The sequence below is a fragment of the Eucyclogobius newberryi genome, unplaced genomic scaffold (genome assembly GCF_026437365.1).
Source record: "Eucyclogobius newberryi isolate DKJ021-1_F unplaced genomic scaffold, fEucNew1.0.hap1 SCAF_15, whole genome shotgun sequence".
NCBI lineage: Eukaryota > Metazoa > Chordata > Actinopteri > Gobiiformes > Gobiidae > Eucyclogobius > Eucyclogobius newberryi.
In genome coordinates, this window is record NW_027315779.1 from 10,903,788 (window position 1) to 11,045,340 (window position 141,553).

Consider the following 141,553-nt stretch of genomic DNA (forward strand, 5'->3'; position numbering starts at 1 on the left):
AGCGCAAAACGGACATGCGTAGACGCAGCACCGCCCCCTGCAGGACGTGCGTGGTCAGGCAGGATCATGAGCGCAATAGTTACATGTTCCAGGCAGGAAAACGTTCAACAAGTGTGAGAGACAACACATAAAACAGAGATTATTTACAGTAAGTTTTGCAGGTTGGTTGCCACAGAAGTGTTCATACTTTGTACTTCTGACAGACGCTAAGCGTGGCCCTTTGCACATTGCTGTCTCTAGATGGCCCACCCCCGTTCCCCTTCACACCTCTGCTCCGGACCATCAGCTCCCCACTTCACCTGGACTCACCCATCCCCCCAGCACACAGTCCCCCTACCAACCACTGACTGTCACAGCAGCACAGGTGAGGAGTGAGCTGGAGAGGATTAAAGTGAGGAAGGCAGCAGGACCTGACGGCATCAGCCCCAGGCTCCTTAAGTCCTGCGCAGATGAACTGTGTGGAGTTATGGAGCATGTCTTCAACATGAGCCTGAAGCTGAGGGTGGTACCACAGGTCTGGAAGACCTCCTGTCTGGTACCTGTGCCTAAGACACCGCGCCCCAAAGACCTCAACAGCTTCAGGCCGGTGGCTCTCATGTCCCACCTGATGAAGACACTGGAGCGGCTGGTCCTGGACCACCTCCGCTCCACCAAGAGCACAGCCATGGACCCGTTGCAGTTTGCATACCGGCCTGGCATCGGAGTGGAGGACGCCGTCATCTCCCTGCTGCACGGCTCTCTCTCTCACCTGGAAAATCCTGGCAGCTCTGTGAGGATCCTGTTCTTCGATCTCTCCAGCGCCTTCAACACCATCCAGCCGCTGCTCCTGAGGGACAAGCTGGAGACCGCTGGAGTGGAGTATGACCTGGCAGAATGGATCCTGGACTACCTCACAGACCGACCCCAGTTTGTGAGAGCACGGGACTGTGTGTCTGACACTCGGACCTGCAGTGTGGGGGCGCTCCAGGGCACTGTCCTCGCGCCCTTTCTCTTCACCCTCTACACTGCAGACTTCAGACATGACACGGACAGCTGTGTCCTGCAGAAGTTCTCTGATGACTCTGCCATCATCGGACTCATCACGGACGACGATGATGCGGAGTACAGAGGACTGGACCAGAACTTTGTGGACTGGTGTCAGCGGAACCACCTCCTCATCAACGCGGGAAAGACCAAGGAGATGGTGGTGGATTTCCGCAGACGCCACCCCACTGCCCCCTCACCAGTGAACATCCAGGGACGGGACATTGAGAGAGTGGACTCATACAAGTACCTGGGTGTTCATCTGAACCACAAACTGGACTGGACTCATAACACAGACGCACTGTACAGGAAGAGCCAGAGTCGGCTCTACCTCCTGAGGAGACTCAGGTCTTTTGGAGTGACAGGGCCACTCCTGAAGACCTTCTACGACTCTGTGGTGGCATCAGCTCCTGTAGGTGTGGCCTGCTGGAGCAGCAGCATCACAGAGAGGGAGAGGAAGAAGCTGGACAGTCATGAAGAAGTCCAGCTCCGTCCTGGGCTGCGCTCTGGACTCGGTGCAGGAGGTGGGGGACAGAAGGGTCCTGGCTAGATTCACATCTATGCTGGACCATGAGTGTCACCCCCTGCAGGACACTGTCCGCTCTGGAGAACTGCTTCAGTGACAGACTGATCCACCCTCGCTGTGTGAAGGAGACGTTTCACAGGTCTTTCCTTCCTGCTGCTGTCAGACTTTATAACAAACACTGTTAGTCCTGAACATGTGCAATACCTGTAAATAAGAGTCTTCTATTTTTTTTTAAAATTCTGTTTACTTACCTGCTAATAGTATTACCTAGTCTTGTGCTAGCTATTTTTACTTTATTTTATTCTATTATCATTATTTTATTATCTTATTTTTATCTTTATCTTTTTATTTTTTATTTATCTATTTTATTTTGTTTCCCCCCCTCCATTCCCTATTAAGACAGGTGAGGAGTTTTGTTAATAAGAGTTTTTTGTTCTGTTCATAAGAGTTCTATTAAAGGCGGTATGGACGATTTTTCGGCGATTTGAGAACGCAGGCGGAAGTGCGCATGCGCACTCCCCCGTGCGGACTGATACAACACACACGTGCGTTTGTTTATTAGCGCAACGGAGCGCATCGCATCTCTCGTCTCCTGTAGATTTCTGTCCACTTCTGCGTCAGCTGTCTTTCTCCGTCTTCATTTTGCCCCGTACACTGAGGGAACTATATTATGATAGATCCATGCGCTTAGGCACGCGGAAACATGGGCACGAACCGCACGCGGCTGCAGGTGAGCAATAGGTGTGTTTTATGATTGATACGTGGCAGGACAAATGATTTATCCACGCCACGAGGAAATATGATAACAAATTTGCTGAAAAAAATCGTCCATACCACCTTTAAGAGTGTGTTTTTGAAAATTCCTATAATCTGTCCTTTCTTCCTGTTTCTACTGCGATGTAACAACAAAATTTCCCCTTGTGTGGATATTAAAGGATTATCTTATCTTAGTTAATACACTGTTAATGTTTTCACTTCCATTAAGAGTGGAAGGACACGCCCATTTAGATTGAGATTAAATGACCCATTATAGGTGCACTATGTAACATTTCTGCTTCCTGAGTCTTCATGTTTCTGCTTCTTCCCAGAGATGGTTTCACATGGTATTAATCTTTATTCAATCACACTAAAACACCTGTGAGTGGCCTAGGCTCTCCACAAATCCCTCTGTGATGTCATCTATGTGGGACGTGCCATTGAGAATACAGGGACAGTTTGCACTGAAAAAAAAAAGTGAGACGTCCCACACTAGAGACAGACACAGAGACTTTCATCCGTCTCTAAAAACCCTAAACCAGGTCTCATAGGGCTGACCCCCCGGGGAACGCAGGGCTAACCCTCCAGGGAACACAGGGCTGACCCCCCGGGGAACATAGGTCTGACCCCCTTATGAAAATAGGGCTGACACCCCGGGGTACATTGGGCTGACCCTCCAGGGAACACAGGGCTGACCCCCCGGGGAACATAGGGCTGACACCCCGGTGAAAATAGGGCTGACACCCCGGTGAACATAGGGCTGACCCCCCAGGGAACACAGGGCTGACCCCCCGGGGAACATAGGGCTGACACCCCGGTGAAAATAGGGCTGACACCCCGGTGAACATAGGGCTGACCCCCCAGGGGAATATAGGGCTGACCCCCTTATGAACATAGGGCGGGCTGACCCCCCGGTGAACATAGGTCTGACCACCCAGGGGAACATAGGGCTGACCCCTGCTGATTATATCATGGAAAATACAAATCCAATCCAAAGCACAGGCATGCAACATGAAGCAGAAGAAAGACAACATTAAAATAACGTCTGCATTTTGTCTCTACATCTTCAGTTTTGGCACAGAACATTTGTTGTGATGTTGGCAGTTAGCGTTAGCGGGTGTTGCTAGAAGCTGTGCTGGTGATAAAGCTGGAGCTGGAGAAAACGTTTATATATATTATATATAAACGTTTTTAGACTCATTGAAAAAGTTCCGTCTCGGTTTGGCGCATGCGCAGCTGAAAGCCGCATGTTTCCGGTCCCGCGGCCATATTGGAGGTCCACTCTTCAAGGGTAACGTCCAGAGCCACAAACATGTTCCGTTTCGGCAAAGCTGCTCTTAATATCACCAGTAAGTCTGAGTGTCTGTTAAATGTGTCTCTTTTGTGTGACCTTTGGTGCTGATTCCGCCGTTTATCCTGCGCTTTTTGCCTATTTTACCTCGACATCCTTGTGACCTGAGCAGCGGTTAGCATGCTACAGGCTAAGCTGCTGTAAACATTATTTCTATGGTACAGATCTCTTTAGTTAGCCACTGTCGTAATGAGAAGTATTTAACAAACATAAACCGCTCGTTGACTGCTCAGTGCAGTTTATGGCTTGTTGAGCTGTTTGTTTGACTCTTTTGCCCTCGAATAACCTCATTCAAATGATGCTAAACCAAAGTGCTATTGTGCTTTAAAGTGTTGACTTCAGCTTCAGTCACTACGCTACTTATTTGATCGATGCAATATTACATCTGAAGTATTCCCCAAGTCACTTGTAATAATAATAAAGTCACTTTCTTGAGACCGTAACAAGTATGCTGTATATGTTGAACAAGTACCTAGTAATGTGTGTACATACTTCAAAGAGCTGATTTCTATGTTTAGATGTGAAAGTAGAAAAATCACATGCTGACATACACTGAAAACCACTTTCAGTTTGATAAGTATCGTTTTCTGTGAATTCGTAATACTTTTGACAGCCCATTGAATTGAGTGTTTTTGTTTTTACTGTCACCTGTTTTAAACTCTAATGTTTTTTGTTGGTGTGTCCAGATCAGGCCTCTCGGCAGGTGAGGCACGGCTCCACGAGGCAAGACTTTCACGGCAAATATGGGACCGCCGTCATGGTCGGAGGAGGCGCCTTCTGCGTAGCCGTGTGGTCATACGTAAGTGTTCCTCACGTTGTGCTTAATAGTTTAATGTCTTTGATACATGCGATGTCTGCTGCTTTTAGAAATCCCATTTATCCCCAACTTCGCTCATAAAGTCATACCCCGGTATCTGTGTAACTACTACAGTACAGACCCTGGTATCTGTTTAACTCTACTACAGTACAGACTCTGGTATCTGTGTAACTCTACTGCAGTACAGACCCTGGTTGTTCATCTCATGTACTTTTTCTCCTCAGGTTCTGACTCAGACGGGCCTCACGTGGAACTTGTCTCCCGTGGGTAAAGTTCAACCTCTGCCCTGGAGAGAAGCTGAAGAAGAGGAGGAGTGAAGAGGCTTGTGTCCGACAAACGCCTGTGATTATTCCAAAATGTTATTGTCTCATGTTCAATAAATTAACTGATTCTACGTCCTGCTCGTGCTTCTTTAGTGTAATATGGCTTGGCTGAAGTCATCGGGGAAACCAAACGCAGTCAAAGGAAAGACATGCTTCAGTCACAAGCTTAAAGTTACAATGGATGATGTAAAAAGTAAACATATTTTGGTGGTAAAGAAAGAAAAAGACTTTTCGGACAGTTCATGTTGGATGTTTTAGAAATGGATGTGGGCAATGTAATTCAGTCCCAAACTTTTATTTTCACTAAAACATGAGACCCTGATATTTAAAAATCACAATATTGTCACTGTTGGAAGATCGATTGACAATAATGTCACTTCCCTCTTCTTTTGTTTCACAGTTGAAGCTAAAGCCTTCAAACTACTTCTCATATTGTAATGTGTACGAAGCCGAGGGTGGAATTGTTGGAAAAAATAAAATATGTAATTGGTTTTATTTGAGATTTGCAGGACAGAGATGATCAGCAAAACATACACTTTCCTTCCAAAATAAGCAAACAAACATACATTGAATACATAACGGGGTAATATATACAAATCAAGGTCAAAAGACCAGAGAAAACACTTGACATTCTTCGGGGGCATATTACAATTATATTTACACTTCATACATCAAAAACATTTAGAAACATACAATTTTCATAAGTAATAATGGGTTTTTGGTTTAAGCTTTTGGAAATGGTGAGCAAATATGATTCAATTTGTTTAATAAGAGTAGGGCGGGAAAAGGGGATGCTGATGATGAACATTTACTTTTATGAATGTAGAATTTGCAAAATATAAGAATTACATTGTCTTTTTCTTATTATGGTCCACATTTGTGTCATCCATCCATCCATTTTCTACCGCTTGTTCCCTTTCGGGGTCGCGGGTGACTGGAGCCTATCCCAGTGACTTCGGGCCTTAGGCGGGGTACACCCTGGACAGTGGCCAACTCGTCGCAGGCATTTGTGTCATGAAACCCAAAAATTATATGTTCAAATTTTAATCTAAATTTGGATTCAATGTGAAGTATTATAAATTGTTAACAGTCTTTGTTTAAAGGCTTATCCTTTTTAAAAAGGCCGTGGCTGGAGAGCCGCGGCGCGGTCAAATTGCCGCGCAGTTTCAGGGACCGCGGCATTTCCCTTAAAGCCCGTTATCATGATTAATCCTAACCTTAACCCGGCGCGGTCTAAAACGGCGCTAAACCGCGGTCAAATAGCGGCGCAGTTTCAGGAGCCGCGGCGCGCGCCGGCACAAAAATAACATGGCTTTTTCGGCCGCGCACCGCGGCACTGCAGATACTCCCATTTAAAAAAGATGACTAATTGTTTCAGGGTATTTTATTTTACAATAAGTGCAGTTGGGGTTAATTGTTTTAATATTAATAGCGTAAATTGATTAGTTGGGTTGTTAGCCGTACGTGCTCCCTCGTGCGTCCCTCCTCACCTGCGTCACTGACGCACGGCGCAGGCAAGTCGTGGACGACAAGACGACAACGTACAACCGCGGCGACCAATCAGCCGCGAGCCCCCGCCCGCTCCCCGCCTCTAGCAATCAGCGCTGAGGGGCGTGGCTCTGCGCTAAGGTCACCGCTGTCAGACCGAGCGTCACTTGAGTCTCCTGCAGCCGCCAGAGGAACCCACGGCCACGGCAGCGCGTCCACAGCCGCCAGACAAGCACCAGAGAACCGTACACGACACCGCAAACATGTCTCTGTCCAACAAACTCACCCTGGACAAGCTGGACGTGAAAGGGAAGCGCGTCGTCATGAGGTGAGCGCCGCTAGGCTAACCGCTAAGCTAAAAGTTAACGTAGAATGAACGGAGCTCGTGCGTCGGGCGCGTTACGCAGCATAAACGGAGGCGCGCGCGAAGCTACAGGTGATTTATGATATTTTTAGTTTGGAGACGAGATGCACGACGCGACGACAGGAAGTTGCCACGTTTTTACCCACGCGCCGAAGCTGCCGCGCGTGGGGCAGGGCATCCGACGCCGTCCGCGAGCCTCGAATAAAACCCGACAAACGCGCCTGAAGTCGAAATAAAAATCGTCATGTCACCAGCGCATGACAAAGGCTCCGTCACGTAAAGGTGCAATGCGTAACGTTCTTCTTCTATGGCGTTTTTTATTCTTTAGCCTTTACTTCTTCCCCTCCTCATCTTCCTTCTTGTGGATGCGGAGGACATTACAACATAATCTCCATGGAAACGCGACCTTATTCGTCGTAGTCCAATGATTGAGCGCGACCTTTTGGAAATTGGCACAGAAACATCTCTAAAACCTGTTCTTTTTGAAATGAGAAGCAAGCGCATGAGAACTGGACTCATTTGCGGCGGTCAGAACGAACTTAACTGTAATCGGTATCGGCGTAAACTGAACCGATTATATGATGATGCGTGATAAACGATGCCTGAGCTGCATGGCAGAGTTTATGTCATAATAGGATTCTATGAAGTGACAAACGGCGCAAAAGAATCTCATGTGTTTGTGAAGCAACAGCGCGGTGTTTATGCGGAATAAGATGTACGTTTGTGACCGAGTACAACACGTACAGGACATATACTTTACCCATAATAAGAAATATACTAAAAAGAATAGTCATAGTAACAATAATCATAGTAATAATACCAGAGGCTTTTAGGATTTAAAAACACCCCGTCCAAATAATTTTGTCCCAAAAAGAACTTTAAAAATTTGCACTCCGCCACTTAGGAGCAGCGTATCGCACCGTATTTTCCTACGCTTTTACTAAATAAAGCGGGGCTTTTAGCGCCGTCTGACGTTATGCCGTGCGCCATTAACAAGCGCCGTAATCTACGCCAGACGGTGCTCTGCGTTCTCTTAATTTACGCCATACGCCGCTCCTATTGTGGCGGAGTGTGATCATATTGTCGTCGTGGGCGGCGCAAGCAGAAAAGTTGCACCACGGCGCACGGACGGACGGTGATCTGGTAAACAGGTGCCAATTAAACATTTGGGACCAGAATGGAAGTTGTCAAAGTTATTGTCAATTGACAGATAAAAATAACCTGGTGCAAATCCAGCGCGCCTTAAGGGGGTTACAGACCGCGGCGGTCTAAGCGTCCAGTTTACATTCAAAGTCTATGTAAATGCACGTCCTGCGTTTCCTGCGCCGCGATTTCTTCGTTTTTGCGACGCAATTCGTGCATTTTCGTACGCTCTCGGCGCGTGCGCCGGCCGCTTTGGGCGCCTCGTACGCACGCCCAAAGCGGCCAGCGCGACATGTTCAGCTTTGTTCAACTTTCTGCAGCAGATGCGCCGCAGCAGCCAATCAGAGATGACGTGCTATGCACGACCCGGAAAAAGACCCAAAACAAACCCTCAGGATAAAAAAAAAAAATCTTTAGACGCAGCTCTTGGAGCAAATAATGATATTGACTAAACTCTGCTCAGCTCTGAAGTATATGCGGGTCCCAGATGGGCCCGGAGCCCATCGCCTCCGCTTTTGGACTTTGTAAAGTTAATAAACCGAAGCCATGGTCCAACATTAAACTCCATTTACACCATGAGAAAAGCAACACAGCACAACTCCTCCACTGAGCATGTGCAGGACGACTCGGACGCACGTCTGCTGCTGAGTGTATTTTACGGGCATGAGTCCGGGGCGTCGAGAACGCGCGTCCGGGGCGTTTGTCTTCGAATGTACAGACGTCTAACTTCTGAGTTGGGCGCGATTCGGCCGCCGCGGTGTGTGCAGGCCTTTACCTAGTTTCGGTGATCTTCGTCAATTTAACGAGGTTTCGATGAAATTCTGTCAAAGTGCACGAAAGTACGTGGAGCTTCGGGATTCTCCGGACTAGGGCCCGGCAGCCAATCAGAGCCAAGCACACAAATTTCGTCGACCAATCAGCCCGCAGCATGCAAATTTTCACTTGTAAACTGTCATGGCGCGGACCCGATTTAATGATAATATTCCCTTTTCTAAAAACATATTAATAAAAATGACAATGTCCTTGCACTCAAATGCCCGTCCATATGTCAAAATACCCCGTCCAAAATTAGGGAAGACGGGCCTCTAGCTAAAAGCATGAATAATACCCATCATGGTCATCCTACTACTACTGCTACTACTACTGCTACTACTGCTACTGCTACTGCTACTGCTACTACTACTAATTATGCTACTACTTACTAATTATGCTACTACTACTAATTATGCTACTACTACTAATTATGCTACTACTAAAAATAATCATACTACAGCTAATAATCACAATATTAGTAATACCGTATTTTCCGGAGTATAAGTCGCACCAGCCAAAAAAACATGTATAAGTCAGGAGTATGAAATGCGGTTGTGTGAAAATAACAAATAATAAGACATAAGTCGCTCCGCCAAAACTATGAAAAAAGGTGCAACTTGTAGTCCGGAAAATACGGTAATCACAAAACTAAGATGCCTCAAGACTACACCGGATCTGCCCACAAGCCGCGGGGGTCAGGGGTCAAGAGTGTAAAGGTCAACGTTCCTCCCGAGTCCGACTGCGGCGGAGTTTCAACAGACGCTCGTGTTTTGTTCAGACATTTGATGCTTTCATGTTTTTGATAAAGCAGAGAAAAGTGACACTTCAGGCCCGTTGCTGCGCGTTTGTGTTTCCACAGCAACGGAGTAAACCGGCAGAGAAATGAGTCCCGACGAGTCTAAAACGCACAACTCCCGACACAAAATGAATCCTTTTTGATTTGTGATTTGAATTCAAAACTGAAGGTGTATCGTGTGAAACTGCCTTCTTCAGTCAGCTACTTTATTAATTATGAGACTTATTTAATATTTCATAATTTATGTCAAATTCTGGACTTGATTGTGAACTTTGCTGAAGACGGGATTTTTTAAAAACTGACTTTTTTCCACATGCTCCCAGAATGCTCAGGGAAATTAATTTCGTGGTCATTTTGTACCGTGAGATTTTGCGAAACATCTTTATTTGTGAAATACTTCTGAAAGTCCCGTCTCTCTAAGTCTATTTTGATTTTATTTTGTATTCAGATTCAAAACAAAAATAATAATTGTGTGTTTTCCCCAGAGTCGACTTCAACGTCCCGATGAAGGACAAGAACATCACCAACAACCAGAGGTCAGACTTTTGCCCGTTTGCAGACACGCCCTTCTGACCTCTGACCTCTGAACGCTCTTTCACAGGATCAAGGCGGCAGTGCCCAGCATCAAGCACTGTCTGGACCACGGCGCCAAGTCTGTGGTCCTGATGAGCCACCTGGGCCGGCCCGACGGGAACCCCATGCCCCAGAAGTACTCTCTGGAGCCTGTGGCCGCCGAGCTCAGGGGCCTCTTGGGAAAGTGAGAACGCATTTATTATTATTATTATTATTATTATTATTATTATTATTATTATTATTATTATTATTATTATTATTATTATTATTATTATTATTATTATTATTATTATTATTATTATTATTATTATTATTATTATTATTATTATTATTATTATTATTATTATTATTAGGCCCGAGCGCCACAAGCTGGCGAGAGGCCTATTAATCTCGTAAGGCCGTGCGAAGCACGGCTGCGAAAGTGCGCACGAAATCGAGCGCGAAGCGCTCGCCCACTTCCAAACACTCACTAACGCACTCCTTCACTCACGCACGCCCCGTGCATACTAATTAGTAGTAGGAAAATGGAACATTACCGTTGTAAACGGGCAAAGCCCGTGCAAAAGTGCGCACTAAACGAGCACTTTACATTGGGATGACGACATCCCCATATAAAGCACTCATTTGCCCTAAGTAGCTCACGAATACGTTCCCCATCTCTTGCATGTTCCGTGCATATAAGCATGTAATGCAAAAATTGAACATTATTACTGTATAGAGGGCCAAAAACACAAAGTGGGCGGAGCCCACTGTAAATTAACGAAAGTACCCGTCAGTGACCAGGGACCCACACCATGAGGTAGGAAAGCGCGAGCGCTTTCCGAAAATGTTTAGTTTATGATATTTGAAAAATGGGAAACACCCCTCTAAAAATCGTGCCTCTCTACATTCTGGCTATTTCCCTTTTCTAAAATAAAAAAAATTGGCGCATCAGCGCCCCCAAATGTACCAAAAATGCATTGAGAGATGGGAAATGACCCAAAAAAAATCTGATCGTAGAATCATGAAATTTGGCGCAGAGGTAGATGGTGACAAGAGAAGTAAAAAATATTATTGCGGCAACGCCGTCCGCCCAACCAAATGTCGGCCATATTGCTTCAAAAATGGCTAAACATGACTTCGGAGTTTTTCCAAACGTCGTACTTTTACGAACTCCTCCCAGGGCGTTGGCCCTAAAAAGCTGAAATTTGGTGAAAATGCTACTGAGGAGTGGGACATCAAAAGTTATCCAAATTACATTGATACCTCTCACGGTCTCTGTGCGGCGAAGCCGCAAACTGTAGCTAGAATTTCAGAAATCTCCCATATTTAAAATTTCTGCCGTTTGCGCAGATAAAGTCCGAATTGCGTCAAATTAGAATCAGTTGTTAAACTCTTTGCCCTAAACCTACTTGAAGTGAAATAAATTAATTTGGCGCCACAGCGCCCCCTACAGATTTTATATGGAGGTTAAATGTTTAGTTTTGCGAAATTATATGAAATTTGACACACAACTCAATTTCAGCATCCCCATCAAAAAAGTCAATGAGACCCATGTCATAATTGTTATGGCGTTTCCGTAACGATGACCGAAACCTTCCATGTTATTCCAATGGGGAAATCGCCAGAACATGTTTACACTTTAGACTTTCACAAACTCCTCTCAGGGCGTCAGCCCTATTAACCTGAAATTTGGTGAGACTCATCTTCAGGGGTGGACCATCAAAAGTTATCCACATTTTTATTCAAAGAGTCACGGTGTCTGTGCGGCAAAGCCGCACATTTTGCCAAGAATTCAAAATAAAATTGCTTTTTGAATGGTAAAACAAAGGGGAGAAGATGTGACCGCGTCACAGATTCAGAAGTAGATGTAATAAAAGGACAATTGGGGCGCGTTAGCGCCCCAATTGCGGCGTGGCGGCGGCGTAGCGAGGGCCGATCATTGCCGCTTGCGGCTATATTTATTATTATTATTACGGCCGTAATCCAATGAAAAGAACTGAAGTGAAAAAGATAAACCGCGTGTTAATAACTGCATATCAATTTAATGGTGTCACTGTTTGGTCACAGCGCAGACGATCCTGAAATGTCCTGAAAAATCTAAAAATTTCCATGAGAAATCCCGAATTTTTTTGCAAAATTCCGATTTTTTTTTTTTGAGAAATCAGAATAATTGACAGTGACGTTAATCACACTTGAAACTTGATTGTGATTTTCCCTTGAAGAAGCTCAAACCCTGGTTGTAATTGGCCCCTTGCGGCCCCTCTAATGCCCGCCCCCTCTAATTCCCGCCCTCTGCCGCAGAGACGTGACGTTCCTGAAGGACTGCGTCGGCCCGGACGTGGAAGCGGCCTGTGCCAGTCCCGCCGCCGGGTCTGTCATCTTACTGGAGAACCTGCGCTTCCACGTGGAGGAGGAGGGCAAAGGCAAAGACGCCGCCGGGAACAAGGTCAGAACGCTCACCACGCCTCAAGCACAACGCCCTGCACGATGCCACGCATCACGCCAGAGCGAGGGCAGAGTATTGTATTGACCCATGTTGGGGGGAAACGGCGATCTGTTGGGAATAAAAGTGATCTGTATGTCAATTGTGGTCCAGAAGCTCACGGAAAAGTGAGCACTCCCCCGTGTGGACTGATACAACACACACGTGCGTTTGTTTTATTAGCGCGACGGATCGCATCACATCTCTCATCTCCCGTAGATTTCCGTCTCTTCTGAGTCTTAATTTTGTCCGTACACTGAGGGAACTATATTATGATAGATCCATGCGCTTAGGCACGCGGCTGCAGGTGAGCAGTAGGTGCGTTTTATGATTGATACGTGGCAGGACTAATCGGCAGTCCACGCCACGAGGAAATGAGACTCAGATTTGGGCCCAAAAAATCGTCCATTCAACTTTTAAAAAATGAGCTTTACTGTCAACTTTTTCAAATTTTTTCGCAAAATTATTTTTATCTTAACTGCATTTTAGTTCAATGAGTCGTCTGACCTGTAGGGGGGGCTCTAAGTCAAAACACCTGTACTTGGACTTTTTGACGTTCTGATCTCACACTTGTGTATCAACATGTCCTGGTGCGAGGTCGGGCATTTGAGCGTTTCCAGCGCCTCGAGGGGCGGGGTCGTGTTTGCAGGATGAAAAGGGCTCCACAGAGAACATAAATCATCTCACTCTTTATGAACGGGAACAGCTTTGGGCACCAGGACTTTTCCTCAACACGTTACGGCTCAGGTTTTGGCTGAAGCCGAGTGACCTTTTAATTTGAAGGTCAGTGTTTCTTTTCCTGTCCACGAGCCCCGGCTGGAATGCTTCGTCCTCATGCCATTATTTATAGACACATTAACGCTTAAGGCCTCCAAATGAAAGAGTCACATCTGTTTCAAATGTTCATACAGCGGGGAAATACTCTTAATGTAAACCTTTATGACATTTTTTAAGGGGTTTAAAGGCCCACTGCATAACATTTCAGCCAAAAATCAGCTGCAGAAATTATATTGAACCTTCTGAAATAGTCCAAGTGTTGCAGGTGAAATCAAGACGTTTTAATTCAAACTGCCAAAAAATAGAAAGTTTGATGTTAATGAAATGTGTTTTTTGTGAATGAAAAGAGCGTGAAGGAGTGTCTTTACTGTTATCTTCTCCACAAACCTGACGCGTACTTTGTCTGGAGGAGGGGGGTCGGGGCCTGGAGCGAGAGAAGGATCGGCGGGTCGGGAGCAGGAGCGGGGGGCGGACAGTGAAAGTAGAAGATCTTCGGGTTCTTCTGGTTTCCATGGTGACATAAATGGTTTTTGTGGATTGTGTCAGATTAAACATCTCATTCTTTGTGTTTGTGGCAGACCAAAGCATCTCAGGGCCAGATCGACACCTTCAGGGCCTCGCTGTCCAAACTTGGAGACATTTATGTGAACGACGCTTTCGGCACTGCTCACCGGGCTCACAGGTGAGACACTGCCCCGCCCCCACCCACTGCCCCGCCCGCACCCCCGCTGACTGCTCTCTCCTGGTCTGTAGCTCCATGGTGGGCGTGAACCTGCCACAGAAAGCCGCTGGGTTCCTAATGAAGAAGGAGCTGGATTACTTCGCCATGGCCCTGGAGAAACCACAGAAACCCTTCCTGGCCATTCTCGGCGGGTAAGAACCCAGCAATGTCTCACAACTGGGACGAGGGCAAGTTCATCACACCATTACAAACTATTGCGCCTGAGTATAACTGAAGCGCGCGCGCCTGAGGGTTACTGAAGCGCGCCCCTGAGAGTAACTGAAGCGCGCCCCTGAGAGTAACTGAAGCGCGCCCCTGAGAGTAACTGAAGCGCGCCCCTGAGAGTAACTGAAGCGCGCCCCTGAGGGTAACTGAAGCGCGCCCCTGAGGGTAACTGAAGCGCGCCCCTGAGAGTAACTGAAGCGCGCCCCTGAGAGTAACTGAAGCGCGCCCCTGAGGGTTACTGAAGCGCGCCCCTGAGGGTTACTGAAGCGCGCCCCTGAGGGTTACTGAAGCGCGCCCCTGAGGGTTACTGAAGCGCGCGCCTGAGGGTTACTGAAGCGCGCGCCTGAGGGTAAGTGAAGCGCGCGCCTGAGGGTAAGTGAAGCGCGCGTCTGAGGGTTACTGAAGCGCGCGTCTGAGGGTTACTGAAGCGCGCGTCTGAGGGTAACTGAAGCGCGCGCCTGAGGGTAAGTGAAGCGCGCGCCTGAGGGTAAGTGAAGCGCGCGCCTGAGGGTAAGTGAAGCGCGCGCCTGAGGGTAAGTGAAGCGCGCGCCTGAGGGTAACTGAAGCGCGCGCCTGAGGGTAACTGAAGCGCGCGCCTGAGGGTAACTGAAGCGCGCGCCTGAGGGTAACTGAAGCGCGCGCCTGAGGGTAACTGAAGCGCGCGCCTGAGGGTAACTGAAGCGCGCGCCTGAGGGTAACTGAAGCGCGCGCCTGAGGGTAACTGAAGCGCGCGCCTGAGGGTTACTCTCAGACGTGTGCTTCAGTTACTGTTTGTTTGGTGATTTCTCCTGACATTTCCATGTCTGTGTTTGTGTTGGACATTGCCTCAGGGCAGACAGGATCTACATTTGACCCGAGTCCCAGAGTTCACTTCATTGTTGAACTCGCATTCTTTCATCTGCTTTTGTCTGCGGCACAAAGAGTTTAACTGAGAAAAGTGTGGAAACAGCAAAGTATGAGTCTGGTCTAGACTCTAGAGACAAACTGACTTTTGGATTTGGAAACGTGGATCATAGAGGTATCATTGATATTACTACTATCTATACGAACTACTTTAGCAGCAGAGCGCCCCCTGCAGCTCACGTGTCAGTATAATCACATACTAACATAGTTTACCGTGACACATGAACGGAGCCACGCCGGCTCCAGCGTTTCATACCAGCCACAGAGCCAATCAGGAGCCCTGTTGTAGCAGGTACACGCCCCTTCTTGCTACACCATTAGTTTCCACGGGTCGAGCCCGCTAGCAACAAGCCGTGCTAGCAGCATCACTGGTGTTTTCAACAAAAATATGAAAGCGTGTGACCTCTATTGTTCTGTGATGACTTGAGTTGTTCAGACAGTGAAGGTTTCTATGTTGCATTCTGATGAGATTCAAAAGTCAGTTTAACATATGTTATTTTTTTTAATGTGGCGTCTCCTGATACAAATACTTCTGTTTGTGCCTTTTCCATGTGTTAAAAGCTGAACTCTGTTTGCATTTACGAGGGTCTTTAACCTTTGTCTGCTTCTACTTCAGGGCAAAGGTCAAAGATAAGATCCAGCTGATCAACAACATGCTGGACCAGGTGAACGAGATGATCATCGGAGGTGGAATGGCCTTCACCTTCCTCAAAGTCCTCAACAACATGGAGGTGATTAACCAGCCTCTGTCATTTAATCACTCACATAACTGTGTTTTAGGGCCGCACTAAGTCGAAAATACAACTTATTATTATACTTTTAAATGTTAGCAGTCAAAGACTAAATCAAGCCTCCATCAAACCTTTGATGGAGGACCTGGTGCGATTATGGGTTAACATGAGGCAAACACAAGGAAATTACCTTTTTTTAAAATCAACCGTTTAACCTCATTTTTCTAAAGCAAACTGCAAACCGCCCGTGTCATTGTTCTTTCACTGTGTTTAATGTGTGGAGACTTTACATCTCGTGTTGCAGTCGTTGCTCGGTAGAAACGTGGCACTAAATGTTTCTCAATCTTTGACCCTCTTGGTCAATGTTTCCTCTGACGCTGTTTGAACAAAGGGCTTGAGAAATTTCCTGAGAGCAAGCGATGGCCCTGACCCCTGTTTGACCCCCGTTTGTGTTAAGAGATGAATTTCAAACGTTTAGTTCTGAATTCAATCTTGTTCTGACCCTGAGACAATCTGCAGTGAACAGACTGAACATGACAGAGAAGCACATTCACAAAACCGCAAACACTCGTAGTCGCTGTTGTTCTGCCATTTTCCCATGTTATTTCCCTGATGGCCTGAGTGCGATTGCATGTTCACCTGGGACTTTTGTAGTGCTCATTAATATTCTGACGTCACGCCCGCGTTGATCTATTGTTTTGGCCTTGTTTACATTGTACAGGCGTTTAACTCGAGGGCAGCAAACTGACCACACAGAGTCCAGGGGCCATCGACTGGGGCCCTACACGGGGAAAACTCGTGATCCTTGCTCTCCACAGTCGGCATGGTCAGAGGACGTTTAGGCTGATTCTTCTTCTTTTATCACGTTTTTTTTTTTATATCTAACAGAATTTAAAATGTCCAGAATATAAATGATAAGGTGTCATAGATTATAACTACGTTAAGACAATATAAATACTTGTAATGAAAGATCAGGAGTCAAACCATGGACGTCCTGACCGAGAGGAGGACACGGGCGAACCACAGGAGGACATGATGAAGGTCATGTTTGTTTTTCAGATCGGGACCTCGCTGTTTGACGAGGAAGGCGCCGGCATTGTGAAGGACCTGATGGCCAAAGCGGAGAAGAACGGCGTGAAGATCACTCTGCCCGTCGACTTCATCACCGCCGAAAAGTTTGACGAGAAAGCTACAACCGGAACGGCCACTGTCGCTGCAGGGATCCCGGCCGGGTGGATGGTGAGGGGGCGGAGCGTGTGGGGAGGGGGCGGAGCGTGTGGGGGAGGGGGCGGAGCGTGTGGGGAGGGGGCGGAGCGTGTGGGGAGGGGGCGGAGCGTGTGGGGACTCCAGAACTCCTTTAGACACTTTTGAGACTCCTTTAGACAGTGTGAGTCTTGGTCAGATCAAAGCGGTTCCTGCATCACATTTGGCTCTGGTCTGTCCTCTTCAGGGTCTGGACTGTGGCCCAGAGAGCTCAAAGGCCTTCGCCGAGGCCGTGGGTCGGGCCAAGCAGATCGTGTGGAACGGACCTGTGGGCGTCTTCGAGTGGGACAACTTCGCCAACGGGACCAAGAACCTCATGGACAAAGTGGTGGCCGTGACGCAGACCGGCTGCATCACCATCATCGGTAACACAGTGGGCCAAGGGGAGAGGTCCTGTTGGCCAAGGGGAGAGGTCCTGTTGGCCAAGGGGAGAGGTCCTGTTGGCCAAGGGGAGAGGTCCTGTTGGCCAGGGGGAGAGGTCCTGTTGGCCAGGGGGAGAGGTCCTGTTGGCCAGGGGGAGAGGTCCTGTTGGCCAGGGGGAGAGGTCCTGTTGGCCAGGGGGAGAGGTCCTGTTGGCCAGGGGGAGAGGTCCTGTTGGCCAGGGGGAGAGGTCCTGTTGGCCAAGGGGAGAGGTCCTGTTGGCCAAGGGGAGGAAGGGGTCTGTTCTGTGCGCCACCGGGAGGAAGGGGTCTGTTCTGTGCGCCACGGGGAGGTCATCACCTTCATCACTTCTGTGTGTTTACATTAGCATGTCGAGGCAAGCTAGCTTCCATGGTAATTCCCTCTGCGGCCAGTAGATGGAGCGCCAACACAAAAGGGACAAATGCTGCAGAATATGTGTCCTTTAAGTCTAAACCAGGACGAGGACTGACCCGTCCCTCATCTGTGTGTCCAGGAGGGGGCGACACTGCCACATGCTGCGCCAAGTGGAACACTGAGGACAAAGTGAGTCACGTGAGCACAGGGGGCGGAGCCAGTCTGGAGCTTCTCGAAGGTGAGACAGAACTAAACCGTATTTTCAGTTTAAGTTGACATAAACAAACTGGAGCATGTCTTTGGCTTGTGTTCTAGTGTTCTCCCGCTGTAATCCCGCTGTTCCTTCCCGTTCCAGGTAAAGTGCTGCCAGGCGTGGACGCTCTGAGCAGCGCCTGAACCGTCCCGTCTGAACCAGGTGGAGCCATCTCCCGCTTCTGTCCTTTTTAACGCAACAACGGTGAATTTAAAGTGTTTTAGAGCAAACTTCACAGCAGACCTGAGCCCGAGTCCGTGCCACTAAAACGCTCACACGCCCGCCGTTTGGTTTCCCTGACGACCGGAAGAAGCACATTTGGGTAAAACTTGATCAAACCAACCACAAAAGATGCTGCTTGTTAATTCAAAATGGAGTCCCAAACACGTACAAGCTAAATTTTGACAATAATTATTAACATTTTGGTGCATATTTTAGTGTTGAGTTGTGAAGTTTAATCTATTTAAATAGAAGCACTTTAAAGGATGAATAAATATGAATAAACTCTTGCTGTAATAGTGACTTACTACTGCTTAAATGTCCCTTTGTCATGAGTGTTTTGCTGCTCTGTCCACCTCCTGAATGACCACGTGTCTGTGGGCGATTGTGCTGCGTACGACGGTTCTACAGCGCTCGTGTCCTACAGCGCTCGTGTCCTACAGCGCTCGTGTTTGCCTCAGTAAAACTGTCTCACACTTGAAAGTTGCTTTTGGTCTTTTCTGTAACAAACTAATGAGAATGCATCTTTAACCCGGGTGGGCGGGGAGTCCTTGCCCTCTCCTTCTCCGGGTGGGCGGGGAGTCCTTGCCCTCTCCTTCTCCGGGTGGGCGGGGAGTCCTTGCCCTCTCCTTCTCCGGGTGGGCGGGGAGTCCTTGCCCTCTCCTTCTCCGGGTGGGCGGGGAGTCCTTGCCCTCTCCGGGGGGGCGGGGAGTCCTTGCCCTCTCCGGGGGGGCGGGGAGTCCTTGCCCTCTCCGGGGGGGTGGGGAGTCTTTGCCCTCTCCCTCTCCAGGGGGGCGGGGAGTCTTTGCCCTCTCCCTCTCCGGGGGGGCGGGGAGTCTTTGCCCTCTCCGTCTCCGGGGGGGCGGGGTGTCCTTGCCCCAAGTGGACGAGCTCAAGTATCTCGGTCTTTTTCACGAGTGAGGGAAGGATGGAACGTGAGATTGACAGTTGGATTGCTGCATTGGACTGTTGTGGTAAAGATAAGATATTCCTTTATTGTCCCACATGAGGAAATTCAGAAAAGAAGGAGCGGAGTCCAAAGACAAAGCTCTCGATTTTACCGGTAAAGCTACGGTCCTACCCTCGCCTATGGTCAGGAGCTTTTGGTAATGATCCAAAAGACGAAATCGCGGACACAAGCGGTCGAAATTGGTTTCCTCCGCCGGGTGGCTGGGCGCTCCCTTAGAGATGAGGTGAGAAGCTCGGCCACACGGGAGGAGCTCGGAGTAGAGCCGCTGTTCCTCCTGGGCGCCTCCCTGGGGAGGTGTTTCGGTCAGGTCCCACTGTGAAGAGGCTCCAGGGAAGACCCAGGACACACTGTCTCTGGGCTGGCCTGGGAACGCCTCGGAGGAGCTGAAGTGTCTGGGGAGGAGGAAGTCTGGGACTCCCTGCTTAGACTGCTGCCCCCGCGACCCGGATAAGATATTCCTTTATTGTCCCACATGGGGAAATTTCATTGGTGCAACGCAGGTAGATACAGAGGTAGATACAGAAGAACAGATCACTTATAGGAAGTCTGAAAAACACTTTCAGTAGAAGATGGATGGATCTTTAACCCGACCCAAAAAAGGAAGACAGTTTAGATCTGTTATTTTAAATCTAGAGACCGGACAGTGGGGAAAATACATCTGAAAAAGATTAGAAAATTAGAATTTGGAGTTAACTCATTTTAATAGTTTTTATTATGAAAGATAAGAGACAAATCTCTCAAACCAGATACATTTTAAAACCTGCAGCATTACTAACAAAAATCATAAACCGTTTTTCAATAATCGGAACTCCAGAAATCAATGATCAGATTTGAGCCTCTGACGCCCCCTGGTGGCTTCTTCAACCGACAACACCGTTTGAATTAAATGTGTACTCACTTATTTCAACCAAGAAGGAAAAAACAGAATATTGACATTAAATACATTTATTCTGTAAAAATGTTTTAAAAAAGACATTTGACCGACGCCCAAGTAAAATGGCACGTTTGAGTTTGTTCAGTCCAAAGTGTAGATGTTTTCTTGAACCGGGCGTCGCATCCGGATCTCGTAGATGATGTGACGCGGCTCGTCTGAAAAACTACAAACAAATGACACGTTACAGGAGGTTTTTACTGTTTTTACACCATCACAACTTCAGTTGGCGCGACCAATCGGGCACTGTTCGCTAAGGATCATGGGAAATCAACCGCGGGACCACGATGACAAATTCTGAAGAACCACACAGGAAATATCAAATGACTTGTACGATATTGCAAAAAAAGAAAAATGCATTTAAAAAAAATAAATCCAATAAATAAAAGGAACATTTGATTGGATTTGATAATGAGTCGTGTACAACAGAAACCAGACTGTGGCTGTCGTGTTTTCCAATCTGTGAAAACGGTCGAGAAAATGTAGAAAAACACTTAAATATCCAAAAAGTATGAGCCTTACAGAGGAAGTACAATAAAAAGCCTTTCTTAAAGCGCCCCCTACAGGTCGGATGACTCATCGATGTAAAATGCAGTTAAGATAAATATATTTTTAATGTTATCACGTTAAAATGTTATCAAGTTTTATCACAGAATAGCACATATTTTAGTTTTATAATTGCACTTCCTGTTTTAAATTAATGACATCACAGTAGGATATTGCCCAGCAAACACTGGGCCAAAACTCATCTAATGTCACAATTTTTTTATTTGACAAATAAAAATATATGAGAGCGACTTTATTTTGTTGAATTAATGTTTAAAGAGTCAAAAAAGTTGTTTCTTTATGTAAACTCTGAAGCGGCATCCTGGTGTGATGTCACTTCCTGTCATTTTCTACAGATTTTTTTCAGTTTTCTCCACAAATACCTGCTCGACAGGTGTAAAACTATCATTTACATGTACGACAGGTATAAATACGCTAAAGTTTTGACACAGCTCTTCATCCGGACTTAAACAATCCTAATCTGTGGCATTGACATGAACTGGACAAATGTATGTTCCACTCACCATCCGGACTTGAGCCCTTTTCCGCCTGTGAAGAATAAAAACACAAAATTATGAACCGGAAACTGACGCTAAACGCGACGCAGTGGCGGAAACGTACGTTTTAAAGCCACGAAGAGCGCGACCGCCGCCAAAACCAAGAGGACACCGAGAGACAGGGACAGAACTGGGACGTTTATCTGAACGGACAGGGACGGCCCCGCCTCCTCCACCTGAGCAACACGATCACAACAACACACAACACAGACCAGGAGTGTCAACCATGCATCGCCCCCAGACGTTTTAATCCGGCCCACAAAACATTACTTATATTTATTCATCTCCAGTAGATATACAGAACATAGCTAGAACTACAAGCCCCACATTCCGCCCCACCCTCATGCTGCTCAGCGCTGCCGTGTGTGCTGCTGGAGCGAGTGCAGAGGGCTGAAAAGTGCAGAATTGAGCAGAGATTTGAGCGGGGAAAGAGGTTTTGGGAAACACGAGGAAGAAAGAAAGGAGATGGTGTTGTTTACGTTAGAGCTGCGCTAAAAGTGGAGCTAAAGACAAGAAAACAATCTTCTGTGATGAAACCAGTGCAAACCTGGACAGATCAGGAGACACAGGTAAAAACACAGGTCAGAGTGTAAAAAGTATGAACATCTGACCGTGACACTGTGTCCACTCTAATGTGACCGTGACACTGTGTCCACACTAATGTGACCCTGAAACTGCGCCGCTATTTGACCGCGTCTTAGCGCCGTTTTAGATCGCGCCGGGTTAAGGTTAGGGTTAGGGTTAGGGTTAAGGTTAGGGTTAAGGTTAAGGTTAGGGTTAGGGTTAGGGTTAAGGTTAGGGTTAAGGTTAAGGTTAAGGTTAGGGTTAGGGTTAAGGTTAAGGTTAAGGTTAAGGTTAGGGTTAGGGTTAGGGTTAGGGTTAGGGTTAGGGTTAGGGTTAGGGTTAGGGTTAGGGTTAGGGTTAGGGTTAAGGTTAGGGTTAGGGTTAAGGTTAGGGTTAGCCATGAGGCTATAAGGGAAATGCCGCGGTCCCTGAAACTGCTGGGTTATTTGATCGCGTCGCGACTCTCCAGCCACGGCCTTCTTATTATGTTTCTGCTGCTGCATGAATATGTCCACAAAGAACTGTTAAAAGACCAAATAAAGATATTTATTTTATTTTCATGTTGAAAATTTAAAGTCAATGTGAACTGAAAGCTGTCTTTAAAAATCCAAATCTATTTGCGATAAAGATTGCAAAAAACAATGTCCATGGAATTTACCGGGAATTATCGACAATGAAAAGGGAATTGACTGTTCTGAAGGAGAACTACAGACGCATCTCGAGGTTAAAAAAATAATTCAGAAATTGCTTTATATAATCTGAAACAATTATGTTTTATAAGCCTTGGACCATTTTATATTATTGTAAATTGCAAAGCTAAGTTTACAATTTCCCAAAAACAATTGGGAATTTTACGCCCCTAACCACAATTGGATTTCCTTTTTTTATTTTTTTAAGACCAGAGAGTGAAATTATCCGGCGTCGGTCAAATTAGTTTGTTTTTCTATTTTTCTAATGTCCAGTCCTTGATCGTCGGTGCCGTTTGTGTCAACCATTTTCCATTTTTCTGGCCTAAAAACTACATTTCCTTTCCAACACTGTGTAACCTTAATTCCCGTGTATTCCCGTGTATATTGTATGTACTTGTATGTACTTAATCCTACGTATTTGAGACTCACGTTGACCGGCTCGGATCGGAAGAGAGTGGAGTTTTTCAGGACCTCGAGCTGCGACGACAGCACCGCCCTCCAGTTCACTACGAGACACAAAGTCAGTCCGAAAAACGCTCCAAACTGAACCTATGTGGCGTTTACCTGTGGGCGTGGCCTCCTCCTGCTCCGTGGTGGTGGTGGTTGTCGTGGTGATGATCGTAGTGGTGGTGGTAGTCGTGGTGGTCGTCGGAGGAGGATTTGTACCTGGAGCTGGAGCAGACGTATAGTTTTAGTGAGAGACGTGGGCGTGTCCCCCGTTAATCCGGCCCCCCTTTCCCGCGGCGTGACCGCTGACCTCTGACCACGCGCAGGTTCATGATGCTCTTCTTGTCGTTGAAGATGCCGTTGACGTCGACTCGGCAGCAGTACGGCCCGCTGTCCGAGCGACGCACGTTCAGGATGTCCAGGTCCATCTCCCCGTCCAGAACATCTCCGGTCAGACGATAGCGATCTGATACCTGAGGGAAACCAGCGGGCGGGGTCAGGCGGGGTTTGGTCTGGACTTCAAACCTGTTTCAGTCCGGTTTCAGACCTGTTTCAGTCCTGTTCCAGTGTTTCAGTCCAGTTCCAGTCCTTTTTCAGTTCTGTTTCAGTCCAGTTCCAGTCCTGTTTTAATCCTGTTTCAGTCCTGTTTCAATCCTGTTCCAGTCCAGTTCCAGTCCAGTTCTAGTCCAGTTCCAGTCCTGTTTCAGTCCAGTTTCGGTCCAGTTTCAGTTCCAGTCCCGTTTCGGTCCAGTTTCAGTTCCAGTTTCAGTCCTGTTCCAGTCCGGTTTCAGTTTGAGTCCTGTTTCAGTCCTGTTTCAGTCCTGTTCCGTTCAAGTCCAATTTAAGTCCAGTTTAAGTCCAGTTTCAGACTTGTTCAGTCCAGTTCCAGTTCTGTTCCAGTCCCGTTTCAGTCCAGTTTCAATCCTGTTTCAGTCCTGTTCCGTTCAAGTCCAGTTTAAGTCCAGTTTCAGGCTTGTTTCAGTCCAGTTCCAGTCCAGTTTCAGTCTCAGTCCCGTTTCAGTCCCGTTTCAGTCCTGTTTCAGTTTCAGTCCCGTTTCAGTCCTGTTTCAGACCTTGGACACGACCCCGTTCTCGTCGGTCTGGACCAGGATGTTGCTGCACCAGAAGGTTCCACAGTCTCGTCCCCAGCAGACTCTGCTCAGGCCGAACCTGTGCACACTGTACTGACACGTGAGCGACGCCACGCCCCCCTCTGGCACGCGGTAGGTACTGCAGCCTGGACACAACACATCAGGAAACGTGCTGCTGTAAAAAACTAAAACAGGCTAACGTTTGGACCGAGGGAGGCTAAAGTGAACGGTTTTGATGATAATAATAAGTTCATAAATTAAAAATATATAAGTCAATAAAGAATAAAAGCACACTTACTGAATATTTACCCTGACATTAAAAAAGAAAAGGTGTTTAATTTGATGTTATAACATCTTTAAACTAAAAGTAAAGTAAATCATTGATTAAAAAAAATCATGTTCAATATCATTTCATCAAATATAATTACTAATACTTAATGAATTATAAATGGAAAAAAGTATTTTTTTAAAAGAAGCCATTTGTCTCTATTACTGCAGTATTGACAGATCTAAGTATTTATGGAAATGGATCAAGTCTAGATTTTTCCTGGACAAAACCAAGAGCAAAAGCACAGCCCAAACTGTCAAAACACTACACAATCTGTGAATAAAAAGACAAAACAATGATAAAACGTGACATTTTAAATCCAGACTTTACCTCTGCCGTTCAGGACCATCACCAACGTGAAAAATTGTACTTGAGTAAATAATATATCGTCCATCACAAGTACGAAAACAGATGAAGTAGTAGTAAAGTATTAGAAGTTTCTTGTTGAGAAACAAAACAAGACTCAGAATCAAGAAGGGCGGGGCTTAAAAACACTGAGGGTCCCCTGTCCCCAGCCTCAGAATGTAGTCCTGGTTTAGTCCTGGTCTAGTCCCGGTTCAACCCCGGTTTTGACCTGGTCTAGTCCTGGTCTAGTCCTGGTCTAGTCCTGGTTTAGTCCTGGTTTAGTTTTAATTTAGCCCTGGTTTAGTCCTGGTTTAGTTTTGGTTTAGCCCTGGTTTAGCCTTGGTTTAGTCCTGGTTTGGTCCTGGTTTAGCCCCGGTTTAGCCCTGGTTTATCCCCGGTTTAGCCCTGGTTTAGTTTTGGTTTAGCCCTGATTTAGCCTTGGTTTAGTCCTGGTTTAGTCCTGGTTTAGTCCTGGTTTAGCCCTGGTTTAGCCCTGGTTTAGCCCTGGTTTAGCCTTGGTTTAGTCCTGGTTTGGTCCTGGTTTAGCCCCGGTTTAGCCCCGGTTTAGCCCTGGTTTAGTTTTGGTTTAGCCCTGGTTTAGCCCTGGTTTAGTCCTGGTTTAGTCCTGGTTTAGTCCTGGTTTAGTCCTGGTTTAGCCCTGGTTTAGCCCTGTTGTAATGTGCAAGTTTACATTTCATTTCTCCATTTGCCGGACACAGTTTTGTGTTGCGGCGACGCCCGAAAGCCTCTGGGACAAAGCGTCTCTGTCTGGGCCTTTGCCCTCTCGACTCTGAGGCCGCGGAGACGTCCCGGAGTCACAAAACACTCATTATTTTATAATATTCTCCTCGTTTCATTCACTGCGACGGCTGCGTTCACCAAAACAAGGCACAATCTGATGGACTCGCTGGAGACTTTTGTCCGTTAGTGACGCAGAAAGTACGTTCTCGTACTTTTAAAAATAAACTGAACCTTTTAAAGTGCCTATGACAGGTTTTTACGACTGTCTAATGTTGACTTTATTTGGTTGTTGTACATATACCTTATAGGTTTACACAAATCGAGCAGGTATTTGTTGAGATAATTTAAAAATAAATCTGTGGAAAATGACAGGAAGTGACATCACACCAGGGACACTCATTCCAGTCAAAGTTTATGCAGAATTTACACAAAGAAACAACTTTTTTGACTCTTTAAACATTAATTCAACAAAATAAAGTCGCTCTCATATAATAACTAAATTGTGACATTAGATGAGTTTTGGCCCAGTGTTTGCTGGGTAATTTCCTCATGGGATGTCATCAATTACAAACTGGAAGTGAAATTATAAAACAAAAAAATTGATATTCTGTGATAACATTAGTATTTTTTTTTTTTTTTTTTCAAAATTCACAATATGTTGATATATTGCGTTTTAGGTCAATGACTCGTCTGACCTGTAGGGGGCGCTTTATGTCGGCCTAATACCTCTAGCATCCAACATTTATGGACTTGTATTTTTTGTGACTCTACGGGAGATTTACAAATGTTGCACTTGAGCTTCTTGTCATGTGAATATTTATGGCTTTAAAGTACACAGCGGGTTCTCACGTGTTTCCGGGAATTACTGAAAATGTTTCCAGAAGATGGAGCTGATTCCTTCTGCGACGTCAGGGCTCAGATTAAGGATTTTCACTTGTACAGCGGCGCTGCTAAACAATCTGTTAATTTTTCCAAATGTGTATAGCAATTTGATAATTGCATAGCAAAACACGAAAGTGACTAACAATCAATATTTTCCATTGATATAACACAATTATCTATTTAAAATGTATTTGTAAACATTCTATTTAAAAAAAACTCTTAACAAATTAACTTTTAAACACTTTTTAAATAAAATTAAAAAAAAAAAAGTTGTTGAACAAATTAATCAACACAAAGTCAGATGGCCTTATTTACAACTTTCTTCCATATCCTCATCAATCAGATGACTATTTGCAGGAGTCTCATTTACATATTATATTATGTCATTACACTCACAAAAAAGTGTGCATGCCACTCCCCCGTGTGGACTGATAAAACACACACGTGCGTTTGTTTATTAGGGCTCCCGTAGATTTCCGTCTTCTTCTGAGTCAGCTCGAACTGTCTTTCTCGGTCTTGATTTTGCCCCGTAAAGTGAGGGAACTATATTATGATAGATCAATGCGCTTAGACACGCAGAAACGTGAGAATGAGCTTCACGCGGCTGCAGGTGAGCGGTAGGTGCGTTTTATGATTGATACGTGGCAGGACAAATGGGCAGTCCACGCCACGAGGAAATAAGACTCAGATTTGGGCCAAAATAAACGTCCATTCAACCTTTAAACTTCTGATGGAAAAATAAATGTTGCTGTGGCGTCCATAATGGTGTATTTTATGTGTTATTCAAATTGTATTGCTCTATTTGACGTTCCATTCCATTTTTCGTTTTGCTATTTGATGACAGTCCCTAAGTACTCTCGTCTCTGCTCCGGCTGCACATTTGATGACGGTCCCTAAGCACTCGTCTTGTAATTCGCTGCGGCCAAAATACGCATCTGATTGTTAAACACGAGGTTGTAGTCACTTGGCAGTGTAAATAGGAGTATTTTGGCATGTGAATGGTCTGCAAAGACTTTTGCGTTTAGGAGCTATTGACCTCAGAAATCCGACTTCACCACACGTGGCCCCTCCCGCTCTCAGACTCGCGATCTGTGACAGCAGCAGGACTCGTCATGACAACACAGAGTCCTACATTGTGTCATGTCCATTATTGATTATCGATTGACGAGTGATCAGTACTTTTAGGCGCTTTTGTTATACAATTGAACACACATTTTTGCATCGCAAAAGCTGCGATACAAAAACACTTTTTTCTGACAAATGCGTGCAAATGGATTTGAGAAATTGCGTCGATGCCATACCGCTTATTCTGAACCCTGGACGTCATCAACAAGCGCCATCGAAAACGCAGATTTTTACATTTCATTGGCAGTAGGATATTTTACAGAAACTTGTCAAATGACCAGACATTTTGAGAATGAAAATGCAAGGGAATAATATGGCTTTATTAGTATTGCTAATATTTTTCTAATATTTTTCTAATTTACTGAAAACGCAAAATTGACCCTGCGATTCCCCAGTTAACTCCACATTTAACTATATATGACTTTTATTCTGCGTTAAAGGTGGAATGGACGATGTTTTTGGCCCAATCTGAGTTCGAGCTGACGCAGAAGAGACGGAAATCTACAGGAGACAAGAGATGTGATGTGATTCGTCGCGCTAATAAACAAACGCACGTTTGTGTTGTATCGGTCCGCACGGGGGAGTGCGCTTGAGCACTTCCGCCTGAGTTCTCAAATCGCCGAAAAATCGTCCATTGCGCCTTTAAATATGAGCCCAGCGTTGGTGAAAACACAACATTTGACAATTAATAAACCCGAGCGAAACCACATCAGTTTTTCCGAAAGAATAAAAGTTATGAAACTTTCTTAACAATCTTTATTTAGCTTAAATAATTGGCAAACTAAAGCTACAACAGACAAAGAACATTTTTAACCGTGTCTGGCGTTTTAAATGCTGAAAATAGAGTCACGCTAACAGCTAGCATGACTTGACGCAAATTCCGCTAATGGCTCAAATTGGGGACACACTTTGTTCGAAGAGTAAAAAAAAGAAAAAGAAAGTCAAGTCATGACCGTTTTTGTGTATTTTGGTCCTTTTTAGCATTGTGGTTGCTAGGTAACAGTTGTGGCATTACCTCTGTGATGATATGCTCATGTCCAAACCAGGAAGTGACTATTAAAGTCAAACTGGGGAAAAACTCTGAGGAAAAATGGGAAAACTATCGAGTAAAATCTCAAATACAATCATGAAATGTGTAGTTTAACCATGGATTTATTAATAGTTACACCTGTCTTATGCACTTTAGGTCCTTTCACCTGACCACGATCTCGCCTTTGGAGTTGAATAATGGCACCACTTTCTGAGTGGATTGTTAGAAAAATATCGGAATAAAGAGAAGAGGTTGAACTTTGTGCCAGTTTTTGTTTCATCGGCCCAGTAACAACCAATGCATCCATGGTAACAAGACACGGGCCGTAAACCCGGAACTTACTGTTAAACAGTGACCCCTATCGGCCAGTAATATGTATGCAGGTGGCGGGCAGCTAAAATGAATAATATTCAAAGGGTTAGTTAGACAATATTATTGTCTAACTAACCCTTTGTTGTAATTCAAACGTTCTGAGGTTTGTCACTAAGAGAAACCACCAGGTCCAACATTTGTGAATTTACCTTTTATTGTTTTAAAATAATACAAAATCGGTAGAAACACAAACGTAAAGGAAACGCTATAAAAAGCTCCAGTTCCACTTACTGTGATCGCTCAGCTCCGCCCTCACAGAAGACACTGTAACGGTCATTCATCCTGTCCAGTCATAATACTATAATAATATAATATTCATCCTGTCCAGTCATAATAGTATAATATTCATTCTGTCCATGGTCAGTCAGAAGTATTTACAGTAGTTCAGCTCAAATGTAGTACAGTACTTTCCACCACAGCCTGAACGTGACCCTGGTTTATTGTGTGTAAATAACTCTTGTGCATAAATATTGCTCGCTCGCGATTCGCCGGGACAGTTCCAGATGATGACGTCAGGAGCTGACCTTGTGCTGCCGCACGTGCATTCTCAGAGTGCACATTTTCGTGAACGACTTCTTACAGGTTTGACAGCGGAACGGTTTGTCTCCCGAGTGTAACTTCTCGTGCGTGTTTAGATTATCGATGCGTGAGAACGCTTTGTGACACACGGAGCAGCTGTAGGGCCGCTCCCCGGTGTGGACGCGAATGTGCCGGTGCAAATCCACTTTTTTACGGAACCTTCTCGCGCAGAAAGAGCACTGGTGCCTCTTCCCCTGCCCCGACACGTCTCCGGAGTTCACGGAATCGTTTCCAGGGGATCCACCCGGGTTTCCAGGGGATCCGCCCGGGTTTCCAGGGGATCTGCATGGGTTATCAGGGAATCCGGCCGGGTTTCCAGGGTATCCACACGGATTTACAGGGGATCCATAAGGGTTTCCAGGGGATCTACAGGGGTTTCCAGGGGATCCACCGGGGTTTCCAGCATATCCACAGGGGTTTCCAGGGGATCCACCCGGGTTTTGTGCAGCGGTGCGTCTGTCTGTGATCTGAAAATGGTAGTGGTGGATTCCTTCAGCCTCTGCGTGGAAAAGTGTCTCTCCCCGTGTGTCCTCTCCGTGTCTTTCCGGTCCGTAATCGGTTTGTCTCCGTTTGCGTCTCTCCGTCTTGGCGCACGCGGGCTCGGGGACAGGGGCACACGGCGGCGGCGGCTCCTCCTCCTCCTCCTCTTTGACCCGTGTAACATTGACTGTCCGTGGCGCGGTCTGGAGCAGCAGGACTCTAGGGCTCATGAGCGGGTCCAGCAGCTCCCGGTTCCTCCGGTTCTCCTCTCTGACGCGGCGCAGTTCCTCCTCGTACTCCGCTATCGTGCTTTCGAACAGCGCAAAGATATCTTCCGCAGCCGCAGTCAGCCGCGCATTCACAAACGCGCGGAGTATTCGGCCCTTAAACATCGTACACAACCAAAACCGAACCGCAGGTGCGAGAAACGCCAGTTCGGAACCAAATATACCGTTAATCAGATGCCGAACTCTTAACCCGGAAGAGGAGGGCGTAATTATTATTTTTATTTATTCAATAATTATTCCATATTCTAATAAAATAATTATTGGTAGAGGAAGGTGTATTCGTCTTTGTATGTGTGTATTTATATTTCATCTAAAATAACACAAAAAAATAATTTCGATATTCATGAACAGGAAGTAACTTTCAATTTAAAAGCGTAATTTCCGGTGACGGTGACGAGTGGATGATTTGTTCAAAACTAACAACAAACATGATAAAGTTTTGATAAAACGGTGATCGGGATTGTTGACATTGAGCAGACCCGATCCGGAGCCACACGTGCCGCCTTGTGTCCGTCTCGTTTGGTCCCGGTGAATTAGAAGAAGCCGTTTAAACACAAGGACATGTCGTTAGCTCCGGAGGCTAACGCGAGCTAACAGGTGGAACTTAAGCAGAAACAGGCGGATTAATGAAGCTGAGGACGGAATAAAGGTGAGTTTTTAACCGATATTTCAGACAATATCGACGTATTTGCCTGGAATAGGATCACAAACTTGAATGACAATGGCTGAAATGACCGTATGTTCAAGTTTATGTGGTAGTTTTTTTGTTTTTTGCTCTAAGACGAGACTTTTTATTTATTAAAATTAGCTTGTTTGGTGGGACAATCCCTGTGGTAAATAATAATCATCGTTTTACATCAGTCGAGTGGCAGTTTGTGAAGTAAAATTAATACAATACAAGTTTAAAATTACAAGTATTGCCGAGTTCTAAAACGGAATCCCACTGTGATGTCATCACTAAGCAACCTTGCAGACAATGCAGACAATTTACAGCAAAATCTTTTAAAAAAAAATATTTTATTACATTTTTCAAACAAAACAAAAGGCGCATGATTGAACATGTTTTTAGTCCTAAAGTAAGTTTCTCACTGAGACACTGAGCAGTGAGCACTTAAAATACCGTGATGTTTTGCCAACAGAATTATTTCCTTTATGTAATTAAATTAATTTGATCAAATATAAAGTATATGAAAATACAAATAAGAGAAAACAGTAGAAAAGTCATATTTAGTGTAGCCAAATGTGTAACTTAAATGTGTTATTGTGACGGATCTGTTGCTCAGTACTGCCTGCTTTGAATAATATATCAGAAGTACTCCATAGCTCCTCTGAAGGCCCCTGCGTCAGGCCCCCCGTCGTTGGGCCCCTGTCTGCTGAAGGATGCTGCCGTACGGCGGCCTGGAGCGTGACCGGCCACTGTTTCGAGTCCCCTTCACGCACTTGGCCGTCGGGACCGTGATGCTGCCGTTCGGGGGCCTCCTCGTCTGTCTCGCCGTCGCACTCAAGTACCACTACCACGACGCCACCTATACACACTGTGAGGTACTGCGCCCGAGTCCACCAGGCAAACCGCTTATTTCTATTGGACATCGAGACTTCAGAGATTGTTGTTGTTGTTGTTGTTGTTGTTGTTTTTTTTATGGCGGTTGGCATCCGAGTGTTGCATTACCGCCAGACTTTAATCCTCAGACGTTTCGTAGTCCTCAGACTCTGTCGTAGTCCGTAAAAGTACTCCTCCCATTGCTTTGGCGTACAAAGCCCATGAGGTCATGATGTGTTTTTGTGACTTCAGAGATTCAATAAGGCTGCCCCAAATAAATTGTCTGTTTGCTGTAACCCGAGCCAACATTTTTCAAGTGGGTCAGTCGGTAGGTAAATTATTATTATTTTTTTTTACTTTGAAGGCAAAAAAAAAAAAATACAAATTTTGCCATTTTTTGACTCGGAGTGACCGTCAGGCTTCAACAGTCAATGACGTAAAACGTCTCGATCAACCCGATCGGGAGACTAAATCTCCCGATTTTTAAGATATTTCAATTGACCTTTTGTACGTCGCTTTCTTTTATTTTGGTAGCGAAGGTCGAGTGGGGGAATCATGAGGGGGACACGGGCGCCGCCATGTTTGTTGTGATGACGCTGCTGGGTGTGTTTCCGTGTCAAATTTAACATGAAGCAACACCATGACGCAGAACGGCATGAGCGGTGGCTAGTCCAGTGGCGCTGACAGAGCCAATTCAACATGTTAAAGACAATATGGATTCCCTCCTGCATGATCTGTCTAATACAGACTCCTATGGAGGACCGAAAATGATGTCGCATATGCGGTGCGCAATGTTATTTGTCCCTTGGGATGAAAGATAGGTTTAACAGTGCTATAAAATTATTCTACACAACGCTTTAGGAAAGACCGGTCGGTGAGTTGGCGAAATATTTGAAAAATAAAAGAATTTGACTTTTTTTTAACAAAATGCTGATTTTGTACCGGGTCGGTCGGGTTACGGCAAACAGACATATTATTTTGCTCAGCCTAATGCTAAACCTTTTTATTATTTACACTTAGACCCTAGATTTCTATTGATAGTGATATTGGCAATATTGACACAAATCTGTATTTTTCTGAACAATCCCGATAACAAAACAATAGTCAAACGACATAATCACAAAAGTGCAAAAATATCACCTTTTATCCTCATTTGAAAGTGTTTTGGTTCTTTTTTAAATAAACTCTCTTTATTAAAATTATAAACTTGATAATCAATATTCAAAACAACATTCTACATATCTACATTTTAATATATATTGTAGAGATGATTAAATGTGACTAGTCAAATATAATGATAACATATAATGATATAAAAGGCAAGGCAAGGCAAGTTTATTTGTAGAGCACATTTCATACACAAGGCAATTCAAAGTGCTTCACACAGCAGGAAAAATGCATTCAAATCACAAAGAAATTACAGAAACAGAAATACAATAAAATTAACTAAATTAAAAATTATCAATCCAACTGATTTTCTAAACTAATAAAATCACAAACAAAAGAGAAGAGTGCAAAAAAAAAATTGTTTCAGTCATATGCGCAGCTAAACAAAACTGTTTTTAGCTTAGATTTGAACATTGTCAGAGTTGAAGCCTGTCTCACATCTTCAGGAAGACTGTTCCAGGTTTTAGCTGCATAAAACTGAAACGCAGATTCCCCATGTTTTGTCCTGACTCTGGGCACCAGCAGGAGGCCGGTCCCTGAGGTCCTCAGAGTCCGAGATGGTTCATATGGCACTAACATATCCAAGATGTACTTTGGTGCTAGGCCATGGAGAGACTTGTACACAAGCAGAGCTGCTTTAAAGTCTATTCTCTGAGCCACAGGGAGCCAGTGCAGAGACCTGAGAACAGGACTAATGTGATCATACTTCCTGGTTCTGGTCAGGACCCGAGCAGCAGCGTTCTGGATGTACTGCAGCTGTTTTACAACTCGTTTGGAGAGGCCAGTGAGCAGGCCGTTACAGTAGTCTAATCTACTGGAGACAAACGCATGGATAAGTCTCTCTAAATCTGGTTTTGACTCTATATTTTTGATTTTGGCAATGTTTTTTAGATGGTAAAAAGCTGCTGATGTTATTGATTTGACGTGGCTATTAAAGTTCAAGTCTGAGTCCATTATTACCCCCAGATTTCTAACTTGGTTTGTAGGTTTTAGAGTGAGACTCTGGAGGTGACCGCTAACACTTTCTCTTTGTTTCTGTGGGCCAAAAACGATTATTTCAGTCTTGTCTGAGTTCAGCTGGAGAAAGTTGTTTTGCATCCACAAACTGATCTGTTGGATGCAGTGACAGAGTGAATCTACTGGTCCATAGTCACCTGCCGATAGTGAAACATAGATCTGAGTTTCGTCTGCATAATTGTGATAGGACACATTTTCACTGCGTATCAACTGACCTAACGGCAGCATGTAGAGGTTGAACAGAAGGGGACCCAGGACTGACCCTTGGGGCACTCCACAGGTCAGGGTCATGTGGTCTGAGACACAGCTACCAATTTCAACAAAGTACTTCCTGTCTTCCAGATAGGACCTTAACCAGTTTAGGGCAGTGCCAGTGATGCCCACCCAGTCCTCTAGTCTCTGTAAGAGGATCCCATGATCGACAGTGTCAAAAGCAGCACTCAGATCTAACAGAATTAAGACTGAGGCTTTGCCCGTGTCAGTGTTCAGGCGGATGTCATTTGTCACCTTGACAAGAGCAGTCTCAGTGCTGTGATGAGGTCTAAAACCTGACTGAAAAACATCAAATGAGTTGTTTATTAAGAGGAAATCTGTGAGCTGTTGGCAGGGCCGGCCCAACCTATAAGCGAACTAGGCAGCCGCGTAGGGCCCCGAGGAGTTAATAGGGCCCCCAATCTGGCAACCCGTCTTATGCGAAGTGCAAGCGCAGCGTGCGCCACTAGTGTAGTAGCGCTGCTGGCGCGGCAGCGCACACAGCGGTAACATAACGCACAAACCGCATTTATTTGTAATGACAATCTGGCAACCAAGGCACCAGACCTGCGCTGATTGGGCAACTGCATTATGCGCGAGCAGAAGAGCAAAACAAAAACACAACACAACGTGGTCCCTGCGTGGTCCTCATGTCCAGAGGAATATATCCCCCCGATGCCGAAAAACGAAAGAAGAAACTTCTTGACGATGTAAAGAAACTGCAAACTCAACAACACTCTCCAGGTATTGAACTTATCTCACAAAGAGACGGTTAATTACTGTCGGGATCACATGCAATGGTATTTATTTATTTATTTGTCTATGGGAGTTTTTATTTATTTATAGGAGATCTTCTACTGAAAGTGTTTTTCAGACTTCCTATAAGTGATCTGTTCTTCTGTATCTACCTCTGTATCTACCTGCGTTGCACCAATGAAATTTCCCCATGTGGGACAATAAAGGAATATCTTATCTTATCTTATCTTATCTTAATGCTGCTGTTTGAAACAACGCGATTCTGTCACGTTAGTTGCTCAGGCTGGAGGCGACGAGAGCTCTGCCCCGCGCACAATAATATGTGTCTGAATGAAAGATAATAAGCTTCACATTTACACCAGCCCGGTGGTGTGAGCTGCAGGTGAGGCCGGTGAGGGGCCTCTATGGCCCAGGTCACTAAGTTCCGTCTCGTCCAGAACCTCTGACGTGAGACTTTGGAGTGCACAGTGTGCGGCCCCTGTCCCGGGCCCCTGTCCCGGGCCCCTGTGCAGCCTCAGTCAGAGATGAGCGGGTTTGAGTTTGCGTCTTTCTCTCTCACATCACCATGTGTGAGATCAATCGTGACTCGTGATGTCTGTTTGACTTCTTAAAGTGGAATGAGAGGAATGTAAAGGTTTATGTGTGTAAGGTCCATCAGCCAATCACATCGCAGCATTGTTTCATGCAGGAGTCCAGTGTGTGATGTTCTGATCAGAACAAACATTTATATTGTAATTCACTTTTAATTGAGCAATAAAACATTTCAATTTATTTAAAAAGCATCATTAGACTATTTGTTATAAATTATAATAAATTGATAGTGAAAAATAACCAGACATATTATGATTACGTCTGTTATAGAATAATACTATATATTTTTATACAAAAGTGGCAAAGCTGCAGAAATGCAGTCTCTTCACTATAGCTAAGCTTGGACCTTCACTTCACGTTCTGTTCATTCTCTGGGAATAACATTTTTGCACTGTCTAGTTTTATCAGTGTTAATTGTTAATCAAGCAATGCTTATGCCATTTGTTTAATTTAATATAATTTGTTTTGTCACTTTAGCAAGAAGGAACAGTTGGGAGCTGTAAAAGATAAATTAGTAAGGATAACTATTACTTTTACATTTTCAGTTAAAATGAATCAATTTGATCATACTTATTTTTCATAGCCAATATTGTATTGAGTAATTAAGTACACTAATGTATTAACTGGCTTTAGTCATTTTCTCCTGGCACAGTTTCATCACATCATCATTTTATAGCATTACAACCTCAACATTTGACTCTTACTTTAGCCGGCTGGACCACATTAAAATGCAGCAGAAGACCCAAAAAAGGTCTGAAAATCTCTGGGGGAGGGCCCCCAGACCCCCCCTGTTCATTAATTTAAACTAATGGGCTAATGTGGCTGTAGACCCTTAACGTCCACAAATACGCCCAAAAACATATCTGGGACGTGTATTATTTGTACAGGGAGTAGAGGTGATGTCAGCGGAATACCAAGTTGCATTGTGGGATTTAAGTTATCAATATTTGAGCTTGTGAGGTGTTGAGAATAAACTAACTGGCAAACGGATGCCCTGGCGTTTTGGTGCGCTTTGTTTGCGTTGAAGAAAGTTCCCATATGTGAATTGTTTACTGACAATGGCAATAAAACTGATTCTGATGACGTGGTGAGGGGCCCCCAAAAATGTTTTCGCTTAGGGCCCCCTGAAGGCTTAGGCCGGCCCTGGCTGTTGGTAAACAACCTTTTCAAGGACTTTGCCCCAAAATGGCAGATTAGAGATGGGCCGGTAATGACTCAGTACTGCGGCATCAAGACTGCTCTTCTTTAGGAGAGGCTTTATGACCGCAGTTTTCAAAGACATTGGGAATGTTCCAGATTGAAGCGACATGTTAACTATGTGAGTGAATGGTGCTATCTTATCTTATCTTAACAAACTGTTCAGCACAGACTTTAGAAATCTGGTGGGTAACACATCAAGGCAGCATGTAGATGAACTCAGACTGGTGATGATCTCATGGACAGTTTTGTCAGTTACTGGTGCAAAGTGAGTTAGCTCTAAGTGTCTTGGTGGTTTTAGGGTAATTTTTTGCATTGTGGGATTTATAGCATTTTTAATGCCCTGAACTTTGTCATTAAAGAATAATGCAAACTCATTACACTTGGATGTGGAAATGAGTTCTAACGGCAGCTGAGCTGGAGGGTTTGTTAATCTGTTTACTGTGGCAAACAGGACACGCGAGTTGTTACTGCAGCTTCCAATTATTTCAGAAAAAATATCTTTCCCTAGTTCTACATAAGATTAGGTTGTACATGTTCAGCTTTTCTTTGTAAATCTCTTTTTGAACCTGGAGCTTTGACTTGCGCCATTTCCGTTCGGCCCTGCGGCACTCCCTTTTCTGTGCCCTGACCGAATCATCATTTCTCCACGGCGCCTTCTGCTTATTTTTAACCATTTTAGCCTTTATAGGGGCGATGGTGTCCAGAACATTCAAAACACTAGATGTAACAGAGTTCAACAAATCATTTACATTAGAACATGAGACATTTTCAAAGTTTATCATTTCCATAAACAGTGCACCTGTGCCATCACTTATGTGTCTCCTCTGAACAACTGCAGGACCAACCGGAGGTTTGGGAGAAACAGACAGGTCAAAGAAGACACAGAAATGATCAGACAGAGCAACATCGATCACATTAACATTTGAAATATTTACCCCCTTTGTAATTATGAGCTCTAGAGTGTGTCCTTTGCTGTGGGTGGGGACTCTCACATGCTGAGTAAGACTAAAGGTTTCAAGGACAGCATCAAGCTCTTTAGCGTTTCTGTCACAAATATTATCAACATGCACATTGAAAACACCTGTAATGACCAAACCATCAAAGTCTGTGCATATGACTGAAAGCATCTCGGTAAAATCATCAATAAAACGTTGGCAGTGCTGGGGAGGCTTGTATAAAACAATGAAGAGAATGGATGGAGACCGTTTTAGCTCCATTTTAAAGGATACATACTCAAATGATGAAAACACCCCAAAAGACAACCTGCGGGTAATTATTTCATCTCTAAAGACAGCACAGACTCCACCCCCTTTTTTGTTTTCTCGTGTTTCAGATTCAAACTTAAAGTTGGGTGGAGCAGATTCTATCAGAACTACATTTCCTGTGTTTTTGTCAAGCCATGTTTCAGTTAAAAACATAAAATCAAGATTATAAGAAGAAATAAAATGATTAATTAAGAGAGATTTGTTACATAAGGATCTGACATTTAGCACAGCAAGTTTCAGACTAGTTTCAGTGGGACTGGGCTTTATCTTTTCACAGGGAATATGAATCACATTTCTCAGATTGGGCCTGGCTCGCATTTTGTTTTTCCATCTGTGTGATGATGTGACTACAGAAATAGCACTAGGGGGGGCTCTTTTTACATAGGGCCCCGGGTTGGTTTGATTTTTAATGTGACAATAAGTCCCGGCAACGCAGGAATTCTTCTCTCATTCCTCTCTTCTCTAACTATCTGCTCAGGACCCTGTCCAGGCCCAGTCCAATGCCTCAGAGCGTGGAGCAGGTTCTCTGTCAGCACCCTCACTCCACCTCTGCATAGGTGGGGGCCATTTCTCTTAAACAGGTCCTCTCGTTTCCAGAATAGATAGAAGTTCTCAATGTAGTGTAGTCCTCTAGGGGTACACTCTTTGGACAGCCATGTGTTCAGCTGAAGAAGCCGGCTAAACTTGTTTATCCTCCTGTCGATGTTTGGAAGAGGTCCACTTATGAATGTTTTGATTTCCATTTTATCAAGCACGTCGAATAACTTCAAGAAGTCTTTTTTCAAAACTTCAGTCTGTTCCCGCCGCATGTCCACTGCACCCACGTGCACAATCAGCTGTTTAGCTCCTCCATGCTTAGCCATAATATTTGGAAGGAGTGACGTTATCTCAGAAACGGTGGCGCTTGGAAAAGAATGTGTTATCTTTTCATGCGTCACGTGACTTATCGCGCCGTCCCCAACTAAAACAATCTGCGTGACCTTGGCTCCTGGCACAGATCCTCCTCGCTGTATTTTGGCCAAGTCATCTTTCCTTTTTTCATTTAATTCCATCTCTGAAAGTGGTAAAAATCTGTTGGTGAGCTGTATTTTAGGTGACTTCACGTTATCTTTGTATCGTTTAGGCTTTGCTCCAAGTTTGTTCCAAGAAACAGCCTGGTCTTTCTGGTTTTTAGACAGTTTTGGAAACGACACAGAGTCACTGCGGTTTAGGTTGAAAGTAGCAGTTTTTCTTGTAAAAAGTATGCTCTTCTTACCATCGGTTGACACAGGAATGGTATCGTGAAGAACTTTTTCAGATTCCAAAACAAATATCCGTGTTTTCAGCTCATTAATTTGTTGTTGATATTTCCGACAGCGTTCACAGTCTTTCTCCCTTCTTCTCCCGGACATGTCGCTGACGTCAGATTTGTCGTTAAAACTGGAAAAAAATTCTTAAAATCCTTGGTTTACTTGAAAAAGTCTAAAGCAAAAATGTTTGGAAGACAAAAACTGATTAAAAAGCAAAATAAATAAGGAAAGCAGCGATAGCAAGCGGAGCGAGCAAAAAAGCGTGTGCACTCTTCGGAAGCAGGATACTCAAAGAATAATTAATAATAATAATAATAATAATAATAATAATAATAATAATAATAATAATAATAATAATAATAATAATAATACTAAATAAATAAATAAATATAATAATCGTAGTCGCACAGACTTTAAAACACGCACAATAAAACCTTTTAATTTTTAAAGTGCATTATCGATCTAGTTTTAATGTCGACCTTTGTCGATGATGATTACGATGATGGCGATGACTTTGATGATTACCATGATGATTACCATGAGGACTACGATGATGACTTTGATGATGATGATGATGATGATGACTACTTTGATGATGACAATTACCATGATGATGAAGATGACTATGTTGATGATGATAATTATGATGCTGATGCTGCTTCCTCTGGCAGGTGACCAACTACCTCCCGTCCATCAGCTCCGCGATCAGCCGCGTCCCGGAGCGTTACATCTGGAGAGGCTTCATCGGACTTCACTCTGCGCCTCGTTACCTCGTGTCCGCGGCGTATTTCTGCTTCTACCGCCGACAGTTCGGGGGCCGCACGCTGGAGCAACTTCTGAGCGCGCTCACTCTGCTGCTCAGCCTCACGGAGAACACGGGGCTCCTGGTGCTGACGTACGTGGGCTCCACCGAGACGTACGGTGAGTGAGGCCCTTGAGTCATCCACCACAGTCATCATGAGTTATCTACTTATTTTATCAATTATTTTGCTGTTTACTTAACTCTGTCTTCTAATTTTAAAGTCACATTTAACTTAAAACACAATTATATTTCAGATTTGACTAAACATTTTGCCCGTTTGTCTCCAGTTGGACCAGTTTTGTAAAGTATAATTGTACTTCCTGGTGGGACATGTGCACAAATAATTCCACAGCTGTTACCTAGCAACCAGACTGCAAACAAGAGCCCAAATCCACATAAATGACATGGCAGTTCTGATCTGACACTCAGTTGAACAGGCGTTTTCTGTTTGCAGAGGTTCATAAATACGGTTTCATCATGTTCATCGGCAGCGCGCTTCTGCACATGCTCACAACGCTTCGACTGTGGTTTGTCATCCAGAGACACTCGCTCCACTCAGAGGTGAGACGGGGCATGAGACTGGGGGGGCCTGAGACTGGAGACTGGGGGGGCTGAGACTTGGGGGGGGCCTGAGACTGGGGGGGGCCCTGAGACTGGGGCTTTGTGTTTCTTACCTGGTTAAATAAAGGTGAATAAAATAATCCACTTCCTTTGTGCGCAGGAAGTGACCTCATACCGGTGGAAGCTGCGTCTCTTCCTGTCTAACATCTTCTGCTGTGGCTGCGCGTTCTACTTCTTCAGGCGACACAACAAGTACTGCGAGCACGGAGGTATTTGTGCGCCGTAAAAGCCAAATAAACCGCGCGTCTTGATAAATGACCCCGGGTCTCGTCCCTCCGCAGTCTACACGCTGTTCGCGCTCTTCGAGTATCTGGTGGTCTTCTCTAACATGGCCTTCCACATGACGGCCCTCTGGGACTTCAGGAGCCAAGAGGTGATGGTTTCCACGCCGTCGGAGGACAAACGCTACTGAGTGTGCTGGAACCACGCCCCCCAACGCAGACGCGGTTTGTAAGAAGACTCTACGCGTGCAAAAAGGACACGAGCTCTGGTGTCTTTGTGACAGAAAGCACAAGGGCCGTTCTGGGGTCTCATTCATGAAGCGTGTGCAAAGTGTGAGCTCTGAAAAGACAAATCGAGACAGAAATGAGGTAAAAATGGTCAAAAAACTCGAAAGACGAAGTTGTTCTAGTTCGTCTGTACGTGCACTTTTTGTAAGAATTCCACGCTATATTTTATAAATCGACTGCCTCGTAGTCACTTTTATTTTTATTTGATCGTTTCTCGTCTCCAGAGCCGGCTGTAGGTGTCTTTGGTTTCATCCTCAGCTAATCGGGAACGTTTTAACAGCCAAAAGAAAACCACAAACGTTTTTAGTGTTTGTCCTTTTTTAATCAGATGTCTTTGTTAAAGCAGAAAACCAACGCAAGGAACGTCTTGAGTTATGACTTTCACAGTAAATTGTGTCTTATTCATGGTTCTGAAGGGACGTCACACACTACTGCCAACTGGAGGACAAATGCTGCATGTTCCCTGTGGGCGGAGCCAATAAGAAGTCTGAAAACAAAGGGTTCTTTCTCTTCTGTCCAGACTGTGGTCAGGAGGACCAGTGGACTTAGAGATCCCTACAGACTGAGGCGGAGCGGTTTGTTTCGGGTCGTTAGCATGCTAATGCTAGCTGCTATGCTAATAAACGTAGGAGCCTCATTTCTACTGTCTGACACACATTTTTCACAGATGTAAAAGCTGCAAAAGATCAAATGTTTTGCTTGAATTTAAAGGTCCCATATCATGCTATTTTTCCCGTTTCGTAATCTACCCTGAGGGTATATTTAATAATAAGTTGTAAGTGTTTCAGGTACAAAGTGCTTCCTCGAGGAGGGGCTGAAACTGTCAGTCTGCTCATCCGAGGAGAAGGAGAGAGACTGTTCTGCTAAAGAAGCACAAATCAATCAAAATCCACTTCGGGCCCATATACGAGCACCAATAGCACTGTAAGAAGGTTAAAAGCTCTGAAAAGTCGATGTTGCATGATACGGGCCCTTTAAGAGCGCAATTTATGTTGATGAAACTAAAGCAAAACGATAAAACATTTCATCATTGTCAAAGCACAAAAGTGAAGCAGCATTAATGGACTTTTGTTAGAAATACATTTGTAATAAAGCTTGATTCAGAGCTCTTTGTACCAGGGATTTATTTTCTCTTTTTGATCGATGTTTGAGTCCATTTTATGTGGTCTTTCCATAAACAAAATTGTCTGTTAATTATGATTTCGTGAACACAAGACATAAAAGACTTTTACTTCGTCATTTAACACATAAAATATCAGAATTTCTTCCTTCAAAGTCTGACGTCTCAAACCAGGTTTAAAGCGACTGAACCTCGAAATCATTTCCCTACTTCATCTTTCGGTTCATGTCCCAGCTCTAACTTTAAAATGTGTTGCCATGACGCCTAAACCTTCAGCCCTAGTGGTCGTGTCAGGTCATGACACGTGGATCATCGTGTTACTCTCCTGTTAAGTCCTGATCATTACCATGAATATACCTTTATTTGGATTAGCACTTACTTACAGTTTCATGAGTTAGTTTTATTTGTCCAATGTAAAGAAGAAACATGAGGAACAAAGTGAAACTCCATTCTGAACTTTTAATTAATTAATTAATTTATATATTTACTCGCACAAACACGACATGAACATGTTAAATACACATAAAATATACACTCCTAAATACAAATCATTTTGGGTTTGAGGAAGTCTTGATGTAGTCCTGGTTTAGACCTGGTTTAGACCTGGTTTAGACCTGGTTTAGACCTGGTTTAGACCTGGTTTAGTCCTGGTTTAGTCCTGGTTTAGTACCAGGACTAGATCAGGACTGTAGGCTTGGACTAGGACTATATTGGCAGTGGTGGAAAGTACAAAAATAAAAGTACTAAACCTTATATATTGTACTTTTACTGGACACTTCTGTTTATTTCACTTTAAAGTCTCGTCTTTGAAACTAAAAATTAGGAAAAGCTTCAGTGGCTTTCGTGGAGCAGAATCAGGACCCAAACTAAACGTGAGTGAAGTGCTTTGGTCACTGGCTGTGGTACTCTCCCTGTACTTCTACTTCTACAGCAGTGTGCAGTGCTTCTTCCCGGGCGGGGGCTGCGGGTTCAGGAAGGACCGGACCGCCTCGCTGAACACCTCTTTGATGCCGTCCTGGTTCAGAGCCGAGCACTCCAGGTAACGCGCAGCCTGGATCTGTTTGGCCAGAGACTGACCGCTGCTGTGGGACACGGGCGCAGAGTTGGACTCCTTCAGCTTCTTCAGGATGTCCGGGTTGTCACGGAGATCCCTCTTTGTCCCGACGAGGAGGATGGGCACGCCGGGACAGTGGTGGGTCACCTGCACCACAAAAGACCCTCTGAGTTTACATGAAGCGTCCCCTGTCAGCCCAGTCTGATTATGTAGAACGTTTGTCAAAAGCGGTCTAAATCAAGACTAAACAAGCTCTAAATCAGATCTAAACCAGGACTAAACTAGCTCTAAACCAGGATTAAACCAGGTCTAAACTAGCTCTAAGCCAGGTCTAAACCAGGACTAAACTAGCTCTAAACCAGGTCTAAACTAGCTCTAAGCCAGGTCTAAACCAGGACTAAACCAGGTCAAAACCAGGATTAAACCAGGTCTAAACCAGGTCAAAACCAGGATTAAACCAGGTCTAAACCAGGACTGACCTCCGGGTGCCACTTGAGCAGGATGTTCTCGTAGGACGCGGGGCTAGAGATGGAGAAGCAGATGATGAAGACGTTTGTTTGTGGATACGACAGAGTCCGGAGTCGGTCGTACTCTTCCTGCCCCGCCGTGTCCCAGAGGTTCAGACTCAGAGTCCGGCCGTCCAACTCAACCTGCACAGGACACAGACTGGGTTAGTCCTGGTTCAGTCCTGGTTTAGGCCTGGTTTAGGCCTGGTTCAGTCCTGGTTTAGGCCTGGTTTAGTCTCACCTGGCTGCTGTAGTTGTCGAACACAGTTGGTATATACTCGTTGGGAAACGCTCCGGTCGTGTATGAGATGAGCAGACATGTTTTCCCCACAGCGCCGTCTCCCACCACCACACACTTCACAGTCTGCATCACGTGACCGTTGACCCCACGGTGTCCTCTCTGCGACCTCTGTGACCTCTGTGACCTGGAGGCACAAAAAGAAAGAATTGAAGTAACAACAGACCAGATGACTCGGATCCAACAGAGCTAAACCTGGACTAAAGCTTGAGCTAAAGCTCGAGCTAAACCTGGACTAAAGCTTGAGCTAAAGCTCGAGCTAAACCTGGACTAAAGCTAGAGCTAAACCAGGACTAAAGCTCGAGCTAAACCAGGACTAAAGCTAGAGCTAAACCAGGACTAAAGCTAGAGCTAAACCAGGACTAAAGCTCGAGCTAAACCAGGACTAAAGCTCGAGCTAAACCAGGACTAAAGCTCGAGCTAAACCAGGACTAAAGCTCGAGCTAAACCAGGACTAAAGCTCGAGCTAAACCAGGACTAAAGCTCGAGCTAAACCAGGACTAAAGCTCGAGCTAAACCAGGACTAAAGCTAGAGCTAAACCAGGACTAAAATAAAGAAAACAGGACTTGATCTGTAAAAACAGACCAGAGAAAGTCTGACTTCTAATCTAGACCAAATTTGAACAACCAAACATAATCAAGTCCAAGGACGGACTGGGAGGATCTAATTCAAGCTTCTTTTTCACACTAAATATTAAAGTCTGACTTCATGTTTCCTTCTTTCGCCGGTTATTTTCAGTCACAAAAAGCAGAAATGATGGAGAAAATGAGGAATCAGAGAAATGAGAAGAGAGCTGGAAACACTTTGAATATTCAGCCAATAAAACTGTCACTAAATCATGAATTAAAAGCATCAAGGGATTTTTTACACATTTTATTATGACCTTTATTTAACCAGGAGTCCTGGCCCCCCAGAAGGAGGAGCCTATTGTACAGGTTTGTAGTGGGAGGAGCCTATTGTACAAGTTTGTAGTGGGGAGGTCTGCACATGCTCAGATGCTTCTGTGCACCATAGATCTGTTTTCACCTGCTCGTGGCCCCTCAGCTTCAACAAAGGTCGGATTTTGTGGCAAGTTTTTGCTGATTTCCAGTTCAAAATCCTTCAGTTTTAATATTTCACTTCAGCTTGCTCTGATTGCCAGTGATTGGCAGTGGAAGAGCTTAATGCATTTTTGGACAAAGTCCTCGAAAAGGTTGTTTAGCAACAGCTCACACATTTTGACACGGGCAAAGTCTTAATTCTGTTCGATCTGAGTGCTGCTTTTGACACTGTCCATCATGGGACCCTCTTACAGAGACTAGAGGACTGGGTGGACATCCCTGGCCCCGCCCTAAACTGGTTAAGGTCCTATCTGGAAGACCACATGCCCCTGACCTGTGGGAAGCCCCAAGGGCCAGTCCTGGGACCCCTTCTGTTCAACCTCTACATGCTGCTGTTAGGTCCTATCACAATTATGCAGACGACCGGTCTGCTGCTGGTGCCAGAGTCAGGACTAAACATGGGCCGGCCTCGATTAAAAAAAAACAGAACTAAACCAGCTCTGAATCTTTACCTGGGCTGACTGTCTCGGTCTAAAGGTCTCTAAAAACTGGTTCAGGACTCTCCTTGATCCAAAGGTCCCTTAATTCTGGTTCAGGACTCTCCTTGATCCAAAAGGTCCCTTAATTCTGGTTCAGGACTCTCCTTGATCCAAAAGGTCCCTTAATTCTGGTTCAGGACTCTCCTTGATCCAAAGATCTCTTAGATCTGGTCCAAGACTCCCCTTGATCCAAAGCTCTCCCAGATCTGGTCCAGGACTCGCCTTGATCCAAAGGTCTCTTAGAACTGGTCCAGGACTTGTCTCGAGCCAAATGTTTCTCAGATCTGGTTCAGGGCGGGTCTCTTCCCATAATTCAACTGGAAACAGGATTTGTTTATATGGAAATGAGACGAGAGCAAGCGGTCCATAACCAAAACAGATATTTGAACAAGACTGAACCGGGGTCAGGACTAAAGCAGGGAAACGGCCTGAACTAGGACTAAAACCAGGTCCACACTAAATGAGACTAAATGTGGACTAAACCAGGTATTAGCAAATACCAAAGACACACCATGACAAAAATAGGGTTAAATAAAAAAGGACTTGAATGACGACCAAATTAGGACTAAACCAGATCCGAGGCCGGACTAAAGAGGTCTGAACAAGGGCTAAACCGGGACTCAAACAGACCTGGATTAGATCCAGTCTGAACCTCAGCTGAGTTCTGGGGCTGGAGTCCAGAGTGAGATCATGGTCCTCCACCCAAACCCAGTCTCTGGAGTCTGGGCTGAACCACATCGGACCGAGATACAGTTTGAGTCCTCGTTTAGCTCTTGTCTAGTCCTAGTTTGGTCTAGGTCTCTACGGGACACTAAACATAAGACTTTAAACCAGGACAAGCATCTAAAGAAAGTAGAATTGAACCAATATGAAATGATTTGAACATTTGCTTTTCTTGCTAAATTTCAAAACCTTTTCTCATTTTTGTGATCGATTCTTTAAAAAAAGCTGAATCTGTGAATTATTTAAAGTTAAATTATAAATCAGACGTTACATCCAGACACTCTTACTCGAGTAGTAGTTTCCCCAAATACTTTTTTACCCTTACTTAAGTATCACTACTCCATACTTGATAAATATTACGTACAACTATAACTACAGTTTTGGCAAATCTGCCAAACTCCACATAAATGACACAACAGTTCTTATCTGACACAATAACACCATAAAACACCTTCATTTAGTCCAACCATGGTTTAAACTGTGTCGCACACTGATGACATCACAGAGGGATTCAGCTCGACTTCCTGTCATTTTAAAAAGGTACAAACTGCGACTTAACGGAAGTAAAACTGTGATACATATTTACCACAGATGCCCTCCCACCAAACAAAGTCAGAATTAGCGAGACGGGAGAACCTTCTGATGGATTTAAAGCAGGATTACTTGTAAACTCAAGTCAATTGTTCTGTTGCTCGATCTCGACGGCTTCGGTCGCAGTCTCGTCATCACGGCCATCGCTGTTGCATGCTGGGAAATGAAGTCCAGTCTAGTCGTGAACTCACTGATCTGGTCAGTGTTTGAGGAACCGGTCCGTGTGCGGGTTTCGCCTCCTCAGCTCGCCGTTTCTTTCTTTGTTTTGAGCGTCCGTCTCTTTGGCCCTCACACAAAACCCACGCCGGACTTCCTTCCTCTTTCTCCACTCTTTCAAAAACTCCACGCTGACTCAAGATGGCTCGAAAAGGAGCCGCTACTTCCCGGTTTTTCACTTACGACACCTTCAGTGGCGACGAACTTCAACAGTTTGACGTAGATAACAAAAAATACTGTAATTATTGTACATCATCATAAAGTCGCGTGGATGGAAAGATGAAGAACAAAGAAGTGGCTTTTCCTGTATTTGTGACGAGCACTAAACTTATGGGCAAGACTACACATAACCAGGGATCCCAAACCAGAGATCCAAACCCGAGATCCCAAACCAGAGATCCCAAACCCGAGATCCCAAACCCGAGATCCCAAACCAGAGATCCCAAACCAGAGATCCCAAACCAGAGATCCCAAACCCGAGATCCCAAACCAGAGATCCCAAACCAGAGATCCAAACCAGAGATCCAAACCAGAGATCCCAAACCCAAGATCCAAACCAGAGTTCCCAAACCAGAGAGCCCGAGATCCACACTTTAGATCCGGCTCGGGCCCGCTTTAGTCCTACGGCTCGGGCCCGCTTTAGTCCTACGGCTCGGGCCCGCTTTAGTCCTACGGCTCGGGGCCCGCTTTAGTCCTACGGCTCGGGCCCCGCTTTAGGCCTACAGCTCGGGCCCACTTTAGTCCTACGGCTCGGGCCCGCTTTAGTCCTACGGCTCGGGCCCGCTTTAGTCCTACGGCTCGGGCCCGCTTTAGTCCTACGGCTCGGGCCCGCTTTCAGTCTTACAGCTCTGGCCCGCTTTAGTCCTACGGCTCGGGCCCGCTTTAGTCCTACAGCTCGGGCCCACTTTAGTCCTACGGCTCGGGCCCGCTTTAGTCCTACGGCTCGGGCCCGCTTTAGTCCTACGGCTCGGGCCCGCTTTCAGTCTTACAGCTCTGGCCCGCTTTAGTCCTACAGCTCGGGCCCGCTTTAGTCCTAAGGCTCGGGCCCGCTTTAGTCCTACGGCTCGGGCCCGCTTTAGTCCTACGGCTCGGGCCCGCTTTCAGTCTTACAGCTCTGGCCCGCTTTAGTCCTACGGCTCGGGCCCGCTTTAGTCCTATGGCTCGGGCCCGCTTTAGTCCTACGGCTCGGGCCCACTTTCAGTCCTACGGCTCGGGCCCACTTTCAGTCTTACGGCTCGGGCCCACTTTAGTCCTACGGCTCGAGCTTTATGGTGTTATTGTGTCAGATCAGAACTGTTGTGTCATTTATGTGGAGTTTGGCAGATTTGCCAAAACTGAAGTATCACTACTCCATACTTGATAAATATTACGTACAACAACTATAACTAAAGTAAGGGTAAAAAAGTATTTGGGGAAACTACTACTCGAGTAAGAGTGTCTGGATGTAACGTCTGATTTATAATTTAACTTTAAATAATTCACAGATTCAGTTTTTTTTAAAGAATCGATCACAAAAATGAGAAAAGGTTTTGAAATTTAGCAAGAAACGCAAATGTTCAAATCATTTCATATTGGTTCAATTCTACTTTCCTATAGATCCACACTATAGATCCACACTATAGATCCCCACCAGAGATGCACACCTGAGATCCCAACCATAGATCCAAACCCGAGAATTCAAAGTGTAAGTAGTTTCTCTGTCGTCGCTGTGACTCTGCAGAGCTTAGCTAGCTTGTTTGCTAACGGCAGGGGGAGATAAAGGATACTTCAACTGCTGCACCACAAAGAAGAAAGTGAATGAGTTCATCCCAGAGTCTGTGTCAGTGATAAATGTGACGCAGCGTTTTGTTATTTATCTGCATTTCTACGGTTCATTGTGCATTTCATGGAGCTAATGCTAATGCTAATGCTAATAACGAGCTGTAATTGTGACGTGTGTGCTACTTTTCCACTGCCGCAGATGGAAAGTAGCATGATAATGACTTTGTACACAGTCGCCGACCAATAAAGACCAAACTGAGCGGGTTTTTACTGATAATTTTGAATAAGTGTTAAAATGCAGCTGTTTGTTTCTCCTAAAGTCTGATGGCGTTCAGTCCGGCCGGTAAAACCAGTCTGAACCGAGTCATAGATGAGATTAGGACGAGTCGTTTGGTTGGAACGAGCACAGTCTGTATTTCTCTCCACAACAAAAGTAAAGATGTGAGTACTGCAGATATGACACTGCAGACCACAAACCACATCTAATCAGTGACATCTATAAAGTTCTGTGAAACTAGTCTGAGTTGTGAGCGTCACGAAGCGCTAAATGTGACAAAACACAAAGAAAACTCTAACTCTAAACTCTGAGTCCTTTAGTTTTAGAAATGTAGTGTAATATTTATAATAAGTCAGTTCTCGACTCAAATGAAGCACAGATTCTCAGAAGGTTTAAAGTGAATTAATATAATTTAATATAAGTGCATTTCCTGATGATCTCTGAACAGATTCAGACTCAAAGAAGGACCAAACCAGGACTAAACCAGGACTAAACAAGACCAAACCAGGTCCAAACCAGGACCAAACCGGGACCAAACCGGGACCAAACCGGGACCAAACCGGGACTAAACCGGGACCAAACCGGGACCAAATTAAGGTCCGAGCTGTAGGACTAAAGCGGGCCTGAGTCGTAGGACTAAAGCGGGGCCCGAGCCGTAGGACTAAAGTGGGCCCGAGCCGTAGGACTAAAGTGGGCCCGAGCTGTAGGACTAAAGTGGGCCCGAGCTGTAGGACTAAAGTGGGCCCGAGCTGTAGGACTAAAGTGGGCCCGAGCCGTAGGACTGAAGCGGGCCCGAGCCGTAGGACTGAAGTGGGCCCGAGCCGTAGGACTAAAGCGGGCCCGAGCCGTAGGACTAAAGCGTAGGACTAAAGCGGGCCTGAGCCGTAGGACTAAAGCGGGCCCGAGCCGTAGGAATGAAGTAGAATCTGAGGCCGTATCTCGACTAGGGATCGAGCCACATCCTCAAACTCAAGAACAAACTCAAAGAACAGTTTGAGCTCATGAATGGGCAAACGTCGCAGTAAACTGAGAAATGTTAAAAACGTGTGGCAGTTCCTCCAGCCATGTTCACTTTTACGCTTTTAACAACTCGACTTCCTGTAATGTGTAAACCCTTTAAAATGTGTGAACAAAAGGTCACAAAATATGAAAAATCCAGATGTTTTGTCGAAGTGAAACACGTGTGAGCGACGTTCAAACACATTTATTTCATCACAGATATAGTTTTTACACACTTTACGTAGAAAAAGAGTCAAATGCAGTTCATCTGGTATTAATTTGGTCCTAGTTTGGTCTTAATTTGGTCCTAGTTTGGTGTTAATTTGGTCCTAGTTTGGTTTTAGTTTAGTCTTAATTTGGTCTTAAATTGGTCCTTGTTTGGTCTTAATTTGGTCCTATTTGGTCCTAGTTTGGTCTTAATTTGGTTTTAATTCGGTCCTAGTTTGGTCAAATCAAATCAAATCAATTTATTTTTGTAAGGCCCAAAATCACAACAACAGTTGCCTCTGAGGGCCACAGGGAGAGATGAATCAACAATGTCTGTGGTGGCGAGGGACGATGTCCCAGGGTCCTCTGTCCTTAGACTCTCCTTCTCGGCCAGGAAAAACTACAAAAAAAACCTCTTTGGGAAAAAAGCGTAGAAACCTGGAGGAGTTCCAGTGAAGGAGAGATCTGACTCTCACAGACGGACAGACGGACACGAGGGAGTCCGTCCGGAGTTTGGTCTTAATTTGGTCCTAGTTTGGTCTTAATTCGGTCCTAGTTTGGTCTTAATTTGGTCCTAGTTTGGTCTTAATTTGGTCCTAGTTTGGTTTTAATTCGGTCCTAGTTTGGTCTTAATTCGGTCCTAGTTTGGTCTTAATTCGGTCCTAGTTTGGTCTTAATTCGGTCCTCATTTGGTCTTAATTTGGTCCTGGTTTCATCTTAGTTTCAGCCCAGTTTTGTCCTGATGTAGATTTGGTCAAGTCCCAGTCCCCAGTCCCCAGTCCCCGGTCCCAGTCCCCAGTCCCCGGTCCCAGTCCCCGGTCCCGGTCTCAGTCCCCGGTCCCAGTCCCGGTTCCGACCCGCCCTTGTCATTACTGCGCGGCACCAGCGGGCGGTGCCACAGACTCTCACCGCTCAGGAGCTGCTGTGTCCGGCCGCGCTGCTCCGCTCGTCCCGCGGCGCTGCTCCGGGAGTTCGTGCAGTCGGTGGAGGCGCGTGTCCCGGGGCCGTGGCTTTGGCTTCGGGCTCCGGTGGATGTGTGCGGACGGGAGCGGGACGGAGTGAAGGAGGAGGAAGTCCGAATGTGCGGCTGCGACACGAAGGGGAAGAGTTTAAGAGGAAGTCACGGCCAGAGCAGACTTTAACTGAACTACACTTTGACAACAACGACAATAACACACATTTACATCATTTACATGTCTATAAATGACAGGCTTTTGTCATTTACTCAATTTCACTTGATAATTTGATGAGAAAATACCGCTGGTAAATAACGCGCTGGGTTTGAACTATGGATCAATTATAGTGTGGTTTGAACGCGCGTTACCATGGAAATACGCCATGTTTGTTGCCAGTGCGCTAAACATTAGCATAGAGCTACAATAGCATAAACATGTAAGTACATATATCAGTTTACAGGGTCAGAATGCTATTTGATTGGATTTTTTTTAGTCATTAGCGTCCTAAAATATCCATTGGTTTAGCATTTTAGGCCAACTGAAAATTCTACTGATGTGAGAATTCAGGACTGTTGGCATAGCAATTGGCAATTTAAAACAAAAGTTTTTGAGTGTGGAAAAAGTCCTGAAGTTGTTGCATGAAACGTGAACGAGCTACAGTTTGTGAAGGAAAACTACAAATGTTCAAATGACAGGACCTAACACGTGACGTCACACCAGGGGGCGCTCTTTGGCACAATTTACAAAAATAAAAAAGTGACATAAAAAATCTGACCCTTTGAACATTAATTTAACAAAATAAAGGTTTTCTCGTTATATTTTTTCAATTTATTTTTCTAAATTTCTTCACCCAAAGAAGTGTGGCCCCCAAACTGGAGGAGCATAGCCCCCAAAACTGGAGGAGTGGCCCCCAAACTGGAGGAGTGGCCCCCAAACTGGAGGAGCGTGGCCCCCAAAACTGGAGGAGTGGCCCCCAAACTGGAGGAGTGGCCCCCAAACTGGAGAAGTGGCCTCCAAAACTGGAGGAGTGTGGCCCCCAAACTGGAGAAGTGGCCCCCAAACTGGAGGAGTGTGGCCCCCAAACTGGAGAACTGGCCCCCAAACTGGAGAAGTGTGGCCTCCAAACTGGAGAACTGGCCCCCAAAACTGGAGAGCTGGCCCCCAAACCGGAGAAGTGGCCCCCAAACTGGAGAACTGGCCCCCAAAACTGGAGAACTGGCCCCCAAACTGGAGGAGTGGCCCCCAAACCGGAGAAGTGGCCCCCAAAACTGGAGGAGTGTGGCCCCCAAACTGGAGGAGTGGCCCCCAAACTGGAGAAGTGGCCCCCAAACTGGAGGAGTGTGGCCCCCAAACTGGAGAACTGGCCCCCAAAACTGGAGAAGTGGCCCCCAAACCGGAGAAGTGGCCCCCAAACTGGAGATCTGACCCCCAAAACTGGAGAACTGGCCCCCAAAACTGGAGAACTGGCCCCCAAACTGGAGGAGTGTGGCCCCCAAACTGACAAACGACAAAACGATAAGTCTATGGTCTATACAACACAGACTCTAATTAAGAAAGCTTTGCCACAATAATAATCTACGGTCATTAGGTAAGTGCGCTCTAGTGGACATGAGCGGAACTGCGGGTCGTGGTCCAAATCATAATCATCATCTATAATAAGAAATACAAATATAGCAGCAAGCGGCAATGATCGGCCCTCGCCACGCCGCCACCACGCCGCCGCAAGAGGAGGGGGTGCTAACGCGCCCCAATTATTACGCCTACTGCTGAATCTGTGGCGCTGTCACATCTTCTCCCCTTTGTTTTACCATCAAAAAGCTATTTTATTTTGAATTCTTGACAAAATGTGCGGCTTTGCCGCACAGACACCGTGACTCTTTGAATAAAAATGTGGATATCTTTTGATGGTCCACCCCTGAAGATGAGTCTCACCAATTTCAGGTTAATAGGGCTAACGCCCTGGGAGGAGTTCATGAAAGTCTAAAGTGTAAACATGTTCTGGCGATTTCCCCATTGGAATAACATGGGAGGTTTTGGTCATCGCTACGGCAAAGCCATAACAATTATGACATGGGTCTCATTGACTTTTTTGATGGGGATGCTAATTTCGCAAAACGAAACATTTAACCTCCATATAAAATCTGTAGGGGGCGCTGTGGCGCCAAATTAATTTATTTCACTTCAAGTAGGTTTAGGGCAAAGAGTTTAACAACGATTCTAATTTGACGCAATTCGGACTTTATCTGCGCAAACGGCAGAAATGTTAAATTTGGGAGATTTCTGAAATTCTAGCTACAGTTTGCGGCTTCGCCGCTCAGAGACCGTGACAGGTATCAATGTAATTTGAATAACTTTTGATGTCCCACTCTTCAGTAGCATTTTCACCAAATTTCAGCTTTTTAGGGCCAACGCCCTGGGAGGAGTTCGTAAAAGTACGACCATGTTTGAAGCAATATGGCCGACATTTGGTTGGGCGGACGGCGTTGCCGTGATAATATTTTTTACTTCTCTTGTCACCATCTACCTCTGCGCCAAATTTCATGATTCTACGATCAGATTTTTTTTTTGGGGTCATTTCCTATCTCTCAATGCATTTTTGGTACATTTGGGGGCGCTGACGCGCCAATTTTTTTTATTTTAGAAAAGGGAAATAGCCAGAATGTAGAGAGGCACGATTTTTAGAGGTGTGCAAATTTTTGTGACTTTTCGTCAATGTTCACTGGGTGAAAAATAGGGGGGTTGGTCCCGAGAAGAAAGAAAGAAAGAAGAAGAAGAAAGAAAGAATAATATTCCGATGCGAAAACAATGTTTCCCATTTTTCAAATATCATAAACTATACATTTCCTACCTCATGGTGTGGGTCCCTGGTCACTGACGGGTACTTTCGTTAATTTTGAGTGGGCTCCGCCCACTTTGTGTTTTTGGCCCTCTACAGTAATAATGTTCAATTTTTGCATTACATGCTTAAATGAACGGAACATGCTTAAATGAACAACGGTAATGTTCCATTTTCCTACTACTAATTAGTATGCACGGGGCGTGCGTGAGTGAAGGAGTGCGTTAGTGAGTGTTTGGAAGTGGGCGAGCGCTCGATTTCATGTGCACTACGTGCGCACTTTCGCAGCCGTGCTTTGCACGGCCTTACGAGATTAATAGGCCTCGCCAGCTTGTGGCGCTCGGGCCTAATTATTTTAAACTGGTGAAAGGGTGACGACGGCCCTGGGAACCACGTTTGTTTGTGGAGCACGAATAATACACAAAGTACATTTAAAGTACATTTAAAGTGCTTTACAGACGTATTAAACTCACAACACAAACAAATGAAAACATAGTCTAAATAATTGTGATGAAATGTACTTTTAAAAGAGAAGAGCGCAGACTTTAATCCTGTCACGTGCCCTTCATGACGGGCCTGATGCTCCACCAGGGGGCGCCCGGGCTGCACTATGGATGGGACAGTCCTGTAAACATCCTCTTTTATCAGTGTATAAACCTCCACATCTGTCACAAAGTTTGTCTTTATTAGCAGTAGTAGTAGTAGTAGCAGTAGTAGCAGCAGCAGGAGTAGTAGTAGTATTGGTATTATTATTATTCATTTATTTTGTTTTTCTCTCTCTTGATCTCTAAACGTTGAGGCATGACGTCACTATAAACGTGCTGAAAATAACCCTTAAACAACATGAAAAGTACTTTCTACTTTTCAGTCCAGTTCAAAAGTTTAGTGCAGTATAAAGTACAGTATCTGCTCTCAAATGTAGTGAAGTGAAAGTAAAATGTATCCAGAGTAAAAATGTTAAAGTAAAAAGTGTTTTATTTGCGCAATTGTTACACATTTACGGCACCTTCGACGTCAGACTTTACGGTACCGGCTTTGCACGTCTGGACCACGTCTGGACCACGTCTGGAGCGGTAAAAGGATCGTTTCCTCCGTGTTTTTGTGGTTCCTCCTCTTCAGCCCCGCGCGCGCGCTTGTGTGCGCGCACATGCGTGTGTGAGTGTGTGCGCACGTGCGTGGTCGTGCGTGGATGAGGGAAGTGTCTGTGCGTGATCCTGACTTCACTTTTCTGAGGCCGCGGCACAAAGCGCGTTTCTCCCCCGCGCGTCGATCATGGAGTCACGCACGCGCGCCGATCGATCCATGGATTAACCGGATTTGGATCGGTTTTCCGTGGAGCTCGCGTGGCCGAAGGTGAGTTTGTCTTTGTTTTTGAAAAAGTTCTCGGAGTTTTGTGGATCAGAAATAACTTTGGATCAGAAATAACCAAGTTTAGAGCTTGGTCTTCGCTTTATTTATCATTTGTTTACAGGCCTAATATTCTAAGGCCTGGTTTACACCTGGTTTAGTCCTGGTTTACATCTTGTTTAGTCCCAGTTTACACCTGGTATTGTACTTGGTTTAGTCCTAGTTTACACTAAACCAAGTACAATACCAGGTGTAAACTGGATATTGTACTTGGTTTAGTACTAGTTTACACCTGGGTTAGTCCCAGTTTAGACCTGGTTTAGTCCCGTTTTACACCTGGTTTAGTCTTGGTTTAGTCCTAGTTTACACTTGGTGTAGTCCTAGTTTACACTTGGTTTAGTTCCAGTTTAGTCCTAGTTTACACCTGGTTTAGTCCTAGTTTACACCTGGTTTAGTCCCAGTTTAGTCCTAGTTTACACTTGGTTTAGTCCCAGTTTACACCTGGTTTAGTCCCAGTTTACACCTGGTTTAGTCCTAATTTTCACCTGGTTTAGTTCCAATTTAGTCCTAGTTTACACCTGGTTTTGTCCCAGTTTACACCTGGTTTAGTCCCAGTTTACACCTTGTTTAGTCCCAGTTTAGTCCTAGTTTACACCTGGTTTAGTTCAAATTTAGTCCTAGTTTACACCTGGTTTTGTCCCAGTTTACACCTGGTTTAGTCCCAGTTTACACCTTGTTTAGTCCCAGTTTAGTCCTAGTTTACACCTGGTTTAGTCCCAATTTAGTCCTAGTTTACACCTGGTTTTGTCCCAGTTTACACCTGGTTTAGTCCCAGTTTACACCTTGTTTAGTCCCAGTTTAGTTCTTGTTTACACCTGGTTTAGTCCCAGTTTAGTCCTAGTTTACACCTGGTTTAGTCCCAGTTTGCACCTGGTTTAGTCCCAGTTTGCACCTGGTTTAGTCCATTGTTTAATTAATTTTAATCCTGGACAATTTGGGATTAAACTAGGACTAAACCAGGGCCAACTGTAACCATACCAGACCTGGTTTAGTTTAATCCCAATATTTGAGAACACAACAGTTTTATATTAGTTTTTTACAACACTATTGAAGGCCAGATTTCTAACTGGTTTGCATCTGGTCTTAGTCCTGGTTTTGATCTGATTTGAGACTCGGTTAAATCCCATTTTTATACTGTTTTTTGATCTGGTTTAGTCCTGTTTTTATACCTGATTTTGAACAGTTTTAGATCTGGTTTAGTCCAGTTTTCATACCAGATTTTGAGCAGTTTTAGATCTGGGTTTAGTCCTGTTTTTATACCTGGGTTTAGTCCTGTTTTTATACCTGATTTTGAACAGTTTTAGATCTGGTTTGGTCCTGTTTTTATACCTGATTTTGAACAGTTTTACTACTGGTTTAGTCCTGTTTTTATACCTGATTTAGAGCAGTTTTAGATCTAGTGTAGTCCTGTTTTCAGACCTGATTTATAACAGTTTTAGTACTGGTTTAGTCCTGTTTTTATACCTGATTTTGAACAGTTTTAGATCTGGTTTAGTCCTGTTTTTATACCTGATTTTGAACAGTTTTAGATCTGGTTTAGTCCTGTTTTTATACCTGATTTTGAACAGTTTTAGATCTGGTTTAGTCCTGTTTTTATACCTCATTCTGAACAGTTTTAGATCTGGTTTAGTCCTGTTTTTATACCTGATTTTGAACAGTTTTAGATCTGGTTTAGTCTTGTTTTATACCAGATTTTGAACAGTTTTAAATCTGGGTTTAGTCCTATTTTTATACCTGGGTTTAGTCCTGTTTTTATACCTGATTTTGAACAGTTTTAGATCTGGTTTAGTCCTGTTTCTATACCTGATTTTGAACAGTTTTAGATCTGGTTTAGTCCTGTTTTTATACCTGATTTTGAACAGTTTTAGATCTGGTTTAGTCCTGTTTTTATACCTGATTTTGAACAGTTTTAGATCTGGTTTAGTCCTGTTTTTATACCTCATTCTGAACAGTTTTAGATCTGGTTTAGTCCTGTTTTTATACCTGATTTTGAACAGTTTTAGATCTGGTTTAGTCTTGTTTTTATACCAGATTTTGAACAGTTTTAAATCTGGGTTTAGTCCTATTTTTATACCTGGGTTTAGTCCTGTTTTTATACCTGATTTTGAACAGTTTTAGATCTGGTTTGGTCCTGTTTTTATACCTGATTTTGAACAGTTTTAGGTCTGGGTTTAGTCCTATTTTTATACCTGGGTTTAGTCCTGTTTTTATACCTGATTTTGAACAGTGATTTTGAACAGTTTTAGATCTGGTTTGGTCCTGTTTTTATACCTGATTTGGAACAGTTTTAGACTGGGTTTAGTCCTGTTTTTATACCTGATTTTGAACAGTTTTAGATCTGGTTTAGTCCTGTTTTAGTACTGGTTTAGTCCTTCTCTCAGGCTTGGGTTGGGTTCATGTTTTTGGCTGCTTTTGTGGGAACAGAAGCAGCTGGATGACCTCATGACCTTCGTGTGATTGGTGCATTTGGACGATGTGTTTGGGGCCTTGGCTCTGGTCGTAAATTCGAACTCTTCATCTTAATTCTGTCGTCACATTTCAGGCCACATTTATCTCTTAAGAATTTATAGATTTTTTAAGATTTATAATGCTGAACTAAACCAGGACTAAATCGCATCTAAAACCGGCCCAAATCAACTAAATACGTAACTTATTTAACTTCTTTAGGTGTTAAAGCGACTGTAAACCAGGACTAAAAGCGATCGTAAACCAGGACTAAAAGCGACCGTAAACCAGGACTAAAGAGTGTGTTTGTTTCAGAGATGCCGATGCTGTGGCTGGTGCTGAGTGCGCTCGCAGTCTGTGCTCAAAGCCGATTGGACGGCGCAGACCACACCCCTGTCGAGCATCAACCCCAGGTTTCCAACGGCAACCGATGTCCAGGTAAAAAACGGTTCGGCGCATCAGAGTCACAGAGATCCCGAAGCCTCGATCTCATTCTGTCTCGTTCTGTCGGATCCAGATTTCTGTGTTTAAAGTGAAGCTTCAGGTTTTGGTGTTATAGAACCTGTGATAAATATGTATCACAGTTTTACGTCCGTTAAGTCACAGTTTGTGAAGACATTTAGAAAAATAAGAGTGTAAAATGACGTGGAAGTGGAGCTGAATCCCTCTGATGTCATCAGTGTGCGACACAGTTTAATCCATCGCTGGGCTAAATAAAGGTGTTTTATGGTGTTATTGTGTCAGATCAGAACTGTGTCATTTATGTGGAGTTTAGCTCTTGTTTACCAGGCTGAGAAAAATAGATTTTCAAAGTTAGGGGCCTGGGGGGCCCCCAACTTTTAAGTTAGGGGCCCCCAACCAATTTCAGGGGCCCACAAGCGCGCGCAGCATCGCGGCGTCATAAGAACAAGATAAATGTGTTGTTTTAAACCTGGTTGTTAGCATGTAAAACAATTTAAAGTACTTTTATCTGTTATTTGATATGAAGAGCACAAATACTGAATCATATAAACCAGAGATCATGATCTTTAAAACTGTTTAATTCAATATAATATTTCTTAGATACAAAATAAATACTGTTTACAGCATTTGACACAAGGAGATCTTGTGGAATATATGAAATCTCGTCCTACAAAATAAACTACTAACATATATACATTGCCCCGAAAATTAGACCGGGCATTTCCAAGGACACGTGAACGCAACACGAACGCAGCGGCCAATCAGATGCCCGCTTTCATCGATATTACATCACGGAGACCGCTCGGCCAATGAGAAGCATGTCTGTCAAAACGAAACTTAAGCGATGAAAATTCCCTGAATATGGCCAAATTACTAGTTAAATCTTGTTTTTTTGTCGAGGAGGGGCACGGCGGGCCCCCTCCTATTTCAAACCGCGGGCCCGCCGGAGATTCAACTGCTTGCGGGCCCCGGGCCCCCGTCTATTTCGCAGCCTGTTTAGAGTCTGGTTGCTAGGTAACAGCTGTGGAATTACCTCCACCTATGGTTTCGCCCTGTTTTTAGACCTGGTTTTGACCTGTTTTTTGCCCTGGTTTGGTCCTGTTTTTAGACCTGGTTTGGCCCTGTTTTTAGACCTGGTTTGGCCCTGTTTTTAGCCCTGGGTTGGCCTTGTTTCTAACCCTGGTTTGGCCCTGTTTCTAAACCCGGTTTGGCCCTGTTTTTAGCCCTGGTTTGGCCTTGTTTTTAGACCCGGTTTAGCCCTGTTTTTACCCCTGGTTTGGCCTTGTTTTTAGACCTGGTATGGCCCTGTTTTAGCCCTGGTTTGGCCCTGTTTTTAGCCCTGGTTTGGCCCTGTTTTTAGACCCGGTTTGGCCCTGTTTTTAGCCCTGGTTCATGGCGTTTGTCGTGCGTCGTCGGGGGAATGAAACTGAAGCAGTCGTTGGCTCCAAACCACAACTTCCTGTCACTGATGGTGTCACAGGAAATGAGCTGTTATTTCTGCTCTTTTATCTCCTGTGTCTAAATTTACCAGATTGAATCCTCCAGCGTCAGGCCAGAGTGAAACCATGAGGATAATCCCAGTGAGGACGGAGACACGAGCCGTAAACCAGGTCAACAACTGTCTCGGCTCAAACTACGACAACACTATTTGTTATAGTCGACTGCTTTATTCAAATACGCGACTTTTTATGACGTTTTGGTCGTCAAAAATGAACCGATGCAAAACTTTAAGACAAAATCAAACACGGATTCACTGTCATTTCATTACTGCATCCACGTATCATTCGGTAAAGAACAGCTGGAATCGGAATCGTTTCTGACAGACGCGCGACCAGTGCCATCGGTGGCCATTTTGGTTCTGGTCGCTAATGTCAACAAATGTGAAACAAATCTGCTATCTAAATCTAAATGATTAGCATTTGGTTATTAGCTCCGGCATGATTAGCATTGGCAATTAGCACAGGTATGATTTGCATTGGCGATTAGCACAGGTATGATTAGCATTGGTTATTAGCTCAGGCATGATTAGCATTGGCGATTAGCACAGGTATAATATATGTATAAATATAGATTCTAAAGAAGTACAACAGTTTAATTCTGCTATTTCTTTACTGCAGCAAGTTTTTTAAATTATTTTATTTTACATTTAGAAAAGGGTGTACAGAGAACATTTGTCCTCTGTGGTTTAAAGTACGTTCAATACTATTATCGTTGATAGTTTTCAGATTGACTCCTACGACTCATTCGACCGCCAACAGTGCAGCCAAAGGTGGCGCAGCGTCTTGCTCAAGGACACGACGGAGGCGGTAAACGAGAGCGCTGGTTCTGCATCGATCGGCGGACTCAGCTGTGGCGGTGGCGCTAATTGCCGATGGCTTCGTTCGACGCTCGCAGAGGAGGAAGAGCTTAGCGCGAGCAGCTGAGCGACAGGAATAAACCAAAGTCAAACTGAAACGACAAACGGATAAGAGTGTCATCCCGAACGAGAAAAACAATAACATAAAATCCCTCCATTCAGTCAAAACCTTGTACCTGCAATCGTAAGAAAATCAAGTAAAAATGTGTAGAAAACCAGATAAACAACACTGCATTTATCGCCAATGTTTGTTTGTTGAGGGAATTCATTGTTGCGCGGCAGTTGGAGTGTCCTTTATCTCCCCCTGCCGTTAGCCAACAAGCTAGTTTAGCTCTAGCAACAACAGAGAAACTACTTTCACGTTACATTTTGCCATGTTAAGTTAGTTTGCGTGAAACCACAACTTCACAGGAAAAAATAAAGCTTAAAAAAGCGTAATTCTGAAAAAAGTGAGAAGAAACTCAACGGATTCAACAATTGGTCGGAAAAATCGTGACTTGTACTTTTGATCAGAGCGTCAAGGTCTATCGCAATTTGAATAGTCGCGATCAGACACACGGACTGCAGTTTATTCATAACCATGGAAACACCCGGTATTTTTTTTGTGTAAAAGCTGCTAAACTGTGGAAGAGATTCTAAATGCTTCACCACGCGAAAACATGTTTGAATTGTTTCTAATGTGAACGTCAAACTGCTGAAGTTCAGTTTAAAAATGTATTTCTTATACAATAATGCTTCTGCCTGGTTTGAAAACACGGCACATTTAGTCCTGGTAATTATGGAAACACAATTCATGTTTGAGGTTTGACGATTGGTCGCGTTGCAGCCGAAGTTAACGTGACATAAAACGCACTTCTTTCTGCCTCCAAACATCTCAGGACTGTTGTTTACGTCCCGATAGTCTGGATAATGGATCAACTCCATAACGTCTGCTCACAGCCAGAAGGCGTCGGGTTTGCGTCCCGTCATGACAGCTCGGATCCGTCCCACGGCGTCTGGGTCTCGTCTTCAGGTCGTGTGAGACGCTTGTACCGTTTGAAAGCATTTATATAAACTAAAGCTGCATCAAACTGCTGTACGACTCGATGATAGTTTGACCTGGCGAACGCTAAAATAGACCTTTTTTTGACACTTTTTTTATCTCTTTGTTTTAAAAGAACGTGTTTATTGTCTGTTTGGTCCAGAAAAAGATCAAAAACACAACTACAATGTTTGTCGAATAGTCAAAGTCATTGTGGTTAATTGTTGCAGCCCTAAAGGAAGCGTTTAGAGGGGCTTTAAGTGGAATGTTACACAGTACGGCATTAAACCTCTATTCTCTGTCTCCATGGAGATGAGCGGGTGTTACAGGTCAGATCTGTGGAGAGGTTCTTCAAGGTATTTTTGCGCCATAAACTCACCAGTAATTTAGTAAATGCAAGATTGGTTTAATGCCGTATTGCAAAACATTCCAGGCAACGTGACGAGGTCTCCATGGAGACGAGTAGGGGGCGGATCTTTCACTAGAGAAGTTACATAGTGCACCTTTAAATCTTTACTGCTAGTCCAAGCCTTGAAATAATTATTTTTACGTCCCTGTCAACATGACAGGTACCGATCATTTGGTACCTGTCATGGCTAATTCTGAATCGGTCACAAGGAAAGGAAAACAGAATAACATAATAAACGAAAAATTAACTTTTATTAACATGTCTCTTTATCATTTACAGGCTGAGAAATAGATTTTCAAAGTTTGGGACCAGGGGGCCCCCTACCTAAAAAAGTTAGGGGCCCCCCAGCAATTTCAGGGGCCCACAAGCGCGCGCGGCATCGCGGCGTCATAAGAACAAGATAAATGTGTTGTTTTAAACCTGGTTATTAGCATGTAAAACAATTTAAAGTACTTTTATCTGTTATTTGATATGAAGAGCACAAATATGGAATTCCTATAAACCAGAGATCATGATCTTTAATACTGTTTAATTTAATATAATCATGTTTCTTAGATACAAAATAAATACTGTTTACAGCATTTGACATAAGGAGATCTTGTGGAATATATAAAATCACAGCCTACAAAATAAACTACTAACATATATACATTGCCCCGATGCTAACAACTCCAAAGGGGGCGGGGCCCTTGGGGCCCTTGGATACTTCCACATTGACATTGTCCCTAATGTGCAAAATTACAGCTTTTGTTGCAAACAACTTTAAAAAGACTGAATTGCGAACTGAGGAGATTGACGCCCGCCAACCTCGATATCACTTGTGGCGCAAAATTAGAGCGGGCATTTCCGAGTACAACCGAACGCAACCGAACGCAGCGGCCAATCAGATGCCCGCTTTCATCGACATTAGATCACGGACACCGCTCGGCCAATGAGAAGCGAGAAGACTGCGAAGTGGCATGTCTGTCAAAACGAAACTTAAGCGATGGAAATGCCCGCGCACATGCGCTCCGAGCGCTGCCTTCCTCCGCTGTATAACTACAGCAATAATCGTGGTCTGTAGTACAGCGCGCCCGAGTTTGTGCAGAGGAATCGCTTTGGGCATGTTCACCGCGCTGTTTTTGCCTATTAAAAATGTATATTACGGCGAAAAAAGTGCGTCGTCATTGTGTCCGGAGCCTTGATTTTGGAGTCGGTCAAAACTGATTTTTGCGCCGGTCATTGACCGTGTCCGGCCCGTTATTTCGAGGCTTGTGTCCTGGTTTAGTCAGACCAGGTTTAGTCCTGGTTTAGTCTTGGTTTAGACCTGGTTTAGTCTTGGTTTAGACCTGGTTTAGTCTTGGTTTAGACCAGGTTTGGTCCTAGTTTAGACCTTGGTTTAGTCTTGGTTTAGTCCTAGTTTAGTCTTGGTTTAGTCCTGGTTTAGTCCTGGTTTAGACGATGAGTGTTTTATTTTCTTAAATCGTCTGTGTTCTGCACTTTGGGAACAGTCTTATTTATAAAATGTGCTCTGTAAATAAAGTCTAAATAAAGTGGATGAATGTTTTCATAAATATCTATAAAAATCTGATCATGATCTGATTTCTGAAGTTCTCATGTTATTGAAATGTCATGTAAACAGTTCCATCTGACGTGCGTAATCTGATTTCTTTCAGATTGTTCACACTTTGGTTAAGACAAGGAAAATTATGTAAAAAAAGACAAACTAATCTGTCAAATTTTAATAATACAGAAAGTTGATTTTATCACATCTTCGTTTGATAAATACCTTTTAATTATTTCCTGTGAGGTCAGGTCATTCATCTCACCTCTTTTTAATTACCTGCAGCATTGATTGATCCTTGTTTTCAGCACGTTTACTTTTCAGCAGCTTTAGTTTGTTCTGTAAATCATTTAATTTTCTCTTCCCTTGTTTCTTTTTGGCCGAGGCGACAGCAATAACTCTGCCCCTCAAAGCGGCCTTAGCGAATGGGCGGAGACACTTCACCTTTGTCGTTCTACAAACGTCTCAATGTCGTTTGTCATCATTTTTGACAAATTGTGGGTCATTGAGTCGACGAGCATTAAATCTCCAAAGTTTTTTTTCTGTTCCATATCCACAGTGGTCATCTCTCTCCTCTATGTTATCTATTACTTTACCAAATGTATCTATATATTTATCCATACTTTGTGAATTTGTAACACCCAATGTCGGCCGAAGATGTCGCTCCACAGACGAGGGTTCCCTCAGAGTGGTTCGCAAAAGGCTTATTTTATAATTTACCGTACTTTGTCTTCCTCTTGTTCTATAAACGCGTCAGATCTACGTTTTCCTGCTTCTGTCGATGTGTAAATGTGTCGATGTGTCGCTGTGTTCAGACCTGTGCCTGGTCGACGCCCCTCTGTGCCACGACGAAAACTCCAGACTGAGCTTCGAGGCGATTTGCTCCATCCACAACATGATGGACGACGATGCCGACGGAAACGTGGACAGCAAAGAGACGGACGGGGTCAGATTCACCCGTTCATCACTACGTGCTTTTACATAAGACGTCATTGTTTATGTTCTGGACGTCACGATAACGGTCTAGCACGACCTGTGACCAGCCGCGCCTGTGTCCCGTTCTAAAGATGGCTCCCGTTCCTCTTTTTGTGTCCAGTTTTTGCGCGAGGACATGAAGTTTTCGGACTCAAAAACCAAACAGCGAAACTTCCACCGCGTCGACCTCCACATCAGCATCGAAGACATGTGGAGAACCTGGAAACACTCTGAGGGTGAGTCCTGGTCTACACCTGGTTTAGACCTGGTTTAGACCTGGTTTAGTCCTGGTTTAGTCCTGGTTTAGTCCTGGTTTAGTCCTGGTTTAGTCCTGGTTTAGACCTGGTCTACACCTGGTCCACACCTGGTCCTAGTCCTGGTCTGGTCCTAGTCCTGGTTTAGTCCTGGTTTGGTCCTGGTCCTGGTTTAGTCTTGGTTTAGTCCTGGTCTGGTCCTGGTCTAGACCTGGTCCTGGTCTGGTCTGGTCCTGGTCCTGGTCCTGATTTAGTCTTGTTCTAGTCCTGGTCTGGTCCTGGTCCTGGTCCTGGTTTAGTCTTGTTCTAGTCCTGGTCCTGGTCTGGTTCTAGTCCTGGTCCTAGTCCTGGTCCTGGTCCTGGTCCTGGTCCTGGTCCTGGTCCTGGTCCTGGTCCTGATTCTGGTCCAGTCTAAATAAACTTCATGTTATTAATACAAACTCGTCTGCGTTTATTTAAGGCCATAATTAGTTTTATTTTTGTATTTTTGTACGACACAAAAAAGGAAAGACTGATCTTTATCTGTGATGAAAAACGAAGACTCGGGATTAGATCTGGTCTAAAATAAATGTGCAGAAATTATAACTAGCATTTAAACATAATATATAACCCGGGTTTAGACCTGGTTTAGTCCTGGTTCAGACCTGGTTTAGTCCTGGTTCAGTCCTGGTTTAGTCCTGGTTTAGTCCTGGTTCAGTCCTGGTTTAGTCCTGGTTTAGTCCTGGTTTAGTCCTGGTTTAGTCCTGGTTCAGACCTGGTTTAGTCCTGGTTCAGACTTGGTTCAGTCCTGGTTTAGTCCTTGTTCAGTCCTGGTTTAGTCCTGGTTTAGTCCTGGTTTAGTCCTAGTTCAGACCTGGTTCAGTCCTGGTTTAGTCCTGGTTTAGACCTGGTTTAGTCCTGGTTCAGACCTGGTTTAGTCCTGGTTCAGACTTGGTTCAGACCTGGTTCAGACCTGGTTCAGACCTGGTTCAGACCTGGTTCAGACCTGGTTCAGACCTGGTTTAGTCCTGGTTCAGACTTGGTTCAGACCTGGTTCAGACCTGGTTCAGACCTGGTTCAGACCTGGTTCACACCCGGTCCACACCTGGTTCAGAACTTGTTCAGATCTGGTTTAGTCCTGGTTCACACCTGGTTCACACGGTTCAGACCTGGTTGAGACCTGGTTCGGACCTGGTTCAGACCTGGTTTAATCCTGGTTCACATCTGGTTTAGTCCTGGTTTACACCTGGTTCAGACCTGGTTTAATCCTGGTTCACATCTGGTTTAGTCCTGGTTTACACCTGGTTCAGACCTGGTTTAATACTGGTTCACATCTGGTTTAGTCCTGGTTTACACCTGGTTCAGACCTGGTTTAATACTGGTTCACATCTGGTTTAGTCCTGGTTCACACCTGGTTCACACCTGGTTTAGTCCTGGTTCAGACCTGGTTCACACCTGGTCCTGCTCTCGTGTCTTTCAGTTTATAACTGGTCGCTGGTGCAGGTCGAGCAGTGGTTGTGTCTCAGTTTGGAGCTTCCTCAATATTCAGAGTCTTTTAGGATTCTGCAGCTCAACGGCTCCGCCCTGCCCAGGTACAGCTCCTGTCTGCTCCTCTCTGCTCCTGTCATACTCCTGTCTGCTCCTCTCTGATCCTGTCATGCTCCTGTCTGCTCCTGTCTGCTCCTCTCTGCTCCTCTCTGCTCCTGTCATGCTCCTTTCGACTCCTGTCTGCTCCTGTCATGCTCCTGTCATGCTCCTGTCGGCTCCTGTCTGCTCCTGCCTGCTCCTCTCTGCTCCTGTCTGCTCCTATCATGCTCCTGTCATGCTCCTGTCGGCTCCTGTTGGCTCCTGTCTGCTCCTGTCATGCTCCTGTCTGCTCCTGTCATGCTCCTGCCTGCTCCTGTCATCTCCATTTCTTTTATGATTCCTTGTTTTCTGCTGTTACAGTTTGTCTGTTTGTTTGTTTGTTTATTTGTTGTTATCTTCATTGTTGTTGTTGTTGTTGTTGTCTTCATTGTTGTTGACTGTGTGTTCGTCCTCAGGGCCATGTGAGTCTTTTCTCACTTTCCTCTGTTCTCTTCAGGTTGGCAGTAAAGAACTCCACTCTGACCGGTTCTTTGCTGAAGATCTCTGATCGAAGCCACGCCCAGAAGCTCCAGCTCAAAGCTCTGGACACGGTTCTGTTTGGACCTCCCCCAGGTCAGAGGTCAAGTCTTCAGACACCTTTCTACACACTTAGTCTGAACAAGAAGTAAACTCTTGGTTTAGTCCTGGTTTAGTCCTGGTTTGTTCCTTATTTTTCGACCTTATTTTTCGACCTTATTTTTCGACCTGGTTTAGTCCTGGTTTAGTCCTGGTTTAGTCCTGGTTCAGTCCTGGTTTAGTCCTGGTTCAGTCCTGGTTTAGTTCTGGTTTAGTCCTTAGTCCTGGTTTAGTCCTGATTTAGACCTTGTTTAGTCCTGGTTCAGTCCTGGTTCAGTCCTGGTTTAGTCCTGGTTCAGTCCTGGTTCAGGCCTGGTTCAGTCCTGGTTTAGTCCTGGTTTAGTCCTTAGTCCTGGTTTAGTCCTGATTTAGACCTTGTTTAGTCCTGGTTCAGTCCTGGTTTAGTCCTGGTTTAGTCCTGATTTAGACCTGGTTCAGTCCTGGTTTAGTCCTGGTTTAGTCCTTAGTCCTGGTTTAGTCCTGATTTAGACCTTGTTTAGTCCTGGTTCAGTCCTGGTTTAGTCCTGGTTTAGTCCTGATTTAGACCTGGTTCAGTCCTGGTTCAGTCCTGGTTCAGGCCTGGTTCAGTCCTGGTTTAGTCCTGGTTTAGTCCTTAGTCCTGGTTTAGTCCTTAGTCCTGGTTTAGTCCTGATTTAGACCTGGTTCAGTCCTGGTTTAGTCCTGGTTTAGTCCTGGTTCAGTCCTGGTTCAGTCCTGGTTCAGTCCTGGTTCAGTCCTGGTTTAGTTCTGGTTTAGTCCTTAGTCCTGGTTTAGTCCTGATTTAGACCTTGTTTAGTCCTGGTTCATTCCTGGTTTAGTCCTGGTTTAGTCCTGGTTCAGTCCTGGTTTAGTCCTGGTTCAGTCCTGGTTTAGTTCTGGTTTAGTCCTGGTTCAGTCCTGGTTTAGTCCTGGTTCAGTCCTGGTTTAGTTCTGGTTTAGTCCTTAGTCCTGGTTTAGTCCTGATTTAGACCTTGTTTAGTCCTGGTTCAGTCCTGGTTTAGTTCTGGTTTAGTCCTGGTTCAGTCCTGGTTTAGTCCTGGTTCAGTCCTGGTTTAGTTCTGGTTTAGTCCTTAGTCCTGGTTTAGTCCTGATTTAGACCTTGTTTAGTCCTGGTTCAGTCCTGGTTTAGTCCTGGTTTAGTCCTGGTTCAGTCCTGGTTTAGTCCTGGTTCAGTCCTGGTTTAGTTCTGGTTTAGTCCTGGTTCAGTCCTGGTTTAGTCCTGGTTCAGTCCTGGTTTAGTTCTGGTTTAGTCCTTAGTCCTGGTTTAGTCCTGATTTAGACCTTGTTTAGTCCTGGTTCAGTCCTGGTTTAGTCCTGGTTCAGTCCTGGTTCAGGCCTGGTTCAGTCCTGGTTTAGTCCTGGTTTAGTCCTGGTTCAGTCCTGGTTCAGTCCTGGTTTAGTCCTGGTTTAGTCTTTGATCCTGTTGGTCTCTGCAGGTTATGACACCCGCTGGAAAGACCTGGTGCTGATCCTGTCCGTGGTCCTGGCGCTGGTCGGTTGCTGGTTCGCTTACGCTCAGACCAGGAAGTCCCGGGACGACATGAGTCAACTCACCAAAGACCTGGAGGGACTTCAGAAGGCCGAGCAGAGCCTCCTGGACCTGCAGGACAAGTAAGACCATGCAGGACAAGTAAGACCATGCAGGGCAAGTAAGACCATGCAGGACAAGTAAGACCATGCAGGACAAGTAAGACCATGCAGGACAAGTAAGACCATGCAGGGCAAGTAAGACCATGCAGGACAAGTAAGACCATGCAGGGCAAGTAAGACCATGCAGGGCAAGTAAGACCATGCAGGGCAAGTAAGACCATGCAGGGCAAGTAAGACCATGCAGGGCAAGTAAGACCATGCAGGACAAGTAAGACCATGCAGGCCTGAGGACGCCACTCCAGAGACAGGACGGGGACTTGGTTTTTACATTTCATACATGGAACACATACATACATTAAATTAAAATCAAATTTCTAACCGGCCCCGGAAAAGTTTTGGAAAAAAATATTTTTAATTCAGAAGTAAATGTAAAAGTTAAAGATTGGAGCGTAATATTTTTATTCCAGAAGGAACCAGGTATGCTGCACAGAGACCAGGGACCAGAGAGACCAGGGACCAGAGAGACCAGGGACCAGAGACCAGGGACCAGAGACCAGGGACCAGAGACCAGGGACCAGAGACTAGGGACCAGAGACTAGGGACCAGAGACTAGGGACCAGAGACTAGGGACCAGAGACTAGGGACTAGGGACCAGAGACTAGGGACCAGAGACCAGGGACCAGGGAGCAGAGGCCACACAAAAGCCTGAACGTGGAGACTTCAGGCTCGAGCTGAGACATGTTTCTTGTGTTCCTGTCTGGACTGGCTCTCGTTTTGGAGGTATGAGCGCGGCCCGAGCGAGACGGGGCAGAGCTGAAGTCTGTGACCATATAAGGAGCTGCCTTTGAGCGCGTCGCTCGGCTGCACATCGCTCTGAGCAGGGCGCTCTGAGCAGGTCGCTCTGAGCAGGTCGCTCCGAGCGAGCAGGTCGCTCCGAGCGAGCAGGTCGCTCCGAGCGAGCAGGTCGCTCCGAGCGAGCAGGTCGGGTCGCTCCGAGCGAGCAGGTCGGGTCGCTCCGAGCGAGCAGGTCGGGTCGCTCCGAGCGAGCAGGTCGCTCCGAGCGAGCAGGTCAGGTCGCTCCGAGCGAGCAGGTCAGGTCGCTCCGAGCGAGCAGGTCGCTCTGAGCAAGCACGTCGCTCCGAGCACGCCGCTTGGCAGCGCTGCTACAGCGTCTCTGCAAACCCACTAAAGAAACCTGCTGAGCGTGTCTTACCTTCACGGTTCAAACGTAGTGGCTGGAGTCTTCGGGAACATGTCGTACATTTTGCCACCGTCATTGCGGGGCCGGTCCGAGGCCACCAGCGAGGCCCCACTAGGGGGCCCCACCAGGGGGCCCCAGCAGGGGCAAGACAAAAATCCCTCACTGTTCTTTATTCACTGTGTTCTTAACCCTTTTCTTAGTTTATATTTTATTTTAAATGTGATTATAGCTGCGTTTAACGAGCCGCGAGGTCCTAGCCTGGCTTAAATTGACCTGAATTCCTGGTCCTGTTTCCACAACGACTGTGGTCAGGACTTCACTGACGAGGAGCGAAACAGAAGCTGTTTTAGGAGTAAAAACAAACCCTGCAGTTCACGTGTTTGGCCACCGAGCGCCGCCGTGTTTTACAATCCCTACTGTGCGTATTGTGCCTTGTCGTATTGTGCCTTGTCGTATTGTGCCTTGTCGTATTGTGCCTTGTCGTATTGTGCCTTGTCGTATTGTGCCTTGTCGTATTGTGCCTTGTCGTATTGTGCCTTGTCGTATTGTGCCTTTTCGTATTGTGCCTTGTCGTATTGTGCCTTGTCGTATTGTGCCTTGTCGTATTGTGCCTTTTCGTATTGTGCCTTGTCGTATTGTGCCTTTTCGTATTGTGCCTTGTCATATTGTGCCTTGTCGTATTGTGCCTTGTCGTATTGTGCCTTGTCGTATTGTGCCTTTTCGTATTGTGCCTTGTCGTATTGTGCCTTGTCGTATTGTGCCTTTTCGTATTGTGCCTTGTCATATTGTGCCTTGTCGTATTGTGCCTTGTCATATTGTGCCTTGTCGTATTGTGCCTTGTCGTATTGTGCCTTGTCGTATTGTGCCTTTTCGTATTGTGCCTTGTCATATTGTGCCTTGTCGTATTGTGCCTTGTCGTATTGTGCCTTGTCGTATTGTGCCTTGTCGTATTGTGCCTTTTCGTATTGTGCCTTGTCGTATTGTGCCTTGTCGTATTGTGCCTTTTCGTATTGTGCCTTGTCGTATTGTCGTATTGTGGAGCAGCTGCGGCTCCTGAAATAGAACATTCCTGAGCTGGATTCGGGGCCGGTCTGAATTGTCTGATCTGATTTCACTCGGACTCACACTGTCACGAAGAGATGCATTCTGGGATGGAACATGCGCACACACACACACACACACACACACACATACATAAAGCATCTGGAAAGCGAGTGTTTTAGTGATGACGGCGTCCCAGGGCAGATGAGGCGTCCCGGGCCCCGCGGCGAGAAGGTCACGGGTTCAGACCTCTCTGTGTCGGGGTGGGTTTCCTCATGTTTCCCCCGGCAACACAAAACATGCCCCAGAATCCTCCAGTGAAGGTCCTGACCAGCTCCAACATCTGGATCTGGACCAGTTTCAGGGACAATGACGTGAACTTTGACCTCTGAAGGCAAACTACTGAAACGTCTCTAAACATCTCCAGACGAGTACAATATAAATCACATATTTGTCTTTATAAAACATTAAAAAACATATTATTATTATTATTTACATCACGGTTCAACGCTCATGAAAGACGAGTATCATAAAGCTAGCAACATTATCTCTTAAGCAACGTGAACGGAGGCCATCGCTGTTGATCAACGTGAATACTTTTTAAATCTAAGCGTTTCCCCTCACAATAACCGCACCCCTTGCCCCGCCCCCGTGCCCGCCCCGCTGACCCTGCCCTGTCTCCAGGCTGCAGAAGGCGCAGGAGGAGCAGCGGAGCGTTCAGGTGGAGAAGGTCCAGGTGGAGCAGCGGCTGAAGAGCGAGATCGAGTCGGCCAAACAGGAAGCCCACCGCCTGAGCGAGCTGAGGGAGCAGACGGGCAACGAGACCAACCGACAGAAGTATGTGGAGGAGGAGCTACAGCAGGTCAGGCTAACCACTCTGCCACAGCAACACAGCACTTTAAAGGACATATTATCATATAATATCATATTCTGCATGATCTGTATCGTTATTGTCCTTAAATTTAAATAATCCATGACATAAAAACACTCATGACCTTCTCTCAGTCAGGCGTTCCCTCATCAGGATTTGTGTTAGCGCTCCATCTACTGGCAGGAGAGGGAATTACCATGGGGAATACAGAAAAGCTAGCTTGCCCCGACATGCTAACGTAAACACGAGTCTGATGATTTCTAAAACAGGAGCTCTCCAGATCGCCACTTCTGTTGTCACAGATCTAGGAAGTTAAAACTGTGTGAAGAGAAGACGAGCTATTTGGCCTAATATGTGTCCTTTAAATGTTGTTATATCAAAGTTTGACTATTTTAGAGTTTATTCTTCGAAAAATATCACTTTTGCTCAGAGCAAATTTTAAAGAAATCTTAATCTTAATAATCAAGAAATCTTGATTTTTTTATTTTACACTGAAACTTTACAAATACATTATAAACCAAATCCAAGTTAAAATACTGTGACTGGAGACTAATAGAATAATAATATTTACTTAATATTATAATGAATTATTTTATTATTGTATTATTGAAGAAAATCTTAAATTATTTCATATCTATTTTGATTTCATAATGTTGCTGCCTTTGTTTTAAAACATGTTTAGAGAGAAACACCTCCAGAAAACTTTAAGATTATTAAAAGACAAATATAGCCGCAAGAGGGAGACATCGTCCTTTTGCACAATGATAATGTTCAATTTTCCGTGTGCACGGGTGGAGGAGTTTGGAAGCGGGCGTGGCCTTAGCTTGTGGCGCTCGGGCCTAAATATCCAAATTCAACAGATTATTTTAAATGTACATTATTCCAGTAAATCGTTCTGAAATGAAGTGCCTTTGTTTCTGTTTGTCCTGGTTTGTCCCCGTGCTGTTGCCGTACAGATGCGCACGGCGCTGAAGAAGGCGGAGCGAGAGCTGGAGTTGCGCTCTGATTGGTTGCCTCCAGAGCCGCTTCAGAAGTGGCTCCAGCTCACGCACGAGATCGAGGTCCAGTATTACAACATGAAGAAACAGAGCGCCGAGAAGCAACTGCTGCAGGCCAGAGAAGGGGTGAGGACCGGGACCTGGACCGGGACTGGACCAAGACCTGGACCGGGACTGGACCGGGACTGGACCAAGACCTGGACCGGGACTGGACCGGGACTGGACCAAGACCTGGACCGGGACTGGACCGGGACTGGACCTGGACCGGGACTGGACCAAGACCGGGACTGGACCGGGACTGGACCGGGACCGGGACTGGACCGGACAGGACCGAGACCAGGACTGGACCGAGACCAGGACTGGACCGGGACTAGACAGAGAGCAGGACTGGACCAGGACTGGACTGGACCGGGACCGGACAGGGACTGGACCTGTGCTGAACCAGAGCTAAACCAGGGCTAAACCAGGTCTAAACCAGGTCTAAACCAGGTCTAAACCAGGTCTAAACCAGGTCTAAACCAGGGCTAAACCAGGGCTAAACCAGGGCTAAACCAGGGCTAAACCAGGGCTAAACCAGGGCTAAACCAGGGCTAACCCCCTTGGTGTCATTGAGCCCTGGTTTAGTCCCAGTTCTCCGTCTGTTTCAGGCTGAGAGGATAAAGAAGAAGCGCAGTTCTCTGTTTGGGACGTTCCACGTGGCTCACAGTTCTTCACTGGACGACGTCGACCACAAAATCCTGTCTGCAAAGTCAGTACCACACTTCAGACACAAGGGGACACTAAAAATTGGCAATATCATACTTCTTCGATTGCTCTTGTCTCGAGTTTAGACCAGTTAAAAACACATGCCAAGTTTCCTGTTTTTAACCCTACAAATCATCACAGACTCGTTCTGAGCATTTCCGACTCAAATCACCTTCATCACAACAAGCTAGCTTCCGTGGTAATTCCCTCTGCTGCCAATAGATGGAGCGCTAACACAAGCTCAGCAGTGAGACATGGATGTTCCCACAGACAGGCACTCTCGGACGTGACGGCGGCGCTCCGGGAGAAGCTGCACCGCTGGCAGCAGCTCGAGGTCCTGACCGGCTTCTGTCTGGTCCACAACCCGGGTCTGGGGTCCCTGGCGGCGTCGCTGAACCTCGACCCGTCTTTTCTGGGCCTTCAGCCGCCGTCGCCGACTCACCTGCTCTTTTCCGACGACCTGGACGACATGGACGAGGACATTCTGTCGCCGGGGACGCTCAAATGTGAGGCTTTCGTCACTCGGAGCACGGGCGTATATTTAGAGACACGTTAAAGCTTTACCGGTGTGTTGTGATGCAGACGCGGCGTGGCAGATGGATCGCAGAGTCAGCGACCTGTGGCCTCTCGGCAACGTGCCAGACCAGTCGGCATGGAAGCAGTCCGGTCAGTCGCATCCTTTTAACCTGTTTATACTTTCCAATTATAGTTTTGTGCACACAAAAATGAATAGCTGCCACTCTAAAAAGGCCTTTCAATTGGAAGCGCAATTCCAAGCGCTAACGGCTGGTACAGTTAGCGACATTTGCGCCAATTAATTTTCAATGGGAGAGTTAGCGTTAGCCTCCAAACAACACAAACTCTGAAAAAGCAGGGCTGAAACTGAACACCTCGATACAAATGCCACGTGTCGAAGAGCTTTGCGTAGATTAGCATTTGCAATTAGCACCAGAATTAGCATGAACCTGAACCTCACATTTGATAGCGTTTTTGACAAGGAAACGCCCGACAGTGGAGGTTGACGTGCGATTTGAACTGTTCATACGCCATGTCAAACGTTACGTACATAAACTGACTTGTTTCCGTGTCCTGTTGCAGCCCAGAGCCTGATGCCCCTGCGCCCAAGGACAGGAGACCCCTTCAGGTTGGTAGAGCAGAAGGGCAATGGTCAGGTGACGCCATCGCCCTCCAAGTCCCGCCCCCCCAGCGGCCGCCAGAATCGCAGCCGTTCGATCGGTCAACTGGACTTCATCCCCCTGCCCGCTGCGTCCGCTCTCTCCTCTTCTGCGTCCCACCCGTCCATCGACCTCACTTCCTCTGACGTCACTTCCTGTCCCGCCGAGGCTGGGGTTTCTGCCGTGCTGCTGCGCTGTTACTCTTGTGTCCACCCCGGGCCTCGAGGGGGCGCTGTGGCCGCTCAGAGACCCAGATCCGGCAGCCGTGGGTAGCTTCACGTCCTGTCGCCGCCACCGCTGTGAACACGAACGCACTGACGATGCATGCTAGCTGCTGCCGCTATTGCTAACAGCGAGTGCTAAAACGTGCTAACGACAAACTAAGGCACTGATCGGAGATTCATCCATTTCTAATGTTTCACGGGGAGAAACTGGACTGTTTATGAAAAGAAAACCATATTGTCCAGTCACACAAAGAGCCGCCTTTCCCTCTGACCGCGGTGGTCTGCGGGGCGGTACTTCTGAAGTACTTCTGAAGTACTTCTGAAGTACTTCTGAAGTACTGCATTGTGTTTATTAGAGCTGTCGGCTTTTAGGCGTTTAGTCGACTGATCATCGACCGGGTCTTTAGGCGACTTCAGCCCGAGTTTATACCAAACCTTAGAGAGTCACAGCTCGGGGTCCGGGCGGGGACCGGGCGGGACCGGGCGGGTCCGGGCGGGTCCGGGCGGAAGTGGCACGCTGGGTTATGAGGCGTTCCACATCAGAGTCGAGTAGCGGTCGGTCACGGCGGAAACTTCCAGAAACTTTCACCATGAGATTAGTCTCCCGATGTGGGCGGGGCTTTGAACTTGTGTGAACTAAACATGAGTTAAACCAGCATGGTGTTCAAGATCACTCACATTTGCATCCGCACCACCAGAACTGGGACCAGGACTAGACCAGGACTAGACCAGGACTAGACCAGGACTAGACCAGGACTAGACAAGGACTAGACCAGGACTGGAGCGACACTGTTTAAGGCTGGTTTCAATCTTGTGCATTCTCACTTGCAAATTAGCTTGAACTGGGACTAAATTCTGAACTAATCCTAAACTGAACCAGGACTAAATCCGGACAATAACGAGACCAAATCTACATAAAAACTCAAACTTGGCCTAAACCAGGAGCTAAAGTGTGAACGCGCCTCAAGGTCAATTTTCTTTGCGTTTAACTTTTTCTGTCTTCATTTCAGAGACATCATGAACCGCTCAGACTCTGACTCCGCCCTCCCGTTCTCTCTCAGCGACTCACGGAGCCCCTACAGCTCCAGGCTCCTCCCACTGTCCGTCAGCCCCCTCCCCTTTCCTGGCAGCGGCACTTTGGAGAAGAGCAGCAGTTTGGGAGAGCTCAGGACCAACGCCGCCAACGCCATGCCCTCGTCCACCTCCATGCGCTCGCTGTACGTCGCTGCGGAGACAGGGACGGGGCTTCGGACAGGAAACAGGAAGTGCCTCGCAGAGGACGACAACAACAGCAGCAGCAGCAGCGGGGCGACGGCGGACGAACAAGAGGGAAGCACAGCGACCCGGCGGAGCGCTTTAAACAGGCTGTTCAGGAGGAGACAGGGACGGAAACCGGACTGAAGCAGGATTATAAAGGGGCTAAAGCAGGACTATAAAGGGGCTAAACCAGGACTATAAAGGGGCTGAACCAGGACTATAAAGGGGCTGAACCAGGACTATAAAGGGGCTAAAGCAGGACTATAAAGGGGCTAAACCAGGACTATAAAGGGGCTGAACCAGGACTATAAAGGGGCTGAACCAGGACTATAAAGGGGCTAAACCAGGACTATAGAGGGGCTGAAGCAGGACTATAGAGGGGCTGAAGCAGGACTATAGAGGGGCTAAACCAGGACTATAGAGGGGCTAAACCAGGACTATAGAGGGGCTGAACCAGGACTATAAAGGGGCTAAACCAGGACTATAAAGGGGCTAAACCAGGACTATAAAGGGGCTAAACCAGGACTATAGAGGGGCTGAAGCAGGACTATAGAGGGGCTAAACCAGGACTATAGAGGGGCTAAACCAGGACTATAAAGAGGCTGAACCAGGACTATAAAGGGGCTAAACCAGGACTATAAAGGGGCTGAACCAGGACTATAAAGGGGCTAAACCAGGACTATAGAGGGGCTGAAGCAGGACTATAAAGAGGCTGAAGCAGGACTATAGAGGGGCTAAACCAGGACTATAAAGAGGCTGAACCAGGACTATAAAGGGGCTGAACCAGGACTATAAAGGGGCTAAACCAGGACTATAAAGGGGCTAAACCAGGACTATAAAGGGGCTGAACCAGGACTATAAAGGGGCTGAACCAGGACTATAGAGGGGCTGAACCAGGACTATAAAGGGGCTAAAGCAGGACTATAAAGGGGCTAAACCAGGACTATAAAGGGGCTGAACCAGGACTATAAAGGGGCTGAACCAGGACTATAAAGGGGCTAAACCAGGACTATAAAGGGGCTGAACCAGGACTATAAAGGGGCTAAACCAGGACTATAAAGGGGCTAAACCAGGACTATAAAGGGGCTGAACCAGGACTATAAAGGGGCTGAACCAGGACTATAGAGGGGCTGAAGCAGGACTATAGAGGGGCTAAACCAGGACTATAGAGGGGCTAAACCAGGACTATAAAGAGGCTGAACCAGGACTATAAAGGGGCTAAACCAGGACTATAGAGGGGCTAAACCAGGACTATAAAGAGGTTGAACCAGGACTATAAAGGGGCTGAACCAGGACTATAGAGGGGCTAAACCAGGACTATAAAGGGGCTAAACCAGGACTATAAATAGGCTGAACCAGGACTATAAAGGGGCTAAACCAGGACTATAAAGGGGCTAAACCAGGACTATAAATGGGCTGAACCAGGACTATAAAGGGGCTAAACCAGGACTATAGAGGGGCTGAAGCAGGACTATAGAGGGGCTAAACCAGGACTATAGAGGGGCTAAACCAGGACTATAAAGAGGCTGAACCAGGACTATAAAGGGGCTGAACCAGGACTATAAAGGGGCTAAACCAGGACTATAGAAGGGCTGAACCAGGACTATAGAGGGGCTAAACTAGGACTATAGAGGGGCTAAACCAGGACTATAAAGGGGCTGAACCAGGACTATAGAGGGCCTAAACCAGGACTATAAAGGGGCTAAACCAGGACTATAAAGGGGCTAAACCAGGACTATAAAGGGGCTGAACCAGGACTATAAAGGGGCTAAACCAGGACTATAAAGGGGCTGAACCAGGACTATAAAGGGGCTGAACCAGGACTATAAAGGGGCTAAACCAGGACTATAAAGAGGCTGAACCAGGACTATAGAGGGGCTAAACCAGGACTATAAAGGGGCTGAACCAGGACTATAGAGGGGCTGAACCAGGACTATAGAGGGGCTAAACCAGGACTATAGAGGGGCTAAACCAGGACTATAGAGGGGCTAAACCAGGACTATAAAGGGGCTGAACAAGGACTATAGAGGGGCTGAACAAGGAATATAGAGGGGCTAAACCAGGACTATAGAGGGGCTGAACCAGGACTATAAAGGGGCTAAACCAGGACTATAAAGGGGCTAAACCAGGACTATAGAGGGGCTGAACAAGGACTATAGAGGGGCTGAGAAAGGAATATAGAGGGGCTGAACCAGGACTATAGAGGGGCTAAACCAGGACTATAAAGGGGCTAAACCAGGACTATAAAGGGGCTGAACCAGGACTATAAAGGGGCTAAACCAGGACTATAAAGGGGCTGAACCAGGACTATAGAGGGGCTAAACCAGGACTATAGAGGGGCTAAACCAGGACTATAAAGGGGCTAAACCAGGACTATAGAGGGGCTGAACAAGGACTATAGAGGGGCTGAACAAGGAATATAGAGGGGCTAAACCAGGACTATAGAGGGGCTGAACCAGGACTATAAAGGGGCTAAACCAGGACTATAAAGGGGCTAAACCAGGACTATAAAGGGGCTGAACCAGGACTATTAAGGGGCTGAACCAGGACTATAAAGGGGCTGAACCAGGACTATAAAGGGGCTGAACCAGGACTATAGAGGGGCTAAACCAGGACTATAAAGGGGCTAAACCAGGACTATAAAGGGGCTGAACCAGGACTAAAACATGGAATAAAATAAGACAAAACCAAGACAAAAAACTGCTCTAAAACAGGGTTTAGTAAGTACTTCATTAAGTGCTAAATTTGGTGAAAACAGAACTAGAACAGGACTGAAACCACAACATTACCAATGGCACTTATAGTCCCGGTTCTGTCCCGGTTCTGTCCCATTTCAGTCCCGGTTCTGTCCCAGTTCGGTCCCGGTTTAAGAGTGCAGTCAGTTTGTTTTATCTACATTTTATTGTGACCCACTCTTTTTATTGAATTCAAGCTAGTTTTCTAAATTGATTGTTAAAGGTCATTGTTTTTCATTTTGAAGCTTGCAAAGCATCATGGAAAATGTAGTGCCCAGAATCACCCTCTAAAAGTGAACTTTGTTCAGCTGTTTTCACTCTTTCCATTTGACTTTTGGTGTGTTGGTGTTGATAACTTTATCTAGTCATATTTCAAATAAGTATAAAAAATATGTTAAAAAATATTAATAAATTGCTATTTATTTGTAAGTTGCATTTGTTTGTTTTTCAACCACACGTCTGACCGTGATAATATCTGATTTATAATTTGAAGCTAATGTACTTTATATTTCTACTATAACTGCTTTTAAGATAAGATAAGATAATCCTTTATTGTCACACATGGGGAAATTTCATTGATGCAACGCAGGTAGATACAGAGGTAGATACAGAAGAAAAGAACAGATCACTTATAGGAAGTTTGAAAAACACTCTCCATAGAAGATCTCCTATAAACACAAACTCCTATAGACAAAACCTCCCATTTCCCAACAAGGGATGGAGGGGAAAAAATAATAAAGATAATAAAGATAGAAATAAATAAATACCATTGCATGTGATCACGCCAGTAATTGCACATGAATTGCACAGTATTGCACATGAATCACAACAGTAATTACACAGTAGGACTAACAGTGTTTGTTATAAAGTCTTTGACAGCAGCAGAAGGAAAGACCTGTGAAACGTCTCCTTCACACAGCGAAGGTGGATCAGTCTCTCACTGAAGCTGCTCTCCAGAGCGGACAGAGTGTCCTGCAGGGGGCGACACTCAAGGTCCAGCATAGATGTGAGTTTAGCCAGGACCCTCCTGTCCCCCACTTCCTGCACCGAGTCCAGAGCACAGCCCAGGACGGAGCTGGACTTCTTGATGACTTTGTCCAGCTTCTTCCTCTCCCTCTCTGTGATGCTGCTGCTCCTGCAGGCCACACCTACAGGAGCTGATGCCACCACAGAGTCGTAGAAGGTCTTCAGGAGTGGCCCTGTCACTCCAAAAGACCTGAGTCTCCTCAGGAGGTAGAGCCGACTCTGGCTCTTCTGTGTTATGAGTCTAGTCCAGTTTGTGGTTCAGATGAACACCCAGGTACTTGTATGAGTCCACTTTCTCAGTGGACTCTCTCTCTCAGAGTCCGTCCCTGGATGTTCACTGGTGAGGGGGCAACAGAGTGTGCGGAAGTCCACCACCATCTCCTTGGTCTTTCCCGCGTTGATGAGGAGGTGGTTCCGCTGACACCAGTCCACAAAGTCCTGCGCCAGTCCTCTGTACTCCGCGTCATCGTCTGTGATGAGTCCGATGATGGCAGAGTCATCAGAGAACTTCTGCAGGACACAGCTGTCCGTGTTATGTCTGAAGTCTGCAGTGTAGAGGGTGAAGAGAAAGGGCGCGAGGACAGTGCCCTGGAGCACCCCCACACTGCAGGTCCGAGTGTCAGACACACAGTCCCGTGCTCTCACAAACTGGGGTCGGTCTGTGAGGTAGTCCAGGATCCACTCTGCCAGGTCATACTCCACTCCAGCAGTCTCCAGCTTGTCCCTCAGGAGCAGCGGCTGGATGGTGTTGAAGGCGCTGGAGAGATCGAAGAACAGGATCCTCACAGAGCTGCCAGGCTTTTCCAGGTGAGAGAGAGAGCGGTGCAGCATGAGCTGAGCTCACGGTGGAGCGGAGGTGGTCCAGGACCAGCCGCTCCAGTGTCTTCATCAGGTGGGACGTGAGAGCCACCGGCCTGAAGCTGTTGACCTGTGCTGCTGAGACAGTCAGTGGTTGGCAGGGGGACTGTGTGCTGGGGGGATGGGTGAATCCAGGCGAAGTGGGGAGCTGATGGTCCGGGGCGCAGAAATGAAGAGGATCGGATGCAGGGCATTGTCCAGCTGTGGAAGAGGGAACATGCAGCTGTGCAGGGGGAGGGGCGGGTGACCGATCAAACCTCAAGAAGTGAGCATTTAAATCATTCACCCACTGTAGATCCCCCTCTGTCTGGGCAGGGGGGATTTTCAAGCCCGAGATGGTTTTCAGGCTTCTCCACACTCCCTGAATGTTCTTCTGCTGCAGCTGCTCCTCCATCCTCCTCTTGTAGCCGGCCTCAGCCTGCCTGATCTTCCTCCTCAGCTCCTTCTGCACAGTCCTCAACTCCTCCTTGTTCCCTGACCTGAAGGCTCTCTTCTTCTCCTTCAGCAGAGCCTTCAGTTCACGGTTAATCCATGGCTTGTTGTTTGGAAAACACCGCACCATCCGGGAGGGAACAGTGTTCTAGTTTTATTGCCACACATTTGTATTTCTAAATTTTACCTGTCTTTTAAGGTTAGTTTAAGGAAATAGTTTAAATGCAAAAAATAAATATGAAGTTTTGGCAATAGTTTGTTACCTTTATTTAAATATAACACATTTGTAGATATAATAATAACAATGTTGTTATTTATATTTCGGGGATTTTAACATGCAAATAAATAATTATTCATCATTATTGTTTTCACTCATTTATATGTATTGTTTTAGGTGCAAAAGCGTTTGATAGAATAAACCAGTTTAAATATATTCTGTGTTGCAGTGCTGCCCCCTGCTGGAGACAAGCTCACAGTCACTTTCAATTCACTTCATTTTCCCGCCTCCAGCTCAAAATTCTGAACATAAACCATGATCTACGACATAAACACACATTGTAGGTTCAGACACAAGTATTTTACCTGTATATATTTTATTTTGTTGTAAACTATGACATTTATTGTTGTCACTGTTCATTCTTGAGTTTTTTCATTTGCCTTTTTGTTTGCCACTTGTGAGTTTAGTCCAACACAATATTACAAACTATATCTACTCTCCGCGTCCGTACCGCGTCTGTACCGCGTCCGTACCGCGTCTGTACCGACACCACTAAAGACTTTCATATCGCAGTTATTAATCCTCTAGAGGGCGCCAGATGTCACTGAATCTCCCCAAAGCTCCAGTGTTTTCTGTTTGATTTAAAGAGAAACACGCTGTTCATCCGCGCCACAGCAGCAGTTCTACATCAAAGTAAAGTAATGACACAGACTGAGGGCGTCAGTACGATTGTGTCAGTATAATTACGGTATTATAATTACGTCACTCTGGTCTGTGTCGCATCACAGTTTCCGTAGTGTAGTGGTTATCACGTTCGCCTCACACGCGAAAGGTCCCCGGTTCGAAACCGGGCGGAAACACGTCTTTCCTTTTTCTTTTCCGTTTGAAATGCCTGGACCAGGACCGGAAGCACAACGCTACATTATTGTACTAATTAACTAATCTAATGATCTAATATTCATGTTCTAACAAAGTAATTTGAACAAATCTTGAAACAACATTTATGATATAAAAGTAAAATGAGACGATGCAGAGTTTTGAGTGAATGTTCCTGTTCATGATTTAGAGGTGAAATTGTCAGGAGGAAAATGTACCATATGTGTCGCTTTGATCTATGAATTTACAATATTTTTCTATAATAACGATGCTGCTTCCCATCACAAGATGGCCGCCGCCGCCGCCATGACGACACAACATGAAACATGCGATCTCGACTTTATTACTCGCGTTCAAACGCTCCATCAGAACGTTCCAAATGTCGAGGCAAAATAAAGACACATTTTCAATAATTAACCGACATCAGACTAATTGATATGATCGAATTCATGTTTTTAAGTTGTTGAAGCATAAAACGAAAGGTGAATAAATTAATGCGCAATATTTAAGTCACAAACTACGGAGCGGGTAATCGTCCTCTCCGAGCCAGAGACGTCCTGCGGCAGACCGACGTGAGAGTGGCTGCCGAGCGTCCTCAAAACAATCCGTGCTGGCAAAGTGAAGTGTCTTGCCCAAGGACACGACCACAGTCTGTAACATCGGACCAATAAGTTAATGCGACGTTAAAATGACACAAACATCTCGTCCTGAAATAACATCTAAATAACTGGTATAATCGACACTCGTTTTCCCTCCTCAGCCGAACGATCGCCTTAAAGCCAGAGACGCCCCGTGGCAGGTGAGCGCGCGTGTGGCTGACAATCTGCCACAAAACACGACTCGTCCAGCGTGGAACTCCCAAACCCGAGATCTCAAAGTCCACGAGACCAAAAAAGCAAGTTCTTCCGATGTGAACTAAAGCGTGGAGCAATATTTGGGCGACAGTCTGTTGCCGTGGTTCCCGTTGGCGAGGCCGTTGGGGGCGGGGTTGGGGGCGGGCAGCAGGAGCAGGTTGCCGGTGGCGTGCAGGCTCGGGCTCGGGCTGGCGGACGACAGCTTTTGGGAGCTGCTGTTGAGGTTGCACGAGGGGTTTGACCCTTTGGGGCCTCTGTAGTTGCAGTGCGCCTGCCATCCCAGACGCTTCCTCCTCCACTGGCAGCGCAAGATACGGATGAAGGCCTGGGAAATAGGAGGGTTTAATCCCGGCCCGAGGGTTAGCGAGGTTTAGTCCTGGTCCTCTCCGGGTCTAGTTCTGGTTTAGTTCTGGTTTAGTCCTGGTCCTCTATTGGTCCTAGTTCTGGTCTGGTTCTGGTCCTCTCTTGGTCTAGTTCTGGTCCTCTGTTGGTCTAGTTCTGGTCTGGTTCTGGTCCTCTCCGGGTCTAGTTCTGGTTTAGTTCTGGTCCTCTATTGGTCTAGTTCTGGTTTAGTCCTGGTCCTCTCCGGGTCTAGTTCTGGTTTAGTTCAGGTTTAGTCCTGGTCCTCTATTGTTCTAGTTCTGGTCTGGTTCTGGTCCTCTCTTGGTCTAGTTCTGGTCCTCTCTTGGTCTAGTTCTGGTTCTCTCTTGGTCTAGTTCTGGTCTAGTTCGGAACTAGTTCTGGTCCTCTCCTGGTCTAGTTCTGGTTTAGTTCGCGTCTAGTTCTGGATCTCTCAGAACAAAAGGTATTTGTCAAATCCTGGTTTCCACCTGGTTGGGTCATGGTCCGTTGCTGGTGCAGTCTGGGTCGGTTCATGGTCCTGGTTTACCGTCTGTTGCTGGTGCAGTCTGGGTCGGTTCATGGTCCTGGTTTACCGCCTGTTGCTGGTGCAGTCTGGGTAGGTTCATGGTCCTAGTTCATGGTCCTGGTTCACGGTCTGTTGCTGGTGCGTTGCTGGTACCTGTTTGAACTCGCGGCTGTAGCAGGGGTAGATGACGGGGTTCAAGCAGCTGTTGAAGTATCCGAGCCAGAAGATGACTTTGGAGAACGTCTCTGACGGCCTCAGACTCGAGTTGAACGACACTGAAGAAGAAAAACAGGATAAACGCCACAACAGCATTTAATCGTCTGTTTTTAGTCGGGAAAATAACTTGACGAATGCCAGGACCTCTTCTTCTTTTTTCCCCAGTGTCTTATCGACTTTGCTGGAAAAAAATAAACAACTTGTAGAAATCCTTTAAATAAGTGTTAAGAGCCACATAGTTTTGATTTATGCGTTAAAAATGGAAATAAGACACTTTATGACCAAACGCGTTGTTACGCGTCTGAGCCCTTCTCGACTGTGTGAAGGATTTGATGGGTTTTTCGTGCTGCAAACTCGGCACGATCCGCAGTAATCTGGTCTCCTCGCGGCGTCGACATGGTGGATTATCCCGCCTGACTCTATAAGGACATGTGTTCCAATCCGAGGCTTTAAAACGGCCCCAAACATGCCCTCCAGGAGCTCCGTACGTCTGACTCTAATGCGTCTGCTTATCTATGGTCAGTGTTTTATCGGAAATCGTTTGTTCACAATGTTAACGATGTCGGGTTTTCAAATCGGTCAAATCTTGGTGTTATTATGTGTTATTTGTGTTTCCCGTCAAGATCATTTCTATCAAGAATTACAGAAATGTTTCACGGCTAAAACTGAAATAGATTGATTTGTGTAAAATTTTGCATTATTTCTGTGGCCGGTTTGAAAACACTGGGGGAAATTGCGGTTGATGTTGAATTTTTGTGTTAAATTATTGTGAGAAAAAACATCACGATTTAACGATTATTGTGAGAAAAAACATCACGATTTAACGATTATTTTCGATTATTGTAGAAAAAACATCACGATTTAACGATTATTCTCGATTATTGAGGCCAAACAACAGTGAAATCAAAAACATCCAGATGAAAAATGTTCTTTATATTTAGGTCTATTTTTGGACGATAGATTGAACCAAAAACTCTTAATTTTGGTCCTAAAATTGTCACGATTATAATTTTTTGGTTCTTATGATGATATTGTCACTTGAATAATCACAATAATCTTGACCTTGCTATTTGTTCTGGATAACTTTGGGACACACCTCTGCCAGCCCATCATTGAGTCCATCCTCACCTCCTCCATCACCTCCTCCATCACCTCCTCCATCACCTCCTCCATCACCTCCTCCATCACCGTGTGGTACCCTGGAGCCACAGCCAGGGACAAACAGAGACTACAGGGCATTGTGCTCTGCTGAGAAGGTGATCGGATGCAGACTTCCATCTCTGCAGGACCTGTACGTCTCCAGGGCTCTGGGACGAACAGGTCGGATCAGAGCCGACCCTTCTCACCCTGGACATGGACTATTTGAGCCACTCCCCTCAGGCAGGAGGCCACTCCCCTCAGGCAGGAGGCCACTCCCCTCAGGCAGGAGGCTACGGCCCATCCGGACCAGAACCTCACGTCACAAGAACAGTTTCTTTCCCTCTGCTGTTGAACTCATGAACACTGCCTAAGCACCTTGCACTCACTACACTGTCACTTCCTATTGCAATGGTATTTATGTATTTATTTATTTGTCTATGGGAGTTTTTTATTTATTTATAGGAGATCTTCTACTGAAAGTGTTTTTCAGACTTACTATAAGTGATCTGTTCTTCTGTATCTACCTCTGGATCTTCCTGCGTTGCACCAATGAAATTTCCCCATGTGGGACAATAAAGGAATATCTTATCTTATCTTATCTTACTACATAACTTTATACTTTATTATGTACATACCACCACTTCCTATTGCACTACTACATAACTTTATACTTTCTATTTTATTATGTACAGATCATGCCATTTAGTATTCATTGTTCAATGTTTGGTTGTTTGTGTTGTTTGTACATTTTGTTTATCGACAAATGGCAATAAACCTTATTCTGATTCTGATTGTGACACTTGAGGCGACAGGAAAAAAGGCACAAACCGACAAACTAATTCTGATTTAAAATGAAAATCTATAAAAGACTTTGGAATCTGTGCAGTTTTAAACATTTAAAAAAGAAAAACAAGACAAAACCGTGAACTGTCAGTCGTGTTGCTTACACCGCTCCCCGCCTCGGCCTCTTGCTGGTTCTGATCCTGGTCTTAGGTCCCGGGTTTTGTGAGGTCTTAGCGGGGTCTTTCCGGGATCTTAGCGGGGTCTTAGCGGATCACAGTGGAGATGTTGCTGTGGATAATTCTGCCTCGAGTTTGAACTTGTAAGGCCATTGTCTGATTCGTCTCCCGCCGGAGCGTCTGCTGTCTATATATGAACGAAAGACCCCTGAAGTAAGACCCCTGAAATGAGACCCCTGGACGTAAGACCCCTGAAGTAAGACCCCTGGACGTAAGACCCCTGAAGTAAGACCCCTGAAGTAAGACCCCTGGACGTAAGACCCCTGAAGTAAGACCCCTGAAGTAAGACCCCTGAAGTAAGACCCCTGAAGTTAGACCCCTGGACGTAAGACCCCTGAAGTAAGACCCCTGAAGTAAGACCCCTGGACGTAAGACCCCTGAAGTAAGACCCCTGAAGTAAGACCCCTGAAGTAAGACCCCTGGACGTAAGACCCCTGAAGTAAGACCCCTGAAGTAAGACCTCTGGACGTAAGACCCCTGGACGTAAGACCCCTGAAGTAAGACCCCTGAAGTAAGACCCCTGAAGTAAGACCCCTGGACGTAAGACCCCTGAAGTAAGACCCCTGAAGTAAGACCTCTGGACGTAAGACCCCTGGACGTAAGACCCCTGAAGTAAGACCCCTGAAGTAAGACCCCTGGACGTAAGACCCCTGAAGTAAGACCCCTGAAGTAAGACCCCTGGAGTAAGACCCCTGGACGTAAGACCCCTGGACGTAAGACCCCTGAACTAAGACCCCTGAAGAATGACCCCTGGACGTAAGACCCCTGAACTAAGACCCCTGAAGAATGACCCCTGGACGTAAGACCCCTGAACTAAGACCCCTGAAGAATGACCCCTGGACGTAAAACCCCTGAAGTAAGACCCCTGGAGTAAGACCCCTGGACGTACAAGTACAAGTACAAGTAGCCAGAGCCAGAGGAACAAACAGCAAAAAGGTTCCCGTGGCCCCTCGCCCCATCACTGAGAGCTGCACAATTTTGTTCGGGTTTTGGGGTCAGAAGGTCGACAAAGCTGCGTCGCAAAGTTACCAAAGAAGATATTAAATAAGTGTTTTCGAGAGTTCGTCGCGTCTGGTCTGATCTACATTACATCTGAATCCAAACACTCTAATGAACCGTTTGAGGATTTATTCTTGTTTTGAGGCCAGAGAAAACACCAACGAGCAGCCCATCTTCACCGCTTTCTGTTTGTCTTCCACATAATAAATGTCTACGGGCTTTCGTCTTAAGTCGGCGTGTCTAAATAAGGCTTCTGGATTCATTCTTGACGGACTGAGAGCGGCGGTGAAGTGTTCAGACGGCGTGGAGGACGTCGAAGGTGTTAGATGTTTGTTTGAAGAGGAAAGTTACACCTTTAAATGAGTTTGTGAAGAAAGGAACACAAATATTACTCTTGAGTTTGGCTCTTCATCATCACGAGATCTGAGGGAGAGATAATGGAGCTACTGCCGGAGGTTTTAGAGCTACTGACAGAGGTTTTAGACCAGTCTCGGTCCCAGTCCTAGTCCTAGTCCCAGTCCCAGTCCAGTCCAGTCCAGTCCCAGTCCAGTCCGGGTCTACGTACCTATGGGCAGAGTGAGAAAGAATGGCAGCCAGCAGAGGATGAACATCCCGACGACGACGCCGAGCGTTTTCGCCGCTTTCTTCTCTCGGCTGAACTTGAGCAGTTTGACTGCCAGCGTGCTCCTGGCCACGGCCCCGCCCCCGGAGCCTCGGTGGGCGGGGCTGGACTCTGAGTTGCGGCAGTGGATGCGCAGGGTGAGCTCGCCGCTGGAGTCCTGCAGGCGCTCCTTCATGACGCCAGCCTCCAGGTTCTTGGTGGTGCGCTTGGCCACGACGTAGACGCGGCAGTACATGGCGAGGATGACGGCGAGCGGGATGTAGAACGAGCCCAGCGATGAGAAGAGCGCGTAGAACGGCTCCTCGGTGATCGGGCAAACCGTGTCGTCCTGCGGGGCAAACGGGAAACGCACCGTGAAACGAGGGTCGCCACCGGCAGATGGGATCACGGCGATCACGGCGACCACGGGGACCAAGGGGACCACAGGGACCACAGCAACCATGTCGCTCACGGGGACCACGGGGACCAAGGCGTAATCCACAACTCGAACCATTGTCACACGATTATTTCTATTGCACATTGAGGCTTTTTAAGTAATCAGTCGAATAAAGGTTGAAATGCGGTGACTGATGACTTCAACATAGAGACGAATGTTGATTATGTTTGGATATTTTCATTTAAAGGGGCGGTACTAGATCATTTTAAAGGACACATTATGTTTGTTCTCTCTCTGTTCCTCGTCACAAACTCGGCTGGGGTCACATTCAGCTTCATTCACACCTGCAGCCAGTAGGTGGAGCCTGAAGTTAGTTAGTCCCGTGGGAAAAAAAATATTTTTTAGTGCTAAAACAATGTCAATATGAAACACATTTCTCACTTTCCTGCGTCGTCACTTCAACGTCTCAAAATGCAAAGCACAGAGTTTAGGGACGAAAAATCTGATCTTTTTTCCATTTGTCAAATTAAAAATCTGCCTGGAATGTTTCACAATATGACATTAAACGTATGAACCGTAAAAGTCGCACTATAAGCCGCTACTTTTTTCCACACGCTTCAATTTGTAGATTTTTACGGGCTTTCTAGGGGCGTTCTAGCCGGAAGCGCAAGAGTCAGCCACACTGTAGAAGAAGCCAGACGTGGAGGAGCAGAGCCAGACGTGGAGGAGCAGACGTGGAGGGAGGAGCTTGCATTCAGTGTTTTTATTGGTGTTTTATTGGCAAAGGCTGCAATTCTTGTAGTGCCATCATTTCCACCTCCAAAAACTAAATATTCAGTCACAATATTACTCACAATTCACAAAGTGCACCTTCATTTTGACTTAATCATTCAGAATATTCATTGTTATTATTGACTTAATGGTTTATTTCAGTTATAAATGCTGAATAAAAATACAGTGTTTTGTTTATATTAGGGCCATCTTTCCTGTCAGAGCTGATCTATGGAGATGTGATGCATGTTCCATCTCCTTTTTCAAATAAATAAAACAATAAATCAACGTTTTTGGATAAGTATCACAAAATAATGTTTTTGTGGATCAGTGGAAGGGGGCGGGGCCAAGGTTAAACTTTAGTGTCGCAACAAAACACGGGCAATAAAACAGACATAAAATAAAAGGTGTTGGACCTGCGACGGCGGCTGCTTCCACCCGAGCAGCGGCCCGATGGAGATGACGATGGCCAGGGCCCAGACGCCGAGCATGGCCAGCAGGGCGCGCCGCTCGGTCACGATGGACGGGTACTGCAGCGGGTATCGGACCCCAATGTAGCGGTCGATGGAGATGGCGCACAGGGACATGATGGAGGCCGTGCAGCAGAGGACGTCCACCGCCGCCCAGATGTCGCAGAAGATCCGGCCAAAGACCCACGAGTCCAGCACCTGAGGGGGCGGGGCAGGGCGGGGGGAGAGGGGGCGGGGCAGAGGGAGGGGAAAGAGGGAGGAGGAGCAACAACGACAAACGAAATATCAGACCAAAAACATACCATATCGACTGTGTTTTGGTACATAACCACAAGAGGGCGCTAAAGGTCAGAATTTAACAAAACAGAAGAAAATTTAAACTAAGTAGAGAAACAAAAGTATTTCTAAGCGCAGACAATAAAATATATAACAATGACTGAGAAGAATCTGACACAAACAAATAACGTATTTTCCGGACTATAAGTGGCACCTTTTTTCATAGTTTTGGCCGGTGTGCGACTTATACTTATACTTATATACTTATACTCCAGAGCGACTTATATGTGATATTATTTGTTATTTTCACACTTACATTTAGTTTTTTTTCTTCTCTATGATGCATTTTTTGGCTAGTGCGACTTATACGCCGGAAAATACGGTACAGGCCACTTAGATATTAATAAACGATGTATTATTACTTGCATTATTTGCCTTTTTATACATTTAGCACAAAAACTCGTTCCAAAGTCTGACCTTGCTCTGAGCCGCCGCTGCACTAATAATAATAAAATATCAAAATATAACTGTTCGCTAAGTTCGTCTCCGTGTGAACAAGAACGCGCTGTCAATCATCTCCGAACAAACTACGGACAGAAAATATTTGAGATTTTTCCCTGATGAATGGATTTAAAGAGCCTTTGGCCTCTGTTATCTTTCATCGAGCCCCAATTAATCAAAACGTGAGCTTTTAAATCACGTTTGTTTGTCCTGGAGTCATGATTCTAGCTCAAAGGCATCGAACGAATTCAGGATTTTGGGGATGAACGTGCGTGTTTGACTGAGCTCTCCTTTGTCGGCAGAGTAAAGCTGGTGAAAGAAGAGATTGATGTGCTTGAGTCGAGCAGCTGCTGGTCTCTTGCTTTGTCCAGACGGAAAATATGATATTTCCCGGTCATAATGCGTCTGACATGATCCACGACATGAAGAGAGGTTCAAACGTGGCGTCGAGGCTTTGCAGAGAAGTCAAAGAAACGAGGCAAAACCGCTCCTGTTTAGCCACGCCCCTCACACACACGAACTTGGAATTACTGAACCTCTTTTTGTGAATTGCTCAGATCGACCTCAGGGTTGAAAAGTAAAAGTCAGGTAAATAAATGTATCGAGACATTATTTGTTTCGTTTGCTATAGGTCGATATAGGGTTTTCATGGCCGATATGGACAGTTCAGAGTCCAGACAAAACAAACCATGGCTGATAAACTGATGTTTTCGGGGTCCAAAGGATTCATCCACAAACTTATTTAAAACTACAAATCTCTAAGAAAGCGGCGTAGACCTTCTGAGGGCAGCGGCCAGAGTCTATCTCTACCTCCGCCTCTGGGCCGAGAACATGGAAACACTGACCGCCACGAACCAAACCGAGAGCTGGCGGTCAAGCGGTCTGGAGCTTCTTTCAAGACAGATACACGACAATGCACGAGGACTAACGCTTCCTCTGCATCCAACCAGGCTTTTAGATAGAGACCCGTCTTCCTGTATTTTGGACGAGGTATTTTAAAATGTGGACGGGCATTTTATTAATAAGTCTTATTAAAAAAGGGAACATTATTATTTAATCGGGCCGGGAAGCATTTGACAATAGTCCGCCATTACAGTTTACTGTTTACAAGTAAAAATGTGCACGCTCTGATTGGTCGACGAAATTTGTGTGCTTGGCTCTGATTGGCTGCCGAGCTGTGGTCCGGAGAACGCCATCTCCTTGCCCGCCTTGCCCGCCTTGCCCGCCATGCCCACCTCCATCGCTGGGGTGAAACCAGGACTAGACTGGTGCAACAGGGTGTGAGACTTAATGAGGCCTGAAACTGCCGCTAACGACCCGAGTTTATCTTGAACAAACTCAAGCCCCAAACGAGCTCCTGAATCCTGCCGGGACAGAAGATAAGATAAGCCTTTATTTGTCCACGCAAATAAATACAGAAGAAAAGAACAGATAACTTATAGAAAGCTTTAAAAAACACTGAATAGAAAAACTCTTATAAACAAAACTCCTATAGACAGAACCTCTCATATTCTTAATAAGGAATAGAGAGGAAAAAATATTAATAAATAAACAAAATAAAAATAAGATAACATACAACAAAATAATAATAATAATAGTGGCAAAAGTAAACAGTCTTATTTACAGCAGTTAGAACTTCTTTCCGCTGCAGGGACACATGTTTGTCATGAACTTACTCTGAAGTGTATGTCAAGTCTTTCCTGCACGCTTGAGTCAAATGTGACTCATAGACTAGAAGGTTCGCTCTGGGCTAATATATATCACAAATATATATACGCTTAAAAACAATGTTGAGTTTTAAACGTGTTTCGGAGCCGCTCGGTCTGCGTCGTCCTTTTAAGTTCTTAATAATAAAGTCCATGGGAAAATTAGGTTGTTTTTTTTTACCACTGACCCCCAACAACAAGCTTATGTTGTTGTTGTTGTCGTTGTCATCGACGTCGTCATTGTTGAAGCTGCTTTTATCGCCATCTTCTGGATTGAGTTTTTTTTTACGGTATAGCATAAAAACACACATACAACACACACTTTGAAGATGTACAACTCCAGCAGGTGGCGGTAAATACACTTTTTCAGTTGGCTGCCAGCAACAGAAGAAGAAGACAACAGGCTCATACTAATGTATTATACACATGGATCTATTATAATATCTGGATAGGGTACGCCCCCTCTGCCTCTGGCTCCAAATTGAGTAGTGGCCACTTCGCAGAATGCAGCCTTTTGGTCGGACCATTTCAGGAGTTCGGCCTCTAAAATGACCAAACATGCTAAATTGTTTTTAGTCTAAAAATAAAATAGAAGGAATTTCACTCTTTAACTGTTTCTAAAATACTTAAAAAAATACATTTTTAACCTTCCGGTGAACGGTGTACGCGCACCGAGCGCGCACGTAACCCTCATGAACGAGCCTCAGAAGAACATGTGACGAAAACGAAACTCAAGCAGAAGAAAGTGACGAGACGAGACCACGATACACGTAAGTTGTGTTTGTATGTCATTCCTCACGATTCACACATCGTTCCATATGAAGTGTAAAACAATAATTACACAGTTAACACGAGTTAACACACGTTAATGTTGCGCCCTCTGCTCCGACAGTTTGGGAGAGGTACGTGGTTGCTTTTTGAATTGGAGAATGAAGGACAGAGACGTTCACGTCCTTACTCTTCCTTTTTATTTCAGGAAAGAACACTGAAAACTTTGCGCAGGCGCATATCACACATTTCCGCCAGCCAATAGAAATAAACATTTTTAACAGGTTATATGTACATTTTTATCATTTACACTTTTTGTACTGAACACAGTCTTGACCACAATAATTATTAACTAAAAGGTGAAAATAGTGTCTTATGACCAATTTCAAATCTGTGACTCGCTTTTTAACCTGTCACATTAACACGAGCTAACACGAGCTAACGTAAGCTAAAGTTTAGCTACACAAAGAAGCAACAACACGTCACGATGGCTCGTGCTTCTGCAAATAAATAACTAATTATTTCTCCTACTAAATGTTCTAAGAGACAAAAGGTTAAGCACAGCCCAAGGAAAACTAGAGAAAGAAGGGAAATAAAGTGATGTTTGTATTATGTGCCATAAAAAACTACCAATAATTCAAATATAACCTGCTGAAATGGGTCATATCTTACACATATAATTGTAAACGTATTTAAAAGTGACAGTCGTGTACTCACAGGGGCTGAGACGACATTTAAGGTTTTATTACCAAATTTAATAATATGTGCTGTGTTTAAACAGCAAAGCACACGCTTCTTTTCTATATAAATGTCATGGATTTACTTCCATGGAATATGTAGAGATTTAGCAAACATGTCAGTTATGTTTCTAACTTCTAAGGTTTAAACTTATGCATAAGTAAATTACTTTTGGTTCCAGCTTTAAAAAATAATGTGAAAAGAGGAACTTTTGTGTTACAGAGCGAAATGTAAATCTGTCAATAACACATTCCAGCTTTTCTCTGTTAAATGTGCAGAATATATCAATGTTCTAATGAGTATCTTTCTCATCTTCAGAGTGCTGACCAGTGAGTTTAGTCTGTCTGTGCTGTCCAGAGCTCTACAGGTCACTACAGACACAGAGTGATCTCAAGTGAACTCCTGACGACTCCAAAGCAAAAGGTATTTTGATAATAACTTGTGCCTCGAATCAGTACTTTGAATTTATAAAATGTCTGTTTTGTTATGACCAAAAAAAACTAAACGATAATTGTTCTTCAAAAGAGACACTCCTGTGTCACATGTGTCTGTAAAGCAGCTTCAGGACAAACATGTGAAGTGTATGTTATATGACTTGTATAATCTAAAACATATGAAGTGTATGTTATATGACTTGTATAATCTAAAACATATGAAGTGTATGTTATGTGACTTGTATAATCTAAACATGTGAAGTGTATGTTATATGACTTGTATAATCTAAACATGTGAAGTGTATGTTATATGACTTGTATAATCTAAAACATATGAAGTGTATGTTATGTGACTTGTATAATCTAAAACATATGAATTGTATGTTATGTGACTTGTATAATCTAAACATGTGAAGTGTATGTTATATGACTTGTATAATCTAAAACATATGAAGTGTATGTTATATGACTTGTATAATCTAAAACATATGAAGTGTATGTTATGTGACTTGTATAATCTAAAACATATGAAGTGTATGTTATGTGACTTGTATAATCTAAAACATATGAAGTGTATGTTATGTGACTTGTATAATCTAAAACATATGAAGTGTATGTTATGTGACTTGTATAATCTAAAACATATGAAGTGTATGTTATGTGACTTGTATAATCTAAACAAGTGAAGTGTATGTTATGTGACTTGTATAATCTAAACATGTGAAGTGTATGTTATATGACTTGTATAATCTAAACATGTGAAGTGTATGTTATATGACTTGTATAATCTAAACATGTGAAGTGTATGTTATATGACTTGTATAATCTAAAACATATGAAGTGTATGTTATATGACTTGTATAATCTAAAACATATGAAGTGTATGTTATATGACTTGTATAATATAAAACATATGAAGTGTATGTTATGTGACTTGTATAATCTAAACATGTGAAGTGTATGTTATATGACTTGTATAATCTAAACATGTGAAGTGTATGTTATGTGACTTGTATAATCTAAAACATATGAAGTGTATGTTATATGACTTGTATAATCTAAACATGTGAAGTGTATGTTATATGACTTGTATAATCTAAACATGTGAAGTGTATGTTATGTGACTTGTATAATCTAAAACATATGAAGTGTATGTTATGTGACTTGTATAATCTAAAACATATGAAGTGTATGTTATGTGACTTGTATAATCTAAAACATATGAAGTGTATGTTATGTGACTTGTATAATCTAAAACATATGAAGTGTATGTTATGTGACTTGTATAATCTAAAACATATGAAGTGTATGTTATGTGACTTGTATAATCTAAACAAGTGAAGTGTATGTTATGTGACTTGTATAATCTAAACATGTGAAGTGTATGTTATATGACTTGTATAATCTAAACATGTGAAGTGTATGTTATATGACTTGTATAATCTAAACATGTGAAGTGTATGTTATATGACTTGTATAATCTAAAACATATGAAGTGTATGTTATATGACTTGTATAATCTAAAACATATGAAGTGTATGTTATATGACTTGTATAATATAAAACATATGAAGTGTATGTTATGTGACTTGTATAATCTAAACATGTGAAGTGTATGTTATATGACTTGTATAATCTAAACATGTGAAGTGTATGTTATGTGACTTGTATAATCTAAAACATATGAAGTGTATGTTATATGACTTGTATAATCTAAACATGTGAAGTGTATGTTATATGACTTGTATAATATAAAACATATGAAGTGTATGTTATATGACTTGTATAATCTAAACATGTGAAGTGTATGTTATATGACTTGTATAATCTAAACATGTGAAGTGTATGTTATATGACTTGTATAATCTAAAACATATGAAGTGTATGTTATATGACTTGTATAATCTAAAACATATGAAGTGTATGTTATATGACTTGTATAATATAAAACATATGAAGTGTATGTTATATGACTTGTATAATCTAAACATGTGAAGTGTATGTTATATGACTTGTATAATCTAAACATGTGAAGTGTATGTTATATGACTTGTATAATCTAAACATGTGAAGTGTATGTTATGTGACTTGTATAATCTAAAACATATGAAGTGTATGTTATATGACTTGTATAATCTAAAACATATGAAGTGTATGTTATATGACTTGTATAATCTAAACATATGAAGTGTATGTTATATGACTTGTATAATCTAAAACATATGAAGTGTATGTTATGTGACTTGTATAATCTAAAACATATGAAGTGTATGTTATGTGACTTGTATAATCTAAACATGTGAAGTGTATGTTATATGACTTGTATAATCTAAACATGTGAAGTGTATGTTATATGACTTGTATAATCTAAAACATATGAAGTGTATGTTATATGACTTGTATAATCTAAAACATATGAAGTGTATGTTATATGACTTGTATAATCTAAAACATATGAAGTGTATGTTATATGACTTGTATAATCTAAAACATATGAAGTGTATGTTATGTGACTTGTATAATCTAAACATATGAAGTGTATGTTATATGACTTGTATACTCTAAAACATATGAAGTGTATGTTATGTGACTTGTATAATCTAAAGCTGTGACATGTTCTGTTTGTCTCTCAGTCAAACGATGGAGCTGAACGGAGGAGTTTACTGAAGTACAGAAGACTGCGTAGCCATGGAAACAAAGTCTTGTTAAATACTGAGATATTCAGTATTTAACGCAATAATGTCACATTCATGTGCATATAACTGATGTAAAAAGAGTGTTTATTTAGTCTTACGCTAGCTGTTTTTATTTTATCTTTATCTTTATTTCCCCCTCCATTCCTTATTAAGGTATGAGAGGTTCTGTCTATAGGAGTTTTTGTTTGTAAGAGTTCTTCTATTAAGATCGATCTATTAAGAGTGTTTTTTAAACTTCCTATAAGTTTTCTGTCCTTTTCCTCTGTATCTACTGCGCTGCAACAACAAAATTTCCTCATGTGTGGACAATAAAGGAATATTTTATCATATTCAGTATGTTCTTTTTGACTTATACATGTTGTTTTATCATTGTTAATATTTTTATGTTGCACTGAATCACCAAAGCAAGTTCCACTGTTTGTGAATTCTGTTCTTTGACAATTGCAATAAACCTTTTCTGATTCTATTAATGATGATAATAATAATGAACAGTACAGACTCAAACTCCTTAATAAGGGACTCCCACATTGTAGCTTTAAAACTCATTGGAGCTTTAAAACTCAACTAAAACTGGCTAAAATCAATTTATCATTTGTAGTTATAATCAGATTTGCATTTATTGAACAAGTTCATTCATGTTCATTATTCTTATTAAATACATTAATAAACAAATGTTTTTGTATTTATTAAAGATTGACATACAAAAATGACACAAAAGGAAACTGAATATAATTAAATACTGCTTAACTCAATTATGTAACAGAATCGATGATTATGTTTTATATTTCTTCTCATCTGATTAAAAAAAATGCATATTGGCCAAATTATGTTATGTAAATTAATAACTGAAAAGTTAATAACAAAATTAATACCCAAACCAAAAACTACAGAAAATGATGAGGACGTTATTAGACCTCTAAATTGTCATTAAACCGGACTTTTTATCTTGACACTTCTTTATAATTCTCTTAAATATCAGAGCTTTACAACATGATACATGTATATTTATAGATGGATATAACAATCCATCATTATACGTTACGTAAACAGACTATTTCAAGCCGAATTATTCCAAAAGTCCGTGTTGAGTCTTCTCAGTCTTTCACGCTGCTGTGACGTGCGCGCTCCCGACGCCAAAGCCTTATGGCGATGATGTCACAAAAGTGGGCGTAAATGAGACAGTATTCAGGAAGTAATAACCCAACTAAAAAACTTTTTTTGGAACCATGCGCCAATGAGCAGCTAGGTTTCAATGGCCATCTTGGCTTCCGGGGGCTTGATTATACATGGGTGGGAGATTTATCACAAAAATTATATTATTTCTAATATAACTTATAACTATACTATATGTACGTAACTAAATTCAGAAATTAGAATATCAAGAACATTGTCTATAATTAAGACTAATACTTTTATGGTTAATTTCATGGTCCATTCGTGTTTAATGCATTTATAGATTTTACGAACATCTCGCACGGACCGGAGAAAGCTGTCGTCCCGGGGCAGAGACACGGCGAGCGCAGGCCATTCACAAAAGGACTCGAGCACCAAGCACCAAGCACCAAATAATCCACAAGACATCAAACGTCAAACATCAAACATCTCCGTCCAGAAAAGTGCAGTGCAGGAACCGCAGAGACACCGAAGAAGTCTCGGATTCAAACATGGCGTCACTCACCTCCACCGTGGCGGACACCGGCAGAACAGTGGTGCCCAGGAGCAGGTCTGCAATGGCCAGGTTTATGATGAAGTAGTTGGTGGCCGTTCGGAGGTGTCGGTTACACACCACCGCCAAGATCACCATGATGTTCCCCACAATGGCAAACAGGATGAAGAAGGCCAGGATCATCCCCACCGGGACGGCACGGCCCAGGGACAGGACCGGGGCGCCTCGGGTCTCGTTCAGTGAGGGCCAGTCCAGGAGCGAGGAGATGTTTGAGGAGATGTTTGAGGAGATGTTTGAGGAGATGTTTGAGGAGAAGTTTGAGGAGATGTTTGAGGAGATGTTTGAGGAGATGTTTGAGGAGATGTTTGAGGAGAAGTTTGAGGAGATGTTTGAGGAGATGTTTGAGGAGATGTTTGAGGAGAAGTTTGAGGAGATGTTTGAGGAGATGTTTGAGGAGATGTTTGAGGAGAGGTTTGAGGAGAGGTTTGAGGAGATATTTGAGGAGAGGTTTGAAAGGAGGCTTGAAGACGAGAGGAGGTCCAGAGTGGAGTTGGTCCCAATGCTCATGGTTATGTTCTGAAAAGAAAAAGATGATGAGATTTTGGTGAAGATTTTGGAAAAACAAACTATGCAGCGGTCCAAAGTGATGCGACACAGTGGTTGGTGCTGCCATCTAGAGGACTGAGGATGCGCTCTGAGTTGTACCAACAACAAGTCTTAAAAGAAAAGATTCTTTCCTCTATAACACGACTGATTGTGAAGCTCTGAAATGAGTTCTACAAATGAATCGATCTGGAAGAGCTCTTTTAATCTTATGGTTTAAGATTTGCTCTATGATTATGGGCGGCAGCGACCGTGAAATCACTGGACGATGGTCAGGTTTTTTTTGTGCAGAACCTTTCAACCTCCGCTGGCCTTTCAAAGCACAAAGAAATCATTCACACGTTCAGTTTGTGACTCCTCGGCCTGTTCACTCTGGACCTGGAAGAGTGGATCCTGGACTACCTCACAGACCAACCCCAGTTTGTGAGAACACGGGACTGTGTGTCTGACACTTGGACCTGCAGTGTGGGGGCGCCCCAGGGCACTGTCCTCGCGCCCTTTCTCTTCACCCTCTACACTTTAGACTTCAGACACGACACGGACAGCTGTGTCCTGCAGAAGTTCTCTGACCACTCTTCCATCATTGGACTCATCACAGACGATGATGCGGAGTACAGAGGACTGGCGCAGGACTTTGTGGACTGGTGTCAGCGGAACCACCTCCTCATCAACGCGGGAAAGACCAAGGAGATGGTGGTGGACTTCCGCAGACGCCACCCCACTGCCCCCTCACCAGTGAACATCCAGGGACAGGACATTGAGAGAGTGGCCTCATACAAGTACCTGGGTGTTCATCTGAACCACAAACTGGACTGGACTCATAACACAGACGCACTGTACAGGAAGAGCCAGAGTCGGCTCTACCTCCTGAGGAGACTCAGGTCTTTTGGAGTGACAGGGCCACTCCTGAAGACCTTCTACGACTCTGTGGTGGCATCAGCTCCTGTAGGTGTGGCCTGCTGGAGCAGCAGCATCACAGAGAGGGAGAGGAAGAAGCTGGACAAAGCTCCGTCCTGGGCTGTGCTCTGGACTCGGTGCAGGAGGTGGGGGACAGAAGGGTCCTGGCTAAACTCACATCTATGCTGGACCATGAGTGTCGCCCCCTGCAGGACACTCTGTCCGCTCTGGAGAGCAGCTTCAGTGAGAGACTGATCCACCCTCGCTGTGTGAAGGAGACGTTTCACAGGTCTTTCCTTCTGCTGCTGTCGGACTTTATAACAAACACTGTTAGCCCTGTGCAATACTGTCATGTGCAATACTGTTATACTCATGTGCAATACTGTCATGTGCAATATTGTCATGTGCAATACTGTCATGTGAAATACTGTTATACTCATGTGCAAAACTGTCATGTGCAATATTGTCATGTGCAATACTGTCATGTGCAATACTGTCATGTGAAATACTGTTATACTCATGTGCAATACTGTCATGTGCAATATTGTCATGTGCAATACTGTCATGTGCAATACTGTCATGTGCAATATTGTCATGTGCAATACTGTCATGTACAATACTGTCATAATCATGTGCAATACTGTCATGTGTAATCCTGTTATAATCATGTGCAATACTGTCATGTGTAATCCTGTTATAATCATGTGCAATACTGTCATAATCATGTGCAATACAATACTGTTATACTCAAGTGCAATACTGTGACATAATGTCAATCATCCTGGTGCAATATTTCAGCTGTAAATAAGAGTGTTATTTTTATTTTTATTAAGAGTATTTTTTATGTTATCTGTTTTTTTATTATTTACTTTTGTACTTAATCTGTTTCTAATATGTGTTGCAACACTGGAATTTCCCCATTGTGGGACAAATAAAGGTTCTTATCTGAAACAAAAACGAAGAAATCGCGCTGCGGATAACGCACTACGTGCTCGACGCGCGTTTACCATAGACTTTGAATGTAAACTGGACGCTTCGGCCGCGGCGGTGTGGAACGGCCATAAGGGTTAGGGTTAGGGTTAAGGTTAAGGTTAGGGTTAGGGTTAGGGTTAAGGTTAAGGTTAGGGTTAGGGTTAAGGTTAAGGTTAGGGTTAGGGTTAGCGTTAAGGTTATGGTTAGGGTTAAGGTTAAGGTTAAGGTTAGGGTTAGGGTTAGGGTTAAGGTTAAGGTTAAGGTTAAGGTTAGGGTTAGGGTTAAGGTTAAGGTTAAGGTTAAGGTTAGGGTTAGGGTTAGGGTTAAGGTTAAGGTTAAGGTTAGGGTTAAGGTTAGGGTTAAGGTTAGGGTTAAGGTTAAGGTTAGGGTTAGGGTTAGGGTTAGGGTTAAGGTTAGGGTTAGGGTTAGGGTTAGGGTTAAGGTTAAGGTTAAGGTTAAGGTTAGGGTTAGGGTTAGGGTTAGGGTTAGGGTTAAGGTTAAGGTTAAGGTTAGGGTTAGCGTTAGCGTTAGCGTTAAGGTTAGGGTTAGCGTTGAGGTTAGGGTTAGGGTTAAGGTTAAGGTTAAGGTTAAGGTTAGGGTTAGGGTTAGGGTTAGGGTTAAGGTTAGGGTTAGGGTTAGGGTTAGGGTTAGGGTTAGGGTTAGGGTTAGGGTTAGCCATGAGGCTATAACGGGCTATAAGGGAAATGCCGCGGTCCCTGAAACTGCGCGGCCATTTGACCGCGCCACGGCTCTCCAGCCACGGCCTATATTTTAACTCGTCTGTGTCTGTGCTCTGCTGCTCGTTTCTCTTTCTCCTACACTTCTATTTTAGCAGTGAACGAGGACAATCGACGTAGAAAAGGCAGTTTGTGAGGATCCAATCGTAATGATCTAATACAATTTCCTCTGAAAACAAGAAAATATGGCGTCTTTCTGTCAAAGCTTTGGACAAACGCGTTCCGAAACAGACGCGGTTCTTCTTGGATTCGTTGATGTCATTCTTTCCTCAAACGTTCTGGCTCCTAGACCTTTGCGCAGAATATTCAAAACATAAATTTCAACTGAAGATCTAATTGCAGCAGAAAAATGTCTCTGAGATTGTCTTCCAAAAGCCTTCAGCCTTGTATTGATGACAGTTGGAGGGACTAGAATCACAAGTGTCTGAATGTTCTTTCTAAGACGTACGACCGTTCTTATTATCAATCTCGCGTCGGTCACATGACACTTCGTTTAGTCGAGTTATGCGATGGAAGTCTGGAGTTCATGGGAATTCTGTGTTGAAGCAGTTTGTCGTGGCGAGTTAAACGTGCAAGAGTTTGTGAGTTTATCAAACCGAGAGCCAATTCTTTCAGATGATCGATGACAAACTTCATCACGAGGTTAAAACGAGGGGAAAAGTACTAACTCATGAAGATAGTACATCGTATTCTAAGTCTTCATTCAGTAACTGCTGCACTGCACTTCTGGTCAGAGGCTGAAGTACATCTCGTTGCTCTTTAAGAACTAAGAATCGCACTCTCGACATAAACATCGCTGACAGGACGGTATAAAGTTTAAAGATAGAAAAAATATTTTAAAAAAGATCAAAATACTGCATAAACGTGACTATTTGACACTTTAACGCCAATTAAAAGAAATTGAATTGACTTTGGATCATGTGTAAAGGTGAAAAGTGACTGTGCAGGGTCATTACTTTGCCCGGAATGTTCCATACTGTGGCATAAAGCTTTAAGAGTGTCGCCTCTCCACAGATCTGACCCGTGAGATGTAGTCACCCGCTCGTCGACGTAGCGATACATTTAAAGCTAAAGTTATTACTGTTATTGTTATAGGTCAACACACACAACAGATGATCGTCACCATGGAGACAAGCTGGCGTCCTCCACCTCCACCGTGAAGGTTCCACAGTGCAGCTTCAAAACTCTCCTGCTCTTATGCAGCTTTTAACTATTTTTTTCTGTTTTATTCTAACCTGAATTTAACTTATTAGAGACAATTTGCTTTGAGATGAATTGATCATTTCCACAATGACACTGTTATTTAGGCACCAACGGCATTCAAAACATGTTTGCAACTGCGTTCATGTAATAATAATAGACTCCGACATGCTGCAGGGAACCACGTCTGGACCACGATGGAAACCACCACAGTCTCCATAAATTGTAACTAAAAAAGGATTAAATCGATCGCACGCAGCCGTTATTAAACAGCCACAGAAGCGCAAGAGCAAATGATTCACAACAGAAACATTAGCGTCAAAAGCCTGACGGGACTGAAACATATTTTATTGTAAGAAAATGCGAAAAAGAGAAGAAAAAACTTACCAAATAACGCCACAAAAGTCCTGCCTTGAAGTATAATCCTTAAAATTGATTAGAAACAAAGAGTAAATCCGTTTAAATGTGGTGTTTTGAGCCCATGTTTGTCCCGCAGCAGGTGGACGCGGAGCTCCGGAGCTTCACCGGGGAAACTCTGAGCTCACGCCGCCGAAAGGAGCGCGTTCTCCGTGAAACAGAGCCTGGGTTTGCGCGCTGGATCCTCTGGTTCATAAAGTGTTCAAGTGAAAAGAAGCGAAGGAAGAAGATAAGAACGAGGTGGAGGAGGCGTCCCCCAACACGTCGGTGAGGGGCCCCGGAGCGTCTGTGAGGGGCCCCGAGAAGGCAGTCCCCCAAACACGTCTGTGAGGGGCCCCGAGGATGCAGTCCCCCAACACGTCGGTGAGGGGCCCCGGAGCGTCTGTGAGGGGCCCCGAGAAGGCAGTCCCCCAAACACGTCTGTGAGGGGCCCCGAGGATGCAGTCCCCCAACACGTCTGTGAGGGGCCCCGGACCGTCTGTGAGGGGCCCCGAGGAGGCAGTCCCCCAAACACGTCTGTGAGGGGCCCCGAGGATGCAGTCCCCCAACACGTCTGTGAGGGGCCCCGGACCGTCTGTGAGGGGCCCCGAGGAGGCAGTCCCCCAAACACGTCTGTGAGGGGCCCCGGAGCGTCTGTGAGGGGCCCCGAGGAGGCAGTCCCCCAACACGTCTGTGAGGGGCCCCGGATCGTCTGTGAGGGGCCCCGAGGAGGCAGTCCCCCAACATGTCTGTGAGGGGCCCCGGAGCGTCTGTGAGAGGCCCCGAGGAGGCATTCCTCCAATACGTCTGTGAGGGGCCCCGGAGCGTCTGTGAGGGGTCCCGAGGAGGCAGTCCCCCAACACGTTTTTGAGGGGCCCCGAGGAGGCAGTCCCCCAATACGTCTGTGAGGGGCCCCGAAGCATCTGTGAGGGGCCCAGAAGCGTCTACAGAGGGGCCCCCTAAGCGTCTGCGGAGGGGCCCTGAAGACTCTGCAGAGGGGCCCCGAAGCATGTTAGAATTTTTATTTATGTGCTACTTTAACCATTGTTAATGTTATACAAATGCACTTTATTTCTATATTATGTCAATGTTTTATTTTGGAGCTTATATGTTATCACTTCCTGTTGTGACCACTTCCTCTGCCTGATGTCGAGACGCGATATCGATATATAGATCCATGGCGATAGCGCTGTTGTCATGTGACTCCATGTTTGCTTCACTAATGTTAAAATAAAAGAAAGAAGAAGATGAAGGCGAGTGTGAAAACATGTCTGAAGAACAAGAGAATGCAACAAACTCAACAGTCTGCAAAGGGGCCCAAAAGCCTCAGCAAAGGGACCCGAAAGGACCCTGGAGAGTGTTGTTGAGTTTGCAGTTTCTTTACATCGTCAAGAAGTTTCTTCTTTTGTTTTTTGGCACCATGAGATATATTCTTCTGGACATGAGGACCACGCAGGGACCACGTTGTGTTGTGTTTATGTTTTGCTCTCGTTCTGCTCGCGCACAATGAAGTTGACCAATCAGAGCAGGTTTGGTGCCTTGGTTGCCAGATTGTCATTACAAATAAATGCGGTTTGTGCGTTATATGTTACCGCTGTGTGCGCTGCCGCGCCAGCAGCGCTACTACACTAGTGGCGGACGCTGCGCTTGCACTTCTCATAAGACGGGTTGCCAGATTGGGGGCCCTTTTAACGCCTCGGGGCCCTACGCGGCTGCTTAGTTCGCTTATAGGCTGGGCCGGCCCTGCGTGGAGCTGCAAATATATGTCAGAAATGGGAAAAACGCCAAATCCTTGAAATGTTCACATTTACGCTTCACACTTTAACAAACTCCTCCTAATGCGTTTGGCCCACCAATCTCAAAATTGGTGTACCTCCTCTAGACAAGTGGGGCATCTAAATTTATTCAAATTTTATGGATAACATTTACGGTCTCTGTGCAGCTGAGCCGCAAACTTTTCGCAGAATTTGGACTATTTGGCCTTCAGAGTGGCCTATAAACAAGAGTTTTTTCCAAATGACATGATATTTTGCACACAATTCTCATTTGCCATCCCCAAATTAAAAGTATGGGAGCCAAAGTCATATTTGGTAAAGCGTAGCCGTAGCGATGACAGAAACATCCCATGTCATCCCTATGGGGAAACCGCAAAATCTCTCAAATGACCACATTTTTACACTTCACACTTTAACAAACTCCTCCTAGGGCGATTACCCGATCAAGTTCATATTTGGGGAGAATCATCTACACAAGCGGGGCATCAAAAGTTATGCATATTTTGATTTTAAGTACTAGGGTCTCTGTGCGGTAGAGCCGCAAATATATGTCACAAATGGGAAAAACGCCAAATCCTTGAAATGTTCACATTTATGCTTCACACTTTAATGAACTCCTCTGTGGGCAATAGCTCCATCAAGCTCATATTTGGGGAAAATAATCTACACAAGCGGAGCATCAAAAGTTATCCATATTTTTATTCCAAGTGTCACGGTCTCTGTGCGCTGGAGCCGCACATTTGACCGACATTTGTGTTCATTTGCACTGGTTAAGAACAGCATTGTACATGTCCAATGTGTCGCTGTCTTAGTTCTTAGACAATTGCGTTAGCGCAAACTCTGTAAAATGCAGAGAGCAGAGTCGGAAGGCCGGCGGCCCGCGAGGGCCGTTGGATGCCGCTTGCGGCTTTAATTATTATTATTTTTCTTGTTCTTCATCGCTTTGAACTCTAATTTGACCCCCTGAACATGCTCAAAAACTCACCAAACTTTGCCCAAAATTCAGAATCGGCGAAAAATTTTGTTTTTTCTGGGCCATTTTTTTTTTCTAAAAAAATGGCGCGACAGCGCCACCGACAAAAGTCAAAATACATTGCGCCTATGGGAGACGCCCCGAGGTCAACTTTGTCGTAAAACTACGAAATTCGGAACACGCATTCCTCTTGTGAAGACAAAAAACAAATATTATTGTGGCCACGCCCCCAGACTTACCCTATGGCCGCCATTTTCCTTTTAAAATGAAAACACGCTGTGTTAGCCATTTTGTTCACGTCAAACTTTGACGAACTCCTCCTAGGGCGTTTTGCCCACCAACTTCAAAATCGGCGGACGTCCTCTGGACAAGTGGGGCATCTAAAGTTATCCAATTTTTTGAGATACCTTTTACGGTCTGTGTGCGGCGCAGCCGCAAAGTTGGACAACTTATTTTGGGATATTGCAGATCTAAAAATTGTTCCCATTTGATCAAAACCAGTCCGATTAGGACCAAATTTGAATCAGTTGTTCAACTTTCTAGTTTGGACCAGTTTATGATGACAAAATTTAAATGGGCGCGATAGCGCCCCCTACAGAGTGACCTTTAAATTAACATTGAAGGTCAAAAATTAGTTTTACCAAAATTTTCTAAACTTTACCCAAAATTCTATTTTGGCGTCGCGATCAAAAAAGCCAATCAGACAAATGCCTTAATTTTTACGGCGTAGTCGTAGCGATGACATAAACCTCCCATGTTATCCCTATGGGAAAACCGCTAAATCTCTCGAATATCCACATTTTTCTGTTTCACACTTTAACGAACTCCTCCTAGTGCGTTTTGCCCACCGACCTCAAAATCGGTGTACGTCCTCTAGACAAGTGGGGCATCTAAAGTTATCCAAATTTTAAGGATAGCTTTTACGGTCCCTGTGCGACGGAGCCGCAAACGTTTCCCAGAATTCTGACTATTTGGCCTTCAGAGTGGCCTATAAACAATAGAGTTTTTTCCAAATGACATGATATTTTGAACAAAATTCTAATTTGCCATCCTGATCATAAAAGTATGAGAGCCAAAGTCATATTTTGTACGGCGTAACCGTAGCGATGACAGAAACATCCCATGTTATCCTTATGGGAAAATCGTAGAATCGCTCAAATCACCACATTTTTACGCTTCACACTTTAATGAACTCCTCCTAGGGCGATTGTCCGATCAAGTTCATATTTGGAGAATATCATCTACACAAGCGGGGCATCAAAACTTACCCATATTTTGATTCTAAGTGCTACGGTCTCTGTGTGGCGGACCCGCAAATATATGTCAGAAATGGGAAAACAGCGAAATCTCTAAAATCACCACATTTTTACGCTTCACACTTTAACGAACTCCTCCTAGGGCGATTGCCCGATCAAGCTCATATTTGGGGAAAATCATCTACACAAACGGGGCATCAAAAGTTATCCATATTTTGATTTTAAGTGGTACGGTCTCTGTGCCGTGGAGCTGCAAATATACTGTCACAAATGGGAAAAACGCCAAATCCTTGAAATGTTCACATTTACGCTTCACACTTTAACAAACTCCTCCGTGGGCAATAGCTCGATCAAGCTTTACTTTGGGAAAAATCATCTACACAAGCGGGGCATCAAAAGGTATCCATATTTTTATTCCAAGTGCTACGGTCTCTGTGCGGCGGCGCAGCAAATTTGACTGACACTTGTGTTCATTTGCACTGGATTGGCCATGTCCAATGTGTCGCCGTCTGTCAAGTTCTTTTTTTATTCAAGACACAATAAGGGCGCCATCTTTATCAAGTCAAAAGCGCAGAGTCGGAAGGCCGGCGGCCCGCGAGGGCCGTTGGATGCCGCTTGCGGCTTTAATTATTTTTCTTGTTCTTCATCGCTTTGAACTCTAATTTGACCCCCTGAACATGCTCAAAAACTCACCAAACTTTGCCCAAAATTCAGAATCGGCGAAAAATTTTGTTTTTTCTGGGCCATTTTTTTTTTCGTTAAAAAATGGCGCGACAGCGCCACCGACAAAAGTCAAAATACATTGCACCTATGGGAGACGCCCCGAGGTCAACTTTGTCGTAGAGCTACGAAATTCGGAACACACATTCCTCTCGTGAGGACAAAAAAAAAATATTATTGTGGCCACGCCCCCAGATTTACCCTATGGCCGCCATCTTCCATTGAAAATGAAAACACGCTGTGTTAGCCATTTTGTTCACGTCAAACTTTGACGAACTCCTCCTAGGGCGTTTTGCCCACCGACTTCAAAATCGGCGGACGTCCTCTGGACAAGTGGGGCATCTAAAGTTATCCAATTTTTTGAGATACCTTTTACGGTCTGTGTGAGGCGCAGCCGCAAAGTTGGACAACTTATTTTGGAATATTGCAGATCTAAAAATTGCTCCCATTTGATCAAAACAAGTCCGATTAGGACAAAATTTGAATCAGTTGTTAAACTTTCTAGTTTGGACCAGTTTAGGCTGACAAAATTGAAATGGCCGCGATAGCGCCCGCTACAGAGTGACCTTTAAATTAACATTGAAGGTCAAAAATTAGTTTTACCAAAATTGTCTAAACTTTACCCAAAATTCTATTTTGCCGTCCCGATCACAAAAGCCAATCAGACAAATGCCTTATTTTTTACGGCGTAGTCGTAGCGATGACAGAAACATCCCATGTTATCCCTATGGGAAAACCGCAAAATCTCTCAAATATCCACATTTTTATGTTTTATACTTTAACGAACTCCTCCTAGTGCGTTTTGCCCACCAACCTCAAAATCGGTGTACGTCCTCTAAACAAGTGGGGCATCTAAAGTTATCCAAATTTTAAGGATAACTTTTACGGTCTCTGTGCGACGGAGCCGCAAACGTTTCCCAGAATTCTGACTATTTGGCCTTCAGAGTGGCCTATAAACAATAGAGTTTTTCCAAATGACATGATATTTTGAACAAAATTCTAATTTGCCATCCTGATCATAAAAGTATGAGAGCCAAAGTCATATTTTGTACGGTGTAACCGTAGCGATGACAGAAACATCCCATGTTATCCTTATGGGAAAATCGCAGAATCGCTCAAATCACCACATTTTTACGCTTCACACTTTAATGAACTCCTCCTAGGGCGATTGTCTGATCAAGTTCATATTTGGAGAATATCATCTACACAAGCGGGGCATCAAAACGTATCCATATTTTGATTCTAAGTGCTACGGTCTCTGTGTGGCGGACCCGCAAATATATGTCAGAAATGGGAAAACAGCGAAATCTCTAAAATGACCACATTTTTACGCTTCACACTTTAACGAACTCCTCCCAGGGCGATAGCTCGATCAAGCTCATATTTGGGGAAATCATCTACACAAACGGGGCATCAAAAGTTATTCATATTTTGATTTTAAGTGGTACGGTCTCTGTGCCGTGGAGCTGCAAATATACTGTCACAAATGGGAAAAACGCCAAATCCTTGAAATGTTCACATTTACGCTTCACACTTTAACAAACTCCTCCGTGGGCAATAGCTCGATCAAGCTTTACTTTGGGAAATATCATCTACACAAGCGCGGCATCAAAAGTTATCCATATTTTTACTCCAAGTGCTACGGTCTCTGTGCGGCGGCGCAGCAAATTTGACTGACACTTGTGTTGATTTGCACTGGATTGGCCATGTCCAATGTGTCGCCGTCTGTCAAGTTCTTTTTTAATTCAACACACAATAAGGGCGCCATCTTTATCAAGTCGAAAGCGCAGAGTCGGAAGGCCGGCGGCCCGCGAGGGCCGTTGGATGCCGCTTGCGGCTTTAATATTCTTTCTTCTTTCTTTCTTTCTTTCTTTCTTTCTTCTCGGGACCAACCCCCCTATTTTTCACCCAGTGAACATTGACGAAAAGTCACAAAAATTTGCACACCTCTAAAAATCGTGCCTCTCTACATTCTGGCTATTTCCCTTTTCTAAAATAAAAAAATGGCGCGTCAGCGCCCCCAAATGTACCAAAAATGCATTAAGAGATAGGAAATGACCCAAAAAAAATCTGATCGTAGAATCATGAAATTTGGCACAGAAGTAGATGGTGACAAGAGAAGTAAAAAATATTACTACGGCAACGCCGTCCGCCCAACCAAATGTCGGCCACATACTGCTTCAAAAATGGCTAAGCTTGACTAGGGAGTTTTTCCAAACGTCATACTTTTACAAACTCCTCCCAGGGCGTTGGCCCTAAAAAGCTGAAATTTGGTGAAAATGCTACTGAAGAGTGGGACATCAAAAGTTATTCAAATTACATTTATACCTGTCACGGTCTCTGAGCGGCGAAGCCGCAAACTGTAGCTAGAATTTCAGAAATCTCCCAAATTTAACATTTCTGCCGTCCGAATTGCGTCAAATTAGAATCAGTTGTTAAACTCTTTGCCCTAAACCTACTTGAAGTGAAATAAATTAATTTGGCGCCACAGCGCCCCCTACAGATTTTATATGGAGGTTAAATGTTTAGTTTTGCGAAATTATATGAAATTTGACACATAACTCAATTTTGTCATCTTCATCAAAAAAGTCAATGAGACCTATGTCATAATTGTTACGGCGTTGCCGTAGCGATGACCAAAACCTCCCATGTTATTCCAATGGGGAAATCGCCAGAACATGTTTACACTTTATACTTTCACGAACTCCTCTTAGGGCGTTAGACATATTAACCTGAAATTTGGTGAGACTCATCTTCAGGGGTGGACCATCAAAAGTTATCCACATTTTTATTCAAAGAGTCAAAGTCACATTTTGCCAAGAATTCAAAATAAAATTGCTTTTTGATGGTAAAACAAAGGGGAGAAGATGTGGCAGCGTCACAGATTCAGCAGTAGATGTAATAAAAGGACAATTGGGGAGCAGTTCAAGCTGAAGACACAAAAACTATACTAATACATCACAGGCCAATCAATCAAACTTTATTTGTACAGCTCTCATAACAGCAACGACTGGCGGCACTGCTCTGTCTGACGCACTGTTACTCCAGTTACGCACAGCGATCGCTCGGACAGATCATTCGGATTGGTCGCTCGGACTGGTCGTTCGGACTGGTCGCTCGGACTGGTCGCTCGGACTGGTCGTTCGGACTGATCGCCCGGACTGGTCGCTCGGATTGGTCGCTCGGACTGGTCGCTCGGACTGGTCGTTCGGACTGGTCGCACGGATTGGTCGCTCGGACTGGTTGCTCGGACTGATCGCTCGGACTGATCGCTTGGACTGATCGCTCAGATTGATCGCTCGGACTGATCACTCGGACTGGTCGCTCTTTACCGCGTGCACCGTGGCGGCGCTGTCCTCGTGCTTGCGCTGAGACACACGCTGCGTAACGTCACCACAAATGCCGTAATAATGATGAGAAATTTGCACCGTTGCCATGGCTATTAACAACCTTACAAAACAATCTTCTCATTCCCAGAGAAAAGCGAGTGCGGCGCCATCGCCGGGGCGTCTGAGCGCGCCGCCATCTCGGCTGCACGGCTCTCCCAGGAGTCGGGATTGTCCCTGTATTTACGTCAGCCTTCGAAAAGATATGTCTCTTTTTTCTTATTATCCATGCGTTTGTCTCCAGTAGATTAGACTACTGTAACGGCCTGCTCACTGGCCTCTCCAAACGAGTTGTAAAACAGCTGCAGTACATCCAGAACGCTGCTGCTCGGGTCCTGACTAGAACCAGGAAGTATGATCACATTAGTCCTGTTCTCAGGTCTCTGCACTGGCTCCCTGTGGCTCAGAGAATAGACTTTAAAGCAGCTCTGCTTGTGTACAAGTCTCTCCATGGCCTAGCACCAAAGTACATCTTGGATATGTTAGTACCATATGAACCATCTCGGACTCTGAGGACCTCAGGGACCGGCCTCCTGCTGGTGCCCAGAGTCAGGACAAAACATGGGGAATCTGCGTTTCAGTTTTATGCAGCTAAAATCTGGAACAGTCTTCCTGAAGATGTGAGACAGGCTTCTACTCTGACAATGTTCAAATCTAAGCTAAAAACTGTTTTGTTTAGCTGCGCATATGACTGAAAGGATTTTTTCTTTGCACTCTTCTCTTGTGTTTGTGATTTTATTAGTTTAGAAAATCAGTTGGATTGATAATTTTTAATTTAGTTAATTTTATTGTATTTCTGTTTCTGTAATTTCTTTGTGATTTGAATGCATTTTTCCTGCTGTGAAGTACTTTGAATTGCCTTGTGTATGAAATGTGCTCTACAAATAAACTTGCCTTGCCTTGCCTTGCCTTATTATTATTTTTATATAAGTTTTTCAAAATAAAACAAATAAACAAACAAACAAACAAACAAACAAACATCAACTAAACATTTAAACAAGTCCCAACGAGTCCAGTCAAATGTTCTAAATCCAGTTATTGTCGGTCCAGTCTTTGGTCGTCGGGGGTTTTGCCTCATCATTCCAAAGGTGTATCCATCCACTATGTCCACGGCAGGAGATTTTAGGCCCAAGTGCGTGGATCCAAAATGGAGGTGAAGTACAAAGTCAAAAACTGTCTTCGGAGCGTCCTTAACTTCAGTCCAAAACTACTGGACACAGGACGTTCCCAGAAGACGTGAGGGTGGTTTGCCTCCTGCTGCCAGTTTCTCCAACAGTCTGTACCTCCCTGTGAAGAATGAGCACTTTGACACGGAGAAAACGTGACACATTCTTCCAGCAAAACTCTCTCTTTCTCATTTGTTTCAATATATTTAGAGAATTTGAAATGCATTGATATAATTTAGATATTATTCCCCTTGAAAGTTCAGATTTATAAGCCTTGATAAACGTTTAAGTGGTTATAATGGTCATTACATTTCTTGGTTAGGTTGCCCCAAATAAATTGTCTGTTTGCCGTAACCCGAGCCAACATTTTTCAAGTGGGTCGGACGGTAGGCAAATTCTTTTTTTTTTTACTTTGAAGTAATTTTTCAAATTTTGCCATTTTTTGAGTCGGAGTGACCACCAGGGGTCAGGCTTCAACAGTCAATGACGGAAAACGTCTCGGGAGACGTCCCGATCGGGAGACTAAATCTCACGATTTTAAGATATTTAAATCAACCTTTTATGCGCCGCTATCCTTTACTTTGGTAGCGAAGGCGAGCGGGGGGAACATGCGGGGGACACGGGCGCCGCCATGTTGGTTGTGATGACGCTGCTGGGCGTGTTTCAATCCCAGAATGCATTGCGTAAGACACCGTGATAGAGCGTGGTATGTACTATGAACACTTCAGTGGTACCGACAGAGTCAAACCAACTTGTGGTGTGGAAGCCCCTTTATAAGAACTCTTTATTTGTAAAAAACTATAAAAGTCCTGTTTCTCCAAGTAAAAGGATTCTATTAACATATCAAAGCTTTTCATGTGATTCTCTTTTACAATCTGGTGAAAAAACCTTTTGTAATCCAGACTCAGGTCAGTTCTCTTTGGTACAAAACTTTTGGTCATAAAGCGACCAGTTTAAGACTTTAACATCTTTGTTTAGTTTGTATGTTTTGATCAGCTCCTTCCATGTCGTAAGCACAGATTTGACCCAAGGATTCTTGACTTCCTCCAAATGACTCAAGCGTCTGTCATGTGCCAGTAAGGCCTGTACAGGAACCTCAGGCACCACATTAGACCTGTACAGGAACCTCAGGCACCACATTACTCTTAATATAAGGTCTGTACAGGAACCTCAGGCACAACATTACTCTCACTATAAGGCCTGTACAGGAACCTCAGGCACCACATTACTCTCACTATAAGGCCTGTACAGGAACCTCAGGCACAACATTACTCTCAATATGTTTCCATTGAGCTTCAGATTCTGGATCACACCAGCAACGCTCTGATTCAGATGAACATTGATTTTAATTCTTGAAGTTGGACTTGATGTTGGGCCCCAATTAGAAATTTGTTTAAATGAATTAGTCCAGCGAACAGAATCAAAAGCTTTCTCAGCGTCCAGACTTATTATTACAGTTTTGTTTTTTTGTGTTTGTATTTGTCTCATTCTGTGTAAAGATCGTCTTATGTCGTCTTGTGTTTGTCGTTTGCTCATGAAGCCTGTCTGATCATCGTGGATCAAGTTTGGGAGGATTTGTTCCATTCTTTTGGACATAATTGAGGTGTATAAACAATAGTCCACATTCACAATAGAAATAGGTCTAAATGAGGCACAATCCAGTCGGTCCTTCCCTTCTTTTGGTATCAGGGATGTGACGGCCTCTTTCCAGTTGCTCAGTTAAAAGTTGATGAAAGGAGAAAGTGTGTTGTTTAAAGCTTCATCCCACTCTCATAATAGCTTTGTTTGGTAAAGAGTCAGATCATTCATTTCTTATCTTTTTAATTTCTTGTAGCATTTTGGGACGTCCCTTTTTGGCACGGTTTTCCTCTGACAATTCATATTTTTCTTGCTGATCTTTGAGCTTTTTCTTCCTTTGTTTCGTTTTTTTTCTCAGACTATGGCTATAGATTGTCCTCTCAAGACTGCCGAAAAGAAGCGTCTCAAATGAACATGTGCAAAACTAAACCGGCCCATTTCCTCTCACCGACGTTCACCTCCGTCCGGGACAGTCGCGCTTGTCCTTTAACACTTTCTAACATGACACGTTTTGATTTACGGGCGTTTCTATAAAGAGGAGTGACTCAGACGCCTCCGAGGTTTTATGGACAATTTGGGATAAAACACGGCCGACATAAACCGCCGCGCCGGCCGAGACCCCGCCCGTAAACAGCGGACGTCCCGTGATGCTTTGCGGGTGATTTGTGGCGTCGGAGGAGCGAGACGACGCCGTAAAGATGTTAAGGTCACGCAATTATCGGAGGGACCGAGCGTGAATGGGATGAGTCTGCGTTACGAGGGGAAACGCTTCCAGGTCGGGCCGCGTCATCACAGATTTGGCGAACGAATCTGGGACATTTTTAGAATAACTTCGTAAGTCCACGTTTAGCCCTTCTTGGGTTTAATCCTGACCCGGTCCCGTCTCCTCCCGTGGATCCGGTCGGTGCCAGGACCTTCTCCGGGATCGACCCTCTGACCTTCAGAGTGATTTATTCCTCTAAATCTGTGTCTCGTAAACACATCAGCAGCAACAGGGGCAGCGTTCACGACGTCGGGCCCTTTTCACTATGGGCCCTTTTCACTATGGCCCTTTTCATGATGGGCCCTTTTCACGATGGGCCCTTTTCACGACAAGCCCTCCCTTTTATAGGCCCTTTTCACGACGGGCCCTTTCACGATAGGCCCTTTTCACGACGGGGCCTTTTCACGACGGGCCGTTTTCACGATGGGCCCTTTTCACGATGGGCCCTTTTCACGGTAGGCCCTTTTCATGATAGGCCCTTTTCACGATGGGCCCTTTTCACGGTAGGCCCTTTTCACGATAGGCCCTTTTCACGACAGGCCCTTTTCACGACAGGCCTTTTTCACGACGGGCCCTTTTCGTAATAGGCCCTTTTCAGGACGGGCCCTTTTCACCACGGGCCCTTTTCACGATAGACCCTTTTCACGATGGGCCCTTTTCACGATAGGCCCTTTTCACGATGGGCCCTTTTCACGATGGGCCCTTTTCACGACAAGCCCTCCCTTTTATAGGCCCTTTTCACCACGGGCCCTTTTCACGATAGACCCTTTTCACGATGGGCCCTTTTCACGATAGGCCCTTTTCACGATGGGCCCTTTTCACGATGGGCCCTTTTCACGACAAGCCCTCCCTTTTATAGGCCCTTTTCACGACGGGCCCTTTTAACGATAGGCCCTTTTCACGACGGGCCCTTTTCGCAATAGGCCCTTTTCAGGACGGGCCCTTTTCACCACGGGCCCTTTTCACGATAGACCCTTTTCACGATGGGCCCTTTTCACGATGGGCCCTTTTTGTGAAAGGCCCTTTTCATGACGGGCCCTTTTCACGACAGGCCCTTTTCACGATGGGCTCTTTTCACGACGGGCCCTTTTTGTGATAGGCCCTTTTCATGACGGACCCTTTTTGTGATAGGCCCTTTTCATGACGGACCCTTTTCACTATGGGCCCTTTTCACTATGGGCCCTTTTCACTATGGGCCATTTTCACTATGGGCCCTTTTCATGACGGGCCCTTTTCACGATGGGCCCTTTTCACAATAGGCCCTTTTCATGATGGGCCCTTTTCATGACAAGCCCTCCCTTTTATAGGCCCTTTTCACGACGAGCCCTTTTAACGATAGGCCCTTTTCACGACGGGCCCTTTTCGCAATAGGCCCTTTTCAGGACGGGCCCTTTTCACCACGGGCCCTTTTCACGATAGACCCTTTTTACGATAGGCCCTTTTCACGATGGGCCCTTTTCACGATGGGCCCTTTTCACGATGGGCCCTTTTCACGATAGGCCCTTTTCATGATGGGCCCTTTTCACGACAAGCCCTCCCTTTTATAGGCCCTTTTCACAACGGGCCCTTTTAACGATAGGCCCTTTTCACGACGGGCCCTTTTCGCAATAGGCCCTTTTCAGGACGGGCCCTTTTCACCACGGGCCCTTTCCACGATAGACCCTTTTCACGATGGGCCCTTTTCACGATGGGCCCTCCCTTTTATAGGCCCTTTTCACGACGGGCCCTTTTTACGATAGGCCCTTTTCATGACGGGCCCTTTTCACGACGGGCCCTTTTCACGATGGGCCCTTTTCACGATAGGCCCTTTTCACGATAGGCCCTTTTCACTATGGGCCCTTTTCACGACGGGCCCTTTTCACGATAGACCCTTTTCACGATGGGCCCTTTTCACGACAAGCCCTCCCTTTTATAGGCCCTTTTCACGACGGGCCCTTTTCACGATGGGCCCTTTTCACGATCGGCCCTTTTCACAATAGGCCCTTTTCACGATAAGACCTTTTCACGATGGGCCCTTTTCACGATGGGTCCTTTTCACGATGGGCCCTTTTCACGACGGGTCCTTTTCACGACGGGTCCTATTCACGACGGGTCCTTTTCACGATGGGCCCTTTTCACTATGGGCCCTTTTCACTATGGGCCCTTTTCACGACGGGCTCTTTTCACGATGGGCCCTTTTCACGATAGGCCCTTTTCACGATAGGCCCTTTTCAAGATAGGCCCTTTTTACAACGGGCGCTTTTCACAATAGGCCCTTTTCACGATAGGTCTTTTTCACGACGGGCCCTTTTCACCACGGGCCCTTTTCACGACAGGCCCTTTTCACGATGGGCCCTTTTCACGATGGGCCCTTTTCACTATGGGCCCTTTTCACGATGGGCGCTTTTCAGGACGGGCCCTTTTCACTACGGGCCCTTTTCACGACAGGCCCTTTTCACGATGGGCCCTTTTCACGACGGGCCCTTTTCATTATGGGCCGTTTTCACGATGGGCCCTTTTCACAATAGGCCGTTTTCACGACGGGCCCTTTTCACGACGGGCCCTTTTCATGATGGGCCCTTTCCACACTGTTTGATAAAAGGGTTTGAAGTCACTTTGATTTGGAATATTTGTTGCTCGGTCAAAAGTGACGAGAAATACATGTTTGTCTTTGACCAGGCAAAGGGCCGAAGAGGATGGTTTATCCGCAAAACTAAACAACGTCGTGTCTCTAAAGCTGCAAGGACCAATACAAGTGCGTGTTTGTACTGAAGGGGGCGGAGCCAGTAACAACAGTATAAAATGTGTACAAATCCTTCCATAACTTTTGAAATACCTTATTACTGCTATTATAACAGGCTATAAAACTAAAATAATAATACGTTGTAAAAACATAGGTCGCATTTGCTTCTGGCAGATGGCCCGCGGTCCGGTTTAGGGCCCTGGTCCGGTGGTTGGAGGCCCCTGCTCCAAAGGACGGACAGAACAGAAGGATCCGTCCAATCAGCTGCTGGTGGAGTTTCACACAAAACAACAAAGACTAGATAGACATTAGAATCGATATTTGCGTGACAGTGTCAATAAATATTCAGATATATCAATACTTCGATACTTGGCAGAGCGTGTAGCAAAAGTAGTCCTACTCCTAACATGGCCCCGCCTGTATCTTCCCCTCCCCGCGACCTCTGACCTCTGCTGTGGGACGAGCGCTGGTCTAAATTACCGTCTGACTGGAAGTATGTGCGGCTGATGGAGAGCGCATAACGGCCGCTAACTCAGGTGGCGAGCGCGGCCTCATCTCACCGCACGCTAACGTGCTACTGACCTTTGACCCCACACGTGACGGGGAAAAGGAGGGGCAAAGGGAAAAGGAGCGTTTCATCAATTTGCCTTTTTTTCAAATTGTGAATTGAAAAACAAACCTGGGTGACGGGCCAATGGGCCCTATTCACGATGGGCTCTTTTCACAATAGGCCCTTTTCACGATGGGCCCTTTTCACGATGGGCCCTTTTCTAGATGGGCCCTTTTCACGATGGGCCCTTTTCACGATGGGCCCTTTTCACGATAGGCCCTTTTCACGATAGGCCCTTTTCACGATGGACCCTTTTCACGATAGGCCCTTTTCACAATGGGCCCTTTTCACGATGGGCCCTTTTCACGATGGGCCCTTTTCATGATGGGCCCTTTTCACGATGGGCCCTTTTCACGATGGGCCCTTTTCATGATGGGTCCTATTCACGATAGGCTTATGTTTGACAACAATGAACAAAAAATTCACATATTTTCTTTGAGCCCAGTTTTAGTCCAGACGTTGACTTAGTTTGGTTCGTTTCTCGTCCGCCTTCGGTCTTTACGATTTGACTCTTTTAAAAATGAATGTTTTTCTCTCTCATTATTAAAACGCCGGACGTTTCTCGCGGCGTTGTTCTATAGCTTCAGTGTAAACACAGACAGGAATGTTCTGCTCCGAGGCAAAGAACAATAGAGGAATTAAATACCAGGTCGTTCTTCACATCAAAGATCTCTGGACGCCTTCTGGACCCACGTGCCTCGGCCCCGTATCCAAAGACAAACGCTCTCTCGCAACATCACGCAACGTCACGTAATGCGATTTTAAAAGGCCAATGTCGTCACGCATTTGTGTTTCCGAGGAAAGCTTTGTCCGCACAATGTTCCGGACGGAGAGGAACACGGGAAAAATGCCTCGAATTCGTTTTGTGGACGATCCAAATGACGATATTTCAGCATTTGACCCAAAATGTGCTGAAAATATCCACGTTATGGTTCAAGTACTGGTCCAAAAGTGACTTACGCAGTTAAATAAAGACTTTTGAATCTTCTAATACGCGTTTACGTACGATAGGCCCTTTTCATGATGGGCCCTTTTCACGATGGGCCCTTTTCACGATAGGACCTTTTCACGATAGGCCCTTTTCACGATGGGCCCTTTTCACGATAGGACCTTTTCACGATGGGCCCTTTTCACCATGGGCCCTTTTCACCATGGGCCCTTTTCACGATGGGCCCTTTATAACGAGCCTTTTTTATCATGTTTTTCACCCTCAAGACAAACTTCACAGCTGGACTGTTGTAAATACAGTAGTGGCGACATCGTGTGGTTGAAGAGGCTCACTACAGGTGAGTTCTGCCGTTTGATCACCTGCGTCACGCGTTTTATTCTTTCTTTTTCGTGGTTTAAAAGGGCAACAATCACAGCAATCCTGAGATGTCAGAGTCAAGCCGTATGTTTCCTTCCTCTTGTTCTTATTTACTATTAATAATGTAATACTCGAGGAGGAGTTCGACGTGCTTTAGAAATAAAATGGTCTTTAACACTGCGGTGAAGTTAGTTTCACGTTGGACGTTGGACATTCGCCTCCGCAACGAGAGCGGGAGCTTCCTCTGGGTGTGCCCCGCCTGCTGTATCTCCGCGCGGGGAGCTGCGCGCTGAAGTGCCGCATGGTGCGCCAGTTAGGGACCGTCTCTAAAGTACCATTTGTTTAAAAATGTGCTTTATATAACATATATATATATATATATATATATATATATATATTTTTTTTTTTTAAAAACCCAACATTGAGCATGAATCCAAGTTGCTAATCCTACATGCCATAGTCCTTTTGATTTAACCCGTTGTAGATTTTTAAGGAATATTTTTTGTCAAAAAACAAGGATTCTTTACAATAAATCAGCTCCTAAATCAGGTAACCTACTAAGTCAAATCAAAGTTATTATAGTAGTTGTGGTCTCCAGGTATCACGCACACCTTTTACTTTTTCAAATTAACACTTTGTAGATTTTTAAGGAATATTTTTCGTCAAAAATCAAGAATTATTTTCAATAGCTCCTAAATCAGCTAACCTAGATAGTAAACGCTAAGTGATTATAGTAGTTGTGGTCTCCAGGTATCTTCTGCTGCTTCCTTTCCTCCTCTCTCCTCTTCTGCTGCTTCCTTTCCTCCTCTCTCCTCTTCTGCAGCTTCCTTTCCTCCTCTCTCCTCTTCTTCTGCAGCTTCCTTTCCTCCTCTCTCCTCTTCTGCAGCTTCCTTTCCTCCTCTCTCCTCTTCTTCTGCAGCTTCCTTTCCTCCTCTCTCCTCCTCTTCTGCTGCTCCCTTGCCTCTTCTCTCCTCTTCTTCTGCAGCTTGCTTTCCTCCTCTTCTGCTACTTCCTTTCCTCCTCTCTGTCTCGTGGCCTCGTGGGATCAGCCACACCCTTTATAAGATCCTGGTGGAGCAGTAAAAAGATAAGATAAGATAAGATTATCCTTTATTGTCCCACATGGGGAAATTTCATTGGTGCAACGCAGGTAGATACAGAGGTAGATACAGAAGAACAGATCACTTATAGGAAGTCTGAAAAACACTTTCAGTAGAAGATCTCCTATAAATAAATAAAAACTCCCATAGACAAATAAATACATAAATACCATTGCATGTGATCCCGACAGTAATTGCACATGAATATGTGTCACGACAGCACATATATTGCACATGAATTTCACAGTAATTGCACATGAATTCCAACAGCAATTGCACATACGACAGAATTGCACATCAGTATTAGGTTAGGTCAGTATTGCGCCGGGATAACGTGACGATCTCCGGGTAAGACGACTGTTCTCCGCAGTTTCATGAGTTCCTCCTTTGTGGAAACGCGGTACGAGCCGGGGGGCGGGGCCGGAGCCGGGGGGCGGGGCCGGAGCCGGGGGACTCAGAGCCAAGACACATCGCAACGACACGACGAAAACACTCAATCCAGCCGAATAAAGTCAAAACAAGTTAATTTAAAGCAATTCCAGTGCGTGTCCCGATCGTTCGTGAAGTTCCTCTTTCATATAAACGTGTACATAAACGTGTACCGACGACACGCCGTACTTTAGCGCGGCCGGAGGGCGCGGGGGGGGGGCTGGTGGGCTCGCTCGGAGCTAGCTCACGTCACAACAACACGACGAACGCAACGAAAAACGCTCAAATCCAGCCGAAAAAAGTCAAAAACAGTTGAATTAAAAAACTATTCCAGCGCGTGTCCCTATCGTGCAGTAAAATAGAAAAAAATATACTAACTATATTTACAAAATATAGGAGATAAAGCACAATAAGTGTGAGAAAGAAGAGAGAGCGTTTACACCGGGCTGCCAGCTGTACCAGCGTCTTATGACGAAAAGATGTGACTGAGCTGAGCTGCCATCGCCCTCATATTTACTCATTTCTAATAATGACTCAGTTTGGTGGAAGGGTATCCGAGGTAAATATTTATCATAGTTTTACTTCCATTAGTTGGCAGTTTGTGAAAACATTTAATATCCGTTTTAAATGCCACAAAATGTGAGTTTTCAGCCAGTAAAATATTTGCCTGACCCGTCTTGACCCAAACGTGCTGGGAATGGCTGGTCAGGCAAGTCAAATATCTTAAAGAAGGAAAAACATGGCGCTACAGCGCCGCCGCTGGCCAAAAGTATATTGCATACAAAGCAGTTTAGGGCGACAATAGGAAATGAAAGCCAATATTGCGCAACAGCGCCGTTCACCCGTTAACCAGTAATGTAGTGGTCAATAATGGTATTGCAGGAAGTTGAGACGTGCTCTTCCTCGTTAGTATAGTGGTCAGTATCCCCGCCTGTCACGCGGGAGACCGGGGTTCAATTCCCCGACGGGGAGACGATTTTTTTTTTTTTTTCCCCAAATCATTCATGGAAGAAAATACACACCGTTCTTTCCCGCTGTCCCCTTGTTTTTGTTGAATAGTTGCTGTACGTAAATAATATCATTTGCATTTAAAACATGTCCTTGTTATTCCATATATAACATTTGTGTTTATGAACTAAAGTCCAGTATAACAGTAATCGCTTGTGAACAGTAGAAAGTTTAACTAGAAGCCTTTCGATTCTATCATAAGGTGTTAACCGCACAATCGTTTAGTACGTTTAGTGCGTTGTAGTCTTGTAGTTCGGAATGAGTAACGTTACTTCTCATTCAAACATGGCGCTACAGCGCCGCCGCTGGCCAAAAGTATATTACATCCGTAGTGGTTTAGTACTACCACAGGGAATGAATGGGATTCTGTTTAGGGCTGTTTAGCTGAAGACTCCACGCGGGAGCTCCACGGTTCGAAACCGGGCGGAATTAAATATATATTTCCCCTCAGTCCTATCTTATAGCATACTTTTATTTTTTAGCAGATGTTGAGGGTCTCTGCTGTTTTTACTTTTTTGACTTATATAGGTAGTTTTATCATTGTTCATTATTTTACGTTGCGCCGAATCACCAAAGCTCCTATGTTTGTGAATTCTGTTTATTGGTAAACTCACTGAACTAAAATGCAGTTAAGGTTCATATAACTCCCCCACTCTGTGTGTATAATGCTCTAGTTTTCCTTTTACCTGATTATTTGTCAAGTTTATAGCACCTTAGATCAAGTACACTTGAAGTCTCAAGACATTTTTATCTTACAATCCTATTGTGTCAACACAGAGACGACGACTTTGCTTCTGTGGAACAAAACACAGAGTCTTTTTTAATTAAATCATTACCTTTTAATGATTTTAAAGCACTGGTCAAGGTCTACCTTTCATCTCCTATTGTATGTGTAAATACGTTTTTATGTATAGTTTATATGTATTGAATGTTTTATTTGTGTTTTAGTATCCTGTGTTTTTAAATCTGTGGTGTGTTTGAACAGGACCCATGAAAAAGAGAACTTTTCTCTTTGGGTTTTCCCTGTAAAACCAAATAAAATTAATGCCTCGATTCGTACGTGCCATTTTATGCTGTTTTTTCTTCATAGATGACAGCGTTTTCAGAGTTCAGATGGAAACGCTGCATATTTGTTCCCCTCTGGCATAACCATGAGCGCCGCTCCGGTCTTGGTCTCCTCCGACAACAGCTCGATCAGGGCCTCGGCCACTTTGGACACACTGCGGGGGAAATTACATCATTAAATCAAACTTAAAATGACCTGTTTGTTTTCTGTGAGCCGTTTTCAGGGACGCACTTTAACATCTCAAGCCTCGTTTTGGATCATTAACCCATTGCCTTGGCACCTACACCAAAAGTGATTTAGTCTTCACAGTTTTACCATTCGAAACAGCCGTTGGTAAAAAAAAAAAAAAAAAAAAAATTAAAATGTCACGTGTCGTACGAGGGTTTGATCGTCTTTTAGTTTTGGTTTGTTAAGTGGTCAAATGTCCCTCTTGGTTTAGGTTCTGAGACAGACTCATAAAGCTCACCCAATGTTTTATGTGACTTGAATTATGAAAATCTGAAATTTACAAAATGTGAAGTTAGAATGAGACAAAGAGCCAAAGAGCAATTATGTTCCGTCAACATTACGCACATGAGCTTTTTCAATAACCGCATCGATCTTTATTCGTCACGTGAAGTCTAAACCCAGATTGCTGAACATAATTTGATAGTTTTTCTCATTTCTAAACCACCGAGCATGAGCGGCGCATTAGAGAGAGTGGGTGAAAGACAGCAAGTGTTATAAAGTTCACTCATTTCATTCCCTCTGGCCCTTCTGGCGCTTCCTCCTCCTGATAAATGAAACTTGTGACTTAATTTGCTTTGGGAAACACCTTTTTTTGCGGGATTCCAATGTGTTTGACACGTAACATCGCTGCCCCTTTTGCGCTCGTGGCTTTTTAGCTAAAACCATCGTCCTCTGTGACCTTGAACGAGCGAATTCGACCGGGTTTACGGTTCACACCTCCGTATTCACCGTCTGCATGAAACGAAAACTGGCACAAAGTTCGACGTCTTTTCTGCCAGCGAACGTGAACGCAAGATAAATCATTCTCTCGCAGCAGCTACAGGAAGCGATGCCGTTATTCAACCTGTGGGCCCAGTTCATGACAAACAAAACGTAACGAGGTTCAACAAAGACGAGATGTTATTACTGCTCGTGCCTCATGACGCCAAAGTTGCTGAGCAGCCCCTGCGTCAGCTCATTCAGATGCGCAAACCGCCCCAGCCTCTCGGGGATTTTCCTGAGCAAGTCCGTGTTCACAAACGAAGGGCAGAGAGCGTTGAACCGCACGCCGTAATCGGAGCCGAGGGACGCCATCTTCAGAAACACAAAAAGGTCACTTCGATTACTCACATTCGGAACGGTCAGAATTAGCAAGTCGCAAAACATTGGAATTGTAAAAAGAGCCTTTGATCACCGATGGACACAGGATTCAGAGTTTAGATCTGCTTCGTCCTCGCTCGCGATTCTTGCATGTTTTCACAAAATGCACACTTTTATTTCATGTTTATGTCATTGACTAGCTAGTACGCTGCTCACGGAGTTCAGACCGTGACGACCTTCGTGGGATTCTTGTTTTAGCTCACCGCTTCACATTTTAGTCTCGTCTGGAACGTTAATGCTCCTGGATATGTCAGAGCGTCAGTGTTTACCTGTTTGTTGTCACTGAAAAGTATCAGCTAAATTTACTGAATATATTATAAATGTTAGGAGAGGACAAATTTGTTTTGTTGACCGAAGAATGGGAAAATATACCTCGTATGTACCATGTCACATGTCTGGAAAGAATTCTGTTTAATAACCCCATGTCAAAGTGCTCATTATTAACAGGGAAATGCTAAATGTTGGAGGAATTGTGGTTGTCAGGAGGAACACCATCATCACGTGTTCTGGGACGGTCCTGTTGCTTAGTAATATCGGACTGACATTAACGAGGCGTCGCAGACTGTTTCTGACACCAACTTACTCAATTTCAGAACTATGTATTTGGGCCTCAAACTCCTGCCATGGACAATATAAATGGATGGAGCGAACTTTTGACGTCAGGGAAAAAGGCCATCGCAGAAATACAAGTTGCCTTATATTGTAATGAACATACGGACGATGGACAAAATAACGTTTGGACTTAATTCTGTAAATTTAAGGGTTGTGCCACTATTTGTGTTTGATGTGTCGTGATGTTATTGCTTTGTCGGTTGCTCTCTGTCTTGTTCTGTGTTTTGTATGTATATAGAAAAGTATCAGCTGTGTTTATCGCTCGTCATAATGTGATACTGTGATAGGCCTATTTGCATATCACTTACTGCCATTGCTCTGGTGAAGCCGATGACCCCGTATTTAGTGGCTGTGTACACTGGGCAGCTGGGCAGGGGACCAAGACCTGTGGAAGAGACTTTAGACATTAAAAACTCATCCAACTCAACTTACTCCAGGCACATTGTATCAATAAGACATAGGTCTTCATACTATATTCACATTTATAATACACATAATACAAGGAGATGTCATATAAGAAGAAAATAGCTGTGTAGCAGTGTGAACGCGTGGGTCAGTCTGTTACACACCGCCTGCAGGGGGCGCCAGACTCCTGCTATAAAGGAATGCTCTTTGTTGTTGTTGTCCTCTGGCGTGTGTACTTCAGGTGCTGTAGGCCGCGCCCTCACAGCGGTATGTTTCCTTTGATGGGCTTTGGCTAGTATTAAGTTGATTGTCTGTGTTTTTAAAATAATATACTTAGGTAAACAAGTAATTACATGCATTATTCTGTAATAGCCAGTACATGCCAGGGCATGGCCACTGCATGCAGGCACCTGCAAAGGTATTACACAGGAAAAGTTTGTTGTTACTACTCGATTTAGTTTTTCTGGGCACCGGATACAATTTTAACAAAGTAAATGCCTGGCCATTATCATGGCAGTAATGATACTACTTATCACATTGTGTAATGCAAAAAGTTGCTATAATAATAATAATAATAATAATAATAATAATAATAATAGTAGTAATAATAATAATAATAATAAAGAGTTAGCATACTGATGCTGTTTATCCATTATACGACTTACCCTTGAATGCTAAATGTAGCAGCCAAACCTTTCCTTTCTCTTGCGGTACAAAATACGACTTTTTTTTGCAATGAACCATTTGTAAAACTGTTCCCTTGATCAGAAATTAAACTGTCTGCTCGTATATTTTTCAGAGCTTTGTATCATTTTTATTTAAAACTTTATTTTCAGTCTCATGCAGTGATTTTCTTTAGACTTTCCACAGATTATATCTATATATAGTTTAAATTGCAGATTTGTTGTCCAGGTTCATGTTGAATATCTCTAGCCACATGAAACAAAATGGCTTCAGTGTTTTCCGTCCATCAGCAGAAATATACAAAAAAATCATGAAATTGAAATAATTTTTCCGCAGCAGCTTCAGAAAGTGGTTCTATTATTCAACATTTCACAGAATGACATAAAACATTTCTATCGCCACAGAATGTTATGAAGTTTGGCTTTAACTTTCTGTCTCCATGGAGTCGTGCATGGCTCTCTCTGCCCGTGGATCAGACTCGTTTGATTGGCCGATGCTCCGAAGTAACCTCCCCATGTTAATGTATAACCATGTTTATTTCATCATCTGTATGTTATTCATCTGCTTCTCTCATTAGATTCTGACAGGAGCACAAAATCACAACTCTAAACCCAAAGTCAGTTAGCCTTTAGCTCAAAATCAGCTAGCTGTTAGCTCAGATGACAGTTTCACACGCTAATTATGATCTGAAATGAAACACCATAAGTTTTATACACTCAACAGGGACTTTTAACGAGGCCTTGACCTAAACGTGCTCAATGGGTTGGTACAGCTCAAACCCTGTGGAATATTCATAACTTGTGTTTGTTTGTTTGTTTGTTTGTTTTGTGCAGGCTAAAGCTAACTGCGAATGTATATTGGGTTTCAAGCATAAGGATTCTGTCCATATCCGATTTGGAACACCGGTCTGATTCTGTATATCCTAAATTAGACTTGTTTAACTCCTTAAAAAGTCTTTATTCTGTGGCAGATTTGGCATAGCAACGGGGAAAGGTTCTCCAAAATCCTTCAAAACAGAAATAAATATTGTGTACATGGAGCCGGCTTTTGTGTGCTGCGCGCTGCTTTAAAGGTGCACTTTGTAACATTTCTGATGGCAGAGCCTGCACCAGAACAGCACCTTTAATCACAGGAATATAAACAATATGAATGGAGCGTTAGAGCTGTAATCAAACTACGAACCATGGGACAATTGGGCAAAGATTTAACCACTGAGCCACCGCGACCTGAAAATTCAAGTTTTTTATGTTTTAATGCTGCAGAGGTCACGCAAACAGGACCCAATGGTCGGTTTACTCTGGATGTTTTGGGCTTCATTTACGTTTGTGATAAATATGTCAGTGGTGTTGGAGCAGTGCATTGTGGTACCTGACCTGCCACAGACGCGGTGTTGACGATGACCCCTCCGCGACCTCCGCTCAGCTTGTTCATGTGGTCCAGAGCCACGTACGACACTCTGATCATCCCAACCTGAAACAGCAGCGCGAGCTTGGTCACGTGACATCACAACATTCCACATCTAATTCAGTTCAAAGTTCAAAATCTGTTTTTTTGCCATTGTCAGTGAAACATTCACCAACTTGGACCTTGCTTCGGCACTAAGGTGCAACATAAAACAATGTACAATAATAACAAGATTAAAACGTATAGATTATACAAAAAACAGGTGTTATTAAGGTGTTTAAGAAGTGTTAACAAGTCCAACGGCAGAGGGAAGGAAACTGTTCTTGCGGTTGGGGCTTCTGGTTTGGATGGAGCGTAGCCTGGACCGTAGCCTGAGGGGAGTGGCCTCCTGCCTGAGGGGAGTGGCCTCCTGCCTGAGGGGAGTGGCTCAAATAGTCCATGTCCAGGGTGAGAAGGGTCGGCTGTGATCCGACCTTTTCGTCCCAGAGCCCTGGAGACGTACAGGTCCTGCAGAGATCGAAGTCTGCATCCGATCACCTTCTCAGCAGAGGGCGCTGTAGTCTCTGTTTGTCCCTGGCTGTGGCTCCACGTACCACACAGTGATGGAGGAGGTGAGGATGAACTCAATGATGGGTTAAGTTAGTTAGCAAACTCTAACCCCAGCTTAGAAGACTTAGATACCAAAACCATCATCATTGTTAGCTGTCTAGGGACAACAGGGACAACATATTTATCTTTCACCTCAATTACAGGTGTTTTTATGGCTAAGAAATAAACCTGGAAAGACTTTGTTACTGTGAGCTGCATCGCCTCTCCACAGATTTAACCTGTAACTGGCCTTGGTGACGTGACCTGTTTGGAGACAAACAGACCAACAATCACATGAACGGTAAAAGCAGAAGCTGAAGCGTCTGTCCTTTGGGGAAATACACTCAAACACTAATTCAAAACTACTGGCCTCTCAAAATACTGCAGTAGAAGTGAATACTTGACATTAGTTATTTCTAAATACACAAAATTAGTTTTAGAGTTAAATTGTCTTTCATTCATCGTCTTGTTATTTTTAGCTAAAACACTCAAATCTCCACTTTACTTAGTTTTCTTTTTTTAGATTGAGTCACTGTCCTATTTGAAAATAATATGTAATATATTGAATACAATATTTCAAAATAGAATATTGATTCAAATCTTTTTTCCAACACCCTTGGAATGAGTTTCATCTTCGGTTTACGGCTTCATCTGCAATAAAACTATTACTTATGAATGAAAATAAAAACAATATTTGACATTATACAATATTGTAATTCAATCAGATCCTCGTCCTCACCAGGTTGATGGACACGGTCGTCTCCCACTCCGTCTCATTTAAAACTCCTGCATTGTTGCACACGATGTCCAGTCCTCCAAACTTGTCCACGGTCTTCTGAAAAGCAGCTTCCAAACAACAACAAACACTTAAAGGGAAATATTCTGCAAAATAAACTTCAAGGATCTTTAAAAAAGTGTTTTCTCATCATTAGTTCACCCAAACTTGTATTTCAATTGATTGCTGCATGTTTGATTTATTCCTGTTTAGTTTCGCAACGGAGGCTTGAATGCTCGGAAATTCCTGTTTTCACCTACCCCCTAGCCCCGCCCACATCCCTGCACTTAGCTGTGATCATTTGAAAAATTAAGGGTGAAAATCAAAAGACTCTAGAATGTCACATAGCCACGGAATGTCACTATAAAGAGGTGGGGCTTATTACTATAAAGAGGTGGGGCTTATTACTATAAAGAGGTGTGGCTTATTACTATAAAGAGGTGGGGCTTATTACTATAAAGAAAGTTCATCACTATAAACACTGTCCGGGAGGGAACACCCGGACGGTGCGGTGTTTTCCAAACAACAAGCCATGGATTAACCGTGAACTGAAGGCTCTGTTGAAGGAGAAGAAGAGGGCCTTCAGGTCAGGGAACAAGGAGGAGTTGAGGACTGTGCAGAAGGAGCTGAGGAGGAAGATCAGGCAGGCTGAGGCCGGCTACAAGAGGAGGATGGAGGAGCAGCTGCAGCAGAAGAACATTCAGGGAGTGTGGAGAAGCCTGAAAACCATCTCGGGCTTCAAAATCCCCCCTGCCCAGACAGAGGGGGATCTACAGTGGGTGAATAATTTAAATGCTCACTTCTTGAGGTTTGATCGGTCACCCACCCCTCCCCCTGCACAGCTGCATGCTCCCTCTTCCACAGCTGGACAATGCCCTGCATCTGTTCCTCTTCACTTCTCTGCTCCGGACCATCAGCTCCCCACTTCGCCTGGACTCACCCATCCCCCCAGCACACGGTCCCCCTGCCATCCACTGACTGTCAGCAGCACAGGTGAGGGGTGAGCTGAAGAGGATTAAAGTGAGGAAGGCAACAGGACCTGACGGCATCAGCCCCAGGCTCCTTAAGTCCTGCGCAGATGAACTGTGTGGAGTTATGGAGCATGTCTTCAACATGAGCCTGAAGCTGAGGGTGGTACCACAGGTCTGGAAGACCTCCTGTCTGGTACCTGTGCCCAAGACACCGCGCGCCAAAGACCTCAACAGCTTCTGGCCGGTGGCTCTCACGTCCCACCTGATGAAGACACTGGAGCGGCTGGTCCTGGACCACCTCCGCTCCACCGTGAGCTCAGCTCATGCTGCACCGCTCTCTCTCTCTCACCTGGAAAAGCCTGGCAGCTCTGTGAGGATCCTGTTCTTCGATCTTTCCAGCGCCTTCAACACCATCCAGCCGCTGCTCCTGAGGGACAAGCTGGAGACGGCTGGAGTGGAGTATGACCTGGCAGAGTGGATCCTGGACTACCTCACAGACCGACCCCAGTTTGTGAGAGCACGGGACTGTGTGTCTGATACTCGGCCCTGCAGTGTGGGGGCGCTCCACTATCCTCGCGCCCTTTCTCTTCACCCTCTACACTGCAGACTTCAGACACGTTGCACCCTGCAGGACACTTTGGAGAGCCTGATCCACCCTCGCTGTGTGAAGGAGACGTTTCACAGGTCTTTCCTTCCTGCTGCTGTCAGACTCTACAACAAACACTGTTAGTCCTGAACACTCGCAATACTGTCATATTCATGTCGTGATTCATGTGCAATTACTGTGCAATTACTGTCATGACCACATGCAATGGTATTTATCTACTTTATTTTTTCTTTATTATTTTTTCGGGTTTGTCTATAAGAGTGTTTTTCAAACTTCCTTTAATGGTCAATGGTCACATTTATATAGCGCTTTTCTACCATCAAGGTGCTTTACATCAAGGAACCAGTCACCCATTCACACACACATTCACACCCCAGATGTTCGCAGACACTGGGGGGGTGAGTTGGGTTAAGTGTCTTGCCCAAGGACACAACGGCAGTATTCACATGAGGCAGCTGCAATCGCACCGCCAACCTGCGGGCCAGTGACCCCTGAGCTACTGCCGCCTATAAGTGATCTGTTCTTTTCCTCTGTATCTACCTCTGTATCTACCTGCGTTGCAACAATGAAATTTCCCCATGTGTGGACAATAAAGGAATATCTTATCTTAAAGAGGTGGAGGTTATTATTATAAAGAGGCAGGGCTCAACACTATAAAGAGGTGGAGCTTATTACTATAAAGAGGTGGGGCTTATTACTATAAAGAGGTGGGGCTTATTACTATAAAGAGGTGGGGCTTATTACTATAAAGAGGTGGGGCTTATTACTATAAAGAGGTGGGGCTTATTACTATAAAGAGGTGGAGCTTATTACTATAAAGAGGTGGAGCTTATTACTATAAAGATGTGGAGCTTATTACTATAAAGAGGTGGAGCTTATTACTATAAAGATGTGGAGCTTATTACTATAAAGAGGTGGGGCTTATTACTATAAAGAGGTGGAGCTTATTACTATAAAGAGGTGGAGCTTATTACTATAAAGAGGTGGGGCTTATTACTATAAAGAGGTGGAGCTTATTACTATAAAGAGGTGGAGCTTATTACTATAAAGAGGTGGAGCTTATTACTATAAAGATGTGGAGCTTATTACTATAAAGAGGTGGAGCTTATTACTATAAAGAGGTGGAGCTTATTACTATAAAGAGGTGGAGCTTATTACTATAAAGAGGTGGAGCTTATTACTATAAAGAGGTGGAGCTTATTACTATAAAGAGGCAGGGCGTATTGGTTCTGCAGTTTTGAACAGTGGCAGAGTGGGTAGCACGCTTGCCACCCACTGCAGCGATACAACGCCTGGCGGTTTCCCCAGCTGGAAGGATGGGTCAAATGCAGAGGACAAATTTCCCTCCGGGGACAATAAAGGCTAAAAAACGTGTTTCCATCAGGAGGAAACAGCGACACTGTGGAGGCAGAAACAGAAATACAAACGACTAAAAGGTTTCTGCTCTAAAAAGCAGATATCATCATACTTTTTCATTATGGAGTACTTTTAATCATTGTCCCCAGTATCTCGTGTACTTAGCACTGTGCTCAACACAAAGTGCCTCTCACTGTCGCATGTTCAGGATTATATTCACCTTTGAGCTGTTCCTCGGACTGAACGTTGCATTCTATAAATATAGTTTTTTCTTTCCCAAACTTTGTCTCCAGAGTTTTGGTTAAACTCTCCCCGGCTTCTGCGTTCATGTCCAACAGCGCCACCTGCAGACGTAAACAAAAACCTTTACTAAGAAATACCTACATCTGCATACATTTAGGCAATTTGTTACTACCAGTTGAATAGGTCACAATTGGCCTGACGGCTGCTAAAGGCCTGTAGTAGAAGTACTACTATTCCAGGTACATAGTATTAAAGTATAGTATAGTGTTGAACTATAACAGAATCATAAACGTACAATTCAGTGTAAACTGCAATATTGATTTAAAAAGTCTCAATAATAGAGACAGGCCCATTTAATTTATGTGGAATACAGAGAAATATAAGTTATATAATTTGGGAGTGTCTACAGAGCCGCGGCGTGCGGCCGAAACTGCTAGGCTATTTTGTCCCGCGGCTCCTGAAACTGCTGGACTATTTGACCGCGCCGTCAAATAGTCCAGCAGTTATAATATAATGTTTTTACCTTGGCCCCGTGTTTGAGCAGCTCCTCGGTCATCGCGCTGCCGATGCCCATCGCGGCTCCGGTCACCAGCGCCACTTTACTGCCCAACATCACCTCCAACTCCAAAAGAAACCAACAAACTGCAATAATCCCGGAATAATCCCCTCTGGCAACTGAATTCCTGCGATCAAGACTCAGTCTGTATGATCCAAGCGCAGGAGGACAGACAGAGGCAGGGAAAGAGGGAAACCTCCGATCCGCCCACGCGGACGTGTTTGAACTCGCTGCAAAGAAATTTAACGGACCTGAATGTTGTTTCTGCAAGTCAGAACCCTGCCAGAACCCTGCCAGAACCGGGCCTGAACCACTTGAAATCAAAAAACAATTTTTCACATAACAAATAGAATCTGTAAAGCGAACACATTTTTCACATGTTTTAGAGTCATCTGAATTGCTCAACACCCAATGTTTATTATTTGCACAAATTCCATCAGTAGGCCATAGGCTGTAGCCTGTATCGTTCAAGTTCGCTACACCTGTCACAAGACTAAAAAAATACTTCAAATATAAAATTATCATTGTACCATTAGCTCATGACCAAAAGTTCTCCACTCGCATCGCGCCAGTTTTTTTTACGGCGATAATTTAAATGCGGAACTATATTCTCAGCCTGATAGCGCAATATCCCTACGCCTGAATCATTCCGCCTCTGAATCAGCCAATCAGGGGAGAGATTACTACAACAACATCAAACATGACTGCTCCCGTGGAGCGGCATGTTGTCTCTCGAGCCGATAGAAAACACAATGAAAATATGGATTACACGTGCATCACACACATTTCAGCGGTAGAAAAAGAACACACACAGCCACTGAGATGTTGTCCGCTGGAGGAAGCTGTTGTCCGCTGGAGGAAGCTGTTGTCCGCTGGAGGAAGCTGTTGTCCGCTGGAGGAAGCTGTTGTCCGCTGGAGGAAGCTGTTGTCCGCTGGAGGAAGCTGTTGTCCGCTGGAGGAAGCTGTTGTCCGCTGGAGGAAGCTGTTGTCCGCTGGAGGAAGCTGTTGTCCGCTGGAGGAAGCTGTTGTCCGCTGGAGGAAGCTGTTGTCCGCTGGAGGAAGCTGTTGTCCGCTGGAGGAAGCTGTTGTCCGCTGGAGGAAGCTGTTGTCCGCTGGAGGAAGCTGTTGTCCGCTGGAGGAAGCTGTTGTCCGCTGGAGGAAGCTGTTGTCCGCTGGAGGAAGCTGTTGTCCGCTGGAGGAAGCTGTTGTCCGCTGGAGGAAGCTGTTGTCCGCTGGAGGAAGCTGTTGTCCGCTGGAGGAAGCTGTTGTCCGCTGGAGGAAGCTGTTGTCCGCCGGAGGAAGCTGGTGACTTGTGCTCGGAAGTGAATAGAAATCGACGGAATAGACCGCGCGTTAGCGGCAGCTGTTTGTGTACACAATGATGACTTCGCCAAACAAAACTATCCTACATCTTCTGTGGCTTCTTCGGACGGAAATCTTTCTCATTTTCTGGAAAGTAACAAGCCTGGCTTTCACCCTACATGCTATAGACGTTTCACCCTACATGCTATAGACGTTTCACCCTACATGCTATAGACGTTTCACCCTACATGCTATAGACGTTTCACCCTACATGCTATAGACGTTTCACCCTACATGCTATAGACGTTTCACCCTACATGCTATAGACGTTTCATTGACAAGAAACGAGTTACTAGTGCTGAAAAGCTTGCGGCAAAACAGTCGGTCTGTGGGCAGCATGGAGAGGGTGACGATGACTCTGAATCTACCACATCAACTCTGCCACCATCTCCCAAACGACTGAGATCTACCACAGATGTAAAGACAAAATCATCTAAAAAGTCAAGGGATGTACTTCCTGCAGTTTGCATCATTTGCAGAAGGTTGATCGCTGTATCAAAGAGGCTCACAAGATAAAGAAAGATAAATTGGTCCAAGCTGAAACTTTAACTGCTGGTGAGTAGATTATATATTGATTCTTGCATGTGTGTTTTCTCTTGCTCGTGGTAAATAGGACTAATCACAGTGAAATAAGTTGGCCAAAATATACATAGATAAGATAAGATAATCCTTTATTGTCCCACATGGGGAAATTTCATTGATGCAACGCAGGAAGATCCAGAGGTAGATACAGAAGAAAAGAACAGATCACTATAGGAATATGTGCCTAGTTTATTACATGTAGGTGTGGATGTAATGTACGTAAGACTGTATGATGATGTGAGTTGAATAAAAAGGCAATACAACTTTTGCGATTGTTTACTGATTGTGCTCACCCTTGATTGAAATTCTTTTACTTCTCCTTTACTAGGAAGTTTGGTCAAAGCAGCTGAATCAAGAGCAGATGAATCCATCCTGATGTGTACCAGAGGCACCTCTATCACAAGAGGTGTTACAAAGAATACTCAAGCTTTCCGACAAAGAAGAAAAGTGATGAAAGGTAACATTTTGGTAATCAAATAAAATATATATATTTCCATATAATAATTTAATTGAAAATTATTGTAATGACTACACGATAATTTTAAACACGTTTGAATCAAAGCAAATTTCTGTTTGTAGTGAGCTAGTATATTTCAATCACTGACCAATCACTGCATTTCCTTGCTTTATACAGGTGACCTAAAGTCTGGGAGTATGGCGATGCATATACAGCATTCTGTGACACTGTGTCATCCGGACACAACTGATTGAAAACCAGGAAATCCTCAGAATGAAGATGCTCTTGTCCCTGTTCCAGAAATTCATCAAAAAACACCCTGATGTGAACACCACATCATATTGTTTATGAAAGAAAACAATAGAAGATCAGATAAACCTCACAGCTATGTTTATTCATGACATTTCATTCAAGATCAAACCAATCCTGTTAGCTACAGGAGTCTACATATTTTCATTCATTTCATTTATTTATACAGGGAAAACCCAATGAGAAAAGTGGTTACCCTGTTAAAACACAACACAAAATAAACGACAAACATAGGATACTAAAACACAAATATAATAATCATTCTAAAATTAAAACACAAATAAAATAGTAATCTATCAATACTTATGAATTTCTATTCCTTGTCTAATTTTTACAGATCCGATATTCTGAAGAAGAGATTACAGCGAGACTTACCACAGCTGAATTTTCACAAACCACCAAGAAGAAACCTGAGTGAAATGGTTTCCACGGAGACTACAGGACTTCTCCACCAGGATTTTTCAACTGAAACTGATATGTCAGTTTCTGAGATGTCATGTAGTGATGGAGAAATGGTGCCAGAAAGTGGTAAAGATGCAGCACTGCGAGAGCTCTCAAGGACAGTTTACAGTGCAGGTGTATTACTGAAACAAGCGGTCAAGAGTGCCCCTAGTATCACTGAAACAAGCGGTCAAGAGTGCCCCTAGTATGGATGAAACAAGCGGTCAAGAGTGCCCCTAGTATCACTGAAACAAGCGGTCAAGAGTGCCCCTAGGATGGATGAAACAAGCGGTCAAGAGTGCCCCTAGTATGGATGAAACAAGCGGTCAAGAGTGCCCCTAGAATGGATGAAACAAGCGGTCAAGAGTGCCCCTAGAATGGATGAAACAAGCGGTCAAGAGTGCCCCTAGTATGGATGAAACAAGCGGTCAAGAGTGCCCCTAGTATGGATGAAACAAGCGGTCAAGAGTGCCCCTAGTATGGATGAAACAAGCGGTCAAGAGTGCCCCTAGAATGGATGAAACAAGCGGTCAATAGTGCCCCTAGTATGGATGAAACAAGCGGTCAAGAGTGCCCCTAGTATGGATGAAACAAGCGGTCAAGAGTGCCCCTAGTATGGATGAAACAAGCGGTCAAGAGTGCCCCTAGTATGGATGAAACAAGCGGTCAAGAGTGCCCCTAGGATGGATGTAAATCTGCCTCCTACATCAGAGGATCGAAATGTTTCCTCTGCCAGAAAGATTGTGCCAGTTGAACTTTATAACTTACTAGCTTGGTGTGTAGGTGCTAGTGATAAATTGACATTGTCTAACATGGTAAATGTATCCGAGGAGGTTGATCTTTGTTTACTGTCAATTTGCCAAGATATATATTTGTCCTCAAAAGGTAAAAATCAAACCAGTGTTGTACTTACACATTTTGACATCAATCATACTTTTATCATTCCTCTGTTTGTATGTATATCCTATTCTGCAGAAAGTTTGCCTTATACTAGATCGAAAGATACACCTGTTAATTAACCTGATTATCACGCTGTAAATACTGCTTTTATGATTGTAATTATTTGTTCATATTGAAAATACATTACATAAAATTATATCCGTTCTATAGAATAAAACTTTTACCAATAGCCTATGTTTTCTTTCTTCAAATGGGCAACTGGTGTTGAAAGGGTTAAAATACTACTTTTAGATTATGTTTTTTATAGTGTAGTATGAATCAAGACTAGAGAATTTGTAATTGTTGAAGCATTCAGTTGAATACTAAATGTGGAGTAAGTTTTCAAGTGCGTAACGATAACATGCAAAATTGTTAAAACTGTTTTTTTAACTTACGTTTGCACATAAACTAAAGCACCCAGAGTCTCACCACTTTACATCCTCTAAGAAAGTAGTTATGTCTCTGAGTTTCTGAAGTAATCAATCAAAGAATGAAAAAAATAAGAAGGTATGAAGATGGGTGTACAGCCCAATTTGTCACATATTTGGGTAAACTGGCAACTTCGACACCTATTTTCTCAAATACTGGCAGAAATCATGCGGAGAACTTTTTCCCCCAGCTCAAGTACATCTTTGAGATTGGAAAACCACTTTTGAAAAGTAGTCTTGATGTGGTGGAGCGAAATTCATTTTCTAGCCACATTCTGAGTTACAACCTATGGCCTACAGTAATTCTTCCCATGCAAAACAGTTTAGACTCATAATGTGAGTGACACAGACTGAAAGGTTAATAAATAATCTGTTTATCTTGTAGTTCAGTTTCTGTGAAAACATTGTACTCAGTATAAACGTTTTAGAGGGAAGAATTGGCCAAATATTGCATAACGTAGCCAGGCAAAACTTGCTCTGTTATTCAGTACCACTGTTTTTAATGCCTTTTATATTGGCGATGGTGTGGTCCTGGTTCAGTTTCTGTGCTCTTGTCCTGTTTGAGATGTTGTTTAACACCTCGCACACACGGACAGTCCACTGCGGCCCGTTTTTGATGAATGCCACGCAGATCCACATGGTTTCTCTCAAGAACACTTGTTTAATTGTTGTGTGTCGTCCCTGGTTCCTCTCACTGAGCGTTAGATTATTCTGAAATATTGGCATTAACTTAGTTCTGTGATGTCAGTGGTGGCAAGCAACAAAACACCAACTGTACTTTTTAAGATCTCTACATTTTACAGTAGATACCTTTTACTTTCTTCTGCACTACATGTTTAAACTGGACTGAAAAGCAGAGTGTTTTCCATTCGGGTCGAGGGGTTCATGGTGACACGCTGCCAAGGAAATCGATTCATGTTGCTACTGTTGACCAGTCAATTTGTTATCACTGACTTCCTCTTAGTAAACAACTACTTTAATGTTTTTCAGTCATGTTTTAGACCTCATCACTGACACTTATCAAGGTGACAAATGACATCCGCCTGAAATAAGGGCCAACCAAAAAAAATTAAAATGTGCCACACTACGGGAATAAAGTAATTAATTGATGAGAAAAAATATGTTAATTAATTGGAAAAATGTCGAAGTCAGAAAAAAGTCGTAACCTTACGAGAATAAACTCAGAATTTAACAAGAATAGTTGTCGTAGTTTAGGAGCCGGTGTCAATGTTCCGATTCTAAGTAAGTAAGTAAGTCATTTTTATTTGTATTGCACATTTCAAATCCAAAGTGCTTCACAATGAAAAAGACAGAGATTAAAACATAATTCAAACAGCAGACAACAAGAGACAGTAACAAAAACCTCAGAAGAAACACAGGCAAGAGACAAGACAAAAGTGGCATAACATTCCTTTCCTTTCACAGGCTCAGTAGCTGTAAAAACAAGTCAAAAAGAGATTTAAAAACAGTCACTGAAGATGCTAATTTAAGGTCTTGGGGTAAACTGTTCCAGAGGCGCGGTCACCTTCCTGTGTGCGGGTACGGGGCGCGTCCAGGGGTACGGGGTGTGTCCAGGGGTACGGGGTGTGTCCAGGGGTACGGGGTGTGTCCAGGGGTGCGTCCAGGGGTGCGTCCAGGGGTGTGTCCTGGGATATGGGGCGCGTCCATGGGTGCGGGGCGTGTCCAGGGGTGCGGGGCGCGTCCAAGGGTCCTGGGGCGCGTCCAGGTGTGTGGGATGCAGATCGTAGTGGGCGTGATGGAGTGTAAAATGGAGCATGTTTGAGACATAACCTGGAGCCTGTCCATGTTGTGATTTAAAAACAGTTAATGCCACTTTATACTGGATTCTGACAGGAGCCAATGCAAGGCCAGGACTGGAGTGATGTGTTCGTATTTCTTTGTCCCGGTAAGAGTCTAGCAGCTGCGTTTTGTACTAACTGTAATCTTGAACGAGATGATTAATTTATTCCAGTACAAAGTGGATTGCAATAGTCCAATCTTGAAGTAATAAAATTATGTATGACTTTCTCAAGGTCTACTGCAGTTAAAAAATATTTTAATTTAGTTTCAGTTTTTAGCTGATAGAAGCGGCCCTTGACAACAGCATTGACCTGTCTATCAAATTTAAATTCTGGATCAAAAAGGACTCCAAAGATTTCTGACCTGTGGTTTCAGAGATGGGGTAAGGGAGGGAGCCCAGGATTCCTCTCAAGACGATGTCTTACGTGTGTTGATTACAAGACAAGACACTGCCGTTTAGCAGCACCTTTCCTGTTACGCATCATCCACAAAGTACTGGATAAACGCTTCACTTTCTCCATGATGTAGCCGTAGTGCACCATGAGCTCAAACACCAGCCGTGCTCTGTGCCACAGCTGCCCTGAGACAGAAGGAGCAGGCTTCTCTGCTCCTCTAAGTAGTTCTACGTGGACACTTTGAGCACAGTCACTCATCTCACGTGCTCATTGTGTGCACTTAAGTTTTATGCCCGGATTCTAACCTTTTTGTCATTGTCCTTGGACAAACTCATTAAAAAACACAGAGCACAAAACACTCATTGTGTTTGTAACAGCCAAAAATCGATGTTTTACGCACACGCATCATCCATACATCATCCATACATCATCCATACATCACCCATACATCACCCATACATCATCCATACATCACCCATACATCATCCATACATCATCCATACATCACCCATACATCACCCATACATCATCCATACATCATCCATACATCACCCATACATCATCCATACATCACCCATACATCACCCATACATCATCCATACATCAACCATACATCATCCATACATCACCCATACATCACCCATACATCATCCATACATCACTCATACATCACCCATACATCACCCATACATCATCCATACATCACCCATACATCATCCATACATCACCCATACATCATCCATACATCACCCATACATCACCCATACATCATCCATACATCACTCATACATCACCCATACATCACTCATACATCACCCATACATCATCCATACATCATCCATACATCACCCATACATCATCCATACATCATCCATACATCATCCATACATCATGGCATGAGCTCCAACACACGCGAGCACCCAACACCCGAGTATGTCATTTTACAGGTCCAGGACCTGATATGTGACACTACACCGGGGACATTATTGTTTGTGACGTCTAAAAGACCCGCATCATAAAGATCGACATCTATTGTGGGCTTTTGTATTCACTTTTAACCAAGTCAAGCGCCATTTACATCCTGGCGGTGGTGTTTGTGTAATGAAGACTCCAGACAGATGCATTTGACTCAGTGTATTGACTTGTCAGATCAGCTTCATAGCTTTAAACAAAACAGAGCTGTTACTGGACCATTATGCAACACTGAGGGGGGAGCCCGTAACATGGTGCTGAAAGTGAAACCCGTATTGGCCTTTATTCTCTTTAAATTATGAGATTATTCTCGTTAAATAATGAGAATAATATCATTAATTTATTAAGTAATTCATTAATTAGATTATTCTTGTTAAAGAGGTGCACAAAAACAACCCCTGACCCTTTGCAGTCCCCTCCAGTCTCCCTCTCTAAAACCTACTAATACTACAAATACTATAAATAAGAATGCAAAGCTTAAAATAAAACATGTTTATATCGAGACAATCTCTCCAGCCTTAACTCATCGACTCGGCCTCTTAACTTTTCAAACAATCGCAGCGACGCACAGGGATGTGGGCAGTGATAGGGGGTAGTTGAAAACAGTCATTTTCTGAGCACTCAAGCCTGGATTATCTCAAACACGCAGGAATCAACCAAAATACAACTTTGAGTAAACAAATGATGAGAAACAGCATTGTAGCAAGGTTATAAACTAATAAACATTGATTTTGCGTAATATTTCTCCTGTAAGTGTCGCAGTTGTTCCCTGGAGTGCTGAAACCTCTCCCTCGCCTTATGACGTCATACGTCATAAGTTCACCGCTCCTTGTTAA

The 141,553-nt window shown here is 44.5% G+C and overlaps 8 protein-coding genes, 2 non-coding genes and 1 pseudogene across 12 annotated transcripts; 6 read left to right on the plus strand and 5 right to left on the minus strand.

Moving 5' to 3' along the window:
• The first annotated feature begins 3,535 nt into the window (after window positions 1-3,535).
• cox7b (cytochrome c oxidase subunit 7B) lies at window positions 3,536-4,867 on the plus strand. Its single transcript, XM_072446018.1, has 3 exons — window positions 3,536-3,654; window positions 4,343-4,455; window positions 4,698-4,867. Exons 1-3 carry the CDS (start codon window positions 3,618-3,620, stop codon window positions 4,788-4,790), a joined length of 243 nt encoding a protein of 80 aa, XP_072302119.1. The 5' UTR covers window positions 3,536-3,617; the 3' UTR covers window positions 4,791-4,867.
• A 1,576-nt stretch (window positions 4,868-6,443) lies between these two features.
• Window positions 6,444-18,768, plus strand: pgk1 (phosphoglycerate kinase 1). The gene is made up of 11 exons (XM_072446011.1): window positions 6,444-6,612; window positions 9,886-9,936; window positions 10,002-10,157; window positions 12,257-12,401; window positions 13,793-13,896; window positions 13,968-14,087; window positions 15,680-15,794; window positions 16,854-17,033; window positions 17,245-17,422; window positions 17,953-18,051; window positions 18,169-18,768. The coding sequence occupies exons 1-11, from the start codon at window positions 6,548-6,550 to the stop codon at window positions 18,207-18,209; spliced, it is 1,254 nt and encodes a 417-aa protein (XP_072302112.1). The 5' UTR covers window positions 6,444-6,547; the 3' UTR covers window positions 18,210-18,768.
• A 1,482-nt stretch (window positions 18,769-20,250) lies between these two features.
• On the minus strand, window positions 20,251-24,859 carry timd4 (T cell immunoglobulin and mucin domain containing 4). Its single transcript, XM_072446013.1, has 8 exons — window positions 24,739-24,859; window positions 24,063-24,226; window positions 23,300-23,462; window positions 23,107-23,214; window positions 22,972-23,048; window positions 21,354-21,465; window positions 21,257-21,281; window positions 20,251-20,352 (listed from the first exon to the last, which is right to left on the minus strand). The coding sequence occupies exons 1-8, from the start codon at window positions 24,800-24,802 to the stop codon at window positions 20,271-20,273; spliced, it is 795 nt and encodes a 264-aa protein (XP_072302114.1). The 5' UTR covers window positions 24,803-24,859; the 3' UTR covers window positions 20,251-20,270.
• Window positions 24,860-29,248: 4,389 nt separating this feature from the next.
• On the minus strand, window positions 29,249-30,440 carry LOC140360684 (uncharacterized). Its single transcript, XM_072446012.1, has 2 exons — window positions 29,727-30,440; window positions 29,249-29,690 (listed from the first exon to the last, which is right to left on the minus strand). Exons 1-2 carry the CDS (start codon window positions 30,352-30,354, stop codon window positions 29,416-29,418), a joined length of 903 nt encoding a protein of 300 aa, XP_072302113.1. The 5' UTR covers window positions 30,355-30,440; the 3' UTR covers window positions 29,249-29,415.
• A 1,157-nt stretch (window positions 30,441-31,597) lies between these two features.
• pgap2 (post-GPI attachment to proteins 2) lies at window positions 31,598-42,332 on the plus strand. Of its 2 annotated transcripts, XR_011926936.1 has the most exons (6): window positions 31,598-31,791; window positions 39,998-40,247; window positions 40,583-40,689; window positions 40,850-40,958; window positions 41,031-41,216; window positions 41,259-41,273. XR_011926936.1 is itself a non-coding variant. In XM_072446014.1 (5 exons), exons 1-5 carry the CDS (start codon window positions 31,630-31,632, stop codon window positions 41,159-41,161), a joined length of 759 nt encoding a protein of 252 aa, XP_072302115.1. In that variant the 5' UTR covers window positions 31,598-31,629; the 3' UTR covers window positions 41,162-42,332. The 2 variants fall into 2 exon arrangements, 1 of the variants encoding a protein (XP_072302115.1); XM_072446014.1 differs by having other exon boundaries at window positions 41,031-42,332.
• Window positions 42,333-42,851: 519 nt separating this feature from the next.
• Window positions 42,852-51,620, minus strand: LOC140360689 (rho-related GTP-binding protein RhoG-like; annotated as a pseudogene).
• Window positions 51,621-58,551: 6,931 nt separating this feature from the next.
• On the plus strand, window positions 58,552-76,792 carry LOC140360682 (stromal interaction molecule 1-like). Of its 2 annotated transcripts, none has more exons than XM_072446009.1 (13): window positions 58,552-58,672; window positions 64,841-64,971; window positions 65,122-65,236; window positions 66,714-66,825; window positions 67,317-67,432; window positions 68,872-69,046; window positions 71,952-72,129; window positions 73,095-73,262; window positions 73,784-73,884; window positions 74,151-74,386; window positions 74,463-74,546; window positions 74,979-75,024; window positions 76,290-76,792. In XM_072446009.1, the coding sequence occupies exons 1-13, from the start codon at window positions 58,552-58,554 to the stop codon at window positions 76,678-76,680; spliced, it is 1,974 nt and encodes a 657-aa protein (XP_072302110.1). In that variant the 3' UTR covers window positions 76,681-76,792. The 2 variants fall into 2 exon arrangements, with proteins under 2 accessions (XP_072302110.1, XP_072302111.1); XM_072446010.1 differs by having other exon boundaries at window positions 58,554-58,672; window positions 74,979-75,116; window positions 76,290-76,565.
• A 5,799-nt stretch (window positions 76,793-82,591) lies between these two features.
• On the plus strand, window positions 82,592-82,664 carry trnav-cac (transfer RNA valine (anticodon CAC)). The gene has a single exon. It is a non-coding gene; the product is annotated as a tRNA-Val (tRNA).
• Window positions 82,665-83,595: 931 nt separating this feature from the next.
• LOC140360446 (alpha-1A adrenergic receptor-like) lies at window positions 83,596-103,794 on the minus strand. The gene is made up of 6 exons (XM_072445652.1): window positions 103,597-103,794; window positions 98,813-99,376; window positions 89,962-90,213; window positions 88,342-88,726; window positions 84,556-84,677; window positions 83,596-83,859 (listed from the first exon to the last, which is right to left on the minus strand). Exons 2-6 carry the CDS (start codon window positions 99,365-99,367, stop codon window positions 83,596-83,598), a joined length of 1,578 nt encoding a protein of 525 aa, XP_072301753.1. The 5' UTR covers window positions 99,368-99,376; window positions 103,597-103,794.
• An 18,495-nt stretch (window positions 103,795-122,289) lies between these two features.
• trnad-guc (transfer RNA aspartic acid (anticodon GUC)) lies at window positions 122,290-122,361 on the plus strand. Its single transcript has one exon. It is a non-coding gene; the product is annotated as a tRNA-Asp (tRNA).
• Window positions 122,362-123,491: 1,130 nt separating this feature from the next.
• On the minus strand, window positions 123,492-133,150 carry LOC140360693 (15-hydroxyprostaglandin dehydrogenase [NAD(+)]-like). Its single transcript, XM_072446020.1, has 7 exons — window positions 133,000-133,150; window positions 132,454-132,577; window positions 129,264-129,370; window positions 127,906-128,002; window positions 125,752-125,828; window positions 124,608-124,765; window positions 123,492-123,617 (listed from the first exon to the last, which is right to left on the minus strand). Exons 1-7 carry the CDS (start codon window positions 133,087-133,089, stop codon window positions 123,500-123,502), a joined length of 771 nt encoding a protein of 256 aa, XP_072302121.1. The 5' UTR covers window positions 133,090-133,150; the 3' UTR covers window positions 123,492-123,499.
• Window positions 133,151-141,553: the final 8,403 nt, after the last annotated feature.

Coding starts and splice junctions, on each gene's coding strand:
- cox7b (XM_072446018.1), top strand. CDS start 3,618: ATGTTCCGTTTCGGCAAAGCTGCTCTTAATATCACCA. Junction 3,655..4,342: donor AGCTGCTCTTAATATCACCA/GTAAGTCTGAGT, acceptor TGGTGTGTCCAG/ATCAGGCCTCTCGGCAGGTG. Junction 4,456..4,697: donor GCGTAGCCGTGTGGTCATAC/GTAAGTGTTCCT, acceptor TTTTCTCCTCAG/GTTCTGACTCAGACGGGCCT.
- pgk1 (XM_072446011.1), top strand. CDS start 6,548: ATGTCTCTGTCCAACAAACTCACCCTGGACAAGCTGGACGTGAAAGGG. Junction 17,034..17,244: donor GGATCCCGGCCGGGTGGATG/GTGAGGGGGCGG, acceptor TGTCCTCTTCAG/GGTCTGGACTGTGGCCCAGA. Junction 18,052..18,168: donor CAGTCTGGAGCTTCTCGAAG/GTGAGACAGAAC, acceptor TTCCCGTTCCAG/GTAAAGTGCTGCCAGGCGTG.
- timd4 (XM_072446013.1), bottom strand. CDS start 24,802: ATGGACGATATATTATTTACTCAAGTACAATTTTTCACGTTGGTGATG. Junction 21,282..21,353: donor GCTCTTCGTGGCTTTAAAAC/GTACGTTTCCGC, acceptor TATTCTTCACAG/GCGGAAAAGGGCTCAAGTCC. Junction 20,353..21,256: donor AAAGGGCTCAAGTCCGGATG/GTGAGTGGAACA, acceptor ATTTGTTTGTAG/TTTTTCAGACGAGCCGCGTC.
- LOC140360684 (XM_072446012.1), bottom strand. CDS start 30,354: ATGTTTAAGGGCCGAATACTCCGCGCGTTTGTGAATGCGCGGCTGACT. Junction 29,691..29,726: donor CGGATCCCCTGGAAACCCGG/GTGGATCCCCTG, acceptor TGAACTCCGGAG/ACGTGTCGGGGCAGGGGAAG.
- pgap2 (XM_072446014.1), top strand. CDS start 31,630: ATGCTGCCGTACGGCGGCCTGGAGCGTGACCGGCCACTGTTTCGAGTC. Junction 40,248..40,582: donor GGGCTCCACCGAGACGTACG/GTGAGTGAGGCC, acceptor TTCTGTTTGCAG/AGGTTCATAAATACGGTTTC. Junction 40,959..41,030: donor CAAGTACTGCGAGCACGGAG/GTATTTGTGCGC, acceptor GTCCCTCCGCAG/TCTACACGCTGTTCGCGCTC.
- LOC140360682 (XM_072446009.1), top strand. CDS start 58,552: ATGCCGATGCTGTGGCTGGTGCTGAGTGCGCTCGCAGTCTGTGCTCAA. Junction 66,826..67,316: donor AACGGCTCCGCCCTGCCCAG/GTACAGCTCCTG, acceptor TGTTCTCTTCAG/GTTGGCAGTAAAGAACTCCA. Junction 75,025..76,289: donor AGGACAGGAGACCCCTTCAG/GTTGGTAGAGCA, acceptor TCTTCATTTCAG/AGACATCATGAACCGCTCAG.
- LOC140360446 (XM_072445652.1), bottom strand. CDS start 99,367: ATGAGCATTGGGACCAACTCCACTCTGGACCTCCTCTCGTCTTCAAGC. Junction 84,678..88,341: donor CTTTCTCACTCTGCCCATAG/GTACGTAGACCC, acceptor TTTCTTCTTCAG/TGTCGTTCAACTCGAGTCTG. Junction 83,860..84,555: donor ACAGCCGCGAGTTCAAACAG/GTACCAGCAACG, acceptor CCTATTTCCCAG/GCCTTCATCCGTATCTTGCG.
- LOC140360693 (XM_072446020.1), bottom strand. CDS start 133,089: ATGTTGGGCAGTAAAGTGGCGCTGGTGACCGGAGCCGCGATGGGCATC. Junction 124,766..125,751: donor GCTTCACCAGAGCAATGGCA/GTAAGTGATATG, acceptor GTGTTTCTGAAG/ATGGCGTCCCTCGGCTCCGA. Junction 123,618..124,607: donor AGCAACTTTGGCGTCATGAG/GCACGAGCAGTA, acceptor TTTCCCCCGCAG/TGTGTCCAAAGTGGCCGAGG.